This window comes from Alosa sapidissima, chromosome 4 (assembly GCF_018492685.1).
Source record: "Alosa sapidissima isolate fAloSap1 chromosome 4, fAloSap1.pri, whole genome shotgun sequence".
Classification (NCBI taxonomy): domain Eukaryota; kingdom Metazoa; phylum Chordata; class Actinopteri; order Clupeiformes; family Clupeidae; genus Alosa; species Alosa sapidissima.
Window position 1 is genome coordinate 22,809,456 of NC_055960.1, and position 144,179 is coordinate 22,953,634.

General features: G+C 40.9%; 7 protein-coding genes across 13 annotated transcripts in view; 4 read left to right on the forward strand and 3 right to left on the reverse strand.

The window, feature by feature from the left end:
* Nucleotides 1–25,345: 25,345 nt before the first annotated feature.
* LOC121707490 (urokinase plasminogen activator surface receptor-like) lies at nt 25,346–38,401 on the forward strand. Its single transcript, XM_042090105.1, has 3 exons — nt 25,346–25,505; nt 25,889–26,002; nt 38,073–38,401. Exons 1-3 carry the CDS (start codon nt 25,433–25,435, stop codon nt 38,270–38,272), a joined length of 387 nt encoding a protein of 128 aa, XP_041946039.1. The 5' UTR covers nt 25,346–25,432; the 3' UTR covers nt 38,273–38,401.
* A 4,474-nt stretch (nt 38,402–42,875) lies between these two features.
* si:dkey-264d12.5 (coiled-coil domain-containing protein 30) lies at nt 42,876–69,352 on the reverse strand. 5 transcript variants are annotated; one of them, XM_042090102.1, is made up of 26 exons: nt 68,747–69,352; nt 67,382–67,555; nt 66,973–67,093; nt 66,669–66,871; nt 65,737–65,893; nt 65,142–65,201; nt 64,749–64,864; nt 64,522–64,599; nt 64,339–64,391; nt 63,825–63,996; nt 63,344–63,427; nt 62,914–63,081; nt 62,443–62,598; nt 61,847–62,017; nt 61,421–61,576; nt 61,254–61,319; nt 57,177–57,304; nt 56,862–56,952; nt 56,323–56,456; nt 52,692–52,857; nt 46,337–46,446; nt 45,099–45,240; nt 44,023–44,159; nt 43,821–43,884; nt 43,508–43,569; nt 42,876–43,271 (listed from the first exon to the last, which is right to left on the reverse strand). In XM_042090102.1, the coding sequence occupies exons 1-26, from the start codon at nt 68,783–68,785 to the stop codon at nt 43,013–43,015; spliced, it is 3,267 nt and encodes a 1,088-aa protein (XP_041946036.1). In that variant the 5' UTR covers nt 68,786–69,352; the 3' UTR covers nt 42,876–43,012. The 5 variants fall into 5 exon arrangements, with proteins under 5 accessions (XP_041946036.1, XP_041946037.1, XP_041946035.1 ...); XM_042090103.1 differs by having other exon boundaries at nt 56,323–56,471; nt 61,421–61,510; nt 68,747–69,351; XM_042090101.1 differs by having other exon boundaries at nt 56,323–56,471; nt 57,177–57,298; nt 68,747–69,351.
* Nucleotides 69,353–69,953: 601 nt separating this feature from the next.
* LOC121707719 (epithelial membrane protein 3-like) lies at nt 69,954–74,831 on the forward strand. 2 transcript variants are annotated; one of them, XM_042090467.1, is made up of 6 exons: nt 69,968–70,104; nt 71,329–71,459; nt 72,340–72,418; nt 73,009–73,114; nt 73,437–73,577; nt 73,852–74,831. In XM_042090467.1, coding segments are annotated over exons 2-6 (504 nt in total). In that variant the 5' UTR covers nt 69,968–70,104; nt 71,329–71,457; the 3' UTR covers nt 74,028–74,831. The 2 variants fall into 2 exon arrangements, with proteins under 2 accessions (XP_041946402.1, XP_041946401.1); XM_042090468.1 differs by lacking the exon at nt 71,329–71,459 and having other exon boundaries at nt 69,954–70,104.
* An 811-nt stretch (nt 74,832–75,642) lies between these two features.
* Nucleotides 75,643–87,729, forward strand: fam83e (family with sequence similarity 83 member E). Its single transcript, XM_042090366.1, has 9 exons — nt 75,643–75,994; nt 76,169–76,973; nt 79,236–79,382; nt 83,840–83,964; nt 84,217–84,681; nt 85,270–85,326; nt 85,952–86,135; nt 86,410–86,601; nt 87,259–87,729. The coding sequence occupies exons 2-9, from the start codon at nt 76,485–76,487 to the stop codon at nt 87,439–87,441; spliced, it is 1,842 nt and encodes a 613-aa protein (XP_041946300.1). The 5' UTR covers nt 75,643–75,994; nt 76,169–76,484; the 3' UTR covers nt 87,442–87,729.
* Nucleotides 87,730–92,130: 4,401 nt separating this feature from the next.
* ccdc50b (coiled-coil domain containing 50b) lies at nt 92,131–105,619 on the reverse strand. Its single transcript, XM_042090447.1, has 12 exons — nt 105,413–105,619; nt 104,636–104,736; nt 99,896–99,958; nt 99,542–99,665; nt 99,336–99,426; nt 95,353–95,443; nt 94,682–94,797; nt 94,357–94,449; nt 93,733–93,858; nt 93,283–93,392; nt 92,667–92,764; nt 92,131–92,571 (listed from the first exon to the last, which is right to left on the reverse strand). The coding sequence occupies exons 2-12, from the start codon at nt 104,682–104,684 to the stop codon at nt 92,426–92,428; spliced, it is 1,107 nt and encodes a 368-aa protein (XP_041946381.1). The 5' UTR covers nt 104,685–104,736; nt 105,413–105,619; the 3' UTR covers nt 92,131–92,425.
* Nucleotides 105,620–114,318: 8,699 nt separating this feature from the next.
* On the forward strand, nt 114,319–116,176 carry uts2b (urotensin 2, beta). Its single transcript, XM_042090249.1, has 4 exons — nt 114,319–114,480; nt 114,656–114,784; nt 115,268–115,314; nt 115,602–116,176. The coding sequence occupies exons 1-4, from the start codon at nt 114,378–114,380 to the stop codon at nt 115,710–115,712; spliced, it is 390 nt and encodes a 129-aa protein (XP_041946183.1). The 5' UTR covers nt 114,319–114,377; the 3' UTR covers nt 115,713–116,176.
* A 2,844-nt stretch (nt 116,177–119,020) lies between these two features.
* ngfb (nerve growth factor b (beta polypeptide)) overlaps nt 119,021–144,179 on the reverse strand; it is a 25,376-nt gene continuing 217 nt past the window's right edge. Inside the window, exons 1-4 of one of the 2 annotated variants that reach the window (XM_042089655.1) lie at nt 142,658–142,801; nt 122,596–122,708; nt 120,992–121,109; nt 119,021–119,938 (exon numbers count right to left, since the gene is read on the reverse strand). In XM_042089655.1, coding sequence (XP_041945589.1) covers nt 119,298–119,927 — 630 coding nt within the window. In that variant the 5' untranslated portion in view covers nt 119,928–119,938; nt 120,992–121,109; nt 122,596–122,708; nt 142,658–142,801 and the 3' untranslated portion in view covers nt 119,021–119,297. Of the gene's footprint in view, nt 119,939–120,991; nt 121,110–122,595; nt 122,709–142,657; nt 142,802–144,179 lie in introns of those variants that run through there. The other variant, XM_042089656.1, reaches the window with a different exon arrangement.

Genomic DNA, 144,179 nt, shown 5'->3' on the forward strand with positions numbered 1-144,179 from the left:
TTTAGCTAGATGGATGACAGCAGGCTAAGTAAAATAGTGATGTTTCAAAGCTAAAGTTCATCAGAATCTTGGGATACGCCCGCTTGACAATGGGAGAGATAGAACTAACGACTGGCCTTTGGCCGTATAGCAACCATCCATTTAGAACTAGTAACGGCAGTTTGTCCTAGTTGAGAAATTAGTTGATATGTGTCGGAAGAAAGTAGTTCTACAAACAAGACAGTTTTAGCGATCATTCAGCCATCCTTTCATTTAATGTTTGCCATGTGATTTTACTTTAGTAACAACTGTATTGTCTTAATGATGTCCTCCCACAAGGGCAATGTTTCTTTGTCCTCTCATATGTATGACTCAGGCGCCTGTGTGTAGCCTATTATATTGAACAAGTTGCTGAACTGATAAAAACTAAAATAAAAATAAAAATAAAATCTGCATAGAAAAAAGTTTCATAAACAGTATCTCAGTGTCATCATAAAACTACCAGCAAAATCAGTAATTGATTAAGGAAAATTAAATGTACCATATATACCAACTATGCAATACTGTACAATGATAGGCCTACTTTGTCGTCACATCGATTGATACAGTATTTAAACCAAACATCAACAAAACTCCAGAGAGCAAACTCACCAACTGTCCAAACTCCCGCCCTACCCTTCCAGTGATTGGCTAATGTACAGTATGCCTTTAGTAAAAATAGCCTATGTGGCATTCCCTTAAATATAGTTTCTTAGCCCACTTCTCTTTCTTTTTGCATGACTTGTTACCTTTTCAATTAAAGTTAGTTTCAGGCTGTCACTTATATTTCTGTATGCTAATGAAGATGTACCAATAGCCCAGCTGACATCGGATAGAAGGAAATGTAGTGTTGTGGTGCATTCCAGCTCTATTTCTTTATGTTAAGTTATGTTTGACATAAAATGGGACAATATTTTTAAATAACAGCCATTTCCATCACATTTTACAACATATTGCAGAATATCCTAGTGTGGTCCAATTTTCTGCCCACAGTTAAATTGTATGGATATAATGTCTTGGGAGTGGTAATAAGCCCTGAAGGGGACATAAGTAGAAACAAATAAAGTTTAGTTTCAGGTGCTCACACAAAACCTTTTCATGTGGGCACATGAAACTTTTATTTTCATTCATGTCATGGTTTAAAACCTGTTGATGCACATTGGCCGAACAAGTGGTAGCTTAATGGAACTTCTCATGTGTATCTGGTAAGAGCTCTTTCAAAGATCTGGTTGATTTTCATGAAATTTGCTCAAGTTGTGTAGCAAGGTCCAAGAATAAACATACTTGAAGCAGATTTACAGGGGTAGATCCACAGCAGATCCACCAACATTTGAACTAGATTCAATTCACAGAGGTAGATCAACAACAGATTCAACAAACATTTGAAATACTATTCAATTCACAGGGGTAGATCCACTTTCATGTCAATTTCATTTTTTTTCTCACGTTGGCTTTGGCACCATCTGCAACACCTCAGCAAAAAAACACCAACACCTCAGCATTTTTTTTGTAAAAATTGAGGGTGAAAGGAGAAAAAGTAGGACATACATCAACAAAAAACTCTGTCACGTCAAAACAGAAAAATATCTGGTCAGGGGGAGTTGGGTGTTGGAGGGTGCTAGACCACAAGGTAAGAGCCACAAGGCATTCAATGTTGTGGCTTACAGCAGAGACTTTCTAATGTGGAGACATAGCACTCAAAAAATACTCCATAGAAATGCATGGGGCTAGTTTGTCACGCCAATATGGCCGTTGTCTACACATATCCCACCCCTTCCTCGGCAAAACCGTCGACATGTGAATACATTGAGCCAATCATGTGGTGTGATGTGAAGACTTCGTGCCAATCATGTGTTGTGATCTCGCCACTGGAGCAAGATTGGTGTCGTGAAGCCTTGCGCACGCACAGTTCGACCCAAAGACTGTGCCCGATGAGTGCCCATAAAACGTTGGTATATGGCGGCCGAGTGGAGGGACTTGCCTAAAAGGACTTTGCTTACAGGCCCTGGTTGCTGTTGCATGCAACACCTGGTTGCTGTTGCATGCAACACCAAAAGGAGGTCAGATGAAGGCGGAGGAACAGCGCAGTGGGTACTCAAAGTGCTTCACATAGACACAAACAAAGACAACATCAATAATAAGTCTTTGGGCAATGGAATAGGGTATGGTCAACCTAACACGCATTGAGGTTGGGTACAGTGAAGGGGCCATTTTAATCTACAGACACTCTATTATGGGTGAGAAACTTACTTTCAGCCTGGTTGCTTACTCTGTCTTCTGCATGGCTGCAAGGTGGGCCTCAATGCCAACGCTTAGTGGAGCTCTTCTTCAGAGTGGCACTAGATGTAACAGGAGTGCTTAGGGCTAAGCACACCGGTGCCGACATGAGTGTGGCACACTTCATTCTTGACATTTCATTTAGAAGTTCCATTGTTCTCAATAGAACTGAAGTTCAAGTTCAAGTTACTTTATTAATACCCATAGGTACATTTTGTTTACAGTAGTCCTCATACACACATATGGAAAAAAACAAAAAAAACACAGAGGCACAAATCACTTGTCATTCAACTTAGGACAATGGCTAATAAAACATTGTTACAGGGGGACGCTGTGGCACAACTGGCTGTAGCCTACTTACTTACCCTCTACTAACTACCACTCTCACTATCAATGTTTAAACCGCGGCTAATAGTTGGGAAACTAGATGTACCGCAAAGTGGTACAAAATATGACCACCGCCCAGTCCAGCACATTTTTTCCACAAAAAGACATCATGCTTGTCAAATTGTGTTCATTTCCTACTTTTGTGTTTGTAATTGAGTGTGTGCAGAGTGTGTGGTTGTTTTTGTGTATATGTGTGCTTCTCTGTGTGTTCATTGAGTGTGTGTGCCTGCATGTACACTGTAAGTTAGTTTTTCTTTTGTGTGTGTGTTTGTATGTGTTTGTGCATGTTGTGTGTGTGTGTTTATGTCTCTTTGTGTGTGTATGTTTTTATGTGTGTGTGTGTATATGTGTTAATGTGTTTGTGCATGTTGTGTGTGTGCATGTATGTGTGTGTGCATGTGTAGTGTGTGTGTTTACGTGTCTTTGTGTGTGCATGTGTGTGTGTCTTTATGTATGTGTACGTAAATAAAGCAAATCAGGGAACCACCTACTCTTTGCGATAAGTGCCATGGGATCTTTAACAACCATGGTGAGTCAGGACCTCAATTTAACATTCATGCAGAGGAAAACATCTCCTGCAGTACAGTGTCCCTGTCACTGCAATAGGGCATTGGGATTTATATTTGTTTGGTGGCTTTTGGCCACAGAGAAGAGTGCCACCTACTGGCCAGTCACCAACACCACTTCCAGCAGGAAAGTACTCTTCCAAGGAGGTCTCTTTTCCAAGTACTAACTAAGCCTGCTTAACTTCAGTAAATAAACATTATTTAATGTCATTACATTGTTTTGGTGATGGTCTAATTGAGTGCATGTCACTTTAAGGATGCAAGAGAGTAATTTGATGTATGAGGAATTCTTGATGAATAACATTTCATATGGTTGTTGACAATATATTGTAGGTGCAAAAAGGGATACTAAAAAAAGGTTCATTGTTGCAGTTTCCCTTTAAGACTCGCACTACAGTTAGGCTACTAAACTATTCGATTAAGAAAATACCGGTAGGCTAGACATAAAGTGCATTGATAAGATATTGTTATTGCTATGTTTATGCAGACTGGATGTAATTAAACGCCAATGGTAGGTCAAACAGCAGGCTACCAACAGGTTCCCAGAGATGCGCTGCGTTGTAAGATCGTTGGTTAACAGACTGTGCCGGGAAGGGACATGATCAACATTGCAGTAGTTCAAGAAGGATATGCTTTTATAGTTATGCATTCTTCCTCTTGACTTTTTGACTCGTTTTGAATCGCCTTTGACTGCTTCAGAGTGGCTGGCTATGGGCATGCACAAACATGTCCTTAAAACAACACCGTTCATTTTCAAAACTGTGCAACTCACCTAGTGGATAGCCATAGTGCATAGCCAGCCACTCTGAAGCAGTCAAAGGCGATTCAGAACGAGTCAGAAAGTCGAGACAGGACCCATTGTCAAAATTTCGGTGTCCACCACTCTAGTTCATCCAAAACAAACTTGAAAAGGTACTCAAAGTGCTAAATACCGGAATTATCCTTTAATAATAGTAATACTTAGAGCTGCTGAGAGAAAATGATGTAAATCCAGAGATGGAAATGATCTTAGTAACTACCAGTCTTTGCTATCATCTTTTTCATTCACTGTTACACTTGTATGTACAGTATGTATATATACTCTTTTGATCCCGTGAGGGAAATTTGGTCTCTGCATTTATCCCAATCCGCGAATTAGTGAAACACACTCAGCACACAATAATCCCGGCACAGTGAGCTGCCTGCAACAACAGCGGCGCTCGGGGAGCAGTGAGGGGTTAGGTGCCTTGCTCAAGGGCACTTCAGCCGTGCCTACTGGTCGGGGTTCGAACCGGCAACCCTCCAGTTACAGGTCCTAAGTGCTAACCAGTAGGCCACGGCTGCCCCAAAAAAGACATTCTATCAGAGCAAGATTGAGAGCGCAACTGACAGTAGAAAACTTTTTTCGACTTTCAAGTCTCTTCTCAATCCTCCACCACTGCCATCAGCTACTTCACTGTCAGCAGATGACTTTGCAACATTTTCACTGAAAGTTTGATGAGCCCATTAGGAGAGCTTTGCCCTGTGAATTGTTGGACTCTTTCTCTCCTTTTGATGAAGAGGTTTCTCTACTGCTTCAGCGAAGTCATCCAACAACATGCCCTTTGGATCCTGTCCCGTCTATTCTTCTGCAGTCTATCACACCTGCTGATCTGCCAGCAGTCATGCATGTGTTTAATACTTCACTCAGTTCTGGAATAGTTCCTTCTTCTTTTAAACAGACAAGGGTTGTGTCTTTGCTAAAAAAAGTACACTTCATACAATTGATGAAGAACTACAGACCTGTCTCCCTTCTTCCTTTCTTGTTGGCTTTGGAGGAAGTGTTCTTCAAGCAAGTCTATGACTTCCTGTATCAGAACAACCTGCTAGACCATAAGCAGTCTGGTTTCAAGAGTGGTCATTCTACTGAAATTGCTCTGTCTGTGACTGAAGCATTGAGAGTAGCTAATGTAACCTATGTTGTGTTTAACCTGCATGGTTCAGCCCTGCACACGCCCGGACTCAAACGCGTAAACAGCAGCACCTAAAATCAGGAGTCTGCTCAGTCATCAGTATTAATTTTACTAGACTTAACTGCAGCCTTTGATACTGTAAACTATGACATTCTCCTTTCTACACTGTCTGAACTGGGAATTTCTGGGAAAGATCTTGACTGGTTTGAATCCTACCTTAAAGGGCGTTCTTTCAGTGTGTCTTGTATCAAAGTATCATGACATCATCACAGGTGTGCCTTAAGGATCAGTATTAGGGCACTATTTACACCACTTCCTTGGGTGAGACCATTTGCTCCCATGGATTTGACTATCACTGCTACAGTATGCGGACGACTTTACCTGTCTTTACCACCTGAGGACTGCAAAAATACACTGGGACGGATAGCAAAATACACTGGGACGGAACTGGGCCACACCTACCACAACATCTGGCACAGATCTGCACAATGGACCTGATCCGACGTCCAAACGCACATCGGCCCAAAATTGGTCTGGATCCATTTGACTGATCTGGTGCCAATAAAGGCTGGCCCAGTTCCGTATGATACTCTGTGTTACTATGACGTGTTCCAGATCTGCTTATCATATGCAATACGGGTCCGCTTATTGTGTGTGGTACGGACCCGTTTATCAGATCAGCCGGCTTTATTGACATGTGACATGTGATTGGTAATTATCCTGAAAAATCTGTTTGCAATAGGCTACATATTTGCTAACAGGTTCGTTTAGGTTCACCCAGGCTACAAGTTTGTAATGTTTTCCCAAGAGCTCAAGTAATAAACAGCATAAAGGCTGAACACAATAGTTACACATAAGTGTCTTATTATTTTTTATTCATATCAACAACCTGGCTGTAGAAGTGCAATCCCAGACAAAGTTTAAGGTGTTGATTCCACTGTTCCCATCGATAACTGATCAGGCTGTCTTAATGCCTCAGTCAACTCCATGGTCAATCTGAAACAACACAAAATAAACATCAGCCATTTATTCCTTTTTGAAAATAGGCTAACTCACAATTACACTTGTCTTTTATCATCAGTGATCCTGTTAGCGTTATCACTGTTTTTCCAAAATAGTTATTGTGATGGCTGTTTTGCCCACGGTAAGCTAATAAGCTAGTATGGTATATTGCTGAAAAATAATAGCATAGTTAAAGGATAATTCCGGTATTTAGCACTTTGAGCCCCTTTTCTGGTTTGTTTTGGATGAACTAGAGTGGTGGACACCGAAATTTTGACGATTGGTCCTGTCTCGACTTTTCTGACTCGTTTTGAATCACCTTTAATGCTTCGGAGTGACTGCCTATGGGCATGTACAAACATGTCCTTAAAACAACCCTTAACGTTCGTTTTCAAAACTGTGCAACTCACCGAGTGGTTGGTGGTGTTCGTTGATTATTAAAAACAAATATATTAGCGCAATGTATGATTTCCAGCCGTGTTATTTGCTATTGTAGAACTATTTTTTCAGATACCTCACAACCGCGTATAAACTTCCGCTCAATATTTGAGCCTGAAGCATTATAGACAGTAAAAGAAGGTCTCGCGGAAAGACTACAACCAAATGTAAACAGCCCCCGTTTCCAGTCAGTGTTGCCAATTTAGCGACTTTTGACGCTAGATTTAGCGACTTTTGGCCATCTCTGCCGACTGAAAAGCTTATCTAGCGACTGAACAAATCTGGCGACTTTTTTTCCTCTTCGTGTTATCCCTCGGTTTGCCCAGGCTGACTGCAGCAGCACAAACCGTGAGAAAAGACTTGGAACGATGGCAAACTCTGTTTAATTGTTGAAACATCAGAAAATCTCCCCTCTCATGCCTGTTTTGTTGGTGAATTACAACGCAAATTCGTCCAAAGCGTTGCCCCATGATTATAAAAGTAATGACTGGCCTATGTAGCATAAGCCCATTTTATTACAAGGAAGTAGATGTTCTATAGATCTAACAGGGACACGCTTGCCAGCATCGTTCAACAAGAACATTGAACAAAGGAAAGTAGGCTACAACTTCATTCACAAGCAAAGCAGATAGTCAAAATCGAGCATAGGCCCTATGTTAGAAAATCCTATAGCATTCGTTTAGACTATAGCTTCAATGTTGTCAATGCAGGACTGTCGGCTGAGTAAAAAAAATCTGTCGGTCTGTCCGAGTGACATTTACGCCTATATTATGTAGCCTAAATATATCCAAAATATAACCATTGCCATAAGGTTAAATTGTCTAGGCTATGATGAAGTTACTGTATATGTCACAGTCAGGAGGGGTTTATTATTATTATTATTATTATTATTATTATTATTATTATGTATAAATGTCTGATGTTGGGGGAAAATGCTTATTTGTGCACAATGAACAATTCCCTGTGATGGACGTTTTCCTGCTTTCTCATGTGGAACTGTGATTGGTGGATGGACTAATTGGACTGGGGTGTGTGAGGGTTTGCGATTGGGAGAATGGGGAGGTAAATCCTTTTTATAGGGAAAGGGGAGGTTGTAGTGAGAACGGGGGGAACCTAGGGCTGGCCTGATGACGCGACCCTGAAGCAACAGCTGATGCGAGGTAGACTGCTGGATGACTGACCGCTGACGGGTTGATTAAGAGGACGCAAACTAGCGATCCATGAAGGAAAGTAACTTTTGCTTATCTGCTGTCTTGCTGTGTGAGTGGGCCATCGGTCATCTGTCTAAGTTTTAAGAACTGTCCTTTTCCCGAGGGGTGCCGACTTCCTGGAGCTGTGCAGCCTGACTGAAGAGAGGAGACAGCTGATATGCGCGATCGTACGTCTGCTAAAGGAAAGTAAAACAATCATTCTGTCTTAGTGTGGATGAGCCAGCTCAAGGTTTACGAAGTATTAAAACATTGTTCTCCCCCCGAGGGCGATTGCTGCGTGGAAGAGCGCGCCTGCCGACAAGGAAGTCTTCTGCGCATTTTGGACAGCAGTCTGAGCGTGCCCTAACGTCACTGGCTGCAGGGAGGCGGACTCCACGGAGACAGCGCTGCTACACCACCCAGTGCATTGTGGGATTTGTTGTTTTCTTGGTCGGCGAGGAGGGTGCCGCCGACCAATGTTATTTCTCTGATTGGGGGCCAGCAATGCGCGACAGCGGAGGGGGCGTGGACTATGTCATGGTGAGCCCTCCCTCCTTATAACTGCTTGGGCCTATTGCACAATTGTCTACCTGTGTGGCAATTAAGAACAAACTGGACTGAGGTGATTTATTGTGTGCTTATTCCTATGTGGCTTTATTGGTGTTAAACGTATTGCTATGCAATTCTGAATGGTACATTCTGGAGTGCTGTGAATAATATTGTGTTTCTACTAGTGCTAGCCTGTGTGTTGGTAATGATATTTCCCTTTGCTGTGATTGAGTGTGTGTGTGTGGGCTATTTTATCTTAAGAGTCCTGTGATGTTCTTGTTGCTCAGAGTTAGGCTTCTAGTGGCTTAACTGGTATTGCGGGCATTGTGTGGGTGATATCCTGGGCTTTAACAGAGGGTGGGCTCGGGCCTGACACTGTACCCTTAACATCTTCTGCCGGCTCTGCTTGTATGCTTGCTGCTGCTGCTCCCTTGTAATAAATAACTGTAAATTTGTTCAGTGTGGTGGTTGTGTCTCAGAGAGGTTCGAATCTGCATTGTTAAGAGTGGCACGACATATACTCAGACTTCAAGCAGTGCAAAGCAGATGGCACAGTTGGGAATAGGTTGCAATGACTGCTTTTCCGCCACCTGATGCTTATTCTGGTGTAGGCTATGACAAGATACAGAAAGTGAAGTGTATCAATTAATATAGGCTACAAGTATATTAAATCAAATAATTTAAATTAGGCTCTTAAAGTTGCCCATATGAGTAGGAGAAAAGAAAACAGGAGTAAAGGGGAATTAAAGGGCTCACGACGTGCTGGCGTCATTGATATGCAAATTAGTGTGTGACGTCATCAAGCAACATTTAGCGACTTTTAGAGCTGGCTTTAGCTACTTTCCATTTGAAATAGTAAAATCAACGTGCAATGAGTCTTAGATAGATAGATACTTTATTGATCCCCAAGGGGAAATTCAAGGGTCTCAGTAGCATACAGACATCACACACAACATGCACTTACAGCAGAATTGGTAAACATAAGTATAAGTATAAACATATAACTAAACTCCACTGTACAATAAAGACAGTAGAAGATAAGAAAGATAAGAAAACTAACAAAACTAAATACTAAATACACTATATAAATTAAGTTAAGATAGTCCAATGTGCTTGAGGGTGATCAAGCATAAGACGCTTGTAGTGACAGGGCCGGGACTGGTAAGGTGCTAAAGGGAGTGAGTGTCATGGTGAAGGTGCAAAAAGTAGTCCAACATTAGTCCAACAGTGCAAGAGTAAGGTCTAGAGACCAGCATAAACTAGATGTACCGCAGAGCGGTACAAAATATGACCGCCGCCCAGTCCAGCACATGTTTTCCACAAAAATAAGTCACGCTGAAAGGCATATATGATTCTAACTGTCTCACTGAATTGCATTATGCACACTCAATTCTCACTGGTATCTGCTAGACAACAAGTACCAAAACATGATTAGTTCATAGATTTCACATGTAATTTACATTTTATACAACCCCACCCCCATCTAACAAACAAATAAATACCATACTTGACAGTGACACACTGTACATTCTGCTATCACAAAAGGCAAAAAGAAAAAGCAATGTCAGAACTAATGACATGTATCCCTAGAATGGGCCTCTAGCAGATCTGGTTAGATGTTTAGCTTTCGTCACTTACTCCATTTAGTACTTTCAAGTTCATAATTCTGAGAAATTCTTGAATTGTGTGCATGTGTGCGTGTACATGTTTATGTTTATGTGTGTGTGGGTGGATTTGGAAAAACAAACGCACAAAAAATCCATGGTTTATTTTATTTTTATTTTATCCATTCTCCGTGTAGATGCAATCTAGGTGCTTGATTTTATATACCTTTGGAAAGGGACCTGATGAAACCCATGAATAACCTAACCTACACCCACTCACCATTTACTAGAAATTAAAGAGTGGTTAACATTCAGTTTCCAAATTCAATTGCTCGTAAACGCACCTAGTTTCTGTCTCACAGAGCACAATCTTTACACACCCCGCCCCATCATGCTATTCATGGGTTTCATCAGGTCCCTTTCCACAGGTGTGTGAAGTCAAGCACCTAGATTATGAATGCAGACTGTATGGTGCTTGATTAATACACCTGTGTAAAGGGACCTGATGAAACCCATGAATAAAGAGGTTCCACACAGTGAATCACCCTCTGCATTACTGCAATCAACATGAAACCCTGCATAACCCTTGGTGTTTTGTGTGCGCTCTTCTCTGAAGGTAATTATCTCAGTGGTGACTGAATTTTCCTTTTATTTTATGCAGAATGTTTCTGTAGCTTCTAGTTCTCTAGCACACTTATTATAATTGTAAAGTTAAGCATATGCCATTTGTATTCTCTGAAGTTCTGGCCAATGTCCTGTGTTTTCTTTACACTTCTTTATATCCCGTGTGTAACTTTGTCTTTGGTCAACTTTGGACTTAGCCAAGACTGCTCAAATAGCAAATAAGCCAAGCTAAATAAAATTGCTGTAGGTTACACTGATTTTAGAACAGCTAAGGGGTGTTGTTAGGATGATGCACAAGAGGAGGTCCCCAGATCCCACATTGAGAACACCTGCTCTAGCATCATCACCTAAAGTGTTAGTTTTACATCTCGAGAACAGAATTTTAATTCTCTTTTGCTCTGTATGTCTCCAGTGGCTGCACTCAGTTGTTATCAGTGTGTTGTTGATGATACCTCCCAGACCTGCACAAATACTGAAACCTGTAGTGCAGGATCATGTGCCAGCATGACTGAGTGTGAACGCAGGTAAGACAAAGCCTTTTAATGTTGTTATGAATTTCCTTAGACTACAACAGTTAGGTAGTGCCTCCGTGGCACTATTGCCGTTGTGGCCGGTGTCACTCCTTCTCCTGTTTTAGGGGCAGCCGTGGCCTACTGGTTAGTGCTTCAGACTTGTAACTGGACCAGTAGGCACGGCTGAAGTGCCCTTGAGCAAGGCCTAACCTCTCACTGCTCCCCGAGCGCTGCTGTTGTTGCAGGCAGCTCACTGCACCGGGATTAGTGTGTGCTTCACCTCACTGTGTGCCGAGTGTGTTTCACTAATTCACGGATTGGGATAAATGCAGAGACCAAATTTCCCTCACGGGATCAAAAGAGTATATATACTTACTATACTTATACATACTTAGGCATGGTCAAGATATTTCTTCATTTTTGATTAGAAGAGAGGCATTCTATGAGCTGTCACGCGTAGCAATGTCCCAGCACATTGCATTCATTCACAAAAAGCGTCAGCGAGAGTAATTCGCTTTATGCCAATGGCTATTGTGACGTCCTTCCGCTGAAATGTCAACGAACTAGTGAATTAAAGCAGCGGTCCCCAACCGCCGGGCCGCGGGACGTTCCTAACTGGGCCGTAGCCTACGACATGAGTTTAAAAAAAATGCATGCAAACTAAACTAAATTTAATTCGCAATAATGTCACGTTTTTACATGGCATAGGCCTATATGCAGTTGTTTGATTGCACGCATGTTTGCATTTTGCAAGGTCTATTTTCTTACGTCTGTCTGTCCCGCCTTCAACACTTTTACATATTGCCTTCAGCGCTGCACAGCCTCAGGTCAGCTCACTTCACTTGATCAGTTCTTGGTGAACGGTATGTCACACGAAGTTAGCTAAACTGCTAGAATGAGCAACAAAAAACAAGCATCTTTAGCAGGTCACTGGCCAGAGTGTTTGAGTTGAGAGAGCCGCCGCAGAGATTTCTTACAGAAAAAAAGCTGCACATTTTAGTGATGAGGACTGGGTGTCAAAACTCGCTTACCTGTGTGACATATTCGGATTGCTTAATGACCTCAACCGGTCACTCCAGGGGAGAATGACGACTGTCTTTAAACTGGCAGATAAAGTTGCTGCATTTAAAGCCAAGCTTGATTTGTGGGGACGACGAGTGGACCGGGGTGTATTTGATATGTTCCAAACAGTAGTGGGGGTTTTGGGAGAGACTGAGGCAGGGCCCTTTCTCTCGCAGCTGGTGCGCGATCACCTTTGAGCGTTACTTCCCATCCTCCAAAGATCCACGGCAAACCAATGAGTGGGTCCGCAACCCATTTGTCAATATCCCAAATAGTCCTAACTTGTCAGCGCAGGAGGAAGAGCAGTTGATCGAAATTGCAAATGACTGTGGTCTTAAGAGTGTCTATAAGGAAACCTCTCTGGCGGGTTTTTGGATCAATAACAAAGCAGAATATCCCGAGATAGCCGTAAAAGCGCTGAAGACGTTGCTACCATTTCCCACCACGAGGCCGGGTTTTCGGCAATGACTGCAAAGACCAAATTGCGCAATCGACTAGACATTTCAAACACACTGAGGGTGTCACTGTCTTCCATCATTCCATAAGCAGGGCTCCCACTGATTATATTCGTAATGCACGTTTAGTTCTCATATTTTGTTAAGCATGTTCACACGTAGGTTATAGATGTAGCTTTTCAAGTAATGCATACACAACACATATGGAACATGGACCCCCCCCCCCCCCCCAAGCAGGGCTCCCACTGATTATATTCGTAATGCACGTTTAGTTCCCATGTTTTGTTCCCATATTTTGTTAAGCATGTTCACACGTAGGCTATAGATATAGCTTCAAGTTGTTCAATATTCATAGTTCATATTGTTCAATTTTCACTTCTTCAAGTTCACGTTTTTCACATGTTTAAGAGATCGTTACCCTCACTGTTCATACATAACTGGAGCTAGTTGTTTTCAAGTAATGCATGCACAACACATATGGAACATGGAACCCCCCCTCCCCGCCGGTCCGTGGAAAAAAAATGTGTCCTTAAAACAACCCTTAACATTTGTTTTCAAAACTGCAACTCACCGAATGGTTAGTGTTGGTGTTCGTTGACTATTAAAAGAAATATATCAGCGCAATGTATGATTTCAATCCGTGTTATTTGCTATTGTGGAACTATTTTTTCAGATACCTCACAACTGTGTATAAATTTCCGCTCAATATTTGAGTCTGAAGCATAGACGGTAAAAGAAGATCTCGCAGGGGAAAGACTACAACTGTAAACAGACCCCCTTTCCGTTTCCGGTAGCGCAGTGATATCAAGGCGCAATGAGTCTTCCAACAGAAATTAATGGGATTTTACAAAATGGCAAATAAAACACGACAGAAACTGCATTTCATAGGGCTCCAACTTGCACTCCAGCGCAATTGACTTTGTATACTCACGCTTTTGTCTTTCCTATTTTGCAGTCCGCGCATATTGGAATTTTCCCTCCACAGGTACATGTCCGTAAATTAGGGAATTCGATTCGACCCTTGGGGGCGGTTCAGCGAAAAGACGGGGCGTGTTCCAGCGCAAACGTTCCCTGTTGATATTTTGCAGTTTCAGAAAACAATTCCGCCACAGGCCTGCAGGAATGAATGCGTTGCACACCAATCCGTGCACAGACGGAAACATTCAAAGCCTTGATAATATTTGTTAATTTCCCGGTTTTGTTTGTGCATTGGTCACCTAAAAATTTAGTAGCCTATATAGTACAACATCTACATGCAATATCTTTACAACAACGCCTAATTACGATCTATTAATTTGGACAACTTTATACAGCCCTATAAAGTCTAAAGTTACCTTTCGTTTTGTTCCGATTTACCATTATGTATGGCTTTAAACATTGCGTGCGCTTTAACATCAGCCTAAGCATTATTCCAGCTGCGCTAAGGTTTTGACAAGCACCACAATTTTGCCTACCTTGTTGTAGTCCATCTGAAATAACTCCAAGCTTTGCTATGTTTCCTCATTGTTTTCAAAAAACGTTTTATATCCATGATGGCCTTAAAGTGAATTAGCTTAAATCAGTTTATTATGTGCTGTTAGCCAGCAACCATAGATGGTAAAAGAAAGCAGCTAGAAAGCAGCAAGTATGGCTACAATTTCTGTAGTTGCTGCATCCATTCATTGTCATTCTCTCTCCTGCTCCAACAAATTTTGTGCGTGCATTAAGTTGATGATGACGTGTTTACAAACTACAGAAAATATTGTAAATAGTCTACTGTCATGCAGTTGATGGGATACTGTGCAGAGTTGGAAAGTTAGGTCAACTTGGAAACTGTTTCTCGTTGTTGAGTTGCCTGATGGTAAGGTACGGCCGTAGCTTACAACTGCAGGCGCCCTTGCTTGGCTGTGCTGCGCAACGCACACTTCGCTCCTCTCATCTATACAACGCAGTTCCCATTTCTGCAAACCATACATAATTACAAGGAAAAATATTACCACACGAGGGAAATCAGTGTGGTGTCCATTAAGATGTGAAAAAATAGGCAAAAATCTAACATACACAAACGAACCACTGATGTGTTGTTGACTCAAATTAGGAAATATTAGAGGACTTAAGGAGACGTGATGTTGAACTCCATGCTGATGCCATTTAACCCAAATGCCCCAGCAGCAGCACGAGACAGATGAGATTATCTGACAGAAGATATGCATTGTCTATAGAGAGGTAATGTTAGATTACATTGCAAAAATATCACCATGCATTCATAACCTTGTGATTCAGTGAGAGTGATCCCAAAACATCGTAAAGTATGTCTTTGTGTCAATTCTGTATTACATTTTGTCAAGAGGAAAAATCAATAGCTAACTGTTCCCAACTGAACAGTGCTTATAGCACTTTGAACGTTCCTGGCTGCGCCTGGCAAATCCGCCATCATAATAGCAATCAGCTATGGAACAAGCGTGCCTGTTGTTAAAGGGAATGTGAGATGACTCTCTTGTTGGTTTAAGCGGGATCCAGCGGTGTTCTCCCCTGGGAGAAATTGTGAAAAATAGTCCCTTAGATGATAGATTCTGGTGACTTTTTGTGGATATAAATGGACACCATTCAGACATGAGATGAACAAACCCAGTACAAGCCTATATTAGCATCTTGTGTAGAGCACCAGAGCTCTGGGACCCTGGGCCTGGTAGGCCTGTTCATTAATCCGTCCCTGCTTTTAACTAGTCACTGACTTGCCTGCATACTTATTGCTTGTATACTGAGACTACAGATAGTACAGCCATACCAAGAAAGGTCAGTGGGTAGTGGAAATAATACTTAAAAGTAATCTAGGAATTGATTAGTAGCCTAACCATTGACTAAAGGGCATGAACAAGGAGACATTCATTTTTCTGCAAAATATGCACCATTTATTTTAAACATGTTGTTCTTAAGTTTGTCGGACAGATTTCTTTTAAATTCTGGCGAGATGCCGTAGTCCGCATGCCTCGAGACCGACAGATGCATAAGGGCGAGTTTATCCTCCGCTAATTTCTGACACAAAGTGACGAGTGGATGAGCGATTGTAAACGATAGATCAGAGCCAATTTCGCTCCGATACCGCTCACACCACGAGTCTGAGGCATGCCCAAATCCACCCAGAATTCATGTCTTCCTAATATAACCAGACCGTTAAATATCAAAGATATTGGCCAGTAAGTTCGTTGATGGGGATGGAGTTCGCTAAATATTTTAGAAAGGAAACTGAGAAAAGTCATAGGCTACAAGTGTATTATTCCTACAAAACAACTACATACAATGCAGACCATGTGGTGACACTGTTTAAGTGAGTAAAGATTCATTTTGGAATATAAGACACATTTCGCGGAAACATGCGAGTGTGCTACGGAGAGCAAAGAAAAACGGGAGCAATTTGAATATGCTTCATATGAAGTAGATGGATGAAAGTAAAACGTGGAAGCCTATTCTTTAGGCAATTAATCCCACTGATCCCTTTAGTTATACGCTTTTGTGTATTTACTTATGTCAAGTCAAGTCAGTTTTATTTGTAGGCTATAGCGCATTTAACGTGCACAGAGTGCAACCCAAAGCGCTCCACATATAGGCTAAGACATTGTCATTGACACACAGACTAACAAAGACAATAGCGGACGGAGCGGCGTAGTCGTGACACCAAGACAGAACTACATGTAAGAAATAACAAACGCAAAAGATGCCGGACGGAGCGGCGTAGTCGCCAGTGTACCCGTGACACCAAGACAGACAACAAACAAATTAATAAATAAAATAAATACAAATTAAAAATAAAATTAGTCCAATTTCCAACCAGCTGAAAATGTCCAAGGGCAATGATGACTCGCGTGAAACTGCGCACAGCTGTGTCTCCACAACCGATATGCAACGCCAACAAAGTTCTTTACACTCACTGGCATCTGGAAATAACGTGAACGTTAGGCCTTGTTATAGTCTGGATATCACTGGAAGCATAACAGTCCGAAGTCATGGGCAATCTTGTAGATCAGCAACTCGGTGGACTTTTAACAGCGACCGTTTGTTGGTCCGTAATGCAGAGTTCTTCAATGTTAACGTTAGTCTGCTCAATCCATACTCAAGGCAGTTGGCATGGCAGCTCACTGGTCAGAAACGACTCGGCGGCCTTAGCAGATCTTTCTCAGTGTAGCTCCAGCTGCTGTCCCGAGAAATCCCCTCGACCAAACAGTGAAGTGCAGCACCGGCTCACAGATGGATGGGAAGGATGTAAGAGGCACAGGGCAAAAGCTAGCCGTAGCAAGCTCCCAATGGACAGACTTATGTGTGACGTTGCCAAGCTTGTTCATAGATGCACTATCAGTGTTGCATTTTAAAGAAGTCCTATGCAGGTCTGGTTATTCCTTCGCTGTTTCTGGGTTTTCGACGGATTTGGGCTCGCATTTTTCACGACATAGCTCCCCCTGCAGCTTCGGTAGCAAGTGACTGCTACGTTAAACCCCCACTAGCTAGCGAGCTAGCCATCAAGAAACCAAGCTAAACACATACAGGGCTCACAATAAAACGGTCGAGCAAACACATTGTTCAAGAGACTATCAAACCACATTACAAAGACTAAGTTCACCCAAGGGTAGGCTACTTACAATTTCAACAGCAACAAAGCCAAGTCGGCGTCCGTTTTGCAGTCTTCTTAGAAACTACAATCTGACTACATTTTTGAGGCGTGATTGGATACTTCCGCTGAGTCACATCCGGATTTACCCGGACTGGGTTCAGAAAGTAGCATATTCGTTTTTTCCTCGGAGGAATGAAAATGCAATATTATTCTGCTTTAATCGCCCCTATCTTCAGTTAAGATGTTCAGAACTGCACCAAATTTTATGTGTATGATTGACCTGGCATTCTCTGGGGGTATGCCAAGTTTCGTAGAATTTCATCCATGGGGGGGTCTAAAAAAAATTAGGTTATGTGTATATTTAGTGACTGTACACTCATTGGCCTGTAGATGGCGGTGCACACATACACATGCACACAAACACAGGCACCCACATACTATCGGTATTAGAACGGCCGATACATCATTACAAATTCAGTAGGATTAAAAGAAAGCCAAAATAAATATTCATCATCATGGCTGCATTTCGAGTATTGGCGATAAGTAGTCGTTTGTCCACTAGATGGCGCATCGTTGCAGTGAGACGTAATTTTGTTGGAAGTTAAAAGCAAGGGGGCAGGCGAATGTTCGGAGAGCGTAGACACTATGGCGGATCTGAGGCAATCAATGCTAAAGTGACGTAATAAGCATACAGCCAGAGCGGGTGAAAGCATCGCACAGGAGCAAAATAACCGTATTCTCTGGATAAGAACGAAAGCATCGGAGCACAACATTTCAGCGAAGTTTTGATGGATTGACAGTAGCCTAGGCTATGAATGTGCCGAGTGCTGTTTATATTAAATCACATTTATCTACGAACAACTAGGACATTTAGAACAGCAATGTAGACATGGTGGTAATGAAGTAAGTGGCTACATACCCAATCTCTCGGTGCAGCATCACAAGAGTTACATAAGTCAGACTACGTGCAAATGTACACATAACCTAATTTTTTTTAGACCCCCCCCCCATGGATGAAATTCTACGAAACTTGGCATACCCCCAGAGAATGCCAGGTCAATCATACAAATAAAATTCGGTGCAGTTCTGAACATCTTAACTGAAGATGGGGGCGATTAAAGCAGAATAATATTGCATTTTCATTTTTTACCGGGGGGGTGCAAATCACAAATGAGTGATTATGGGCCAGGTTGATGTGGGCCCTTGAGACCAGCATACCATAAAAGATTCTTCATCCTCAGTGCCACGGTTCAGGTAGTTATTTAGGAAAAACTGCTTTTTTTGCGGTTCGGGGGGCCCAGCACGGGGGGGGGGGGGAGTGGCCCCCGGGGACGAAACAAAATGTTTCCGTAAAAGTCTAGTGGGGCTACATGCCCACCAAATTTCATGTGCCCCGGTGGTTCGGTGTCCCGGGTATCGTTGACCAAAAATTCAGGAAGTAGATGACTGGGGGGGGGGGGTCATAATAAATAAATAAATAAATAAATAACATTATGCTGATACCTTTTGCTTTTCCCAAATACAATGTAGCCTACAGGTGTAAGTGACCTTTCATCAATCCAGTTGCAATGGATGAACTGTGATGAACTGCCCTACTTGTGATTGTTTAGAGATTTTAAAGGTTTTATAACAATGCTACATCTTCTTTGGCTATTCTACAATCTATTCACCTTTTCAGCACCAGTAGGCTACTTTCTGTGCAGCCGCACACACACACTCAGGCATGCCAAACAAGCATACACAAAAGTTTCAAGAGTGGGGGATGGAGTAAAATATGGAGACAAATTGAAGTGTGATTTATTTTCGCGGAACGGATGTACAGGACTGAGCGGCGGTCATATTTTGTACCGCTATGCGGTACATCTAGTTATTGCTATTCTCCTTATTATAGTCTGATCAACATCTTAATTTGTTCCCTGTTAAATTTTAAGTATTATATTGTTTTGTATTTGTATGTCACAATTGGGACAAAAGCGTAACCATAACCATAACAAGTAGCCTACAATGTGGAATGTTAATTGCCTGGCAACGCAACTTTGTCAGCTCTAGTTGGAACTGTTTTTTGTGGTGGAGACGGTCTGAAAAACAATCAAAATTAGAAAATGTAATTCCAGGGAATTACGAGTGCATGATATTCAAAAACGCCTGCTGAATAAAATATTGTTAAATATTGTTTAAAATATAATCCAAGTAAAAAGATGGAGGTCAGATAGAGGAAAAAAGTCGGCAGGAGTCATAGTTAATGTTAACTGACAGTTGGAATGACTGAACTTTTTTAAATAGTTGGGTAGTTTAAAAAGTTCAACCATTTAATAGTGAATTATTGTAATAAGGACTTTTATTTTGAAACAGTTGTGTGCAGAGGAAACAGTTAGAGGGCGTCATAGTTGATGACAACTGACAGTTTGAAAGGCTTAACAGTTAAATAGTTAGATAGTTAAAATGGTTAAATTATTGGGGGCCTAGCAGCGAAGCTGCAAAGGCACCCATTGAGTTACTAGCTTTTCCTATTAGTGTTCCTCTACCATTGGAGTCTATGGCAGCCCATAGAACGCCTGGCTAAAAAGTGCTGAAATTTGGCAGAAAGTTTCGGGACACTGCACTGACCACTCACGCTAATTTTACGGATCTCTAAACCCAGCCGTCTAGCGCCACCAACAGGTGAAAATTTGGCCGGAAATTGAACCGCTGGGTCTAAAGTTATGAAATTCGGCGCACTGATTCAGGACTGTCCCATGATCACTCACCAATTTACAGAACTCTATGCCCAACACTCTAGCGCCACCAATGGGTCGAAACTGGACTCGCATTCACGTATGTGACCATTGAGTGCGTGTCCGATTTTAACATATCAGGTACTGTTGGAATCCCTGGACCGACCTGAGTTCTATGACCCCTATTACGTCACTTTCCGCCATATTGGACCTCCGCCATATTGGATTTAGTCCAAACTCTAAAAAAAAAAAAGTTTCAGCGGTTACAAATTTCATCCGATTTTCACAGAACTTGGCGGAGATGATCTTCTGACCGTCTAGCACAAACGATACTTGTAAGATTTTTGAATTTCAAGTTTATTTGCCCGTGACGGCCAATCACACATGGCCGCCTAACAGGAAGTGGGTTAACATCTCGGCTACGCTTTAATGTATGAAGTCCAAACTTGGTACAGGGACTTGGTATCTTATTGTGAGGACGCACTACGAAATTGGCATCATGTGGCCTCTATAGGGGGCGCTGCAATACAGGAAATGAGATCTTATCTCAGCAACGCTTTGATGTATAATATCCAAACTTGATACAGGGACTTAGTAGCTGATTGTGAGGACATGCAAGGTAAGTGGTCTCATTTGGCCTCTAGGGGTGCTGTAATAAAGAAAGTGAGCTCACATCTCAGCAACTCTTTGGTGTATGAAGTCCAAACTTGGTAGAGGGACATGGTAGCTGATTGTGAGAGCGCACAAGGACATTGGTGTAATTTGGCCTCTAGGGCCAAATTACTGTAACAAAGTAAATGAGCTTATTTCTCAGCCATTCTTTATCCAATTGCAATCAAACTTGCTGTGAGTGCTTGCTCATGCCATTCCTGCTCTGCTAGGCCCCCGCATTGCTGCTTGCAGCTATATTTTAATAGGGAATTATTGTAGCGAGGACTTTTATTTTGAAACAGTTGTGGGCAGAGGAAACAGTTGGCGGGAGTCATACTTGATGACAACTGACAGTTGGAATAGTTGAACAGTTAAATAATTGGATAGTTTAAATTGTTAAATGATCCATTAGGGACTATTTGTAGTGAGGACTTTTATTCTGAAACAGTTGTGGGCAGAGGAAACAGTTTGCAGGAGTCATAGTTGATGAGAACTGACAGTTGGAATAGTTGAACAATTAAATATTTGGATAGTTTAAATTGTTAAATTATTTAATAGGGAATTATTGTAGTGAGGAATTTTATTTTGGAACAGTTGTAGGCAGAGGAAACAGCTGGCGGGAGACGTAGTTGAGGACAAATGACGGTTGGAATAGCTAAACAGTTAAATAGTTGACTAGTTTAAATTGTTAAATTATTTAATAGGGAATTATTGTAGTGGGGACTTTTATTTTGAAACAGTTGTGGACAGAGGAAACAGTTGAACAGGATCTGAAGTCTTAAGAGAGCCAGATTGTATGCTTAAAGCCTGAGACAGACAGTTGCTGGAGGTGGCCGGAACACTTGGCATAGGATTCTAAGTGCCCTATTGTGATATCATAATCGCCAATGTTAAGTCTATGGGGAAATGTTCAGTAGTTTTTATTTAATAGTTCATAAAGTATAAAAGTTACAAATATGAAAAATACATTCCACCCCTGTCCTAAGTAAAACCTACGTAACGCAGTTTGTATGAAGTTTCTACGTTAAATGGTTGAAGCCGCATTAAACGCGGAAAAAGAGTTAGAAGAAAAACTAGAAATGCAATTCCAAGGAATTACCAGTGCATGAAAATGCTAAAGTTGTGATGTAAAATATCATGTATAGTTAAAACAGATAATACAGAGATGGTTACTACGGTGATGCTAGGATAGACATGGTGGTTGCATAGCTTAATAAAAGTTGATAGTTTAAAAGTAGACTGTTTAAAAGCTGAATGTAGATAGTTTAAAAGTTGTTGATAGACAGTAGATAGTTTAAAAGTTGTTGATGGACAGCTAGTTTAATAGATAGTTTAATGATAGTTTAAAAGTTGTTGACAGACTGGAAGTTGAATGAATGTTGATATTCAAATAGTTTAATGGCTGTGTATAGGTAGATATTTGACGATAACTGAAAGTTGGAATGGCTCTAATGTTTGCTAGCAGTTATGCTAAGATTTTTAACTATGCTAACCATGCTACTTAGCTAATGTTTTATAGTAGTGCTAGCAATGCTAACATGCTAACCATGTTACTTAGCTAACTTAACTAACATTTTCTAGCAGTTTTGTTAAACATGCTAACTATGCTAGCAATGCTAACTATGTTAACCATGTGACTTAGTTAACCAAGCTTATCATTTTTAGTAGTTATGCTAACTAGCATGTTAACTATGTTAACCATGTTACTTAGCTAACTTAGCTAATCATTTTTAGCAGTTTTGTTAAAAATGTTAATTAGCATGCCAACATGCTAACTATGTTAACCATGTTACTTAGCTAACTTAGCTAATCATTCTTAGCAGTTATGCTAACTAGCATGCTAACATGTTAACTATGCTAACCATGTTACTTAGCTAACCTAGCTAATCATTTTTAGCAGTTTTGCTAACAATGTTAACATGCTAACTTTGCTAACCATGCTAACTAGCTACAGTGGGTAGGAGTCAAAGTTGATAAAGTGTTGACAGTTGATGACAAGTTAAAAGTTGTTGATAGACAGCTAGTGAATGTATATAGTTTAAAAGTTTAAAAGTTGAATGTAGATAGTTTAAAAGTTGTTGATAGACAGCTAGTTTAATAGATAGATAGTTTAAAAGTAGACCGTTTAAAAGTTGAATGTAAAAAGTTCAGTAGTTTAACCCTTTAGGCGCCAGGTTTAAAAAAAACATCATTCGATTTTTACATCAAAATTTCAAAAGGCCATGGCTTGAAAGTGGTCAGAGATAAAGTCCTACTGTAAATGTGAAAATCATTGAGTATGAACAAAAGTTTATGAAGGGGGTAAATTTACACATCTAATTTGCATATTATGACGTCACTGAATGACAACCACCTCGAATTATGCACATTTCAGTAAATACTGGATGTTGACATATATTTGAGCAGTTTTGCTTACTTTTTTGTCATTTCACCCACATAACACCTGAACAGGAAAGCAGTCACATGTAAACCAACAATAGTAAACTATTACTATTACCACGAACCTTATTCTACTATACAATAAAGTAGCCTGGTCAAATCAGTTCCTATCGCGGGTGACTTTGTAGTTCTTCAGAGCCCTATTTTTACTACCCCTGCTGTCTTTACTACGTCCATTACGGACACCATCATCACCTTTACCACTGGCACCTTCAGCTACGTTGGGCAGAGGGTCGACATAAGCGTGGTATGCTTGGTGAACACTGTCGGAAAGACGCAAATGACGCACCTCCATTCACAGACGCTCCGTGACTATCACTGCCAATAGACGATCGATCATATCCTCCAAAATGCAGATTTTATCCTTTAGAATCAGAATAGATGAAAAAAAGACCCGAGACTTCATCACACGTGATTTTTTTTCTTTCAACATTTAGTGTATTTGTGCAAAACTATGGCCCGCATCGCTTCCGCGTTATGGAGGAAATGCACACAAACCAACGCTGCACACCCATTACTCTCGGAGTAATTACTCGCGGACCCGTGATCGGATATATATGCCACGCATGTTAGATGAAAGAGGAGACACAGACACAGCTGGACTTACCCCACGTTTTTGTCTGTTTTTGTGGCAAAGCATGTTTATAATCCAACGCTATCATCATGTGTTTCTCTATGGCAAAACATGTTCATAATCTGGTTTTGAGATCCTAGCAAATTCCTGCATGGCATCCAATTCAAGGCTCACATTGCATCCCAATTTGTTCAACAAAGAAACACCTTTTTTGCCTTTACTTTGTTCATGGCAATGCAGTAAAAAGTTGAGAATCATCATGAGTGCATACACCATAGTCACACATGCTAACAGGCAAACTTGGGTCAAGTCAGGTCAGATCAGTTTGTGTCACAATATATGGAGCGCAGAATGGTCATTTTTCATCGCTAAATAAAAAATGGCATTTATTTCCGTAAATCACACACCACATATTTCTGTAAATTGCTCAGCCCCAGAGTATCCCTCCAACATGGCAATTATATTGCCCGTTTCAGGACAGTCAGCCCTACACACACATGAAATGCATGTAGAGCTATGAGCTTGCTGTGGTGAGATACAGGTCAAAATATAAGAATTTTTATAATATGATTTTTATATTTTAATTCTTTAAAAATCAAAATAAAATCAATGCTAGTACTAATACATGAAATGATAGCCTAGACTCTGCTGAAAAAAACAATATATAATATGTGTGTGTGGCACTTACAATGACCAGAATAAATCCTTATGAATAAAGGTAGTGAAAATGCCCTAAAAACAGCTTAGGGTTCTAAGGGTTAAAGCCTGAGGCTGCAGGTGGCCTGAACACCTGCCATAGGATTCTAATTGCTTAACGGCCGTATTATGATGTCACAATCGGCAATGTTAAGTCTATGGGGATTTTTTAAAAGTTTTTCTTTAATAGTTTAAAAAGTATAAAAGTTTCAAAGTTGAAAAGTCATACCAACCCGATCTGTTTGAAGACCTACGTTACAAAGTTTGAATGAAGTTTCTAAGTTAAACTGTTCAAGAGAAATTGCGTACGGAAAAAGTGGTAAGCGGAATAATAATAAGAAGTTGTTGTTGAAGTTGCCTAGGAAGAACGTACAGTGCACGTACAGTGCATTTTCATGCCAACCTAGCCAACCTTGACCATGCCTGGGCTGGTTAAGAGTATTTTGGGTATTGGATATTTCAATGTGGTAATATGGTGGCAGCATGGAGGGGAGTGTCTCCAGGACGCTGGTTTCACTGTTAAGCCTTCATGAGGTGTCGTGGGCCTAACTTAACGAAACATCGGTGAATGAGGGTGCCCACTTGATAACCCCAATGACATGCCGCATACTATATAGGCTACTGCTGTTGGATGGGCCATTTGTATTGTGCTTGTGACCATTTGTTGGCGGATTTGTGGGTAGTGTGCTTTTTAAAGTTAAACTTGAGCAGGGGCTTCTGAATGTGTTTTTACCTTGGATTTTGGCACAAGGGATTTTAACATCTAATCCTGTGTATTAATGTAAAGTAAGAAGAAATCGGATAACTCTCTAAAAACATACTCTGGTGTCTCTAAACTATATTAGTTGGTAATGGAATTGTTGTATAAAAGCAATATGACACTCATGGTTGTGGGGATGTGCAAGGGTATCGCCACTGCTGTAATTGCCTTCGGTAGGCTACTCGGCCTTTGGCCTCATACAGCCGTGGTGATATATCCTTGCACAACCCCACCCCAACTCGTGTCATAATATTGCTTAATTGTCTGATACACTGGCACTGCGGTCACAGTATTCCATTTCCACCTCACAGTATTCCTTTTTCTTGACAGGTGGTACAAAAGTTGAAGAAGTCAATTTGAGGAGCTGCTTACCAGCAGATCAGTGCATCTCTAGGTCAATGAACTTTGGAATTGCAAGGTCAAGCACTGAATGCTGTAAAACTGACCTCTGCAATTCTCAGAAGACTCCAGGTACATTCACTCAGTACAATATTTAATATCTCTTGGATCAGCAGACTCTTTTGTTCACAAGGGTTAATAGTGCTTATATATGTCAATAACTTCCTTGAAATATTTCCTTTTATACGTAATTAATCTATAAAGATTCACCTTTTGAACTAAATTAGGGGGGAAATATATATATATATATATATATATAAGATCCACCTGTATGCATGCATGCACCTGCATGCGCGCACACACACTCTATCTATCTATCTATCTATCTATCTATCTATCTATATATAACACATACATACATATATATCTTGTCTGATATAAATAAACTGAAGTGTATATTTAAATGAATGAAACTGAACTATATATCTAAATAATGTGTTATGGTGTTATCTTAGAGTTAAATACAAATATGACTCCCAACGGGAAGAAGTGTTTCACCTGTGAAGGAGATGACTGCACAAAACAGCTGTCCTGTGTTGGAAATGAGGACCGTTGTATTAAAGCAACAGGTACGTTTTTTTTGTTTTGTTTTTTTTTTCTTCCATCTCGGTTCTCTTTTTTAAACATTTTAACATGTACAGAGAAGAACAAAATTATTCATACCCCTGGCAAATATTGATTTAATGTTGATTTTCTCTTGACCAATATCGTAAATGTGCTAATTACCAACTATTTTGTTCGAAAATTGTAAAACAACGATGTTTTTTAATACTTCAAAATAACATTTGATAAATTAACCTTACATTTTTCAGTAGCCATAGGTGTGTAGATTTGAACAAAATTTAGTTTGGTTCTTACCGGGGCTTTTACTGCCTGAAATATCCGATTTTGTTTATCACACTCAAAAGTTTAGTGCTGGGCGATTTATTAGGCTATCCAATCGCTATACTGTTTTCATGAACATTAGGCTACAGGAATCCACTTCATTCATTGTTTTAAATATCGTTGCTTAGCCTACCCACGAGTTTGTCAGTTTCACTTGCACAGACGCGCATAGACTTTGAATGAGCACTCACAGCCTACCACTACCACCTAGGCCATGGGTTCCCAAAGTGGGGGTCGCGAAATGATTTCCATAAATCAAATAATTTTGGGAAAAATAAAAGAACTGTCACTTGACCGCACTTTAAAGACCGCTTTTAATTCCAAGACGCTTGCTGAGTTCTGGATTTCAGTCGAGAAGGAATATCCACAGCTATTCAAGGCCTCGATGGACATACTGACGCCGTTTGGCTCCACATACCTGTGCGAAAAGACTTTCTCTATGGCAAGCCGTTCAGGACATAACGTCTGTCAAAATAACGCCTCCACGTGTAGATTTTTTACTTCTTCAGGAGTAAAAAATAGACGTCTGAGCGTCAGACGTCATATTTTTACGTGTGCCACGTGCAAAAACTTTGCGTCTGACGTCAGAAGTAAAAAAATGACGACTGGGTGATTTGCTGCAATGCCAGTGCCAGAGTAGACACAGCATTGGCTGCTGGAAACAGGAAATGCAGCCGCTATAGTTGCAGCAGAAGAAACAAGATGCCAGAGCAATGTGCAGCATATTCCTGCTCAAATCGGTGGACCATCGCAAACAGGGCTCGGGGGATTACTTTTCACAAGTAAGATTTAGCATTATTGTACTATTGGTTGTATTTTGTGAATGCAATATTACCAGAGTTGAAAAGGAGCAAGGATCTTTGTTATTACTGTATGTAAATCGTAGCCAGCTAGCTAGGCTACTTACTAGGTGTTCAGGTGCTCACCTGGCTATGAACTGAGACTTGATAAGTCATATTCTATAACACTGACTTACATTACAACTGACACAAGAATGCTATTGTAGAAATGAATCAAATATTACTAGTATAACATTGGCCGGCGAATTTTACACAAGTGGCACAGACTAGCCTACTGTATTATCGGGCAGTTGCTACTTGTAGCTTAGCTAGTAATAAGTGTGTTGGTGGTAGCTTCACTATTTCCTGAATAAAGTAACTTTTCAATAGCTTAACTTCTTTATATGAAGTAGCTTGGCCAAACAAGCTACACTTTTCTTGTCATGTGAAATTAGCACAATTTAAAGTAGCTTCCTATGTAGTGAACTAGCCTACTGCTGTGTTTGTGTTACTAAGCTTGCTACATTTGACTGGGGGTGGTAGTTTTGTGTAGTGGAGTTTTATTCATGGCAGAGTAACTGATAGTTTAGCTAACTACAATTTCCAAGTAGCTTGCCCAACATTGTATTATTCACATGTAATTCACCCTAACAAAAATAAGATGCATCTCAAATCCCTTTTCATTCATTTATTTATTTTATATCCCCCCAGAACTGCCTTGCTCAAGGACTACCACGAATGAACTGAACGGTCTCCTCACACCCCTGGAACTGAGGAAGGTGCAGCTCTACATTGTAGTACTGCAGGGCATCTGCTACAATGTGACTGAATATTTGATTTATGAGCTCCACCTTCATCACCTTTTTGGTATGGCAACTGCTCTGCCCATGACCGGAAAGCACTGCAGAGGGTGGCGAAAACTGCCCAACGCATCACCGGTTTCTCACTCCCCTCCATCGAGGCCATCCAGGGCAAGCAATGCTTGCGTAAGGCGCGTAGCATCATCAAAGACTGTCCTCACCCCAACCACAGACTGTTTACCCCACTCTCCTCAGAGAGGCTTTACAGGTCTCTCCGCACCTGAACCAGCAGGTTCAGAGGAAGCTTCTTTCCTGCGGCTGTCACCCTACTAAACTCTAGCTCTGCATCCCGGTGACATCCAACGAACTTAAGCCCCTATCACCCCCCACCCCCGCCTGATGCCTCCTTGTCTGTGCTTGTTGAGGTGTCCACGACCATGGTGACTAAAGGCTGCCATGGTCGTAGAGTGTATATATACTATACGACCATGGCAGCCCTGACAGGGACAACAAGGAGGCGGACATCCCCCACCCCACCCCCTCACAACTGCATTACCCTATCCCATCCATAGTGTCTATTTATTTACAAACTTATCCATAGCCATATTCTACTGCCCTTTATCCTGCACATACACTTATTCTTAATACTATTATAATGTTACTGTTTCTGCACTACAATGGTACTGTTACCACACTGCACATATCTGTTTATATGGTTTATACTAAATATCCATATTTATTCAGTTTGTCTGTAATCTATTCACTGCATAATACACTGCATATATCTATATTTTTCTTACTACTACTATAATGGTACTGCCACTACATTGCACATATCTGTACATGTTGTTCATATTACATGGCCATTTTTATTCTGCTCTTCTAAGGTTACTGCTAATACACTGCACATACTTATATTTAATTTATACTACCGGTACTCTAAACCACCTTCAGAAAACAACTGTACACTACTGTCTACGCTGCACTATATCTTTTGTCTGTCTATGCACCAACTACTTTGTATATCACATTGCACTGCTTTTTTACACTTCTGGTTAGACACAAAGTGCATATTGTTGTCTCTGTACTTGGACTCTGCACAATGACAATAAAGTTGAATCTAATCTAATCTAATCTAATCTAATCACCTGCAATCGCCACTCCCATTTTCCCATTGTCTGGATGACTCAGTCCTCTTTTATGTTTACCAAGTTTCATTATGTTCTGCCACCTGCTGTCTGTAGCACTTTTGTTTTCAGTCTAAGTGTATCTAAGCAATTTTAGCAAGGTGGACTGGGAACATACAAAATTACATGCACCAGTTGTGCATGTACTGTCACCAGCATGACAGAACTCCCAGATTCTTTACTGATTGCATTGAACGGGGCTGATCTCAGCCGTTTTTAAAATGTTTCTTAATTCCTCTTTATTTGATTTCTTCATTGGGGCTGGAACCTTTCTGTGAACTGTGAATAACACATGCTGGCCTTTTTGTCTTGTATTAATGAACTGTTACACTTAATTATGCCAAAAACCAATGTCTGTTTTTTAACGATTAGAAACAAACCTACAAACTTGCTCTTTTCAATGTTTATGGAACTTTTCTAACAGATATTGAATCCAGTTACACCATTTCCTTTACTTATGCCAAACCATGGCTGTTTATCAAACTTTATTTTTGATGGCACTGAACTTAAATATGAAAACACTTGAAAAATGTTTATGGAATTTTTCTGTCAACTGTGAACTACATTTAACTCATTACAACTTCTATCAAACCAGTTTTTGTCTATGCTGTCAAACATTATGGATTATGTTCCCAGTTTTGATCTGGGATGTCATCACTCTATATGATGTACAGTATCAGAATATTCTATTACTATTAAGCCACTATGAATATTAAAATACACACAACCATGTTTCCTGTATCAGCTCTTCTACTCTGAGTCAATTTACTCAGGTTTGTCACTCAACCACGTAGCCTACTTGGAATAGCCTACCCCTCAGGTGTCTGAATGGCTGATCTCACACTCGATCAGTAGGGAAAATGTGGGCAGGGGAAGTGGTTGAGCACTGCTCTTCCATGCCCACATCCACAGCTGAAGTGCCCTCGAGCAAGGCACCTAACCCCCTCACTGCTCCCCGAGCGCTGCTGTAGCAGGTAGCTCACTGCTCGGGGTTAGTGTGTGCTTCACCATGTGTTCACTGTGTGCTGTGTGTGTCACTGTGTTCACTGTGTGCTGTGTGTGTTTCACTAATTCACAGATTTGGATAAATGCAGAGACCAAATTTCCCTCACGGGATCAAAAGAGTGTATATATACTTATACAGAAAGGTTCCATAAACATTTAAATGAGATCAGCCATTCAGGCACCTGAGGGGTAGGCTATTCCAAGTAGGCTACGTGGTTACGGGTGCAGAGAGACCTGTAACGCCTCCCTGAGGGGAGTGGGGTGAACAGTCTGTGGTTGGGGTGAGAACAGTCTTTGATGCTGCGCGCCTTACGCAAGCATCGCTTGCCCTGGATGGCCTCGATGGAGGGGAGTGAGGAACCGGTGATTCGTTGGGCAGTTTTCACACCCTCTGCAGTGCTTTCCGGTCATGGGCAGAGCAGTTGCCATACCAAAAAGGTGATGAAGGTGGAGCTCATAAATCAAATATTCAGTCCCATTGTAGCAGATGCCCTGCAGTACTGCAATGTAGAGCTGCACCTTCCTCAGTTCCAGGGGTGTGAGGAGACCGTTCAGCTCATTTGTGGTAGTCCTTGAGCAAGGCAGTTGTTCTGGGGAGATATAAAATAAATGAATGAATAAAAAGGGATTTCAGATGCATCTTATTTTTGTTGGTGAATTACATGTTAATAATAGTGTTGGGCAAGCTACTTTTGAATTGTAGTGAGCGAAACTATCAGTTACTCTGCCATGAAAAACACTACACAAAACTACCACCCCAGTCAAATGTAGCAAGCAACACAAACACCGCAATAGGCTAGTTCACTACATAGGAAGCTACTTTAAATTGTGCTAATTTCACATGACAAAAGTGTAGCTTGTTTGGCCAAGCTACTTCATATAAAGAAGTTAAGCTATTAAAAAGTTACTTTATTCAGGAAATAGTGAAGCTACCACCAACACACTTATTACTAGCTAAGCTACAAGTAGCAACTGCCCGATAATACAGTATAGGCTACAGTCTGTGCCACTTGTGTAAAATTCACCGGCCAATGTTATACTAGTAATATGATTCATTTCTACAATAGCATTCTTGTGTCAGTTGTAATGTAAGTCAGTGTTATGGAATATGACTTATCAAGTCTCAGTTCATAGCCGGGTGAACACCTGAACACCTAACAAGTAGCCTAGCTAGCTGGTTACAATTTACATACAGTAATAACAAAGATCCTTGCTCCTTTTAAACTCTCTGGTAATATTGCATTCACAAAATACAACCAATAGTACGATAATGTTAAATCTTACTTGTGAAAAGTAATCCCCCGAGCCCTGTTTGCAATGGTCCGCCGATTTGAGCAGGAATATGCTGCACATTGCTCTGGCATCTTGTTTCTTCTGCTGCAACTATAGCGGCTGCATTTCCTGTTTCCAGCAGCCAATGCTGTCTACTCTGGCACATAGGCTCTGACATTGCAGCAAATCACCCAGACGTCATTTTTTTACTTCTGACTTCAGACGCAAAGTTTTTGGCACACGTAAAAATATGACGTCTGACGCTCAGACGTCTATTTTTTACTCCTGAAGAAGTAAAAAATCTACACGTGGAGGCGTCATTTTGACAGACGTTATGTCCTGAACGACTTGCCATACTCAGAGCTGTATATAGAGAGAGTTCCGACAACTGGAATCATGGGCGCCATCTTTAAGACATAAGTCAGATCACTGCACAGCGTTCTATTACGTCTGCCAATGGACTGAATTGGGGTGTTGCAACAAATTGCTCATCATCATGAACTGTTTGTGAATGTTAAAAGGTTTCTCATATATTGCTAAAATATAAACGCTTTTACAAATGTCACGGTTAACGTTTCAAGACAGAAAAGTATGCCTACATCACCTAATCAGTGGAACCGCGTTTACCTTACCTTTTCCGATATCCGTCATCGTAGCCTACAGTACTTATTGAGACATTGGCTACAAATAAAAATGACAACATCTTGGTGGTTTTAATCTAATATTTCTCCTAAATATCAAATTAACCCTTCTCGTAGCTACTAGGTGTCATGATCAGACTGTATCTATTGTTAAATGTCTGACTGATGAGGCTATGATTCAAGACTTATTTGTCACTGAACAGTAGTCTATATGCCCAAGGGGAAAAAAGACCAGACACACATAGACTTTGTTTATCAATTCAAGAGTCGTTTTCTCTTTCATAAAAAAACAAATCAGACATTAGCAATATAAAAATAACTTAATTAAATAATATGCAAAAGTGCAAGTGAAAGCAATAATTAGGACCTTGAATATGAGGTAAAAGTATGTTGTATTAAACAATCTATTAATATCTTTGGTTACTTCTTACACTATAGCATATACATTATGAATGTTTGCATTCAAATCCTAGCAGAACACAATCATTTGTACAACGTTTAAACAACAGACTCTGGAAGATCCTCCAACAGGAAAAATCGTATTCAAATTAACAGTGAAATCAGGAAAGAGCCATTAAACACATTTCGAATATTATGGTAAAAGTTTTTTTTTTTTTTTTTTTCATTTTGTATTAGACAATCTTATAGCATACTGGTATAATACATTCTGAATACATTCTTGGTACTACTTCAGAGGTGACATGGAAGAGTGGCAGGCATACGGTAATGAAGTCTGAGTCAAGGTCCTCATGTGGGTGTGTGTACCTACATCATTTGAGTGTGATGGTGCATTCATGGCACTTCGGAATGACAAGCACCGCCCCCGTGGCTACTTTGTTTTTCCCACAGCAAGTGTTCATGTGCTTTGCTGTCGGAATGTGTGACAAACACGGATGCCACAACAAAGGTTAAAATGTACACTCACTAATCCCAAATAAACAACTGTATTTGCTTAAAATATAGTGTAAGACACTTTTGAAAGAAAGATAAGCAGCTTTCAAGTGACAAAAACGGCAAATACCCAAGTTCACATTAAAACTGTTGGACATGAAAGGCCACATGGACCACAAACGAACTACAGACGACAAAAGTGATGACGAGCCCTTAACTGGGCAACTCTGTTAGCAAAATCGTTAGCAAAATCCTGACTCACACACTATGTGACGTGAATGACACGGAATGATGATGTTTTCGCTGGGGAAAAAGGGTCCGAAGCCCATGAACGCTAGGAAAGTGAGTGGAGTTCCTCATGCGTGTGTGTTCTAAACCCTGTGTGTGAGTAGGCAGTGCAGGTCCTCATTCGTTTGGTGGGTCTGCTGGGCAGTGTCGGTGGGGTGAAGACTAACAGTGCTGGGATGGCATTCGACTTGAGCTTCCTAACACCATCAGCTCTGTAACTCTCGAACTGCGTCTCATCAAAGGGGATAGCTGTTATAAAGCACTAGGACTCTGGACAAGAGTAACATAAACCTCTCCAGCAAACGCGAACTGACCATGTCACAATCATCACAATCTTTCTGATATGCATGAACATGGACAATGCAGCAGGTGTTTTGAAAGAATGCAGGGTAAAACGCGGGAGTGCAGAAAGATAGCAGATCAAGTAGGCTAACCTTGCAATGATGTAGTAGTAATATTTGTCATTCTAAAACTTGCATCGATTTTCACAGAATGACATCTAACCAGTGCATACTATGCATAAAACACAGAAAAATACAGACGGCAGATGCAGGTTGTTTGTTCAGTGCTAGCACTAACGTTAGCATAAAAACGGAGCAAAGAGCTAGCGAGCATCGTAGCTTATCACTACCAGCACATTCTAACAAGCTATCTCAGAAAATTACCTCAATTGATTTTCTCAGAATGGCATTTAAACCACAAATGGTATTCAAAATGAAACGACCTTACTCAATTTATAATTGGCTAGTAGAAGCTAAAGGCAAGGATGGGGACTAAGAGAAGGCTAGCCAAGTTCAAATCAAATTCACAAAGCATGCCATGAACAACAAAACAAGGGGTACAACAATATTTTCCAAATGTGTCTTCTTTACAAAAGTCCATGATAGAAATGTTCTTACCTCACACAACAAGGAAATGCAAACATTTACCACGTCCGGGTTGTACAGAGCAACCATAGGCAGCACAACACGGTATTTTCTTTCTTTCTCTTTTAAAGTAATGATATCACAGATATATATTCCTCTCTTGTAAGTTGTCGCACTTGACTTGTTCATAACGATAATTAAGACTAATTGATTAATTTTGTGTCCAGAGCCTGGTTATGTCTTAAACATGGCGTCCATAAAACACGTGACTACCTTTGAACCAATCCCACGACAGAATTGTGCTGAACGTTCTAAACACAGTTGTCGGAACTCTCTCTATATAGAGCATCACCGTCCCGCCCACAGGAGTTTCCGGAAGTAAGAATTCAATGCAATTTCTCCATTGACAATTCGGGTATTAGCAATAAAAACTAACTGCACATGATAGACTCAAAACCAGCTACGGCTGTACTAAGCGATTGTGTATGCTCATATAGACGCCAAAAGTTCACAGGGCACTAACCTCGTTTTGAGATAAATGTATTTTATTCGCGATGTCTTGGATAAGTACTTCATTACCCACAATCCTGAACAATCCCACAGTGATGGCTCTGATTGGTGGAAAGGCTGTTAAGGTCATAGTTTGAAACTTTATCAGCGAAAATTATTGACAAAGATGGCGGAGTCTTTTACTGCCTATGGCGAAAATCTTAATGTGAATAAAAACTTTCTAGACGAACATTGGTACTTGTATCAACAAGGATTGTGGTTTATATATCACACAAACTTAGTCAGGGCCAATACACCATCAAATAGAACACTGCAAATGCTAGTTTGAACACTTAACTTTTCAGGTAGCCGATAGGCTAATCATTAGCCTTTCAGACATTAGAATGTCATTATAATGCTGCTAACATTAGCCTACATGCTGCAATACAGGTATGAAATATATTATGCTTTAGTGACCTTGTTGTTTCTATGAACATGAATTGTTGTTTATATGAAACATCAACTTAGTCGAGGCATAAAAAGCCCTGTATATCCCCATTAAGAACTTAAAACTTTTTAACTAGCTAGCTAGCTGATAGCAAAGCTGGATGCTACCACCGGGTAGACACTGCAGTAAAATGGTTAGCAAACCGTCCATGCCCCCGTGAATATTTCAGTTTCAAGGACGAAATCAAGAGTGTCCAAAGGGGTGAAAACCAGTTTAAATCGGGTCACATTATTGACTGTTGTGTGTCGAGGGTCAGCTTGTGGGTTTTGTATGGGCCAGCATGAGGGACAAGACCTATCAAACCTACGAAGTTGTGTGGTGAGTTTTGCAGGGAGGTTGGTAATGCTAGTTAACATTAGCTAGGCTACTGTAGCCTTCATACTGTACGAGCCATATCATCAATCATTAACCTAGAAATACTTCTTCGTACATTTAATGAACATTTTGTGTAATAATTCACAGCAAGTTAATAAACTGAATATGGTGGTCCAGACCATGCATCAGGATGGCAGTCAGATACGAAGCACTGCACAATGTTGCTAACGTTAACGTTAACCGCTTTCACACACACGATATAAAATACACGATGGTAAATATAACATTCAATACCAAAACACTATTATTTACACGATTACTCCTGAAATAACTGCTATTAACTACATAAATCATTGTTTGGAGGAAAGGGTTCGCGTGCTGTCGCCGGTTGGAAATGATTTTGCGCTGGTTTGTGCTGCTTATATATTTTTCAGTGAGGCGCGGTGGTTTATGGGATGAGTAGTTCCTTCGCTCGGAAATGAAAATATGTACACAGTCTTTCTCTTCGGTTTTTCACTCGAAATGATATGTTGTATGCTTATGAGTTACGCCGTAGCTGATTAGCCTAAGACATGCTCTAAAACTCTTTAGATACAGATTTTTCCAAAACGTCAATGGGAGAAATGAATGGGAAATTTACTTCCGGAAACTAAGCTCTCTCGGAGGAGGGGCGGGACTGTGATGCTCTATACGGCTCTGGCCATACTTCTCTGCACTGACATATATTAAAAACAAATACAGATCGCGTCTAAATGTGAAGGATGATCTGTGGCCGTCTCCACAATTAACCCAAGAATGGACTTGCTGTGTTATAGCGCATAGCGCGCATCCATCTCATTAGATGAGATTAACGCTGAAATAGTTGCCAAAATGTAAATTTGCGCAGCAACAATGTACATAGGCTATGTTTACAACAGTTTGTGGATATTACCCTGACTGAGATTCTTCTGTTAAAATGGAAATTAAAGTAATGTTTCAAAGTTAAGTTTGCACGACAGCAATAATGTGCACTCATGTTACATGGATATTATTTTTTGACTAAGGTATTATGCTTTTATCATATAGTACATTTCTATATGTAAAATCATAACAGGCTGCTCTGTTCTTTTGTGTTGTCGTTAAGCCCGTGTTTGGATAAGCCTAGTGCGTATGGCCGGTGCACACATTTTATTTTATTTTTTGAGTCACATCCAGGGATAGTGGGGGTCGCCAGTCTCTGGCACGGTTATTTTGGGGGTTGCGGGTTGAAAAGTTTGGGAACCCCTGACCTAGGCTAATGTTATGCCTCTATATTTGATGAATTAAGAACTAGGCCTATGTATTGATCAGGGAAACATTTAGGGCCTGTCCACACGGAGACGCTTTTTAGGTTAAACGCAGAGGTTTTGCTTCGTCTTGGCCGAGCGTCCAAACGAATCCTGTAAACGCACTGCCCGAAACCGCACTTTTTTGAAACCTAGTCCCAGAGTGGAAAAATCTGAAACCGTAGCCTGTTTGAATTCGTTTAGACAGCGAAACCGCACATCCTGCTTGTGTATCGATGATGTCATCGCCACACCTCAGCTGCCCTGGACTTGCACTTATAGTATTGCCTAACAATACTAGTTTTCATACATGACACTACCTACGATTACACTCCGTAAGATAAATATCACAACTGGTGCTGCGCAGCGCTGATAGCTTATGACTTGGTGGACTGAACACTGTTTTTCCCGGTGTTTTTTTTATGCATTCTAGCTACTGTCAGTGACGCGTGAGAACTTAAGTTATTAGGAAAGTGCGGTGTTTTAGTGTTACCATTTACTTTGAGAAGTTCACCAGGTCCCATTCTCTGAAAAACACCTAAAACTATTATATTTCTATAGCTATTCTCCACTTTGGGGATGGTGTTTTGGTGGTTAAAATTTTTACCCCATCACAAAATAGATCACTTTGTCATCATGGATGCTGATCATGGATCACTCTTCTCCAAACATGCACAACTCAGCTTAACCTTTATAAGGGCACATCTGGACAAAGAATTTAGATTTTGCTGGATGTTTTTCTGACCCAGGGACATGGCCTGAGATTGACATGAAAAAAGGAAGCATTAAACCCAAATGACGCCATGTCGATTTCAATTGTGGGGGTGAGAAAATGATTCTTTTGTGATGTTTTTCAACTAAGGGGACCTGCGACCTTCTCAAAGTAAACGGTAACACTAAAACAAGAGGCTACATTAAGATTCTGGAGGAAAAGATCAGGCAGTGTGCCGGAGACCTGCCCCAATAGATGGCATGAAATGGTAAACAGAGAACAATATCAACATTTTTAGAGTGGCCCAGCCATAGTCCAGACCGTCAAAAAAAAAGTGAGCACGAGGCCAGAGTGATGGCAAATAACCGTTCCTGCCTCAAAACCAGGATTGCTGCTAAAAAGGTGTGGTCTGGAATCATTGTGGAGTCATGAATTGGCTTGGTATGTATAATATGAACCATTTTGAGAGCTGTGATGGTAAATAAAGATGTTACCAGTGATTGTTTAAAAAGAAAGGGTATGCATAATTTTGGACACGCCATTTTTCATAAAAATGTTAGATAAAAACTTTTCATTTTTTGATACCATCAGAACCAGTCAGAACAAACATATTGGTCAAGGGGAAATTAACATTCAATCAATATTTGCAAAGGGTATGAATAATTTTGTTCTTAACTGTACCAATCATGCGTTGCAGCTACAGTGAGCGAGCAGACACTCACTGTGAAAGGATGTGCCTCCCGCAATGTCTGTGCAGGAGACCTGTCGGCTCAGCTAGGCTTTGTGGCTGTTGGGCTGAACTGCTGTAAGGGGAACCTGTGCAATAGTGCCAAGAGTGTGGGGCAGAGTGTCCTGCTCTTGCTGGGGTCTCTCATCTCTGTCCTGCTCTTCCACTGAATGGTGTGCTTCTCGGAGTCTCTCGGATCACAGCTCACCTGCCCCATCTCTGAAAATGGGAGGCCATTTATGAATGTGTGCTCGTTGCGCGCAGGCTTGGATGTTTTGGTTTAAAGGTAGCACAATATATATTTTTCTTTTTACATTACATATTAACCTTGGTTATTTTTTTTTTATTATAATGTGGAAAGTGTTTGAGTTTGTGATGGAATTTTTTTTTTAAAATTATAATGTGGAAAGTGTTTGAGTTTGTGATGGAAAATAAATGGGTGACATTTCAATTGTATGTTCACTAGTTTACATTCCTGAATTTCCATAAAGACATAAAAGCATAATACATAAAAGCATAATAGAAAAGCATGTTTGGCCATGGTCCTGAAGGGCTTTGCGGAATCATGCCGGAGTCGACTGCGCAGGCAGGATTCCGCCATACACCCCCTTATTCTTTAACTATGGAAGACGGGAGGCGTAAGGGGAGGTGGTGGGTTGCGAGCGGAGTAACACCGATGCTGCAACTTCGGCAGGTAGACTGCGAATAAGTAACCTGACTGATTGAAGAAGGAGGCGTGTCAAATTCCGTCACACTCCTCCCGAACTTCCGTTTGTAAAACGCCATTTTGTTTTTATAGGACTAGGCACAATAAAAAATTAACTTGATAAATACCATTAAAATATGAGATTGTGGCGATACCACTTGGCTGTATGTTTAGGATCATTGCCACTGTCTCATCATTGCATTTCGTTGTCTTTGTTCTTGTACTGTGCACAATGAAGTTGAATCTAATCTAATCTAATTGTGTGGTTTAATGGTTCAATGCCATCTATTGGGGCAGGTCTCTTGGCAGATTGCCTGATCTTACATGTTGGAGTAGCCCAGCCAGAGTGCAGATCTCAATCCATAAAAAAAGTGAGCACAAGGCCAAAGTGATGGCAAAGAATCGTTCCTGCCTTAAAACCCAGCTTCTAAAATCCTGCTTTAAATTCTGATCTATCTATTGGTAAATAAATGGCAACATCCCTTTATTGTAAGAATGGGACATTCTGCCATCCTAGGCAGGCAGTAGGCTAACACTGTACCCACAGTGTTAATTTTAACACATGCAAAGTGTCTTGCATCCACACTCATAACATTTCTAAAAGTGTTAAGTTAACACCCAATTTGAGTTGATTTAACACACTACATTGTCAAAAATCAACACTATACAATAATTAAAGGTGTTGTATTCACACTACACTGGTGTTGGTGTTCAAATAAAATGTTTTTAAAAATAGCACTGCTTTCTTTAACACCAACCAGTGTAGTGTGAAGACAACAAAACCTGTGGTTGAAAATGACAAAAATTGTGAAGAGTACAAGTAAAGAGACAACGACATGCAGTTTGTGTCTAACCAGAAGTGTAAAAAAGCAGAAAAGTGCAATGTGATATACAAAGTAGTTGGTGCATAGACAGACAAAAGTTATAGTGCAGTGTAGACAAAAGTGTGCAGTTGTTTTCAGAAGGTGGTTTAGAGTAGTATAAATTAAATATACTGTAAGTATGTGCAGTGTATTAGCAGTAACCTTATAATAGCAGAATAAATACGGCTATGTAATATGAACAACATGTACAGATATGTGCAAGTGGTAGTACCATTATAGTAGTAGTAGTAGTAGTAGTAAGAACAATATAGATATATGCAGTGTATTAACAGAATATATTACAGAAAAACTGAATAAATATGGATTTATTTAGTATGAACCATATAAACATATATGTACAGTATGCACAGCCAAGTGCAGTGTGGTAACAGTACCATTGTAGTGCAGACACAGTAACATTATAATAGTATTAAGAATAAGTGTATGTGCAGGATGAAGAGCAATAGAATACGGGTATGTATAAGTGTAATTACAGTATGTACATTTGTAAATAAATAGACAATATGGATGGGATAGGGTAGTGCAGTTGTGTGGGGGGGGGGGGGGGTGTCCGCCTCCTTGTTGTCCCCGTCAAGGCTGCCATGGTCGTGGACACCTCAACAGGCACAGGCAAGGAGGCATCAGGCAGGGACGGGGTGGGGGGTGATGGGGGGGGGGGGGGGGGGGCTTAGTTTGTTGGATGTCACCGGGATGCAGAGCTAGAGTTTAGTAGGGTGACAGCCACAGGAAAGAAGCTTCCTCTGAACCTGCTGGTTCGGGTGCGGAGACCTGTAACGCCTCCCTGAGGGGAGTGGGGTGAACAGTCTGTGGTTGGGGTGAGAACAGTCTTTGATACGCAAGCATCGCTTGCCCTGGATGGCCTCGATGGAGGGGAGTGAGGAACCGGTGATGCGTTAGGCAGTTTTCACCACCCTCTGCAGTGCTTTCCGGTCATGGGCAGAGCAGTTGCCATACCAAACTGTGATACAGTTGGGGAGGATGCTCTCGATGGGGCAGCGGTAGAAGTTCACCAGGATCTGAGGAGACAGATGGACCTTTTTTAGTCTCCTCAGAAAGAAGGCTGGTGAGCCTTTCTGATCAGGGTAGAGGTGTTGAGGGTCCAAGAGAGGTCCTCAGAGATGTGGACACCCAGAAACTTGAAGCTGGTGACACTCTCCACCTCAGTCCCGCTGATGAGAATGGTGTGTGTGTGCCAGCTTTAGACTTCCTGAAGTCCACAATGAGCTCTTTGGTCTTCTTGGTGTTGGGGCCAGGTTGTTATCAGTGCACCACGATGTTGGACCTCCTCCCGGTAGGCCGTCTCATCGTTGTTGCTGATGAGACCAATCACCTTAGTGTCATCTGCAAACTTGACAATGATGTTAGAGCCATGTACAGGTGTGCAGTCATAGGTGAAGAGGGAGTAGAGGAGAGTGACTTCTGGTGAGTTTTGTGGAAAGAGACCTAGGCAGTGTAATTTGTCATAAGGGCCATCTACATATATCTTGTTTCTGTTGTATTTTTCAGGACAGTCAGGGATTGTTACCTATATGAAAAAAATATTTGTGTATTTGCATTAGTATCACAGGAAGCATGCCAGTATAAATAACTATTCATATTTAGGTGGGATTATGTGGAATAAAGAATAAATGTACTGAGTGACATAAATGTTTTATTCATTAGACTATGAATTGCTTTATTCACTTGAGTATTGTAACTGAACCATTGGATGAAGAATGTGCCTAATGCTCCTCTGCATTTGTGACCTGAAATAACCTGTTCTTGCATATGTGTGGATGCCATGTAGCCAAAAGCACAGGTGATCTGTGCATGGCAAGACCAACTGTTGATTCTATGATAAGTGTAACGGATGCCAGCTAGCTTAGCTGTGCATGTGGAACGTTGGTAAACCTCACTCACTGACGAGTGCTGCTGGCATGCGAGCCAGTAGCCTGGGCTATTGTCTCAACTGTCAGCGTGCTAGCCTCCCGAGGTGCTGCTGTTTGCGGATTCGAGTCCGAGCATGTGCAGGGCTGAATCGGGCTGAATCGCGCTGGCTAAACATAACGCAGGTTACATAAGGACAGCAAGTTCATTATTTTGGGTTGCTATTACATTAGAATTGCAGACCAAAGACCGTGTAGAAATGTGCTGATTTCAAAAACGGATTACTTGGGAACAGCTTATTGTACAACGGACTGCTTTACATCCCAGTGTTCGGTAAGGTCTGCTGTTTACTTTGACATATGGTTTGTCGTAGGCCCAGTCAAGAGTTCGTGAGATATTCCTGAAAAGAACTTTTCAATATGCTAAATATTAGAGTACATATTTAGGCCTACATTGTGTTGAATGAATATCAGACGATTTATCGTTTATTGGTTTTGGAAATCCTCAAATATCGAAATCAGTATCGCCCTTTAAAATTCCATATCAGTCACACATCAACATATTAAGAAAAAACTGTTCACGTAACAAAACCTAAGGTAGGAAGAGTAGGCTAATTTTAAACTTGAAGTTTACGCTGGATGACCTTGCCAGAGCAGAGGAAAAACTCCACTAACCATCCATACAGAGAGTGTGTGTTGTATCCAGAAATCCATCTAATGTATTTTGCTTTAAAACTATTGACATGTCTGCCCTGCTATGTGCTGCTTGTTTTCTGGGGGTATAAATTAAAATGATTATCAATAAACTGATAGTTTAGGCTACAGCAAGTTATGTGGAGCCATTATATGAATGTGCCTTGCTGAATGAATCTAGGCCTACGCAGTTGGAAAAGAGGCTCGCTCTCTGGCCTTGTGGCAGCCGTTTTGGTAAGCTTAAGTGTCATCACAGAAGCTTAATACTCTAAGAATCCTATTGTGCCCCACTCTAAGATCTTCCTATTTGATAAATACCATTGTACCAGGTACCTTGATATCTACCTGGAGCTCTATAGGACTCTAACTTATGGTGGGTTTTCCAGTGACCTTCGTCTTTACAGACATCCCAGAGAAGGTCCCAGCCCTAAACCTGGCACCAGGGTGGGAGCTGAAATTCATGCCCATGAAACATTACTCATGGTGGCAGGACGTTTCAGTGATGCACATGAAATCCATCCACATCATTATGAAGAGCCGTGTAATAAGTAAGAATTAATTATGTAAAGTTTGGCAAATTCCTAAACTGATGGAACCAGACATAAAGTAGCACCAAACACCATGACTGAATGCAATGACACTTTATTGAAAACAGAATCTGCTTTTAAAAAAAAAAAAAAAAAAAATAGGTAGCAGTCTTTAGTCCCGATGATACCAAGGGTACAAATGGTAATACTTCCTATTGCAGATAGCAGCGGCGCATTACAGGAAGCGCTCAGTGAGGCAGGACCTTCTGTCTGCCTGTGGGACCTCCTCACTGCCTACTCTGCTCGACTCAGCCTGCATCTGCCTCCTGGGCGGACTGAAGGGAGGAGTGAGGTTCAAGTAGCCAATCTCATAGGTGTGTCTGTGCGTCAGGGACTGTGCTGGACTCACATCCTGGTACTCCGACTGAATGGTTGTTTGTTTGTTCTGGATCATGTCGAGCAGGTCACGCTTGGTGTCACCCCCGGGCAAAGCACTGTGGGCCAAATGGACAGGGGTGGCAAGATGCATAAGGATGAGGATTACATGCTATTACCATTCTATTGTGGGATCATTACTACTAGTGTAAAGTCAGCATAAAATTGTTGGACTATCTTAAAAATGTGTAAAAATATGTAAAGCACAGAAAAGCATTTAAAATAAAACACAGAAAAAAATAATAAGTGATTTGACTGAGTCGTTCATATAATTGTTTGTCCAAACAAATCTTGCCTTTGGTTGGTAGCAGATGGTGACTTCCCCAGAGCAGCGTGTGGAAAAGGATATCTGGTTATCTTTGAATAGAACAATGAGTCATATAGCATGAGCAAAACCAAACTAGGCTACTATTTGACCTGTGCTACGATTTAGACTACTTATTGTATGGCTAGACATTTTTTGGACTGGAAGTGATGTACGCAGTTCATCAGAGAACATTGATCAATGTTATGATTAGAGCGAGAGGGCAATGACCATACATATGAGAGGACAAGCTGTTTGATAATCCAAAGTCCTTACTGTAAATTATGAGGTGAAGAGTAATTACCTGACTATGGTTCCATAATTGCTCATTTTCCATCATCTTATTCATCTTCTCCAGATGCTCAATCCTAGTTAAAACAAACCAGAATAGGAGGTAGTGTTGTGATGAGACTTCACAGTAGAGTTAAGAAGAGCAGACATTAGACATGGCAGTTAAATCTAAATGGGTTCTTTATGCCTGCAGAATCAGATAGAGGTGACAGTACCTGAGTTTGTATTTCTTGAGGATGTTAAGGGTCTCATTTTGGTCTTCCTTCTCCTTGAGAAGTTCACACTTAAACTCATGGTTCTCCTTCAACAGCTTGCTGTTTACCTCGTCCATTTTCATTGTCGTCTCTTTCACCTGGGATGGACATAAGGATTAATAAGGAACAATAAAATACTAATACCACAAACAAACAAACTATCATTTTTCTGAGAGTCCTCCATGCACCTTATGGCGGCCTTACATTGTACGATTTTGGTCTGTTTTCACAGTCGGTGACTAAATTTCCAAAGTCGGACAGAAATCATGGGAGTTGTACTGGAATCGCGGCGCGCTCCTGTCAACTAGATCGTTAAGTGTAAGGTGCCAATCTTAGCAGTTTTACGTCAGTCGGAGTCAGTCCTTTTCTAGTTTTGCCGTTACGACAATATCAAACATGTTTGATATTATCGCAAGTCTTTCTAGTCGTGGCTCATGCAAATAGTGACGTGAACTACAGTATAAAAACCAATAGTGACCTCTCTCCAACACCAAACAGGAAGGGGCAAAGTAGGCGACAGCTATAGCCTATATGATTATTTGTTATTCTTAATATTTGTAATTTCTTATACATATTTAGTCGGCTCTTCCACGTGACAGAACAACTCTATATCAGTTAGGGATGTCACGCATGAAACAATGCTGCAGAAACACGAAAATACGACTTTGAATTTAGTAGGCTATCATTTCAGTTCCTGTTAATCTATTGCACGATGGGTAATAATTTAAAGGAATCTAGTTGCAGTCTTGTAAATAGTGACCCTGCAAGATCCCTAGTCATTGCAAAATCATAGTCTGTGACTACTAGTCTCTACTACTTGTCTTTAGATGTGAAAGGGTCTAAGACTGTAGTCTTACAAAAATATTTTCCAAATCTTTGCAAATCTTTCCAAAGTCTGTCAGTGTAAGGAGGGCTTTACTTGCATTTTTCCAAAAACGTTTCCAAAATCAAAACAAAAGCAGACACACACACACACACACTTCTGCAAATATAGTAGTAGATTAGGATAACTGACATACTTGTCCTTGTCCACTAACCTTGCCCACTTGTTTTGTAAGGAAATCACAATTCCTCTGAAGCTCTTGGATCTTATCATCACGCCAAAGCATCTCTTTTGTGTAAAATAATTTGGCGGCGCAAAATTTGTCCATGAAGTGTTCTTTTTTCTCATTGTACTTGCTATAAGAAAATGTTAGAAACAAGTTTCAATAATAGATTTTAATACTCATAGGATAGCTAACAAGCTGTAAATATTGTGGGCGTGCCGGAGCAGTGGTAACTACTTCCTTATCTTAAAGGAATACTTTTGTCAAATAGATCTCTGTTTCTCTGTAATGTTGATACAAAACCCACAAGCATGAGCTAGGTGTCCTGATGATGGCCGATTTGTCCTCACTTTTAGATACAACTTGTTCTCCTTTTCAGAGTTTGTTTGTGGTCGTCCTATTTTGCTCCTTTATGGCACACTACATGTAGCCTACTTCCCATTTTAAACACAAATTATTACTGCTCTTTTCAATATACTTCTACACAGAACTGCTTGCATGGTACAGAAAAAAAACAGGCATCCATTCTGTTCTCTAGCTGGGTTGTGGTTGCAGCACGGTTTAAGCCGTGTCTGAGACGTGGTTACGGTGGAGTCAGTGTTGGTGCTGTAACCTGTTAACATGGGCACCGAAATGAAAATCAACATGCAACAAACGTTTCCACAGACGTGACACAGGCAATGTGTTCATGCCGCTAGTCATGGGAGTACGGACATTTATCTTACATTTTGCAATTTTCCTTTCCAATCACACCAAGTATCACATTGTTTAATGCTGTCAACGGTAGAAAAAAACTTTAAAAAGCATTAAGTAAATACCTTGAAAGTTATCGTGGCATTGGTGTTTATGACAGATAAGAACAAAGACCTGTCACTATTATCCATATTAATTTAACCTTTCATTAGGATACAGTTAGTTAGGCCTATTTAAACGCAATGTCCCACCTTGATCTTTGAACTTTTCAATATGCTAAATATTAGAATACATATTTACATTCTGTTTAAGGAATATCAGACGATTTATCGTTTATTGGTTTTGGAAATCCTCAAATATCGAAATTGGTATCGGCCTTTAAAATTCCATATCAGTCGGGCTCTACACATCAACATATTAAAAACAACTGTTCACGTAACAAAACCTATGAGGTAGCCTATTGGTGTAGGATACCAATGCATTTTTATCCATCACACTAAACCTAACCCTAAAATCAGGAGCACAGTCTCACTCACTTCAGTACTTTAGCCTTTTCATCCAAGAGTTTTTTAAGTTCCTCCTTCAGGACCAACACCTCATTTTGACTAGCGAGCAACTGGTCGTGTTCCCCAAGGTAGCTCTGCAGCTGTGAGGAGGAGAGACAGAGACAGTCATCAGAGATTGTTATGGATGTTACATTACATACAGTGCTGGCCAAAAGTATTGGCACCCATGCTAAAGTTGACTGAAAAGAGGAATATAAAATCATCTTTTGGAAATTGAAGTGAAAAATGAGGAAATATCTAACCTTTAAGGACACCAATTTTCTTAGTGAATGAATAATGTATCATAAATAAATAAATGTTCTTCCTTAAAATACAGGGGTCATAAGTATTGGCACCCCTATGTTAAATTCCTATGTAGTATCAAGTTAAGTCATCATAAAACGCCATGGCCATAGTTATAATTATGACTGCCACTAGTCTAGCTAGCATAGGGTCTTAAGGTCATGCATCAAAGGGTCAAAATAGTGGCAGCCAAAGAGAATCGTTGATATCAGAACAAGTGACGGTGTAAAATAAAACAATCTTTGGCTGCATGTTATTAATGACATTGAAAAATATATTATTGGTCCTTAATCGCATCTACCAGCCCTAATTAACACACACCCATAAACACACACACATATAAAAACTCACACACACATTTAAACACGGGCACACACGTACACACACACTAACACACGCATGCACACACATATAACATGTTTGTAGTATCGGTGTTCAACGGAATTATTTTTAAAAACGGAGGGGAAAGTTTTCAGTTTTTCCTAACAGCCTACCCTGCTACGTATCTCTTAGATTTCGCTAACGAGTGTTGTAGGAGATAACAATGTTTAAAGGCATTTGTGGAGAAGAAGGATGGTTCGTGTGTTCTTCCAACATCTCACGGTAAGCTGTTTCATTGCTCTGATTGGTTAGGTCTATCCAATTGAGTGCAGAGGCATTCCCCCCCTGTATCGGTTGAAACACGCCCCATAATTACGTCCCAATGGAGCAGTATCAGACTCATATTCTGACTAGAATTTGTTTATGACAACGTCAGGCTATAGCAGGTCTGAAGCACGAGGCCAATCATGTGCTGGCCTAGACACACCATTGGCCTTGATGGAGGTCTGCAGGTCTCCGAGAGGCCCTCTAGTTGGTAGATGTTGTAGCTAAGAGCCCATTCACACGTGGAAAGTATAATGCATCATTGTGGCTGCATAAATGTGCCACTCACGCTTGTGCTCCTTGCTTTGTCAAAAAAGGAGGACACAGGCAAGCAGGGCGGACAGAGAACTTGAAACCGGACTGTCCATTCAAAGTCTGGACGTATGGTTACCCAAACTGGCACTTAAGTTGGGCACAGCACATAATAGCACCTATTTTGACCTATGGACCTCGTATTATGGGTCAAAAACCTACTTCCAGATGGAGTAAGACGTGTGTTTGTGTAGCTCTGCAGGAAACAACGGCTAAACTATTATTTTCAGAGGTATCCTCTTTAAATAGCAATTCAACCAAAGACATTTTTGTTCTGTGTAACTGTTAGACTTGCAGGATGTCCGTCAGACCTGGCAAAACAAGACAAACAACCATATCTGCATCGAAACCTTCTCCAATGAATCAGACCGCATGCGATATGAAGGCGACGGCAGAAGAAGGCTCTTCAACTATGCCTTTTGACTTTGAGGGATTTAAATGTGAACCACGCAAAGACCTAGTTGGTGCAATGAAAAAGGAGGTCAGATCTGTACTCGAAAGCGAACTGGGATTTTTTAAATCGGAAGTTCTGGCTCTAAAATCAGGTTTGGAGGAATTCAAAAACACCACAAGCTCAGATATAGTTTGGAATTCTTTTCCCAGCCAGGCTCCGCATTACATTCAAGGGGGTCGAGCTTTTTCACTGATCCTGAAGCTGCCCGTGCTTTCGTTTCCCAGAACATTGTTCACCGTCAAGAGGACTGACTGCTGTGGCTACAATTGACATTCTTGAGGACTGTAAAGGTGATAATTACAGTGCATGAAAATGCACTGTTCTGTTATCCGAAGTATTCTTCTTATTACAGTGCATGAAAATGCACTGTACTGTTCTTCCAAGGCAACAACATCAACAACAACTTATTATTATTATTCCGCTTACCACTTTTTCCGTACGCAATTTCTCTTGAACAGTTTAACTTAGAAACTTCGTTCAAACTTTGTAACGTAGGTCTTCAAACGGACCAAGCTGCTATGTCTTTTCAACTTTGAAACTTTTATACTTTTTAAACTATTAAAGAAAAACTTTTTAAAAATCCCCATAGACTTAACATTGCCGATTGTGACATCATAATACGGCCGTTAAGCAATTAGAATCCTATGGCAGGTGTTCAGGCCACCTGCAGCCTCATAACCTGACCCTAGCCAGATGAATGTCGTTCCGCTTAGCTCCGCCTAGCTTCACTCACATCCATCTGGGACCTCTTCCATTGAGAGTGATTTCTCCAACCAACTTTATGGTTTAGCCAATCAGGACGCAGGGCGGGAGTTTCATAGATGTGACATAGCGTAGAAGCGACTGTGAGTCTGTTATTAGCGTCACGGGTTGGCTTCGATGTGAGTGGTTGAAGTAGCACGTCAATAGATGATGGACAAGTGGCTTATTCAATCATATGCAAGCATTTTTTGATTAGGCCCAGCCTTCTGAAGCAACACTTCAATGGATCGGTTCCAGATGGATGAGTGGAGCTAGGCGGAGCGAAATTCATCTGGCTATTGCCAGGTTAGCAGCCTCAGGCTTTAAGCATTTAAGCAACTGTTTCCTCTGCCCAAAACTGTTTCAAAATAAAAGTCCTCACTACAATAATCCACTGTTAAACAATGTAACCCATTAAACTACTGAACTTTTTACATTCAACTTTTAAACGGTCTACTTTTAAACTATCATTAAACTATCTATCTATTAAACTAGCTGTCTACCAACAACTTTTAAACTATCTACATTCAACTTTTAAACTTTTAAACTATATACATTCACTAGCTGTCTATCAACAACTTTTAACTTGTCATCAACTACGTCAACACTTTTCATCAACTATGACTCCTACCCACTGTAGCTAGTTAGCATGGTTAATAAAGTTAGCATGTTAGCATTGCTAACATTGTTAGCATTTTTAACAAAAACTGCTAAAAATTATTAGCTAGGTTAGCTAAGTCACATGGTTAGCATGCTAGTTAGCATAACAACTAAAAATGATTAGCTAGATTAGCTAAATCACATGGTTAGCATAGTTTGCATGTTAGCATGCTAGTTAGCATAACTACTAAAAATGATTAGCTAGGTTAGCTAAGTCGCATAGTTAGCATAACTATTAAAAATGATAAGCTTGGTTAGCTATGTTAGCATTGCTAGCATAGTTAACATGTTTAACAAAACTGCTAGAAAATGTTAGCTAAGTAGCATCGTTAGCATGTTTAGCAAAACTGCTAGAAAACGTTAGCTAAGTAACATGGTTAGCAGGTTAGCATTGCTAGCACTGCTATAAAACATTAGCTAAGTAGCATGGTTAGCATAGTTAAAAATCTTAGCATAACTACTAGCAAACATTAGAGCCATTCCAACTTTCAGTTATCATCAAATATCTACCTATACACAGCCATTAAACTATTTGAATATCAACATTCATTAAACTTCCAGTCAACCAGTAGGTCTTTGCAAAGTGGAAAAGCAGCAGGCCCTGATTAAATTTTATGAAGCTTTTTCCAATAAACTGGCACCTATACTAAGTTTTCTATATGCAGACATTTTATCCACAAGGAGAATGCCGGATACAATGAATCAGGCTATAATAACAGTCTTACTAAAGAAGGGCAAAGACCCTCTGGAATGCAATGGGTACCGCCCAATAAGCCTTCTTTGCTATGACTACAAGGTCCTTACAAAAATTCTAGCACACAGACTGGAAACTGTCATCTCTGATCTCATTTCCCCCAATCAAACAGGTTTCATACCTGGTAAGCAATCCTTTTTTAATATGCGGCGTCTTCTCAGCATTCTTCACTCCAATCATTCCTCAGTTACACCATAAGTTCTACTCTCCCTAGATGCTGAGAAGGCGTTTGATCGCATTGAGTGGACATATCTCTTTAAAGTGCTTAGTAGATTCGGTTTTGGCCCGGCATTTTTCACGTGGATGAACATAATATACAATACCCCACAGGCAGCCGTGCACACAAATTTTATAAATTCAAATTTCTTATTTCTCCAGCGTGGGGTGAGGCAGGGTTGCTGTCTATCACCTTTTTTGTTTAATTTAGCAATTGAACCTCTGGCCATAGCTCTCAGGGCTGACAATAGAGTTCCTGGCATTGTTAGAGGGGGCGTCATCCACAAAGTTTCACTTTACGCTGATGATCTTCTTTTGTATCTTTCTGACCCCACAGCCTTCTTACCTTATATCACCCATTTCCTAAACGATGTTAAAAGGATATCTGGCTACAAGTTGATTTTTTCCAAAAGCGTTCTCTTTCCTATTAACAGTTTGGCACGGAATCTTAATTATAATGCTTGCCCATTTAGACTGGACAGAGAATCCTTTACCTACCTTGGTATTGTGGTCACACGCTCCTACAAGAATTTATATGAGGCCAACCTTAAAAGGCTCCTTGAAAACATGAAACTCAATCTGAAGCGGTGGTCTACCTTGCCCATCTCCTTAGCTGGCCGTGTCAACACCGTGAAAATGACAGTCCTTCCTCAATTTTTGTACGCTTTTCAAATGCTACCTGTTATTTCCTTTTTTAAGGACCTGAATTCACATATATCATCATTTATTTGGCACAAATCTGTCCCAAGAGCAAGAAGGGCTATTTTAGAGATGCCTAAAACAGTTGGCGGACTTGCACTTCCCAACTTCATGTTCTACTACTGGGCGGCCAATCTCCAAATTACCCTACTGGATTACATCATTTAGAACAGGACAAAGCCCTACTTGGGTTGCCATGGAAACTGAAACATGTCCCTCTTTTACACCATTACCTAGCCTTTGCATTTCCTTCTCCAAAAAATCAAACTACTTTCCTTCAAATCCTGTGACATAACATTCTCTCAGAATATGGCGCCAATTCAGGAAATGCTTTAATCTTGCTCATACAAGTGGCTTGATGCCCCTGATTCACAATGATATTTTCCCCGCTGCACAGTCCGACTCAGCTTTTCACTTATGGTATGATAGTGGCATAGTGTTTTTCAACTATTTATTTGTACGCAACAACTTCATTTCTTTTGAGACCTTGCGAAAGGATTTTACATTACCCCAGGTCCACTTCTTCAGATATCTACAGGCCCGCAGTTTTGCCAAAGAACACTACCCATTCCCACATCTACCTGATAATGATTTACTTGACAGAATACTTGGGCGTGATCCAACCCTTAAGGGCAGCATTTCTTTTATATATAACATCATTCTCAACTTCAGTATGCCTTCAACAGAAAAGACTAGATGCGCCTGGGAACAGGACCTTGGTGTTTAACTCTCTGCACAGACCTGGGAAGGTAGCCTAGATTCCATCCATACCTCATCTATGTGCCTTAGACACAATTTGATACAATTTAAGATCTTACACTGGCTTCATTTATCTAGGGATCGGTTGGCTGCCATCTATCCAAACACTGACCCACATTGTTTGAGATGTCATCAAGGCTTAGCTACTATTAGACATATGTTCTGGTCCTGCCCAGCACTGACAAATTTATGGACCCAGATATTTGAGGTTTTTACACACATGTGTGGCAGGCTCATCCCACCAACCCCTATTATTGCTGTCTTTGGTGTTACAGCTGGGGAGGTTCAGATCTCTACTTCCCAAACATGCGCCATTGCATTTGCTTCGCTTTTAGCTAGGAGACTTATCCTGAGGCATTGGAAGTTTGCTAATCCCCCATCTTTCCTTTGCTGGGTAAAATAAGTCCTTGCTTTTCTACCCCTAGAAAAACTGAGATATTCTAGGGGTAAATCCTCAAATAGATTTCATAACACCTGGAGTCCCGGACAATCTGTCCTTCTCCTGATCCTTATTTGCGCACATGTCAGCTGGACTGGTGGGGCGCTGGGTGCAGTGCAATTGCATTATTTATAAAAAGACATTCATTAACAAAATGAATAGGGTGGAATATTTTTTTTTTCCTCAAAGGTGGCAGACCTTTTTATTTATTATTATTTATTTTCTTTTTTCTCCCCTCTTTCTTTCTTTGATTGTGTTTGTATGTATGTATTATATGTACCCTTGGGTGGGTGGGATCAGGGTTGTTTGTATAATTGTACTGTGAAAACTTAAAAATTAAGTTACAAAAAAAAAAAAAACCTACTTCCAATTTGGTTGTTTGCTCATTCATCTGCGTGGCTGCCAGCTTGGCCTTGAGGTCCAGCACTTGGCACTGGAAGTCCTTTTCTGAGAGGGTCATGGAGGCCTGTTTGTCCTGAAGGGCCTTCATCTGCTGCTCCATCTTCTTCTCGCAGTACAGCCACAATTGCCTGCGCGTTAGGACAGGAAATTATGTCAAATTATTTGTTCATGTTAAAACAGCAGTGTTTTGTAGGTTACTTTGTTACTGTAATTTTTAGTTTATCTCTGGTTACTATCTATTAGCAACTATCGTCACTTGCTCATGGACCACTCTGTCATAATGAAAACAATACCTAAGATGTCAAAACATGAAAAAGGAGCAATTGAGCTTGGGCACAAATTTGAGCAAAAGTTGTTTACAGTTGCTGCATGTTTATCTGTCATTGTTATGCGTCATGCTATGTCATGTGACTGTGACCACGATTTCACAAAAGATTAGAATGGTGTCACCTCTGGGTAGCATCATTTCAGGCAAGTAATTAATAGTACAGTTAGTAAGTAATAGTACAGTCACTCTGGAGCAATTGCCTATATGCCACGCACTTCCTGGAAGGCTTTTCAACCAGTACAAACTTTTCCAATTAACCATCTCCTGTGTTGTTTTAATTTACCTATTTACACAGACCTGGTTGAGTGTTACACCTAGTGAATGAGCACATTTAAAGGCGAAAAGATTTATGCCGAAGTTTATGTCGACTCCAAAGAACTTTTCCTCTGTCGCATGCCCTATTTGTTTATCCAGCACCAGCTTTGCAAATAACAATGTCCACAGACAAGGTATAATATGTTGCATGATTTTATGAAAGTACGATGTATTGCGACATCGGATGCAAGTCAAATTTGTTTCTCGTGTCTCATTCCATCGAACTACAGAACCGCTACCCGATCTGGCAAACTTACATAGTGCGGTTATAGCCGATAGAGGGCCGCGAAGCGAATGCAGAAAGTGCCGTTCACCCTGTTACGAGTTGATGAACCACTGAAACAATTTTGGAAATATTATTTTAAGGTACAAAAAACTCTTTGGTATTGCTTTAATGAGTTGCACTGACATAAACACGATATTTGAAGACGCGGAGTGAACATGAAAGGAGCAGAATATAACAGAAGATGCCGTTGCTAACGCTCCACTGGAATTAAACATGCTGGCTGAAACAGACTTCTGTGGCATATAGTCCATTCTCAGATCAGAATTGAACTATTTGTTCAAACTCTATATCATCGTATCACTCGTGCACATCATGAAAGCGGTTTCTTCCCATCTTGAACAAACAGCAATGCTTTAGTACATCCATGCAACGATTCTGTACAAATGCTGTGCTTTTAATTTTCTAATGTCATGTTGGTCAAAATACACTATACTGGTTCCATGTTGAAAAGTCCTACCCCATAAAACAAATTCCATCTCTTGAGTCATTACTTGCTAATGTGTTGAACTAGCTGTCATAACTAGTTGTTATAGTCTGTCAAGCATTTACATATTTGACCTGAGTGACAGGATGGGCAGGATGTATAGAAAGTACAGTGGTGCACAAACATAGCAAAAATGAAGGCTGAAACTCCTTATTTTGAGACAAATGTTTTGCATTTTGTTGTGCAGTGTGTAATGATTGATTGAAAGTGAACAGTGATTTGACTACTGTACAATTTTGTGTTGTTTGAAGGCAAAATTTGCTTTTGCTGTGTGTGTTTTAAATGTTTTGAGAGTGTTATAGTCTTTTGCAGGCAAAATGTGTCATGTTGGCCAAGTTTAGACCTGTGTGTTAACTGTTTTGACAAAGCGCTGCAGAGTTGACGAAAGCGTTAAAGCTATCGAGAAAAACTAACACATTTGGTAGGTGTGGGAGACCACGATTTTCCAAAAGATTAGAATGGTGTCACCTTTGGATAGCATCATTTCATGCAAGTAATTAACAGTTTTTCTTAGTCACTTTGGCGCTTGAACTGTTTGTTCAAAGTCCATATTATCGTATCACTTGTGCACATCATGAAAGCAGTTTCTTCCCATCTTGAACAAACAGCAATGCTTTAGTACATCCATGCAACGATTCTGTCCAAATGTCTGCTGTGTTTTTAATGTTCAATTGCTAATGTCATGTTGTTCAAAATACGCTATAGTGGTTCCATGTTGAAAAGTCTTACCCCATAAAACTTCCATCTCTTGAGTCATAACGTGCAAATGTGTTGAACTAGCGGTCATAACTAGTTGTCACAGTCTGTCTAGACAGTCAAAAACGTATCCACTCTCTTGCCCCCACACCCACAATATTGTGTAACATTGTAGTTTTGAAATAGCTATGCCACAAAATAGTGATGCCTTGCACATTCTTCATTACATGTACTCTACAATTGGTTTGCTTTTTGCTATTCAGAACAATCTCAAAAGTTGATTTTTTTTTTTATCGATATGTTATGTGTATACATGTGGGACCAATATATATTATAAATTGATGTATAACTTAATGGTTGCCATTTTCACCATGCCATTACCATACCCACATTTAGGGCTCTATTTTAATGATCTATAACGGAAGTATCTTTGCGCAAAGTGCAAAGTGGCTTTGAGGGCGGATCTTGGGCGCTGTTGCTATTTTACCGGCGGGATAAATGACTGTTGCGCCAGACGCTAATCTAAAATGGGGTGGTCTGAAGTGTACATTACTTATGGGTGTGGTTTGGGTGTAACGTGCAAGAAACCAATCAGAGCGTCATCTCACATTCCCTTTAACAACAGGCACGCTTGTTCCATAGCTGATTGCTATTATGATGGCAGATTTGCCAGGCGCAGCCAGGAGCGTTCACAGCGCTATAAGCACTGTTCAGTTGGGAACAGTTAGCTATTGATTTTTCCTCTTGACAAAATGTAATACAGAATTGTCACAAAGACATACTTTCCGATGTTTTGGGATCACTCTCACTGAATCACAAGGTTATGAATGCATGGTGATATTTTTGCAATGTAATCTAACATTTTCTCTCTATAGACAATGCACATATATCTTCTGTCAGATAAGCTCTTCTCTCCTGTGCTGCTGCTGGGGCATTTGGGTTAAATAGCATCGGCATGCAGTTCAACATCACGTCTCCTTAAGTCCTCTAATATTTCCTAATTTATGTCATCAACACATCCATGATTCATGGAAATGTGTACGCTAGATTTATGCCTATTTTTTCACATCTTAATGGACACCACACTGATTTCCCTCGTATGGTAATATTTTTCCTTGTAATTATGTACAGTATGGTTTGCAGAAACGGAAACTGCGTTGTATAGATGAGAAGAGCGAAGTGTGCGTTGCGCAGCACAGGCAGCCAAGGGCTCCTGCAGGTGTAAGCTACGGCCGTACCTTACCATCAGGCAACTCAACAACGAGAAAGAGTTGACCTAACTTTCCAACGTGGGCGCAATCGAATTCCCTAATTTACAGACATGCACCTGTAGAGGGAAAATTCCAATATTCGCTGACTGCAAAATAGGAAAGACAAAAGCGTGAGTATACAAAGTAAATTGCGCTGGAGTGCAAGATAGAGCCCCAAAAGTTAAGTCGGCCAGTGAAAAAATCAGTTAAAAGTGTTGAAATGTGGGAGAATACCTCTGCTTCTCAGCCTCCTGTGCTTGGGCCCTGAGCGTTGCCAGATCCACATCCATGTCCTTGGCCTCATTTTTCAGTTGTTCGTTCTCAGCTCTCACCAGCTCAAGCTCAAGTGCCAGGTTCCTCACCTCTCCCTGGAGTTCCAGTAACTAACCATGCAGTTATCACACCATTCACAATCATACTGATCTACGTATGGCTCACTGTCACACTAACAAGGATTGCAGGCTATACTATCTACTAGACTAAAAGATTATTACTCTGTATAATATACATAACAAGAGTATACAGTCATGTATCAGACCAGATAAAAACACTTATGAAATTATGAAAGCTATAATTAAAACCACAATTTAATGGGATTAGACTGAACACACACACACACACACACACGCAAATGGAACACTAAATGCACACACACGCACACATACTTAAATTAAAATAATGAGTTTGGTATTTTGAGTATTACAATTGTTCTTCCACATGGCACAAAAGCAGGCACATAATGAATATAGAACAGTAGTCTACCACAAACACACCTGCTCAGCAGATTTGTTATGGGTGTCCTCTAGCTTGCGCAGGGTCTCCACCGCCTGCTGAAGCTCTCCCTCCCTCTGCAGCCACAGTCTCCTGTGTGCCACACACATACACACAAGTTTCCCACATATACATATTAAACATATTTGGAAACATATAACATGGGGACGACAAGGTAGAGTGTCTTAACTCCTAAACATGGTAAGGCATACTAGAGCACCTGTAAAAACACCTGCCTTTACAAATCCAACCATGGTTATATGCCCCAAGCTCTGTAGCCTACCAGAGTAATCAGGCTATCTGGGAGCCTGACCTACCTCTGCTCCATGAAATCATCCACCTCGCCCTGTAGATTGTGGAGGGCATCAGACCAGCCCTTGGCATCCTTCTGAAGTTTCTCAAAGTCAATGGTAGTCTGTTGTAGCTGCTTCTGCAGCTCCTGCAACTGGAGTAAATAAATGCAATTAATTATTAGTTATTGATTGAATGACTTGGGCTAGTCCAGTCAGCCTATCTATGACATAGGCCTATGCAGTGGAAAAGTTACACCACGATTTTAAGTAGGCTGTGAGACAGTGAAATGATCAGATAGGCCTACAGTACGTTATTTTCTGCCATGTGAAATTTTGACAAGGGTGCAATGTTTTGGAAGTTATTTATAGATGAGTGCATATTTCTAGTCCTCAAACTAGATAGAAGTTGCATTTAGATGATAATTAGCATAACGTCTTATTTTTGTGGACGCAAAAAAAGTAAGGGCAGGATGTTGAGGATTAAATCGTTTTTTCTAAATGCCACCAAAGCAGACACAAATAAGTGGCAATTAATAATAAAGGACGGTAAGCCTACCACAAACGGGGGTGCACCTAAAATCTGAACGGGTATGATAGTCCAATTTCCTGACAAACAGCAGTGCAACCATTTTCATAAAATGCGATGATGTGAACATAATATGCTGGCAAAATTCCAATAAAAACAAGCAGCTTAAAAAAAAAAGAAGAAATCAGGATCCTACATATCGCTCCCATCTGCATGGCCTGGATGCCAGTTTACCTGAATTAAACCAGTTTTAGGACTAAAAGGCGTTGTTTGTTGTTTTAATAATTGTGCTATTAGGCTAGACCTAGACTAATCAAAGCACCTTAGGCCTACATGTTCACATTTCGTTGTCATTCTCTGCAGTCAGACCATTTTCTGCATCACAGCTATTCATCACAAATGATGTTGTCTATCTGCGACTGAATAGACAGATAGATATGCCTGCTGTCTGTTTCATTTAGTGCTGCTGCTCTCACCATGCGCATTACGCACTGAACATTGGGCAGTGAGTGCTAGAGGGGCTACTGTACAAATTTCCCTCAAATAAATTGTAGGCCTACGAATAGAAGTAGGCTACTTTAATGCATACTGTTCACATCTACTCGAGAATATTTTCAATGAAAAATGTAGGCCTCATTTTGTTACATGAGGCTACTTCTCAGTAGCCTGGAGATTCCAGACCCAAATCTGAAAGATTATTAGCCTGGGTGCCATTCCTAACTTAGTCCCGCCCACAACATTTGAGGTCGGGAAGTTCGGTCTGGCATTGCTCCATTGTGGAGCAAGTATGCTCGCCCTAGATCAGGTGGACCAATCAAATCGGCCTTTACGATGATGGACAGGTGAGCAACAGCGCCTGGTCTATCACGTCATCTGAGCACGCTTAGATTAGGCTTATGTTTGAAACAAAAACGCTGTGGCTAGAAGGATACATGGCTTTTAAGATCCCATATGGAAAATGCATATTATTTAATGAGATTGTTATCACTGAAAACGATTATTTCTGAAAACTTTGGCCAAAGTTGAGATGTGGGAAAACTCGTGGTTTCACTTTAATCAAGGGAAAACAGCGCTGTTGCATTGCGACATGTTCCCTCGTTCGTTTGAAATCTCTGATTGACCACCTGTTCGAGGGATTTGCGACAGCCTTTCCCAGCTGTTTAACATGTTTGTAGCATATCAGTGTTCAACAGAATTATTTTTAAAAACGGAGGGGATATAGGCCATCAGTTTTTTTCTAATAGCCTACCCTACTACGTATCTCTTAGATTTCGCTAATGAGTGTTGTAGGCTAGGAGTTATTGACGGCACTAACTTTTACAAAAGACCAGAAAACAATGGCATTTGTGGAGAAGAAGGATGGTTCATAGGTTTTTTTTCCTACACCTCAGGTAAGCTATTTTGTTGCTCTGATTGGTTAGGGCTATCCAATTGAGTGCAGAGGCATTCCCCCCTGTATCGGTTGAAACACGCCCCATAATTATGTACCAATGGAGCAGTATCAGACTCATATTCTGACTAGAATTGAGTATGACTACGTCAGGCTAAAAGGCCACCAACCAGACTCTGAAAAGGAGGACGTTGTTTATAAAGTGAGGACAAATGGCCAAATTGAGGACAACCCCCAACGTCTGCTTATAGGCCTATTCCAGTTGTGTAACTGTAGCTAGCTGGTACATATCTGTGCAGTATGGATGTTGTGTAAACTTCCTTCCCAACGCCTTAAGAGTTGTGCTAGTAAGAGAGCCAGCAGCCTGGGCTTTTAGCTTGATTGTTAGCATGCTCGACTCCCAAGCTGTTTGCAAGTTTGAGTCCAGGCGAGTTCAGGGCTGAGCTGTGCAAATCAACACAAGGCATTGGTGCCATGACCCAGATCAGGAGTGAGGTTTACACATAAACATGCAATTTGTGTTTAAAAGGGAAAGTGGGGGCTACATGTTTACAATAAAGTAGCAGAAATAGCGTTACACAAATCTTTGGGCCATTCGCTCAACCCAGCACAACCTTGCAGTGAGTGCAGCGCATGCCGCTTCCTATCTGTAAGCCCCTTATGTGCGACCGGCCGCAGAGAATGTGTTTTTTTTTATAATCGATCGCTACTTATAAACCTCATTTGCTGTGGAGCACTTGTGGAACCAACAAAGCTATTATTGTGACTGTGCTATTATTGTGACTAAACACCTTAGCTACTGTTAGTAGCTAACATTATATTACTGTTGGACGTAATGTTAAGCTGGGAAGACAATACTGGATATTAATATGAAGGATCAATATTTGCCTTTTTATTTTCCTTAATTTTAAAATAATTACCTGACTATATAAACGCAGATACTGATAGATTGGAAAATAGCTAATATCGGCAGATCAGCACACCCGATTCATTGGTAGGGCTCTAGTCGTGAGCCCGCTGAAACAACACAACAAATCGGACAGACCTGATTCAAACGATCCAACTGATTCTGGGCTAAAATCAGGTCAACATCACAGTGTCTGTTTGGCATAAGTCAGCACCAATTAGCATCCATGCATCATTCTGCGCTTTTATGACGTAATCACATAGATGTCTCACAGAGATTATTTTGCAGTATTTTTTAAAATATAAAAATACAATAAAGTATTTTAATGCAAAATACAGTCATTTTCCTCAACCCAATAAAATACAAATTACAAAATTACAAAGTATTTTGTATTTGAAATCTGTATACAATGTCAGACATGCTATTCTCCGTACATATTCAAGTCAGTGTAGCATCAAAATGATCTTCATTGAGTGTCTTTTTTATTCAGTGTATTTAATTTTGAGTTTTTTATTTGAAGTAATCCAAAAGTAATTCAAAAGTATTCAGATTATGTTACATTGCTTTTGTAATCCAATGGATTATTACTGATTTCAAAAATTAGTGTGTAGTCTGTACTCAGTAATGGATTACATTTCAAAGACATCTGACCCATAGCGATGATACAAGTACTCCACAACTAACAATGCTTTTAAGTAGCGATGATGGCCTACATGTGCTCCGCAACAAACTAGGTCAATAAGTAGCCAAAAAACAAATAAACAAACAATGTGTTCTCTCTGTAGTGGCACATAGGTTACACTTTTACTGCATTCCAAACGCATTGGTGAACCAGGCCACTGGTACGGGTTGCGGTCGCGCAGACGAACATTTAAGAACACCTCGGTGGCATAGTTCTGATTAGTGTCTGCTTTCAAGAGTGGGCATGCTAAATAGTAAGTAGTACTATAATAACATGACACATTGCACATCCATGACCTACAAAATAGTGATCAATTATCGTGAAATGTCTCACAAACATTAGTATAGCCTATATAAAAATGACCTACATAAAAATGAAACATAGAAGACATATGAGAATAGTATGTATGTTATCTTACTGTAATTTCCCTTTTCAATAACACTAAGTATTACACTTACGCTGATAACATTGTGCAAAAAGATAATGTTGATGTTATAATTGAAGTAAACTGAATTGTTGGACATCGAACACCTAGAGGAGAGAAATTGGGACATAAATTCAACTTGCTGAATGTTAGGCCTGACTTTGGCCCTCACCTCTTTCTCCTTGGCAAAGACACGATCCTTCTCCAACTTCAACTCCATGTGCAGCTCATCAAGCTCCTTTACACAAAAATAAAGTATTAGCGGATGAAGAGTTAACTTATGCACTCCCTATTACATACAGCAAACACTTCTAGTCATGAAACAAAGGCCCTGTTTACCTGCTGGCCCTGGTGGTGCATGTTCTGCTTTGTATCTAGGTGGTGCTGAAGCTCTCTGCTCTTCTCCTGAATCTTCTGAAGCTCTGCAGACTGAGACTCACGATTATTTTCCAGCTTGTACACTCTGGCTAAAGCCTCCTGCAGTTCAGCAAACACCTTCGAGCACACGACAAACATATCTTTTTCATGTATAATAATTAGTTAAATTAAGCAAATATGCTTAAGTACAAAGTAATGAGAGTAACAACATAATATACTAGGGGTGTAGCATTAAATTCTAAGCCTTGTGCACATCAATCAGTGAAGGTATTTGCATTAATTTGGGCATAGGCTACTTGCTGCTAATTGCAGCTCACTGTTGAGGAGACTTATTGCATACTTGACTCTCACTCTGGTGCTGTGCAGGTGCTTCACTCCTTCTCTTACCTGCTGGTTCTTGTGGTCCAGCTCAGCATTGAGTTTCTCCAGCTCAGTGATCTTCTCTTTCTCTGAGAGCACTTCTGTCTCTGCAGTGTGCAAGAGGCCACTGATGTTCTCCAGAGTCCCTCTCATCTCTGCACACTCCTCAGCTTTCTGCTGGAGCAGACTCTCCTGGTCCTCATGACACAAACAGTATAAGTGATAGAGTTGACTAACTATAGTATTTATCAATCAGGAAATTGACATGATTTACACTTCAAGGACAGGTTAATCTTGATCTCCCCAGACCTGACCTCTCCTAAAGCTGGAGACTGGCAGTAGCAAGGACTACTGATCCTATACTGTCATACACTACAACAATTCACACAAACTTAGGTTCGCTATGTGCACCACGACAAGCCTGCAATAGCACATAAAGTATACTGTTAGTGACACTCAAGCACTAGTCTCAATCCGCACTGCACAAAGCTTCAACTGCCTACTTCATCCATTATGTGGCGATCATATTACAGACTGCTATTCAATATGTCTAATTTAGAAGGTTTTGAAAAATACTGTGCATTTAAAATGTAGGCAATTGGTTGAAGACAGGCCCTGTTTACCTGCTGGCTCTGGTGGTGCATGTTCTGCTCTGTATCCAGGTGGAGCTGAAGCTCCCTGCTCTTCTCCAGAAGCTTCTGAAGCTCGGCAGACTTAGACTCACAGTTCCTTTCCAGCTCGGACACTCTGGCCAAGGCCTCCTGCAGCTCAGCAAGCACCTTCGAGCACACATACATTATACATACATTGTCTCATGGCATGCATATTTTTCATGTATATACTGTATACAATAATTAAAGTCAATGAATCAAACTGATTAAAATGTGCATACACAATGTAATTTCAGAGGAGAATAAAAACACATTCTTTGTGTCAGGGGTTTAGACCTAAATTCTAGGCCAATCTATGAGAGGATGAATAATATATGCATTCATTTGGGCACGTATCACTTAATTGCTGCTGATTATTGAGGGGACCTGTGGCATACCTGACTCACAGCTGGTGCTGTGCAGGTGCTTCACTCCTTCTCTTACCTGCTGGTTCTTGTGGTCCAGCTCAGCATTGAGTTTCTCCAGCTCAGTGATCTTCTCTTTCCCTGATAGCACGTCCGCCTCTGCAGTGTTCAATAAGGCCATGTTGTGGTGGAGGATCTCCAACATCTCTGCGCACTGCTCATCTTTTTGCTGGAGCACACTCTCCGCCTTATGACACAAGCAAACAGTATTGCTGATAGTTCACTGAGTATTGTGTACTTCAAGGACATTCTTGATCTCTCCGACTATGAGGACTACTCCTCAGTAGTTCACTGAATGACCTCTTACTATACAGCAATACTATGTTCACAGTCCCTATGCCTATTTAAATTCCCTTCTTATTACCATTTATCTTCTAGATTAGTACACTTTTGCTGCCATTTTGAGTAATCTTAATTTTGACCCATTAATAAAGTTTAGTCTAGTTTACCTTGGTTAGGACCTTGTAGTCATCAATAAGGGGGTTCTGATTTTCAACCTGTGCGTGTTTCACCATTGACTCCAGAAACTCCAGCTAGGACACCATATGGAGGAAATATGTATGGAGTTGGATTCTGTAGTGAACTTTAATTTACTTCATCATTACAATTGACATGTTCATGACAAGTCATTAAATCAGGTACATTTGCAGTGAGGTGAACATAGGCTGTTATACATACAGTATACAACATACTCTTTAACTAGGAAGAAAATACATTGAAAAGACAGAGTCAAATAAAAGCATATCAATTTATAGACAGCTGAGCTCTATGCATAGACAAGAATAACTTCCCCTTCCACTAGAAGACCACACACATTGTTCTTGTCTACATTTGCACAATACCAGAGCCATATATGGCTCTGCACAAAACTGTCTTTCATCGACCTCTAGTGGCAAATAATTGTAAGTGCAAGTATTGCCCCAGACTCACCTCCTTCTTGAGGTCCTCCACAGTACTCCTATGGTTTTGCTCCTGCTCTCCCAGAAGCTGCTGTGCCTGGTCTCTCTGGAGCTGCAGCTGACTGAGCTCCTTCTGCAGCTGCTGGGTGCATGTCTGCAGCCTGCGCAGCTCAACATCCTTCTCCTTCAGGTCCTTAAGGCACCTGTGCGGGTCAGTAAATGACACTTTTGTGACACATGCGTCCATTTGTCAAGGATGTTGTCATTCACTATGGGTAACATATTTGGCTAAATTATTATGAGAAATTTAAGTTAATTCTTTTCACAGTTTTTTTTTATATTTTATAACTTAAAATCTATTATTCACATTTTAAAGCTATTCTGGAATATTCCTTTTAAGTAAAGTCAGTTTTCCCAACAGCCTTCAAAAGAGCATTCCACCTTTTCACATACAGTATTTAGTCATTCTGTAACACTATTTAAATAGCTGCAGTTCATAAAAATGCAGGGTGTGCTGAGATGCAATTGGTTGTTTGGCACAGTACCTCTCATGCACACTCTCCATATCATCATCTACGGCCTGTACGCTAATCTCCACCTGAAACGACACAGATCCTACGATTAAAGACTCTCAAGCACAGGGATGCTTGCTGGTAGCAAGTCACATTAGACTATCTACTAAATGACTTCTGGATTAGCACCACTGCTTTTATACGCATTCATGTTACCTTTTCTACTTTAGGCAGTGATATCAGAGGATGCTCCTCATCCTCAGCTTCAGCTCCTTCCATCATTTTTTTATCAAGCTAAAATAAAACCCAAACAGCACATTGAAATATTTAGCTGTGTGCCACCATAAACCCCTATGTCTTTTATGAATGGTGAGTGATAAATATATGCTAGCATGAAGGAATAGACACTCATAGATCCTAAACGTTCTGCATTGCGTGCCTACCAAGGCAAGGAGAAGCATGCGCTCATTGTCCACGGAGCGCACTTGTTCTCTCAGAATCCTCATCTCGTTGTCCAGGCGCTCATTTAGCTCTCTGGCTTTCTGGAGCTCGGAAACATCTGCGGCAGATTTTGAACATTCTAAGTTCCGCAACAATTGAAGGTTCTAAAATTCTATGTTGAATTCAATGAACCCAGATATTCTTTAGAATATTAATTTCTCAACATTCCCGTCACACCGGTGTGACGGTACTCCTTTAAGGGTTAAATGATTAATTACTGTTAATTACTGTTAATTACTGAGATGCTGTATGTGATGTGACCCTTCCTTTGTGGTGGGAGGTCATTGTTGGTTAACTGAATGTAATGTTGAAGACAAATATTATCCCAGGCTTACCATAGAGTCTCAGCCTTTCCACTTCCTGCTTGAGAAATTCAACTTCTTGTAGCTTTGTCTCTGTGGAAAAGGCATCCGTCACATCGTAAATACCCCCTTATGCATAAAAGCTTTCCATATCAGCCTAATTCTGTCAAGTAAGCTACACATAAACTGAACATGTCAAATCATAACATTCTATAACTGACATCACACAGCTGAATTCTCTTTAGAGAATTCTCTCTCTCTTAGAGGTGCGTTCAAATTTGGCGTGAACATGTGGCGAACATGTTTTCTCTGAACAGTTAAATTTGGTGTGAACATTCCATTGTAACGGTAACACTGTGGAGATCTACCTCCTCAAACTGTTTGGGAGTGTTCTGTTTCTGTTTGCAAACGTTTGCAAATTTGAACACACCTCAGGTCTGGTTCTCTTTCATGGTACTTCATCAGTGTCTGTGATCAGTAATCAGTGTTATTTTTCCAAACGCAGTAGATAAAGGGTTAGTGAGACCGGGGTGTGTTAATTAGCCACAAAACTATATTTTAGTGCTGCTATTTCCTTTAGGAAAGGACATCTCATTTTAGAACAAGATAATCTTGGCTTTCCCCTCACCATAGGCTTTCTGGGTCATGTGCGCAGACTCCAGCTCATCCGTCAGCCGACGGATCTCCTTGTGAGCCATGGACAGGCGGCGGGAGGCCTCATCCAGGTCTCTCTCCAGGTTCAGCCGCTCAGCACCACAATCCTCCGAGGGCTCAACACCAGAGGACTGCCTCACAAGAGGGGGCAGATAATGATTTGGACTGTTTTTTTTGGGGGGGGGGGGTAGATCTTGAGGTGATGACCAAAAATGGCCAAAAGACAAACCATGCGTTGTTAATGGATTTATTTATTTCACTGGAAGACACTGCAATTTATCATCCAGGGGCAGCTTTACAGAGAAAGAGTACTGTATACTACAGTATAAGCAAAAGGCAATATAGAAGGCTAGTCTGAAGTCACATTTTAGATGAGTAGTAAGTAAAGACTAAGTCTGAGTGATGTTAGTTCATTACAATACAAGGTGACAGGAGAGAGCAATGGAGATGTTATTAAAATGAGACGAGGTCCATGCTGAAAAAGAGCCAGTTAGTTCAGCTGTGTTAGGATCACAGACATTTCACTGGAAGGCTCAACATCCTGCCTCCTCTCCCCTTTAAGCCCCCATGCATAATGACTACAGTGATGTTGCTGAGATGAACATACAACTGCTAGTTTCTGTTTGCTCTGAGCAGCCTTACGGAGTCCTAAGAGCTTCTTCCAGGAGCTTTGGCCCCGAGACGGCACCGCCTTGTGGAAGGACAGCTATACAACAACGATGTGTGGATGTTACATTAGACATATATTTACATTTACATTTGAAGTACTGTACATTTAGTCCTTTAGCTGATTCTTAGGCGACCGTGTAATGGGAGAGCACATAGTTAACAAAAATGCTGATTACCGGACTTAATCCGACACAACTTGGATCATTTCAGTAACAACACACAAATCACTGTGGGTACCTTATCCATGCCATCTTTGAAGACAGCTGCAGGATCAGCGGCCATGAGTGATGGGGATTTCTCCACATCCAGAGCCTGCAATCTCTCCAGGAGAGAGGCCCTCTCGACCAGCAGGTAAGCCACCTGCTCGCTGGGGCTGGACAAGGTGATCTCGCACAGGCCCCCCTGGTCAAGCAGCTCGGCCACCTCCATCTTCTCAGCCTCTGTAAGAAACAAATATGATTTATGCTAGCACTCAGATATTGTTATACAGTGCACATTGCAAGGGTCCTGGCAGTGGGTCTCAGCGAGGCTGCAGCCTGACCTTTATCAAGGTGCAGTTGCTTCAACTGAGCATGCAGTTGCTGGTTTTCTTCCTCAAGCTTGACATTAAATGAGTTTTGCTTGGCGATCAGAACCCGGACTTGGTCTAGCTTCTTTTGCACCTGTAATTACAACACACACACACACAGACACATGCAGCCACACATGCACACACAAACAAACACACACACACACACACACACACACAAGTGAGCCCTAATCAAAAGGACATCATCATCTTTCTGTGACGGTTACACCTAGATGTTCACATTCTCATGTAACATGTACAGTATACACACGCCTGTCATCATACACAATACCTTAAATTAACTGTATCTGATTTCCTACAATAACAGGGTCATAGATAGGGTCATATTTTGCTCTCCATAACAGAGTGCTTATATATTTACCTCCATATTTTCCCTGTCGTGGGCCTCCTGCAGCGCCTTCACCTCCAGCCTGGCGGCATTCATGCTGCCCTCGGTACGCAGGCAGAGCCTCCACAGGTGGAGCAGCCGCTCCACAGGCTCAGCGTTGGGGCGCAAGCCGTCCTGGAGCAGCCGCATCTCCAAATCGGCCAGCTCCTTAGGAGAGAGGTTAGGGAGGGGGAGTTCAGATGAGTGTGAGTGTGTGTGTGAAATGCATGTGTTTCGTACCTACATACATACACACACACACACATATAAAATGCCTACTATAAAATGTTGGCCCTGCAGTATATTTTATAGGCTATATTCAACCTGGTCTCATTAGCCAAACGAGGTTGGCTATATTACACACACAATGCAAACACTGACACATGAAGACAAAGATGTAATATACCATATTACCTAGCGATTATGTTTTATTGTGATGTCCCTAGTAGCCAGAATTTAATTTAAATCTCTCACTTTGGCCTATAGGACACTGACTGGATCTGCTCCCTGCTATCTTAATTCAATAATCAAGATATATATCCCTAACCGCCCACTGCGGTCTTATTATGAGCGTCTGTTGTGTCGACCAGCCATAAACGCTAGGTCAATTATTCAAGACCCTCCTGTGATAGGGGATAGGTGATGGGGTCTTTCAAGAGGGGTCTAAAGGCATATTTGTTCAACATGCACTTAGTTTATTTAAGGGTTTCGTGTTATTGTTTGTATATTATAGTATTTGTTTATTTTCACTAGGCAATTGATTAAATTGACACTGTTGTTTATTAATGCTATTCTCCTTAATGTTAGTCTTACCAACTGTCTAAATTGGTTACGCTTAAATGTAACTATTGTATTGTTGTTATTAGCTATGTCGCTTTGGACAAAAGCGTCTGCCAAATCCCATAACTTTTTTTAACTAGTTTTTCCTAACACCTGGCATAGGCATACCCACACATTTTTTCAAACAGCTTCTCATGAGGGTGACAAATGGAACTGAGACATGTTTGCTATGTGCAGCTGTTTGCAACTGTTCCCCTGGTTTGCTGGCGTTGTAGTCTATGTGTTGATTTGATCGAGTTGCACAAACTCGAGCAAAATATAAAAGGATAGAGATCTAATCAAGACCTCGTTCATGTGCATTATTTGGGAGAATGAAGGCTACGAAAGTAACGGTAATAAAACTAATGATGTCAAAGCCAACATGAATCGGGGTTACGCGAGAAACGATGAGAAAAATAGAGATGTAGGCTACACACTAACCTACCATTAACAACGAGAAGAAATTAAATAAGATTTTTGGATAAAGTTTACGATAACTGGTGAACTAGGCGGTCAACTTTTACATCCTTTCCAACTTACCTCGAACGTTGTCGCCGCCTCCATACTCCACTCCATCATGAGCGGATCCAAAATCAACAAATTCTTATTTCAGAGCATACGTTTAAACGTTGACTTTCCGTCCCCGGTCGTAAAGAAAACTAGTTGAAATATGCCAGTATTCCATTTTTGTTCAAGTACATTAGAACTTCAGTCATTCAGAACGTTGTTGGCTAACAATGTAGCCACTACGTAATAACATGCGCCAAATTACGGCACAATACAAGATTACGCATTCTCAAATCTGTTGTCCTAGACGATATAATTCAGAAGTTGTCATCAAAATAATATGTGTCCAATACATTGTTTTTCGATGACATCATGTTGTAAGATGCAGCGACATGTGGTGGAGACTGCTCTCTCACACAGAATAAAAACAGACCAGAGTAGCATGGCTACTACAGACTACATTTAAGCCAACTTGCATCCGGATTCCCAGGAAACCTTAAAATAAATCTACTGTGCAAACACAGTTCACTATAAGCAACACTTTTGAAAGTAGCCTAGGCCTAACTTGTGACAGAGTTGTCGCCTTTTCGTTTCAATACACTTAAGTCTGTACATTGATACTGTAGGCTTCCAAGCATCTTGATAGAGGCTGCTGCAATGGAAGGAGAAGTACAGCAGCTCATTGACATTTTGGGGGTGGTCTTATTACCATAAACTGCAAAAAGCTGTAATGGTCTCCAGAGGAGAGCAATTTCACTCCGTTTCTGCTGCCTCCAGAACAATGTAGGCCTATCTTACTGTATAACAATACCGTTAGATGGCCGACCCCAGAGGTTGCAGATGTGCCATTTACATAGAAATCCCCTTCAGAGTTTAAACAAGCACAGAATTGATGAACTCTGTAACTTTATGTTAATACTCTATAGGTCATTACTGATTAAAATAAGCAGAAAAAGAGAGTTTATGACAGATGTGCTACAGCAAAGTTCTGTAATTCAATGTAAGTCCACACATTTCCAACAGTGTGTTTACAAACTCTCTTTGGTCCATTGGCAACTACATCTTCTCATATACTGGCAGACAGGAGTGGGGCCCTCGTTGGGTTTGGAGGTTACAGTTTCAGATTTTTTAGGGGAGGGCAGAGGGGCTCCTGGCGGAAATGGGCGTTGAGAAACTCCCATTACAACCAAGCCTGCATTCCTTTTGCCGTCTTTTCCCAAACCTCAGAGTAACGGAACAAGGAGGAGGAAGAGAGAAGGGGGAGGGGAGTGCTGCCAGGAAAAGAGGACCAGCAGGGAGAAGGAGAGAGGGAAATAGAGAGAGAGAGAAGTGAATGTGTTTGCCTCTTAGCTGTCATTTGTTGTGCCTGAGAAGTGAAGTTGTCTGGGAAGGTAAGCTGTCTCAGCTCTCTCTGCTCTGTTATTTATATAAAGTATTAGAGTGCTTCATTATAGTGCTGTCAGCTCTATCTCAAAACTTGGATCCTGTGATAGACATAGTCTGATCAATGTCAGGATGTTTACATACAGATATACAGATAGACTCATGAATGTTTAGCATGTATGGTCATAGTTTATGGCAGATGGAGGCAAATATAGCCATAGCCTGCAATGTCAATGGTACTTTTTTTAGCAGGTTTTAAATTTACAATTAAACAACATTTGACTTGTTTTCAGAAGTCATTAAATAGTGAAAAATGCACTAAAATGTTGAGTGATGGTGGAATGGGTCATGTTTTGTAAAATTGTCTTCATTCTCTACTTGCTTGAGTTAATTACTCATTTCTTTATAACATGATGTAGTTAAGAGCCTCTTTTCGTCAAATGCTTGCTTTTACTCAATTACTAGTAATTGTCTACACTACTGTAGGTAGCCTACCTACACAACTTGAGGCTACACTAACCCTTTAGAAAGCTATTTAATTGGAAACAGACTGAGAAAACGTGGGTACACATGCGAGCGTTCATTCTAAATGGTCATTACTAAAAAGACACGCCCTGCTCTGGTTGGGCTGAAGTGTTTGGAAATAGCACAGCACTGATTTTATATTCAGACGTGTTTACCTTTAACGGTAGCTAAGGAAGAGGGTTTGTGGAATCTTTTTGGGTTGGGTTCTCTCGTGTGCTTCCCAATTTAGGACCTCTAAATCTAGTGTTGTGACTTTTGGCCCTCGTTCACATCTCTGTGTGAAAAAGGCGCGATCAAAACATGTAGACCAGACCATGAATGACTTCTCTGTTGCGCATACACACCACTAATGAATGACATCAGTTCCTAAGCTGGTCTGTATGTTTTCTTCCAAAACTTTTTTTTATTTTTTATTGAGGTCTATCATAACAGAACAGGTCTATGTAGCAGGGTAGGATACTAAATGTATTCCAAGAAAAATAGTGAAACACTAATGACATGAAATATTTAGTCCAGATGATCAGTGGCCACTGAACATTTATGAAATAATGAATTAATGAAATATAATTTCAAATGGGGGTGTAAGTGAGGTGCTCTCACTTTGTGAGAATAACTTTATTTACCTTCAGCTGGCTTTCCACACAAATATTTAAAGTGTATGGCATACTGGATCCTATTTGTTTGACTTAACACAGCTTTGTTCACAGTGTCTTCAGTCCTTCTCACTGAACTGCACTGATGCTCACTCGAACAAAAATGCAGAACCAAGTCTTGAAGTCTTGAACTGCCATAAACAGACCAGGAGCTTGTTTACACAATCCTGTAAAAGACAACTGATGTGAGTCATTCTCCAGAGGCCTCCGCAGGCCTGTAGCCTGAGCTAATTCCCCTGGTTGATATGGGTCATGGAGAGACACAGATAACCTCCTAACTGCACATGTAGAGGAACTTGATGAAAGCCACGACATGTTTTCTCTCCCTCCCGAGACAGAAAGAGAGAGAGACAGAGAGAGAGATAGCGATAGGGTTGCCACCTGTGTCTGACAAAAATCCTGGACATTTTGACCATCCAATCGACCTTTTTGTTTGTAAGCAACGGCGCCTTTCGCACATCTAACCCAAGATAAAAACCGTCATTATAAGCGACAATTGTATAGCTAAAATTAGTAAGAATGACAATTTCTAGTTATTTGTTTAGTTAATTGCTTTATTTAATAGCAGACCTTTATTATTTTGTTATATTTTCAACAGTTTTTAGTTGTGGACACCTGGGGGCAGTATTGAGAAAAAAGGGGGAATACATAATTAGGTTCTGCTTTTTTGCTTATGTGGAATAAACTTTTTCTTTCTCTTTCTCTCCTTGTTCCACACAATCTCCGTCTCCACCTTACCATTTCTAATGAACCTCCACGTTGCGTGCCCCCACCACCACCACCCATGTTATGCTACATCATTTTTGTAGAGCCAATAAGGCTGTGCATACGTTTATGGACGTAGGCACGCTTCAGTTAAACTGAAATACACATTTTGCACATCATGTACAAAAATCCGGGACATTCAGTGTCCAGGATTTTTATTTTTATTTTCCTGGACAGACCATGAAAATCCTGGACAATCAGGAAAATCCTGGACAGGTGGCAACCCTAGATAGCGAGAGAGTTTTTTGTCTAGCCAGAGCTGCTGGTGGTCTAGATTTCATTCATTCACTGTTTTGTCAGGATGGCTCTCCTGTTGCTGTTTGTGATTGTGCTACACCTGGTCACCTTGGCCATGCTGTTCATCGCCATCATGGAGAAGGTAAGGCTCAATGCATCAGAGCCTCAGAAGCACTGGCCATAAATGAAGACATAGCCTACTGTATATACTGTTATCATTAGGGGCCAGTTGTGGCCTACTGGTTAGGGCTTCGGGCTTGCAACCGGAGGGTTGCCAGTTCGATCCCTGACCAGTAGGAACGGCTGAAGTGCCCTTGAGTAGGGCACCTAACCACTTCACTGCTCCCTGAGCGGCTCCGGGTTAGTGTGTGCTTCACCTCGCTGTGTGCTCTGTGTGTTCACTAATTCACGGATAGGATAAATGCAGACACCAAATTCCTTGTATACACAAGTATACTTGGCAGAGAAACCTGATTTACATTTAAATTTTTTTACATTTACATGCACTTTAAGAGCAGCTGTCTGTTTTGTTTGTCCCTAAATGCCTAGCTGAAGTGCTTTAAATTTCTTCCAGGTATTTGTAAAAGTCCCATTTACTTGTTGTGGAAACTTATTTGGCACTTATAGATACATGGTCAAGTGAAAATATTCCTAATCCTAAATGGTGCCAGGACACCTCCACAGCATTCGTCAGTAGGAATAAACAGGTTGTGTCTCTTGTTTCTGTTTCAGTCTTGGTGGGCGTGGGGAGAGATAGAGACATCAGACCTGTGGCACAACTGCATGTTTGACAATGCCACCCAAACATGGCTCTGCTCCTCGCGCACTGAGGAGACTGGTGAGGATAGGGATGATTTACACTCATTCTGCTCATGACTGAGCTCGGTTCTATTTCGTCACCTTTCTAAAATAATGGCATAAGTCATTTTTTTTTGCAATTGTGGTCTGCGGATATAAAAAAACCCCACAATAACCAATGTTTGTGTCACATACCTACCCTAGATCATATCTAACATCAACAAAAAGAACGCACTAATGAACATTGCTAAATGTGTTTTACTGAATGCTGGTACCACTTGATAAAAACCCCTTGTTGAATAAATGTCTTAGGTTTGCGTAGCTTTCCAACATGTCTTGTCCCTGTCCACCTCTTCCTCCAGACTGGCTTCAAGCGGTCCAGGCTCTGATGATCCTCGGTGTGGTCTTCTCGTCCATCTCGTTCCTGGTGTTCCTGGGTCAGCTCTTCACTATGTCCAAAGGAGGCCTTTTCTACCTGACGGGCCTCTGCCAGATTGTAGCAGGTAGGCTAATGACAGAATTTGCCATTTGCCATCTCTGTACATGCAAATCTTATCATCTGCCATTTTGTTTTTATTCTGTATGAGTACTAGGCCTTCATATTCACCCTACTGTACACATTTTCAGAAAACATTTCTTTAGTTGTAGTGTTACTATAACTTTGTTTGTAAGTCATACAACACCCTGTCTTCATAAAATCTCTTTCCCGTATGCATCATAGTTGTATATATAGTGTGTAACTGAACCGTTCCCTTCCCCCGGGTCTTCATTTTCAAGGTATGTCGGTGTTCGCTGCAGCTCTTATCTACACGTTTCAGCATCAGGACATCCTCCAGGACACCCGCGAACTCACACTAGGCAAATTCGGCTTCTGTTTCATTATGGCCTGGGCGTGTGTGCCCCTGCTGATGTTGAGTGGGGTGCTGTATGTCCATCTGAGGAAACGGGCTTGACCCCCTAACTGGTATTTGATTTGTTGGGATGGGGTCATTTTAGGGTCAGTGAGCTCCGGTATGAAGTAAAGGTGCACTAAGCAGTGTTTTATTTTAATAAAAAAAGAAAATTCTTTTAGACTCACAAAAATAATGTAATTATGTTAGTCTGCTCAGACCTTTTGATGGATTGGTGAACATTTTTGTATATTCAAAATGTGAAATGTAAACAAAATATGTGCAACTAAATCATGGACAACCAAAGGTGAAGATTTATGTAGTTGCTGCTGCCATTTGATCTGAACCATAAATCCTAAAATTGGAATTCTGGTTTCTGGTTAATTCAGTGCAGTATTGACATTTTTAGCACCTTTCTCTACTATGGACCCCCATGTAGATCTCTTGTTTGCAGATTGCACAGGAATATCTTGGGGCCAAAGGTTCATGGTGGTCCTACTAAATTATTGCTATGGTAGACCAAGAAGTATCAGAAACCTACCTAAGTGCACATTTTGCTGTCTAGAAAAGAATTCACAGAATTGTTTTTCTTCCTTGTGATTAGTGTAGAAGTAAAGCAAGTATCTCTTAGATATTGGCAAACAATTTTTGAGGACCATAAAGAAACTGTACAAATTATGGAAAACATATTTTGTGATAATACAAGATGAAAAGATGTCAAAAGACCTTCTAGTTGAGACCAAAGTTTGTGTATCACTCTGCTCCTTCTGTATGCAAGGAGGAGAGGGCAACATTTGTATTGCGACTACTAATGAATGACAGCACTTATATCTTATATATTTTCTAATAAACACAAAGTAAATAAAATGTCTAGACTGCAATTTTGTGACCCCCTGATTACTGATTAACCTACAAATTGCTAAGATGGCTTGATAAAAGTCATTGGTGCCTGCAGACATGAATATACTCATGAAAGCTGTGTTTATATAGTTAATCCCATGGAAGAGCCTACTGATCTTCATTTATGCCAGGCTGAACAAAACTGTATTTACACTACAGGTGTGGCTGCCCATCTCCATATCACACACACACACCTACATGCACACACACCTACACACACACACATGCACGCATTGGCACATGCACTCACACTCAAACGCGCATTACAAAGGTCAGACACTATCCACACAAGTATGCAAGTATGTAAAATTCATTCTTAGAATGGCATGTGTATATAAATACCTGAGGGGGCAGGCACGCCAAAACACACACACACACACACAGAATCACAGGCACACACACATACACACATTCTCTCTCTGTCTCTCAAACAAATACATCCCCCACAAAAACAAACATCGCAAACACACACATTCAGACATCTGATTTGACACCCACAATGTAATTAGTGTCTTACATTTTCACTCTAAAAACCAGCTAATTAATTATTGTACGTTGCCCATTTTAGTCAAGCTCCTCTGTGCTATCTCTGCTGCGTAAGGGGATTAGATTCATCCCTTGAGGAAAGCTCAGAGGTTTCAGAGGGCAGAGCTGGCATCTGAGCCTCCACGTTTCATTGGCTGAGGCCAAGGGATGCCAGGAGGATGTCTTCAGTACAGACCAGTTCATCTGGTAGGACCGGCGGCAGAGAACCCTCCCTGTAAAATGATCGTGGAATGAAAGAGTGCCACTTGACATCAACACACAGGATACAAATACGTGCAGGGAGCTGATCCTGAGAGTCGGCTGACATTTGTCTCTGTGGAAGTCAGATATGTCCATTATGGGGGTAACCTGGAAACAGCTGTATAGTTTGGGCTTTTCAGAAGTTTAACAATGGCACAGTTATCGCATGAAAAAGGAGAAAAAAAGGTCTTTCACTGACTGATTGTGAGTGATAGTGTTTTCCAAGTTACGGCAAGGCTGTATGTCAGTCTAAGGAAAGGCACACATTGAAGGTGGGAGGAGAGAGGAAGGAGGAGAAAGCAACCCACCAGAAGAAAGCTGTGATATGTTCAGCACTGAAATGGGTAAGAAATTCTCTCCAACTGCTTCTCTGTCTGCACATCATTGCTTAATATGAGATTTTAACCAAACATTGTATCTGCACTCTCATTATGTGTTAACAAGTTATGTGTAACTTGTTTGAGGAGGGCAGGGAACATTCTTTAAGCGTTGTCTTTTTTGTTGAAATGTTTTCACAGGTGGGAGGGCGTCTGTAGACCACTCATGGAAGCGTCACTATTGGAATTACCAGGGTTATTTCTGATAAGGTCTCTCCGGGAAAATAAGCTTGTTTTTTTACCAGCCTAGGTTTCCCCTTCCTTTAGTTGTGACATTCTTTAACAGAAATAATCATATTGGTGGCTGCTGTGTCCCACCAGTTATGTAAAATTGGATGTAAGTCCCACCAGTTATGTAAAATTACCACCAATCAGCTCACTGTCTGCACAATCAGCAGCCTTTTGACATTTAGTCAAACAGTCTTCCAACTGCAGACACAGGAGTTCACCGGTCACCATGGCAAACTCGCGAGAGCTGAACCTGGGTGAGGACGTGGTGTTCGAGCCGGTGACCGAGGCCTGCCCGCACTTCCTGCACAGTGAGGGGGAGCGCAGTGCCGTGGAGTGCCTACTGAGTAACGGCCCCGGAGCCTTCTACATGCAGCTCAACGCCGAACGCCTCGGCCCCTTCCTCTCGCCCGAGGAGGTCAACCAGCTCAGCGGCTGGGCCCAAGACTACCACAGCAGCCAGGTGGTGGTGGAGGAGGAGGTGGAGGCGGCCGCCTACTGCAACCAGGGGGACGGAGAGGGCCAGAGCATGAAGAACTACTCGGCATGCTACTTCCCCACGCACTCGGACACCCCGGCCCCTCCTCTGGAGCTGGGCTGGCCGGAGAAGGGATGCTGGGACTGCATGGGCCAAGCCAGTGTGTACACCAGCCCACCAGTGGAGGATGCACCACCTGTGCGAGAGGTGGTGCGGAAACTACTGCAAGGGGCCAAAAAGGTAAGACAATGTGAGACACACCAATGTTGTGATGGAGTATGATTAGTAATGGGCAAAATTTAGTGAGCTAAGCTATACAAACCAGGGCCGTCGTCACCATAGACATTGAGGGGGACGTGTCCCCCCCAATATTCAAATATCACCAAAATGTCCCCCCCAATATACGGACATAGAAAAATAAAGACAGAAAAACCTAGTGATGGTTCCAGAGTAGCCTACACCCCTGAGTGGTTTGTCCTGGTGGTTTTCCGTTTTTCGTTAGTGACGTGCGCTATCAAAAGCTATTTATACCATTTACTGCACCCTACTGCGGTGAGGTAGGGCTGTCAACAATATCGCAGCTACCGATACAATTTTCACAAAACTTGTTGGAAAGGTGTAGCACAGGCTAAGGAAATCCCATATATTTTTGGGGCCGATCAGACTCAAAGGGAACTTTGAAACATTTTCCATATTGTAGCCTATTCTCGGAATAATAGTGAAAGTGAAACATTTTATTTTAAATGATGAATTTGTGCAAGCCTGAGCCATTCATTTCTTTCACATGTCTTTCAACATAAATAATGCATTCATATGCTAGTAGTAATGCCAGAAATTGCCATTTATAGGCCTCTTAGAAATGGTTGTTGCATCTTGCATATTATTTAGATGCGCATCCATGCAGGCAAAACGTAGGAATTACATGTGGTGACGGCACACAAGTTGGAAAAAACTTTTACAATGCACTGGCGGTGATAGCCTACAGTTAATGTGAATCGCCAAAGAAAGGAATTTGCACCTCTATTCATCAATTAAAGGCTGTAGTAGGCCTAGTGTTTCTACATGTTGGCACAAAACATCATTTCTGTCAGAAGCCAGTCTATAATGCAGGGGGTAACATGAGGTGAGTCAGACAGAAGAGGGGCCTGTCTTAGTAGCCTATTCCTAAATCCTGTCCCTTTCAAACTGCGTAAAAATTGTGTGATTAGCCGCCAGCATAATAAAATCTAAATTAAAAGACAAAATCTTATTAGGCTATAGGTCCAAACCTATGAGTCTAAGCCTTAGTTTAAAAAAAGTGTAAGTAATAAGTCAAAGAACTAGCCTGGTGAACCAGACCCACATCAAGGGACGTGTCTAGATTCTAGGCTATCAAAGAACCATATTCTGTGTAATATAGAGTTTAACAAAGATACTCTAGTTTGTAATTCCTTTTAAAGTATACATTTTGAAGACAAATGGAGTCATAATACAGGTCCAGGGATGGATTACTGAATGGGCTTACTGGGCCTTCTCCACCCTTCTCTTTTCACAAAACTCACCAGAAGTCATCATTTAAAGGGTCATTTTTAAAAAAATAAAAAAATCTTCCGTGGGAGAATGCCTCAGGACCTGTCTATCTGGAGGAGGAGGGGGGGGGGGGGGGCATCTATGCCCAGGGGTTCATAATCCATCCATCCATGCCATGCCTATGTCTGTCAAAAGTTTGGAATACCTTAATAATTGACTGTTGTGATTTTTAATAATATTTTTTGCATGGTAGGAAATGTATTGAAATTCTGTTTGAGGGTCTCTCAGACACCACCACAGATTTGGTCCCCCCCCCCCCCCCCCCAATGTTGAAATCATGACTACGGCCTTGCTACAAACTACTCTATAAGCTACTTGTAAAGGAGAAATCTGGTCATGAGTACTGTCGGTATGGAAAAAAACCCTGAAAACAATCGGTTTTACCTGCTCAAGTGGCTGCAGCCAACAGTTAGAGCTTTCGGGCAGCTACAGTGCCACACTCTGGGGGCATGTTCATGAGCTTTCCCATCACTGGGTATGGTGATTATGATGTGCATACTGAACTAACTCATTTACAGTCAATACAGCTCATTGTGTTATTTGACAATGTTTTATCAGCTGTTTGTCAATGTTTTGTCATGTGATGAGTTGTCTAACGTTTCTATCACAAGCAGGTTAGATATGTTTGCCTAAGATACCAATCACCAATACTTGCAATTACTTTGCACTCTGCATGCAATATTTCGACAGTGTCTGTTTAACTCTCTGGTGTTTGGAGACCTTTATAGTATAGTATAGAGTCTTTATTGTCCTATAAGGATATTCTTTTTCACACACATCATTACATTCCATGCAGGATATACACAGCCTCACACATATCACATATAACATATAACATATGCTATCACATATACATTTGTAATATCATGCTGTGCAGAATATACACCTAGATGGACCACTGCCACTTTTAATGGGTCTTGTTTGTGGTACCAGCTCATCGCCATAGTGACAGACAGACTCTCAGACAGCGCTGTGATTGGCGACCTTCATTCAGTTGCTTCGCTTGGCATCCCTGTCTACATCATCCTCAACCAGAGGTCTGTCCAGGAGAACTTCACCCCTCACAGGCTACGACATCCCGTGAGTCAGATATTGCTCTCCTCCTGAACATGACACTATGATACACTGAAACACTGCCATCAATCCACACTAGAGAATAATTCGGTATTTATGCTAGACTTAATATATTACTTATATCTCACACTTGGGTTACTGGGCCTCTCCTTGTTGAGTCAGTTTATTTATTTATTTTTTGTTATGGTAATTCTAGATTAAAAACCCTAACACCCAGACAAACAAAAGGATGATAGGATGAAAGTCAGTGCCGTGATCCGCAGAAATTGTCTGCATTGCCTTGATACAGTGTTTGTCATGACAATAAGGGCTGAGACTAGTGATTAGAGAATACAACAGTAATACAAAGGCATCAGACATAGCATATACTGTGCACTGACAGCACATACTTAATTGAAACGTAATAGTAAGTGTGGGTTAATGGTGTCTCATATGACTGAAATGTGACACAATGCTTTGGGGCAATCACATTTACATTCACAATGATTCACTTGTCCCTTCAAGCAATCCCTGTCTGCCTCTTAAAATCTCTTTACATAACTTATTGTCATTTACCTGTCTTTTACATCAAAGCACTTAGACACCATATAATTTTTTACCACTGACCAAAGTATTTCCTTCATCCAAGTCTCTGATGGCAGCTGAATCTAGACCACTTCCATTCTAGAGCCAGTTCCATTTAATTTGCTAAGTCTATTGTGGCAATTCAACTAACGTGTTGGTATAACCCAGCGTTTTGGGTTAGAATCATGCCCAATCTGCTGGGTTTAATAATTTACCCAGACCACTGGGTTAGGATAACTCAATGTGGTCTTGGTCCAATAGCTAACCAGTGGCTGGGTTATATTTGGGTTATTTTTAACCCAACAATTTTTAGAGTGCAGGTTCCCACAACACAGTAAAACTTTAAATGAAAATTGTGGAATGACTGGGTGATATTTTCTACAAGGCCTGAACCTTTTTTACAATCTGCGTTATTGAGGAATGTAATGAACGTGATAGCTGTGCACCATGCTTGGCTAAACAGGTTCCTCTGCATTCAGAGGATATGAGATGACGAAAAGGTTGCGCTGAGATTAGCAGAGATAAGCAGTCATAGTACTCAGAGGGCAGATGTGAACTCTGTACTGGGAGTTAGAATTAATTATGTGTGTTTATCCAGGTGTAGTTATCATAGTTAATGCTGTGATTAAATTAGTTAATTTGAGGTTGGCGTCTGCTCCTTATGTTGAGGTTTGTGACAGCAACGTTGTTTCACCTGGTGCGAAGAATTAAATCGGTTTAGCCTATATTTAATGCTCCCAGTTCGAAAAGCGTCACTGGTGATATAGCTAGTGATTTAATTATTAAATAGAGGATGGCAACACAAGTACTGTATACTGTATATTATGACTTATTTACCCTAACCCTAATTCCTGTACTTGTACAGGTCATGCTGTGTGTGATAATCATGCTTTGTAATTGACATCATTTTTCACAGCAAGATGCCTTAAATCTGTGGATGGTCATTGTCTCAATCTGTCTGTTAGAATCATGCCCAATCTGCTGGGTTTAATAATGTACCCAGACCATTGGGTTAGGATAACTCAATGTGGTCTTGGTCCAATAGCTAACCAGTGGCTGGGTTATATTTTCCACATTTCCTTTCTTTCCACAAAACCAGAAGTTATCATTTAAGGGGTTATTTCAAGGTGTTTTCAAGATTACATTTTTAAAGACATTTTCGTACCCCTTTTTTATGTGGGGTTGGGACCCCATGTCGTGAGATAGGTGCCCTTTTTGTTTTTTTTGCACCTGCCCTTCAAGAAGTCTGAGCCCGCCACTTCCTAACCCTAATTCTGGTACTTTTCTATAAGGCTCCACATGTCAGCAGTTTTAGAAGTTGTATAGTTTACTACAGAACAGAAACCCCAAGCAAAACTGTGAGAGCAAATGCACATTTAGAATAGAGAAGTGTTACGGGAAATTAGCAACATGGCATCGAGAATGTGCAGAAAGAATAGAATCGAACCGACAGCATGGCAACAGTCCCAGTTTCCTTTGTCCCTTTGTGTTTCTGAGAATTCTTCAGACTTCTGAATAAGCAATTACCCCCAACCCCTTCTCCAATCTACACACGACTTGGGTTGAAATCAAAGTAACACGCGCCTCATCTGAAGTAAGTGCCACAGTGATTCTTTAGAATAAGGAAGAAATTCTTTCCTTACTTGAGATAACACAGAACTGGAATTATTGGCTGAAATCTAATACCTTCTGCATCTCTGCTGCGCGTCGGGGTCTGGTTCGCCCTGTCGGGACTTATTTTCCCAATAATGACCGGCGTTCTATACATTATCCCTTACTTATTATGTGTGATATGTCTTAATTGGGCCCCTCAATTGTATATCATGGGTTATGTGTGATATTCACCACTGATCTGAATAGGGCCCCTCAGTCAAATTACAGGTGTGCCTGTGAGTGATAATCATTCTTTGTAATTGGCCTTCCATGGCACACCTACCCCCCTCTCCCACCTCCCCTAACATTCTAAATCAATTGTATGCACCATATTGCTATGAAGCATAATAATGTTATACACCATTTGAAAGCTTGGGAATCCATACATGACACTCTTGTTTATGTGCAATATGTATAGTGTTTTACATTGTCAGATTAATCTTACTATGTCTCAATTAAATTTAATCAAAAATGCCCTTCTCCCCCTCCTCCACCTTTGGTGCTTCCCTACCATCTAGCTGCAGTGTGTATCCTTAGCAATACGTGGATGCAGAATATTGGGTATTGAAATATTCACAGGAATCCATAGAAATTGAATATTCATGTTGTTTTATTCAATAGTAGTTGTGCAAATGTATAGTCCATCTTATACACACCCATTATATAAACAAAGGCTAGATACAGAGATAATCTAGAAGATAAATTAAAGGCTAAAGATAGATGGGTATGGCAGGGACTACAGAGGATAACTGGGTACAAGACTAAACAAGCAGCACAAAATGTAGACCCCCAGCTACCAGATAGGCTTAATGAATTTTACTGCAGATTTGACTGCCCCCGACCCGACGAAGCCCCTGCACCTAGAACTGACCCTGTATGCCCACCATTTGTGGTCAAAGAACATGAAGTCAAGGCCCTGCTCTGCAAACAGAATGTGAGGAATGCAGCAGGGCCTGACGGTGTGTCTGGTTTCACTCTTAAGAACTGTGCCCATCAACTTGCCTCTGTCTTCACAGACATTTTGAACTGGTCACTTTGTGAATGCAAAGTCCCTGCATGTTTTAAATCTGCTGTAATCATCCCTGTACATAAAAAATCAAATATCAGCTGTTTGAATGACTACAGGCCTGTTGCTCTGACCTCTATTGCAATGAAGGTTTTTGAACGGCTCGTCTGTAGACAGTTAGCCAGTGTTGGGATGGACAGCTATCAGTTTGCTTACCGTGCTAACAGGTCTGTAGAGGATGCTGTTTCCCTGTGCCTCCACAGCATCCTGCAGCACCTGGAGGCCCCAGCTACATATGCAAGAGTTTTATTCATAGATTACAGTTCTGCTTTTAACACTATTATACCCACTACATTATTTGGTAAACTCCAGTTGTTGGGAATCAATCAATCCCTCTGTCATTGGATTTTAAATTTTTTATCAGACAGGCCTGTGGTGGTGAAAATAGACAACCTGTTCTCCAAACCCAGTATTCTCAACACTGGGGTCCCACAGGGATGTGTCCTCTCTCCTCTGCTCTATTCTCTATACACCAATGACTGTGTGTCCCATTCTGAGAATGTGAAAATCTTCAAGTATGCCGATGATACAACTGTGGTGGGTCTTATCAGTAAGAACTGTGAGTCAGATTACAGATCTGAAGTGGCAGCCTTAGAGGTATGGTGTAAGGGGAACAACCTGTTTTCAAAAAAGACAAAAGAACTGATTATAGATTTTAGGAAAAATACAGTAGCTCACTCCCTGTCTATGTCTTGTCTATGTGATTGTCTTTCATGTTCTGTATGCTCCTGTGTTTGTCCTGTGTATTGTCTTGTATTTTTTTAACTGGAATGGCACCAAGACAAATTCAAATCAGCCATGAACTTGAACCAACAAAGACAATAGACCTCTGAAGTTTGCCTACAAAAAAGCAACCTTTCTTTGCCCATTTAAGGAGCAGTTTCCTTTGTCCCTTAAGGCACCTAAAAAACATGCCATTGTGTTTCTGAGAATTCTTCAGACTTCTGAATAAGCAATTACCCCCTACCCCCCCCCCCCCCTCCAACCTACACACGACTTGATTGAAAATTGAAATCAGAGTGACAGAATTCACCTCAACTAAATGCCACAGTGATTCTTTAGAAGAAAGAAGAAAACCCCTTATTTCCTTAATTGAGATAGCACAGAACAAGAATCATTGGCTGGAATTTCATTCTATCTGCATCAAAGCATAACTGTGCCTATGTCATCTCCATCTTAGAACATGAGGGTGCGTGTCTTGGGAGGCAAGACCTTCTGCTCTAGAGAAGGGAAGATGGTTGTTGGGGAACTGAAAGAGAATTTTATCCTGGTTGACCTGGAGAAGATAATGGTGGGGAGTTACAGGTAAGTTGGCACAGTTTAACTTAGAATAAAATGAGGGTCTTCATAGGTTGTAGAGGATACATACCCTTCTTTTCTTTGAGTGTGATATTACCCAGTCTGATACCATTAGCCTAGCTTAGCATAATTCACTGGAAGTGGGTTAGACCAGTTAGCCTATAGCTCACTTTTAGCTATAGGCTCGCTATATGTAACTGGTCTAAGGCACTATAGCTGTGCCCACACACTCATCCTGTATCCACTACCTCTCTTCAGCCTCACGTGGTCAGACGCCCACCTACACCGACAGCTGGTGATGGTCATGAGCGGCCCCGTGGTGGAATCCTTTGACCGGGAGTTTCGTATCCTCTTTGCCAACTCGCTCCCAGTCCCTGACACCTGGAAGGGAGGGTGGCCTGTAGTGGGGCTCATGGACGAGGGTCTGGTCGCCATGAACCGTCCCGAAAGGCTGGACCTGAAGTCTAACAAGCATTTTCTGGTGGAGAACAACCTTAGCCCTCCGCCGTCCTACACTGTCAATCCCATCGACTGGGAGGCCTTGGGGGTGATTCAGAGGTGCCCTGACTCCATGGGCCTGCTCTCCAGCCCCCCACCTGGCTTCATAGAGGGGCCAGTGCAGTACAGTGGGCCTATATTTGAGGAGCCATTGGTTATTGAGGAGAAGCCAATCCCACAGCAGTATGTCCTACATTCTAAACTAGCCCAGCTCCAGGAAAACGTGTAGGAATAATAATGTTATGTGAATTATAATTCAAACCTGTCAGTGTATCTTTTGTGGTCAGAGGTTACTCTAAATCCACAACAAGGCAAATGTGTTAATGCAACCATGTCTATAGAGCAGATATTGATACCTTAATAATTATGACTGCCGCTAAAATGTAGCCCCACTAGTAGCCCCACTAGAATTTTACAGAAAAAATATGTTTTGTCCCAAGTTGCACCCCCCCCCCCCCCCCACACACACACACAAACACACATCCACACGCAAACACACACACAGGCACGCACACACACACACACACACACACACACACACACACACACTTCAAAGCACACTCCCACTGGCTGTGACTGACAAATCGACAAGCGTGATTCATTTTCGTGGAGAGGATGTACAGGACTGAGCGGCGGTCATATTTTGTACCGCTATGTGGTACATCTAGTTGATTATGTTATGCTCTGTTGTGTCTGTGCTCCGTGTCTAGGCTGGCAACCAGACACATTGGAGAGTGAATTAAGTTATCTAGGCTACCCCTTATCATTATTATCTAAATTCTACTAAATAATTATTTTTCTCACTCTTTTTAGGACAGGCATCAATTTAGCTTCAGAAAAGGATAGGCTGGATAATCACATAAATTTCAGGTGAGTACACAAAGAACCAAAAAGACATTGTTGATTAGATCAATTTGACATGTTACGTAATGCTTTCACCCTCATAACAAGGAGATTGTTTGTGAATAAGATACCTTTGGTGAAAAGACACCAAATGAAGAGCTTTTCTGCATTTCTAATTAGTATTTTGACAGAACTTGTTGAACCACTGTATAGTGATGACTAGTGATGCCTTGTGTGTGTGCATGCATGTCAATGTGTGTTTTACAATACATTTCACAGTAATGGTATGGTGAGTGAGGAATTTGCTTAACAAAAATGTTGGCACCCAGGAAGCAAACTCCATCAACACTACCTGGAAGAGGCCACAAACAAAAAAGCAGTCAAGCAAGCTCTTTGCAGTACAGACGAAACATGTTCAGAAACACTTCCTCAAAAACAAATATTTTAAACGCTTTATGTGTACATGTATCTGATTTGTGTAGATAAAGATAACCTTAGTACCGCACCAAACTCAAATTTTCAACTTTAGACATGGGAGATGGGCATGTTAGTAAGAAGCTAAATTCAATGGGTACTCGTATCTGTCGCTAGCTCATCTCACTCAGGTCTTCAAGTTAACAGAAATAACTGGTGAACCTTATTTCTTACACAGGCCTCTGAGGAGATTGTCCTGCATAGACAAGCTCAATGAACAGAAGAACATGAGAAGTCCTAGGGGCGAGCCAACACCACTGTCTCCCAGCAGTAGAAAGGAGTTAGCAGTCAGAAGGGGTTCCAACCCTGATGAGGCCAAAATTGAGCAAAACCAAGCCAAGCCTAAACCAACAAAAGCAAAGGTGACACACATTCTGGTGTTTTTTTTTTGTGTGAATTGTGTAAAATTTTGTGAATTTTAAGAACACTAATGTCTGTTATCAAACACAAGTTCCCACTGTCAAGGTTCAAAACAGGCAACTGATATTTGCTATGTTAACCCCAAGCCTAACCCATGGATCCATCTAAATGGGAGCTAATTTCTCTTATAGGCCAAGCTACTGTATTTTAGCTTTCACTTCCACTGGCACAGCTTGGTTTAAACATTTTTTTTTTCGGTATTATTATTCTCTTCAGAGGCCTCTAATCCTGCGAGTACCACAGGTAGAAAACTTCAGCTCGCTCAGTGACATCATGAAGAGACTCCAAGGCCGGCAGAATATCAGCACGCCAAAACGAGGGCCAAAGTCCACCGTGTCTGACATCAGCCGCTCTATGATGGACCTGAGCACTGGTTACGCTGACACAAACCACCGTCCACAGGCAAGTGTGAGTGTGGCACAGGGCAGCTAGTTGAACACTTGTAATTGTGAAGGCACAGCTTCATAGGCATCCATAACACACATGCTGCAAGGAGAGTGGCATGTCAGTTATAGATTGATTCTGGTTGGATAGATTTTTAGCCAGATCTACAGGTGATTCCAGTGGATTCATGGGTAATCAGGGCCAGATAACATGTGACACAAACCTGTGAGATCAATGAGTGCTAGCTTTCCTGCCTTCCATATCTGGGGCTGCAGTATAGAATTCAGGGTTGAATACTGTTTGCTGATGTGATCTGGATGGGAGTGAGGTTTGGAAGGTATAGCCAGCAGCATTTTCACGGCTGTGCAGTGAGTAAACCTCACTGCCAGGCACCTTAGTTGCTATATACTAGCAACAGATGCTAGCACTCATGGTTTTAGCCTCATTGCTCCTCCTTGTTACAGTCATATAGCATGAAGACACATTTGCTCATTTGTCACATGTTTGATTCCTGCTAGAGACAGTTCTAATGATAGCCTAGTGGTGGTGGTGGTAGCTAGTTTCCTGTCAGTATATCACAATGATAATGCTAACCAAGGTTGTATATTATAGTTATTCAGTTCCAGTAATTTCTTAGCTACGTGTAAATTTCAGTGCTAGTGACTCACTTTTTTTGTCCAGTGTTATGACGGATTGCCCCAGACCCCTGCTCAGGCCCTGATGAATGAGCGAACCGATGACAAGAACAACATCCAAAGACCTCCAAAGTCCTTCCTGTCTCCTATGCGGCCTCGCAGCTCCACCTTTGGCTTCCAGAAGGAGTGGAGGTCGCCCACAAGGCAGCGGAGTGATGAGGAGAAGTAATTCCATGCAGAACTGCTGCGTATGACTGCCTATTTAAGTCCTAGTTCCATAGACTGCTGTGACCCAGGCAGCATCTCGAGCATGGTGCTAAGGACAGTACTCTCAGTCAGTTCTGAGGGAGCTTGGATGGGACTACTGTTCCATTGGTGCAAAGGACAACCAAGAACTGGCTATTGTGGAAATTAAAGCCCTTTGGCCTCTTTTTTCCAATTGTAAGACCATGAACACATTAACTCAATTGTGCTCCATGATTAGGGTGTGTGGGGTCTGTGTGTGTGTGTGTGTGTGTGTGTGTGTGGGTGTGTGTGTGTGTGTGTGTGTGTGTGTGTGTGTGTGTGTGTGTGTGTGTGTGTGTGTGTGTGTGTGATGTTTGCCCTGTTAAAAATGGTGAAGCTTAAGCAGGCCCGGGGTGGGTAATCGGGAGAATCGGGAGAATTCCCGGTGGGCCACTTCAGTTTTGGGCCGGTCGAGGAAAAAAATATTGACATTTGTCACGTCTATCTTCTCTTAAAGTAGGCTATACAGTATACAGGTTCCGTATTCTATTCCGCATTCTAGGCCATGACTACAGGGACAAGTAGAGAGGATAAATGAAAGTTATTTAATGTAAGAAAGAGCAATTATACTACATGATAAACCTATATTTGTTTGCTCAGAAGAGGGTGTAGTAAAGGAGTAGGCTAAATCACCAAATAACAATATAGCCTACCCATGCAAAAAACATGTAGCCTAAACATTAGTTCAATATGCCTCTTTGTGGAAGCGTGGGATAGGCTACATTTCAAAGGCTTTCTTTCTTTCTGTTTTTGTTAACTTGTAGAATAGTGAAATATTTTTTGTTAACTTCACAGTTGAAGTGAACTATTATATAACCTTTACGCATTTGTTGAACCATGGTACTAAAACTACAGGATAGTAAGAGCTGAAATGTTGCTTCATTTATCCAATTTCCACCACTGTGGAAAACGTGGGCCGGTCTTGGGCTGAAAAGTGGCCCCACTCTGGCCCTGAGCTTAAGCAACCAACTTTTTGTCTGCGGAAGTAGGCCAAAAAACCTTCCTTATCCTTTTTTTGGCTTTACCCCTGTGTTACATGTTCTTACCTTGCATAAAACCATTTTGATATTGATGAATAGCAACAATGCTCGGAAGAACAACACCTTAAACCAGTAAGGTCATCCAAAATAAAGGAGTGGCTTCAATGATCATAGCAGCTGGATGATGTGATGCAATTTCAGGCTGGGAGTTTGAGGAATATGTTATTAACATGCTACTATACTGAAGGTGAGCTTGATGATAGGAATTTCATTTTTAAATAGCAGTCAGAGTACGTTTTAGATCTGCACTGATATAGATGTGGTACTGAGAAAAAAAACCCTCACTCTTCTAAGGATTAAATGCAGTTAAAAATAACTCTTTCGGAGGGGCTCTCTTTTCACCTCTACTCTACTGCTGTGAATCCCTGAATTAGTAGTGTAAGGTGTAAGGACTGAGCAGGCAGAAAGTGTACGGCATTGAAGCAGGAGAATATGTCTGATTTTTTTGATACGCAAAAATGAGCCTGTTATACCAAGTGGTAATTTTTAGCGTAGTTTAGACAGAACTCTTTGTTTTATTCATCAGCAATCGTAAAAAGTTAATTGTAAACACTATACTACATACACACTGTATTAAAATGTAAAAGCTTTTATAGAACTTCTCTGGACAAATTTGTGCTATTATTGTTGGTCTGAGTGAACCTGAGGCCGTGAGAATTTTTTTTTAAGCACAGTAGGCTTATACATGTTTAGTGTTTGAGATGGTAATATAGAGTTATGTTTTTGACTTCTAAATAAAATGTTTGCTTTTAACTTTTATTTATTTGCTACAATTAATATAACTAATGTATTCAATCAAAATGTTAAATTAAGTAATTTAAAGGGGAGAGCTACAGTAAAATCGACCAATCTCTAATTTTTTGTACTTGTGACTCAGCTCTGTGTATGTGTGTGTGTGTCTCTGTGGATACAGCAGAGTGCTTGCAGCTATGTACACCCTGTCAGTGTGTCTACCTAACGAGTAGGTGTTGTTGAAAAGACAAGACACTGCTGAAACAGTGTCTTGAAACATCTTGTTACGTCAGTCACAGCCAGTGGGAGTGTGCTTTGAAGTGTGTATGTGTGTGTGTGTGTGTGTGTGTGTGTGTGTGTGCAGTGTTCAAGCAGGGCTACTCCTGCTAGTCTAGCTGTCACGATGAGGTCACATCATGAATGGTGCTGTAAGAAATATTCCTTCACATAGGTCTGGCTTCTTTCTTTGTACTCTCTTCCTCTCCAGGAATTGAAGATGATTATACATTTCCTATAGGTGTTTTTTAGCCATCTCCTCAAAGAGCTTTAGAGGAAGTCACATTTGTGGCTCTGTAAGGCATGTCCCCTGCTTGGTCCATAAAAATAACCTGATCTGTTGAAAGATTGCATTCTGTGTTTGTGTAAGGTGTGGGGCGGGCTGCTGACAATTGACAATCAGTGATGATGGACTCAACCTGTTGAAAATCTTAGTTTAAATGAAGACCTTTCAGTTAAAGGTGTAGTCCTTGATGATATACTGTTGAGCCCTATCAATCAAACACCCCTCCCATCAGTGCTTCTCCAGCAACATTGGATAGCCAGTACCCCTTGTAGTTGACTGGCAAGAACAGTGTATTGCTTGGTCCTAGCCACCTTGTGTTTTCTCACTTAGTCGTGCTTGAACATGCACAGCTGAAGTATGTTGTTTTTTAGTTTACACACTGGACAGACAGTTAAAGGGATTTGAGGAGAATCTTGTTCAATCTTTTAAGTTTGTGAGTTAAAGGATTACTACTTTCATTGTACACTAGAAACACATAGGACTGACTGAGCAGGACTACTTTCAGCCTCTTTAGTTGTAACTACAGGTGCATCAAAAAATTAGAATATCATGGGAAAAGTCCATTGCCCTGCACAGGTTGAGAGATTAAAGGCTCAGGAAACAATTGCCAGTGTTTTGACTTAATTAGCTGATTAGAGCTCATCTCGAGTTGACATTTCTGTATCATAAATTCTTTATTGTAATATTTTGAGATTCTGATTTTTGATTTCCATGAGCTGTAAACCGTAATCATCAAGATTAGAATAATCAAGATTAAAACAAAATAATGCTTGACATATTTCACTGTGTGTAATGAATCTAGATTAATGAATCTAGAAATAAATTAACCCAAAAATGAACTTTTCCATGATATTTAATTTTTTTGAGATGCGCCATGTACAGTATATGCCTGCTGCAGGGTGTTGTAGTTTCAGTAGAGGAACAGTAGGTGGAGCAGTCAAAAGAGTACGACCAGCTGTGCATGTGTTAGTAGGCATAAATGTATTGTTCATAAATGTGTGTGTCTGTGTATGAGAGCAAGAGAGGGTTAGTAAGTAAACAAATGAGTGGGAAAGTGTGGACATGTGTTGAGTTAGTGAGTGAGTGAATGTGTGTGTAAGTGTGTGTGTGTGTGTGAGAGAGAGAGAAAGAGATAGCAAATATGTGTCTAGTCATTTACCGAATGGAGTTCAAAGGAATTCAGTTGTTGTAAGAACAATACCGCAGTCCGCATTTCAGATCACAAAAGGGAACATGGCATGTTATACAAAAACACAATCAAGCTTATAGAAATGAAATTCACTGACACTGCAGACAAAGGTTTCCATGAGACTATTTATTTAAAATGCACTGAGCAGTATGAGAATAAACAGACATATGCAGTTAGGCAAAAAAATATCTTTTCAATAGGAAGTGCTGAAAAAAAATCTCATTCTCATCATCTCTCTTCTTTCTCTCAAATTAGAAAATACAAATGTGCCTCTTCCTGACATCACTCATTTCAGAACATGATTTCAGAATACTCATGATTCCTGAACATTTACACAGCAAACAGACGTACCAAACATGCTCTCTCAGAATAGTGGATTATCTATCACAATGAGGTATTGATCACCCATCCTGCTTATGAAAATATTTAAGTGCCTATTACAATTAACTAAAATATAACACAAAAGACATATTATTTTATGTCATATAGTAATGAGGGTTAGTTACTGTATTGATTGTATCAGTGAAATAAGCAACAATATTATAGATAGGTAATGAATATCAACTAACCTGGCTTACTATGTTTCTGTGTACAATTTCAACAAAGAGCAAAACAAACCAAAAATGCAGTAAATGGATGTACTTTTCAACTGAAACAAACATTTTTTAAAAACATATATTCAGTACAAAGTGTATTCTTGGCCTACTAACAGTATACTTTAATACAAAGTACAGCATAGTTCAACACTCCAGTGATTATGGTATAGAATAATTAAACATGTATGGAGAAGTCTTTTGCACTATAGCCAAAAGTTCATATGAGCTAAAGTACAGGCCAAAAGTTTGGACACACCTTCTCATTCAATGCGCTTCCTTTATTTTCTTGACTATTTACATTGTAGATTCATCAAAACTATTAATGAACACATGTGGAATTATGTACTTAACAAAAAAGTGTGAAATAACTGAAAACATGTCTTATATTCTAGTTTCTTCGAAGTTGCTATTTTAAAAAAAAAATGTAATACCATATTCAGCAAGCCATAACTTGACAAATATTCATCTGTGGGCCAAATAGCTTTGCATTCATTCATAGTTTTGATGCCTTCAGTGATAATCTACAATGTAAATATATTCAATAGTCATGAAAATAAAGAAAACACATTGAAATGAGAAGGTGTGTCCAAACTTTTGGCCTGCACTGTATCTGAAAACATTCTTTTGAAAGGCAGCAAGAATGTTCATGCTAATATTATCTACACAAGCTGTATGGAATTTATTCAGTATGTCCCTTTGAAAGGAGAGCAACTTAGACATGCTCTCCAGAAATGAAATGTTCAGAATAATCTCTGATGTCTTGTTTACAACAAATCTTGAGTGTATCACACACACACACACCCCACCAATCACTGCTGCTTGCAGTTCTCCCTCTTCTCTTTGGTTTTAGGTCGTCCTGATTTGTCATTTTGCCGTTTGGTGGGGGGGATGAAGGCGGGCTCTGGCAGGTAGTCATAAAACACGGAATGAGGGGTTCTATTGGCCAGACAAATACCTGAGGAGGGCATGGGAAGAAAAGTTAAAGAACTGTCTGCTGTGTTTTTAGACTCAGTAATGTAGGACCTGTTTGATTGCAATTCTGACACTGACCTGAGGAGGTGCTGTTGCCCATCAGTAAACTGTCTCTCTTCCTGGCTTTAAATGTTGGGTCCAGTTCCTCGGCAATGTTGTGAATCGGCTGTGCTTGTCTATATGGATGAAAAACAATACAAAAGAATGAGTGACAACAGAGTCACACCACTGATATTCATGACAAAGCCATCTCAGGATGGATGAATTCAATGCATGACATTCAAGGCATTTAGCCTCTGGGGAAACAGATGTATCCAAGTCTTTACAATTATGGTTTAGTAATGAGCACTTTTGTTTAGGTCAGTGCATTCTGTTGAGGCTCTACAACAACAATAACATCAACTCTGTTGTTGTCATGAAGTCTGTGCATTTTACAGGACTTCTGGTAAATGTTGTGTTTAACGGTATCCTTTCATGCGAAAATGTATTCTACTGAATATAAATCCAAAGAGATGTCTCCAACATGTACCAGAGTTTCATTACATACAGTATTAACAGCAATCTATCAATAATCTTTGTTGACAATACATCCTTGACAATTTCATATGTCTAGGATCATTTGAAGAAGACTCTTTTCTTCAAATACACTCTAAATCTGAAATGTGTGTGTGTGTATGTGTGTGTGCGTGCTCACAGCATAGTATAACTGGGAAGGGATGGCCGGCGTTCAAGGGACCTCTCTTCTCCTGGGGAGTGCAACCCCTCAGAGTTCAGGCGCTCCCGTGGTAGCTGCAGAGCCCCCACCTGGAGAAAACACGACCATCATGCATCACATATAATGTAACACTATACAATACTATACGACTTCATTGCATACTGTGGAGGACGTTTGTAATTATTTTTTATATTATATTTTATATATTTTTGTATCACGCTATGATATGAATTATTAGTTGCTCTCTCTTTTCTATCATAAAAAACAGAAGAAATAAAGAGAGCAACGCTGTTGTGAAAATTGTTCCCTCACCACCATGTACTTGTACCAGATGTTAAGATATCACACACATAGTGTACCAGAAGGACACAGAAGCAGTGGAAGTGGACAGGGTTACTAAATTATCTTTATGTGTGCTAACATACGTGCCTTTCTGCCAGGAGTCTCTGCTCGGACATCGCTCTGCTCCAGACTCATGGACTGTCGCTCGGGATGGTCACCGTGCGTCCGCCTGTGGGTCTTCCGCTCATGCCGTTGCATGTAGTGGGCAATCTCCTGACACAGTGAGGAGACCCAGTCAGGGACATGGTTACAGAGAGGCTCAGCACAAAATCAGCAGTATGTTTTCCCCTGAGGAAATGTAAAATTCAATGCTTTTCTAATATGTTCTAAGGGTTAAAATCTCACGTACCCCCTGGAGTGTCTTCATGTACCCCCAGGGGTACGCGTACCCCCATTTGAGAACCACTGTTTTAGGCTATATTTGATCCATTTACTTCCAGTCAAACAGACAAATGTGAAGTGGTTAACAGCGTAATGAAGATTTTCATTAATTTTCTCCACACATGGTTTCTTGGCATAGGAGTGAACCCGAGAGATGATGCAGCCCCATAGCCAGTCCAGGAGCAGCGGTTGAGCCAAATCTCAAAGGGTGAAACAATCTGCTCCCCTAACACTGAGCCTTTGAGATAAAGCAGCAGTGACAACCCCCGGCCCCACACACACACACACACACACACACACCCCTCAACCGCACCACTACCACATCCTCACCTCGTCTTGGGCCACTTGTGCCGCCCTGAAGTCCACATCTGGCCCCTCCTGGGGCTGGCGCTGGGGTTGGGGCTGGGGAGACTCTACTGACAGCTGTCCCACAGAGAGGAAAGGAGGAGGAAACAAACAGAACTCAGACCTGCACCGTACGCCAGCGACCCGGGTTCGATTCCTTCCCGGATCCCACCCAGACTCTCTCTCCCACTTACTTCCTGTCACTTTCCACTATCCTGTCACATTAAAGGCATAAAAAAAAAAAAACGGCCCAACCGCTTGATACAGAACATGCGGACTTACACCTATGTCTGAAAGCAGCTACACTCACCTTCCTCTGTGGCTGTATGTCCACTTCATCCTCCTCGCCTTCCTCCTGCAATCTGCGGGCGAGCTCAGCATCCCGCTGCACCTGCTGCAGAACCTCGAGCTGCAGAGAGATCAGACCTGAGAGAGAGAGAGAGTGTGTGTGAGAGAGAGAGAGACAGAGAGAGAGCAAGATGATGAGAGAGAGAGAGAGAGAGAGAGAGAGATAGAGGGAGTGTTTAATAATGTCTTTTAAATCTATCATGGGTCAGTTACATACAAGCTGTGGCTTAGTTCTTTCAGGCAACACACTAAAACAGTCGAAGACTAACATAGCTAATGCCAAGCTACTCTCAACCTTCAGAGATTTCTTTGATTGACCCTTCCTATTCTCAATGTAGTTCTTTTACCATAAAATAACGGTTCCAAACCCACTTTGATGCCACACTGACTTACAGTAAGGAGGATGGAATCTCTGATATTGCTGATGTGCACCCAGAATGCCTATTGAACTATGTAACATTGCCGCAGATAGGAGTGTGACCCTTTTCATCAGTTTTGACTTTGCTAGCCCTTTAGCGCTAAATGTGGACCCTGTGGACTCCCTATGGAGAATGTGTCATCCACGCCAAACTCACTGAAATATGGCATGTGGAAACAGCAGACAAGGCATCTCGTCTCAGAGAGAGGCCGTACCTTCACTGAGTGGAGTATCCTCACACCCGGCCTCAGCTCTCCGTCTTCTGATCTGGAGTTCCTCCTCTTCCTGCAACCTCTTGGCCATTTCCTGTGAAGGTAAACACTCTTTGATGTCCTATCAACTGGGCATTGAGCATGTTTATTACAGGTCAAAACACAAGACATTTTTTTATCAGTACTTTAGTCCATGCTAAACACTGAGATAAGGTACTGGGCAAATAGGCTAAATCAGGAGTATGGCACCTTTATGCCACAGAGGGGCAGCAGAGAAGCTCTGAACTCTCTCTCACACGCATGCACACACGCACACACGCACACACGCACGCACACAAACACACACACACACACACACACACACACACACACACACACACACACACACACACACACAAACACCTTATTAAAACCAAACATGTAATGTCTGGCCACTTGCTAATAGTATGCACTCATGGAAATCATCTTATATAATTATCCTTACCAAACACCCACAATAAAACTATTAGCTCAGTGACTCAATGGCTCAATGAACAGCTTAATCCAGTCAGTGAGCTCAGCGCTGGGATTCCATGATGGATTTTGGCCGTGATCGTGACTGGCATGTCACACACACAGGAAGCTGCTTGAACATAAACTGGAGGAGAATAGAGACCTGCACACACTCTGGAGACACAGAGCAGCCTCCTGTGTAAATAAAGAGAGCAGGGTAGCCCAGAGGTAGATTGGTGTTAGAATCTGGACAAGGGAGATACATCTAAGGGCCACCAAAAGTATACAACATTCTCCCCAAATTAGATCAATGAGTTGAGCTTTATTTTTACAATAAGTGAAAAAAGTCTCTACAAATACTTTTAGAGGGTGAAATCCAGGCTTCATCTGATAAGTGGCTATGATAGCACTGCTATTCCTGTGTGCTAAATCCAGATAGACATAGAAGTTATTTCCTCATAATTATCACAGCGGTGGGATATTTCACGTTATCTGACCAAGAGCTTTGCCATGAGGTGTAAGTGTGCAGCCCGCTCCCTGAAGGACATTCTCACCCGGCAGTTCTTCAAATTGAAGAAAGAGGGGCAGGCAGTTTGTGTTTTTCACACATCCATACATCTTTATGGAGGGCTGGGAGTCACGTGGCTGTAAAGGGGCTTTGCTTAGAGAAAAGAGCAGGTTTGTCATCTGAATTATGGGGGTGGGGTGGTGGTGGTTGTGAGAGGCCTTCTGAATTTGTTCACTATGGGATTTGTTCCCACACCATATATGCGTAAAAAACCTGCACAAACATGTGCATTAATGAACATAAACAGAACTAAACACAACAAACACACTCACAGGAAAACACTCAACACTCAGCACATGCAGACACACACTCACACTAGAAAGAACTCTCTCTCTATCACACACACACACACACACACACACACACACACACACACACACACACACACACACACATACACAGAACAAGGCAGTCTTTGTGTGCATGCACAATGTCTGGGTGCTGAGGCAGAGTGACTACTTGTTAAAATAGTTGACATAGTGACAGAGGTCGCTGGGAGCAACCCACAGATAAAGGCCTCATTCTAGAGCAAGGCACTCGTCCTTCAAAGTCAGCGCCTGATAGGCCAGCCAAGAAGCTCCGCCGTGCAGACAGGCGAGTAGGGGTAAATTTAGCACAGTCATTGTTCAAGGGACAGTTTTCAACTTGACACAGATAAAGCATCCAGGGAGGCAAGACAGCACTCCCTCAGGAGCTGATGTACTAAGGCATTAGCCCCTGTTTAATGCTTTATTTGCGCCTTAACCCCTCAATGAACCCAGATATTCTTTAGAACGTTCAATTTCCAACATTCCCATCACACCGGTATGACGGTACCAGAGAGGGTTAACGCGGAGCAATCAAGGATCTTTGACAGTACACCTAAGACATGGCAGCAGGTGTACAAACAGGCTGTGCATGTATGAAAATGCATTTTGCCGGGGCTGGTGGGCAGGCTGTGCTTTTCTTCCGCATACAGTATGCATTATGGGAAGGTCACAGGAAAAGTGGGAGTATCGTGCAAAAACATGGGAGAGAAGTGTTAAGAGTAACTGATTTGGTATTCCGCCATATCTATGAAAACAGTGCATGCATGTTTTGTTTGTTACTTTTGTTTACTTTTTAACGTGTTAGACAACTTCACTGTCTTGCCGTTTATCTTATTATCTTGTTGACATGTATTGTATTATTTCTTGATCGCTAAACATTTGATTCCTTTTAATGTGATGCTAGTCAACTGTGGCTGTGATTGAATAATACCATTCATTTGTGGGCATCACAAGTTACGGTAGAGGGTGGGGATGAGCACTGTTTACTAAGTGAGTACTTGGTAAATTCAACGTAATGTGACAACACCACATGCTCTTTCTGTTGACTGATGAAGGTGCTAATTACGCTCTTCCTACATTTGCCCCTCCGTACTGACCTCATATTTTCTTCCTTGGCCACAGAAAAAGGGCAGAAAAACAACACATGGCATCATTCTCAGTGTGGCTGGAGCGAGCGCTAACGGCTAGCAGACGTTCTCAATAGGAGAGGCCCTGTAGAGGCCTCTCCATGGCAGCCTCCTCAAGCGAAGCAGCAGCTGAAGTTCATTGTCAGGCTCTCAGGACCAGGTGGCTGCGAATCAGCACCAGATGGCTTACAGTCAACTGTATTGCTAGCTGGATAAAAAGATGAACACCACATCCACTGACGGGGACAGAAACGAGAACAGCAGAACAGCACATGGCACTCTGTGTTTGTTTTTGAGAGAAAAGTTTTTCATGAAAACAAAATCTTACCCTTAACACATTTAAGTTGCTGTTAGAGTGCCAGTCCTCTATGGGGTGTTCAACTGGTTTTGACCTAAGGACCACCATTTTGATTAAGACAGCAAGTGACACTACATTGATTAATGGTCAGGGATTACCTTCCTTTAATGCCTTCATGGCCCACTGCTTGAAACACACTGCTCTTATAAGTGTCCCATGGAAGAATTTAACAAAATGTAACCACTGGACTAAGAGCAAGGCGGACTCAGAACACACACAAGCAAGGTTGAGGACACACACTCGCTACAGAATCCCCAGGCGCCATGGAAACAGTCCACTCATCACCCGGGAAACGTTCCAGGCATCGTCATGGACACGGCCTGCAAGCCAACTGTCTTAGCTCTTTGGCTGCCGATTACAATGATGTAATGATGTCATCTTTGAGAAGTGGATAGTGAAGCAAAAGATTCCCCTGATTGGCATTTGATTGACAGCGAAGCAAAAGAAAAGAAAGCAAGGAGTGGACTCTGACGATGAAGAGCTATGCATATGAGGAAATGGGCATGCTATCTTGGAGTTGAAAACCAATCAAAAGATTCCACTTGAACTCAAGGGCTCTTTCTTCTCCTTCTTCGCCTCCTCCATTGCTACTTTTTCCTCTTCCTCTTTCTGTCTGAGTACCTCAGCACAAGGGCCACTCTGTTAGGGGTGCTCCAGCAGTGCCAATCAGGGGAATGGACACAGTGGGGGACACCACTACACACAGGTTCTTTATGTCAGTGTGTCAGAGACCACACACACTTATACAGACACAGACACATGCACAAACACACACACACGCACAAACACACACACACACACACACATACACACACACACACACACACACACACACACACACACATACACACACACACACACACACACACACACACACACACACACACACACACACACACACACCCACACACAAACACACACACACACACACAAACACACTTTTCCCTCCATCTTCCTTTCCTTTACACAATGGCACATTTTATACAACAGTTAGACTTACAAAAGCACACAGACACAGAACTAGCATACACACACACATTCTTACATACAGACACAGGCAAACACAGTATGTATAGTACTCTTACACAAAGACACACAAACACATACTCTCTCTCAATTTTACTGCAACCCACCTCGTCCTCCTCCTCTCTCCTGCGGGCTTCTTCAGCTTGTCTCTGCATCTCCTCCTGAATCCTCTGGGCATACTCAAAGTCCTGCTCCTCACTGCAACAAAAACAATCAAGTCAGTCTTCCCCCATGGGCATGTGTGTCTAACTACCTTAAAATGGCTCTAATTTAGTGATAAAGGTCAAAAGGTGAGAGATGAGGTGTCCCTCACAGTCTCCGACGGTCGTGACCCAGGTGGCCCCGGTCCTCCTCTTCGTCCTGCAGCCTCCTGGCGATGCGCACGTCGTGCTGGACCAGCTGGTTCTTCTGAATGTTGGAGTTGTAGAAGTGCTCGACTGAACAGGGAACAGCAGAATATCAATCAAAAAACTGTGGAAGGGAACGACGAAACCTACAATAACACACTTTGCTGGCAAAGATGCTACCTTCTTTCAAGTTTCAAGGGAAACGGTCCAGTCAGTCAGTTTCCGTCCAGAAGCATGTCCACAACAAAACCACAAACCCTTTAAAATAGTGTGAATGTGTAAAGATATACAGTGACACTGATGAATTGGAGTGTACTTACTCTCTTGTTCCTGCAAGTTATGAGCCAGTGCCCCGTCTTCCAGCACAGCGAAACACTGGCACACTAGAATATACACACAAGAAAGAGATTTGACAGGTGCATCTTGGCAAAATATTTTTTTAAATGAATAATGACTATAGCTTCTAAAACAAATAGGCTTAATAATGATATGAGTAAAAGTTAATCTCTCTGTCTTCTCTTCATCTCTCTCTCTCTCTCTCTCACACACACACACACTCACACACACATACACACACCACACAATAACTGGGTCAGAGGAAGGGCACCCAGAACCCACCCCCCCACACACACACACACCCCTCCCTCCACCCTCCTGCATTTTTGGGCTCCTGCTCTTGTCTCTGCCAGCCCTGTGCCCTGTGGACATCATGTCACACTAGCACCGGACCCAAACAGGAAGCCGTGTCTTACTCCCAAACAAAGTGGGTCAGACAGGGAGGACCAGAACCCTGCCAAGGAGGAACACTGGGGGGGGTCGATACTAATCAGACAGGACTGGAGAGAAAGGGGATCTTTGGGAGTCTGTGTGTTTCTGTATAAATGGTGTGTGTGTGTGTGTGTGTGTGTGTGTGTGTGTGTGTGTGTGTGTGTGTGTGTGTGTGTGTGTGTGTGTGTGTGTGTGTGTGAGAGAGAGAGAATGTAAGCCTGAGAGTGAGAGAGAGAGAGAGAGAGAGAGAGAGAGAGAGAAAGGGAGAATTTTAAGTAAGGGAGGAATCCCCGGTACTTTCCCAGTTCAGATTCTGGATCTTTAGATAATTACATTCATACTACATAAGAGCAATGTGCAAAGCACAGCCTTTACAATATTTAAAACGTGTAAAATGGGGGACTAAATATGTGTGTGTCTAAGTCAACATGGTCCTGGCCTAATTGGCCATGGCCAATTTTCCTGCCGATAAGCTAAATAAAAAACTTCAACCTTTCCACCAATTGTCTGTAATGTAACTAATTCTGGCCCAGGAAGGCCTGAGTAAACTGAAACTAAAGTGTATGAGAGAGAAAGACACTGAAATCCAGACAAAAATGGACAGCCTGTCAAATAGGTCAGGTCTGCATGGGCCTACCCAGGAGCTTAGCAGAGTTTGATCCATCATTAAATAATAAAAATTCATAATTTACTGCATTCTCTATTTTGGTTATCATTGTCATTGATGCAATGAGCCTACTGTATTTGTAAACACAATCCAGATCAGTCATCCATTTGAGAAAGAAGTTGGGGCTCAAGGTCTGTAATCTACATGCACTGCTGGCCCAAGGAGTGGAAGTGTTCTTAAGCAAACACAGACCCTCATAGCCTCGACACTCTGTAAACTTACGCCAACATGTGTGAGACAGATGTGCTAACTCACACATATGCCGTGTATAGTTTACTGCATTGGAAAGGAATAATCTCCATGTGTATGTGTTTTTAGTTATTAGTAGATGTTTTTGTCTAAAGTGACATATATTAAAACATCAGTAAAGACATGCATGTTTTCTCTCTACTGAGAGAGTGGAAGGAGTGGAGGGTAATGTTGTTCCAGCTCTGTCATTCAGAACGATGAAACAAAACATCAATTCATCAGAATCAATTCAACATCAGAATCAATTCAGTCTATGTAAAATCTTCTTGGTATGTCTAGCAGCAATGTTTTACAGTTTGTCCCTCCTAATGTGGAGTATGTGTGTGTGTGTGTGTGTGTGTGTGTGTGTGTGTGTGTGTGTGTGTGTGTGTGTGTGTGTGTGTGTGTGACACATGTGTAACAGCCCATGCCATAAATGCCCATTCAAAGACTCAAGGCCTTGGCAGGAGTGCCACATAAAGCAACACGTGTCCTCATTTGCAACAAGTCTGATACAAAAAGTGGAACTCGGTCACCCACTTCCTCCCCTCAAGGTGAAAACACCTCTACTCATCTCCTGACCTCCTCTCATAACCTTTTGGGACAATGTAATCTTCATAATCTTCATGTATCACTGCAGTTTGATACTGTATCACCAAGTTTTTTCAACTTTTTTGTCAAAGTTGGAGTGGTGTGTTTGGTAGCAAAGCTGCACCTCCACCCATCTCCTCCCTACCATCAAACACACTTTAGGGTAAGTGTGTGTGTGTGTGTGTGTGTGTGTGTGTGTGTGTGTGTGTGTGTTTGCCTGTGTTTCAGTGAGTGGAAACATTTACGAGGCAACACAGTGGACAGAAAGCTGCTTTGTAAACGGCTGGCACGGTCGCAGCTGTGAGCTAAAATTTAGAGTGAGGTGGTCGAAGTAATAATAACTTTTCCAGGACGAGTGTTTCTGCAAACACAACGTGTTGAGTGCCAGTGAGGGCATTGAGTTAAAAGGAAAAAAGACCTGATGGAAAGAGACTCGCAAAACAGCTTGGTTGTCACTGGTTTCAATTAGTCTCAGTAGTTTTCGGTTGATAAGAATCTTCTGTACAAAGATGAGAGATTGCTCATCACTAATGGGTCACATTTCTATGGAGAGAGAGAGAAAGAGAGAGAGAGAGAGAGAGAGCGCGAGAGAGCCCTCTCAGCTCTCTGCTTTATCCCCATACAAGAGGAAATTATGGGTGGGGATGGGAGGGGTTGTTGTTTTGGTGAGTGTGTGTGTGTGTGTGTGTGTGTGTATGTGTGTGTGTGTGTGTGTGTGTGTGTGTGTGTGTGTGTGTGTGTGTGTGTGTGAGTGTGTGTCTGTGTGTCTATGTGTGAGCGGACTCCAGCTCAGCATAGCCCTGGGGCACACAGATGGCGTTGTTCACTGTTCAGCAACAGATCTACAAAAGACAGTGTAAATGCTGGGAGAGGCAGAGGGGTTGCGAGGTACAGGCAGTAAAAAAGGGAAAGTTGGAGGCAGTAAGAGGTGGGGGTGGGGGGTGGCCTGAAAATAAGTGAGGCAGTGTGTGGAACAAGCAAAGATTTCACCTTATCCTCTACTTTTTTTCTTCTCTATTCTTTCTCTTTCTCTCTCTCTATTCTTTCTCTCTTTCTCTCCCCCTTTGCCTGCTTTTCCCTTTCATTCTCTCTTTACCTCTCTCCCACTCTCCCTCCCTCTCCCTCTTTTTGCCTCTTCCACACTCTCTTTCTCCATCTCTTCACCTCTCTCTCTCTCTCTCTAGCTCTCTTTCTCCTACTTCACATTCTCTCCCTCTCTCATTCTTCCTCTTCTATCTCCATCTTTCTTTCCTACTCTCATTCTCTTTCCTCCCACTCTCTCTCTTCCTACCTCTCTCCTTCCCTCCCTCTCTCTCTCCTTCCCTCCCTCTCTCTGTCTCTCTCTTCTCGTTAGTGCCTTTTGTCTAAATTTGGCCGGCTCTCTCATACAGTAGGAGCTGATATAAATATCTTGCCTGGCCGGGCTGAGGAAGGGGCTGGGGAGGGTGTCAGTGGCACATGAGGAACGAGGTCAGTGCAGCCACTGGGTTATGTTTCACAGCACATCCCACAGGGACAAGGCACTCGGTCCAAGTCTGCTTTCCAAGAGTGATTTCAATTGACTATTGGTGTGCCAGGTTATGCAATAAAGGCCAAGTTGAAATGAAGGAAGTCTAAATATCATAAACATGTGTGAGCAGTATTACTTTTTAGGGCTGGTTTCTCAAACATGGATTAAGTTTAATTACGTGAACGTGAAACCAGCCCTATGGAGTTAACTCAATTGATTCAAAGTTATGTATCTGGGATGTCCTGTACAGAGTACATTATACAAACAATGATATCTATACTGATAGCAATCCAAGGATGTGGATCATTGCTGAGTGACCTCAACATTTTAATGTGATGAATCCAGAGTTTAAAAGGAATAAATATTAAACTCCAAACTATGATAAGAATGATTTCTTTTAAGTGCACTCAGAACTCTTCACACACTCCCTATTCCTGCAGCCCACCCCAACTGGCCTCAAGGGAGCAGTGCTATCTCTGTCACTTCCCAAAATGAACCGGGGTAAGGCCACTTTCTGAAGAATCTATTAGGGAACACGTGCACCAACATCTACAAGCAATCAGAGAAAGAGAGAGAGAACAAGAGAGAGAAATAAAGAAAGAAAAAGAGAGAGGCATGTGAGCCCACTGTTGCATTCCTCCTGTCTTATCAGCTTAAGTCACATCCTGCAAGCCTGTCCTTGTCCACGACGAAATTGCAGCCAACTCACGATGACACTTTGCAGATAGCACTTGTGTTTGGGCGCAGTGGAATAAAAAACATCTTTTCATGTCTGGTGTTTTGGTCTGGTAGAGAGATTACATTGATACACGTTGCAATCTCTGTCAAAGCAATGAATCTATACCCTTGTCCCCAAGCACTGAGAATGTTTCACTCTTGAAGCAGTTCCAGCTCCAGTATGTCACAAAAAGGTGGCAAAGACGTTTTCTTTCAGGTGTTAAAGAGACAAGCGCGTGCTAGTTCATCAGCCGGAAAGTACAGAAAGCTACATTTACCAACAACTGTATACATCTACACTGATCATATATGCCCACTTGTCCATTTGCAGAATAACACAAGAATCATTCATGGATATGTTACATTTGTATATTCTGCAGATTTTAGTAGAAGAGAAGAGAGAAGCAATATAAAAAAAGAATGACAAAGAATCTTCTAAATGCAAGCATAATCTGTTAAATGCAAGCATAATCCTAAACACAAGCATAATCCTAAATGTAAGTATAATCTATCTAACACAAAGTCAATGTTGGCAGAACTGACAGGTGTTATGCATGTAATTCATCTCATGTGCCCTACCGTCAAGGACGCGAGGAAGGTGAGACTTATCGATCTCCAGCTCAGTCATGGCTCCTCTTGCAAGTGTATTGTTACAGGTTCATCTTGTCCTCTCTAACTCCCTGAGACCAATAAGATATGATGTTCTTTATATAAATGGCAAGAGAAAAATAATAATTTGTCTTCATATTTTAGGTAGCCTATACCAGGACATGCATAATGTCAGATGTTTATAGACATTTAATAAATTGACTATTCAGCAAACCATAAAAAAAAATATCAACAGCAACAACAAAAATAGGCACTGTTCCAATTCAATGGATGAATAACAGATGGACTCATCCAATATGGACTGAATACAGTTATAGGTTTTATTCTGTTCTTTTCCAACTTCATCTATAGTGTGCCACAAAAAAAACAAAAAAAAAAACATCATACAATTGTCTATAATCTCGGCAATGAAATAAGGCTGAGAAGTTCTTGAACATTCTGGTGTCCTTCAAAGAGGTTTACGAATTTGAAGCAAACATAAGCGTAGCCTATGTAATGCTAAAACGACACCTTCCATCTATACAGCCTATCAAAAAGTCGACACAGCTCTCTTTTAAGATACTTCGTCACTTCGCATAAAAAATCGGCTAGTCTACTAATATACAAACTACTACTATACAAAAGTGGACAATATACCAAAATAGTTTAGCCTATGTCCAAATTGTTTCAACTTAACAAAAACTGAAAATAAGGATTTGGGTTTAACAACACAAAAACAGTGGCAGGTATTTTGGAACCCATGCCTACCTTAATAAATATCATGCGATGCCAAACCTCTACAGTTTTCTCCCTTGTCATTTATCAGTTATTTTCTTTGTTTCCTCTGTTCATCACATCTCTCAGCTGGCCAGTTTGCGTTTCATCCGACTCCTCTGCAGCAGCAGTAGCCGTGATTTCCACTGTCTGTGTGCAAATGCCAAGAGTTCATGAATGACTGAAAACTAGCCAGCTGGTGCAGGGACGGGGGCCCTCTAAGGACAAACTTTATGTCGCACTGAACAAGGTAGACTGTTTCATGGCATGTATTTCGTGAGCGTGTGATGTGATAGGCATATCTATTTATATAATTAAGTGTTGACAAGAGAAGGATAGGCTAGTCTACATGGGCCAAAATCAAGACTTGAGTTTATGCATGCTTATAAAGACGTTATTAGCCTAGGCTACAATTCAATGTTAGCAAATTAACATTAGGCCGAATCATTAAAAGACTGAATTATTTTGATGTCGTTTATTCATGTAAAGTTATCTTTTCTCAACAAATGGCCACACGCTAAAACAGGATGCTAAGAAAGCAAAATATCAGTCATCTTTATAATTGCCTGAGAGACTTTGAGGTGAGCGCAGAGTTCAGTGGATGCTGAAGTCAGAACAAGAGGAGTCGAGAGGGAATACAGCGAACTCTGCTGGTCTTGCTGTATCACTTCATTGCTCCAAGCTGATCTCGCAGACCTTTATCTTAGGCGAAAAGTGGTTGCCTAGGCCTATACATCAACAAATCGACATTTTAGACTTGACGCTAAACTAAACCCTTTTGTGTCAACTCAGATCATACAATAGGCTACAATATCATAAATCAGTTAGGCCTACTTTCTTAAGAAGTAAAGTGTCACAAAAGTCCTTTCACTTGTTGAAAGTTGCTGTTTTTCTTTTTTTTAAGGGCCACTTAACCAAAAACAGGTTAATATAATATGAGGCATGTGGTTTTATCTTGAATGGTAAAAGTAGCCTACTAAGCAAAATATAGCCTTGGTGAAAAATGTTAAAGTTTTTCCTCTGTAAAATGAGAACGGGTGACATTCTAGGCTTAAAAATCACCATATGGGATTGTGGTGGAATTGTGCAAGTGCTGAGGTGATCATATGTCAAATATCTTATATCTTATTCCTGTTTTGTGGAAATGTTGGTGTTACAACTCACCCCATGTTACAACCATACCCGGTCTCCCGGGTAGATTGCATGTGCTATCTAATTGCAGCACAGCATCCTGCATTGCTACTAGCAAATAGCCACAATAAATCTTTACACCCCATTTTGAGTTTTTGCACACCGCCTACTAACAATGGCCCTGTTTCCACATACTTTGGTTTATATTCAAGTGCTTGACCTCTTTTGAAAGCAGAGGCCTAGTAGATTGACGGTGTGATGAACTGTCAGAGGCAAAGGGTAGAATGATAGTTTTTTTAGGCGGTTTTGTACATCTCTGGAAATGATCACATTCTGCCCTCTTGGTCATTTATTTTGTCTTGGAAACACAACTGAGGCCCACTACCAGGTCTTGTGAATCTGTATCTCAAAGTAGATCAATAGAGAATGAAATATGAGTACTTAGACCATTATTTTGCCAAGATATGCTCATGTTAGCCTGGAAAATCCAGACCCTGATAGGGTAGTGTTTTGTAAAATGCCCTATGGAAACTCCCATAGGACTTTTGGCTACCCAAAATGCATACTGACAATAAAATGATTACTGTGTGGCAACCTCTTGGTGTAGAAGCATAATCCTGGTCTTAAATGAAAGGTAACACTTTGATTTGGTTTGGTTTCTTGTAGACTATTTGGAATGTATATCAGGGGTTCTGATATAGAATGACTACACAAAATATGGAATGATTACACAAAAGTCTCTATTTTTGCATTTTCTTTGTTGGTTCAATGGGTGTGTATACGATAGACTATACATCTGCACAATTAATATTGGATAAAACAACATGAATGTTCAATTTCTAGGGATTCCTGTGAATATTTCAATACCCAATATGGTGCATCTACTTATTGCTAAGGGATATACACTGCAGCTAGAAAGTAGGGAGGCACCAAAGGATAATTTTTCGCAGTGTAAACAGATAGGAAAGTAAAACAAACATATGTGTAAGTGCAGTTAATAGAAAATAATATTTTATTATATGAAATGTGGAAACTTGTGAAGTCACAAATACACCCTGCCTCTTTATCACCCTGTGGCTAAAGACAAGTCAAACTGAAACCCAGCCCATGCTCATGTCCCTATATGGACCTTTGCGAGTTGCAGCGTTTTAGTGTTTATCCTCACATGGGTGCTAGTTCTCAAAAAGAGCTCCATTTATCACAAATCTATTACACCACTGACACACCTGCTTGTCACATCCGTAAATAAGACTTTTTTGTATTACATTGAGGGTAATTTAAGTGTACAACCACGGGCGTAGCCTACATGCAGTGAATTATGGGAGCATTAATCTGTCCATTTAAGTGATGGCTGCAGGAATAAACCTTCACACTATTCACTGTGAAAAGGTGACTGAATTCATACACAATAGTTATAATAGGCTACTTACTCACAGGCAAGTTTTACCTCTAACTAGGCCTACTGCTAGCTCTACTACAAAGCTAGTAATAGGCTGTTATTACTAATATCAGTAATGCTTGTGAAAATAGAACGTAACATATTTTGTTATAACTAAAAACCCTTAGCTAGGGGAATTTGTACATGTAGACTAAACAATAAGAGCAAAAATGTGGATACTCATTACAGTTTATTCTGATTGCTTACAGTTTTTTTCAAATGCTTACACACTAAATCTTTGCTTGTCACACAATTTTCTAAACATGTCTTCCAAACATCATAACCCCACACCAAATCTGCAAAACCATACACTAATTCTCAGTGTTTGACTCAGTTTTCAATTGACTAAAACACATTTTGCAAAACACCACACACAATTTTCTACTTAACACACAAAAATCGAACAGGAAGCAACTTGATTTCATTTTTCAAACACAACCCATCAAAATGCCACACTAAATCACCAGTGCTTCACTCTCTCTCTTCACATGTGTAAACACTCATTACTTTACGGAACACCGTCCAGTCATTGCCTTAGTATAGGCCTATAAATAGACACTCTATATGTAGGTATGGACCCTTTCAATCTGGCCCTAGAGGATTTCAGAACCAATGCAGATACTTTGAAAGGAATGTTCTACAAAAAGTCGACTTGTCTTTTTTACTATATTTTTGTTCTCCCCAAGTTACCATTAGCTCAATACATTTGTCTATAGACCTATGAGTACATACACCCCCCCCCCCCCCCCACACACACACACACACACATAGACAAACACACACAGACACACAGACACACACACACACACACACACACACACACACACACACACACACACACACACACACTTTTCTTTGGAAAAAGCAAAGTAATTTGATAGTAGTCAGTCATTTCCATAGGCAAAATCAGCTTTTTCAGAACTCCATGTACATCTGGTGGTCATTGTATTTTGCTTTGCTTTGTTCTTGTTGGCTGTAAAATACTGTATTCGCAACAGCAAATTATTTGGGAAAAATCACTATTTTTTGGTTTCAATATTGCTTGCATTTTTATTGTGTATTTCAACTTCTCTCTGTAGATACTGTAACTTTCACTCTTGTATGGAAATACATAAATCCTATGAAAGACAGAAGAGCGTTAGGTTTTGAGCAACAGTGTGTACATGATGTATCCAAAATGCCATATTATGACAAAAGTGTTTGTAATGTGAGGCGAATGTTTGATTTAAAGATGTGTTTATGACATTTTGAATGTTGTGTGTCATTTTGCTGGAGATTTGAGGCATTTTGCATTTTGTGTGAGCAATTGTTGGTTTTGTGTGTGGAGTTTTGAAAAATAGACACAGAGTTTTGAAAACGTGTGTAAACAGTTGTAAAAAACTGTAAGCACATTTTTTGTAACTATGGCTTTTTTTTGCAAAACTCTACACACAAATGGCAAAACCTCTCACCCAATCAGCAAAACATTGTAGTTCTCTTGCAAAAGCTAACACACCTTCGTAAAAATGGTGTTTTCATATCAAACAGTAAACACAAGCCATCACAATAATAAGCACACAATGTGCCAACTACACACTAATGGTATAAATAAAAAACACACCTGGCTTTTGCTTTCTCTGTGCACAAGGCTATGTCAGTTTGAGGTAATACTTTTGTCATAGTTCTGTAAACATACAGGGATCCAAACATCAAGTATTAGTGTTTATTTAGACACATCAAAACAACACAAGTGTTTTTTTCCAAGTCAAAACACAAAATAGTCATTTCACAGAGAAAAAAAAAAAAATCAGTCTACATCGTCTCTGGGTCCGGCCACAAAATTTCATCTAAATCACATGCAATGTTCTCTAGTCCAAGGCACTGGAAAATATGCCGTATCCAGGCCTGACATGACAATATCCCCACATGTAGACTGATTTTTTTGCCTGTAAAAGGGCTATTTCTTTCTCTTCTTACCCTTCCTCTTCCCCTTCCCCATCCTCCTCTTACTCCTCCTTATCCTCTTCCTCCTCTTCTTCCTCCTACTTCTTCACCTCCATGTCCTATTCTTCAGCCTCCTCTAATTCTTACCTTTCTCACTCTTCCTGCTCCCTCTATTGTACCCATTGTACATTACCTGTGGCTTATGCTGCTTTCCAGTAGTCTTGTAAATCATTGTACACTCACCCGTACAACAATGAGTGGCTATAGGAACGCCTTTCTCTTGAGCCACGAGGGGCATTAGCAGGAGGCTAGTCATTGTTATTGTTTTGTGCTACATGTAGCCTCTAGCTAAACGGCTGGAAAACAAATTGTTACATTGTATTGCAGGCACAGCAAAACCGTGCAATGCATGAATTGGCGACCGGATTGAAGCAGCAATGTAATCTAGTGTGTAAGAGCATTACATCAACATTACAGTTTTTTTCAACTGCTTACACACTAAATCTTTGCTTGTCACACAATTTTCTAAACATGTCCTCCAAACATCATAACCCGACACCAAATCTGCAAAACCATACACTAATTCTCAGTGTTTGACTCAGTTTTCAATTGACTAAAACACATTTTGCAAAACACAACACACAATTTTCTACCTAACACACAAAATTCTAACAGGAAGTAACTTGATTTCGTTCTTCAAACACAACCCATCAAAATGGCACACTAAATCACCAGTGCTTCACTCTTTCTCTTCACATGTGCAAACACTCTTTACTTTACTGAACACCATCCAATCATTGCCTTAGTATAGGTCTATGAATAGATATACTCTCTATATAGGTATAGACCCTTTCAATCTGCTCCTAGAGGATTTCCGGTTGAAATATTCAGAACCAACGCAGATACTTTGAAAATAGAGAAAATACAGTAATCGGACTTTAGCTTACAGTAATGTTCTACAAAAAGTTGACTTTATTAAAATTTGTCTTTTTACTCTATTTTTGTTTGTCACCATGTTACAGTACCATTAGCTCAATACATTTTTTTGTGCCTCCAGAAAATGGAACGCTTACTGTAGAATTGTTTGTTTCTGCAGTTGAAAGGGTCTATAGGCCTATGAATACATACTGTACACGACCCCCCCCCCCCCCCCCCCACACACACACACACACACACACACTTGTCTTTAGAAAAAAACAAAATCAGTGTTTTCAAAACTCCATCCACATCTGGTGGTCAGTGTATTCTTCTTTGCTTTTTTTTCTTGTTTGCTGTAAAATATTGTATTCACAACAGCAAATGTTTCAATATTGCTTGCATTTTTACTGTGTATTTCAACTTCTCTTTGTTGATACCGTAACTTTCACTCTTGTATGGAAATACATATAGAAAGCCTAAGACAGAAGAGCTTTAGGTTTTGAGCAACAGTGTGTACATGATGTATCCAAAATGTCATATTATGACAAAAGTGTTTGTAATGTGAAGCGAATGTTTGCTTTAAACATGTGTTTTTGACATTTTGAATGTTGTGTGTCATTTTGCTGGAGATTTGGGGCATTTTGCATTTTGTGTGAGCAGTTGTGGGTTTTGTGTGTGGAGTTTTGAAAAATAGACACAGAGTTTTGAAAACGTGTGTAAACAATTGTAAAAAATTGTAACATGACCAACACAGTACATATGCAAAAAAAAATACATGTCATCTCATCTCAACTATGGGCGCAGCCATGTTTTTTGTAAGGTCGTACGTCCACCTCGGGTACCCTCAAGTACTCTGAGGTAAAGTGGGCGTGCCTGCCCAAAATGCTGCAAGAAAGCTGGGTAATTTACACTTTCCAACTCGGGCGGCGGATTTACAAGACATCTCGAAAGCAGCATTAGTGCTTAGGCTGATTGCAAAGTGAACTAATTATCTAAAACAGTTTTCACATGAGAAAGTGTGCCAGAGAGTTGGCAAAATAGTGAAAATAATAGCCATACATGTGTATAGATTTGCTAGGAGTGTGTTGATCATTTGGAAATTGAGTGTAAAGCATGAGTTGTGTTTACAGTTCTGAAAAAAGAGTGCTGTGAATTGTGCCTACAGTTGTGCAAAATGTGTGTTACAAAATTGCAAACTGAGTGCAAAGCAGTGTTTGTTCTTTTAGTTTTGCGAACTCAGTGAGTGGTTTTGCTACAAGTATTAATAGTTTTAGAAATTCTGCTATAAGAATTACAGTTGTGTTTAAGCATTCAGAAAAATCTATATTACAGTTTTTTACAATTGTTTACACACGTTTTCAAAACTCTGTGTCTATTTTTCAAAACTCCACACACAAAACCCACAACTGCTCACACAAAATGCAAAATGCCCCAAATCTCCAGCAAAATGACACACAACATTCAAAATGTCAAAAACACATGTTTAAAGCAAACATTCGCTTCACATTACAAACACTTTTGTCATAATATGACATTTTGGATACATCATGTACACACTGTTGCTCAAAACCTAAAGCTCTTCTGTCTTAGGCTTTCTATATGTATTTCCATACAAGAGTGAAAGTTACGGTATCAACAAAGAGAAGTTGATATAAATAATTTGCTGTTGTGAATACAGTATTTTACAGCAAACAACACTGATTTTGTTTTTTTCTAAAGACAAGTGTGTGTGTGTGTGTGTGGGGGGGGGGGGGGGGGGGTCGTGTACAGTATGTATTCATAGGCCTATAGACCCTTTCAACTGCAGAAACAAACAATTCTACAGTAAGCGTTCCATTTTCTGGAGGCACAAAAAAATGTATTGAGCTAATGGTACTGTAACATGGTGACAAACAAAAATAGAGTAAAAAGACAAATTTTAATAAAGTCAACTTTTTGTAGAACATTACTGTAAGCTAAAGTCCGATTACTGTATTTTCTCTATTTTCAAAGTATCTGCGTTGGTTCTGAATATTTCAACCGGAAATCCTCTAGGAGCAGATTGAAAGGGTCTATACCTATATAGAGTGTATATCTATTCATAGACCTATACTAAGGCAATGATTGGATGGTGTTCAGTAAAGTAAAGAGTGTTTGCACATGTGAAGAGAAAGAGTGAAGCACTGGTGATTTAGTGTGCCATTTTGATGGGTTGTGTTTGAAGAACGAAATCAAGTTACTTCCTGTTAGAATTTTGTGTGTTAGGTAGAAAATTGTGTGTTGTGTTTTGCAAAATGTGTTTTAGTCAATTGAAAACTGAGTCAAACACTGAGAATTAGTGTATGGTTTTGCAGATTTGGTGTCGGGTTATGATGTTTGGAGGACATTTTTAGAAAATTGTGTGACAAGCAAAGATTTAGTGTGTAAGCAGTTGAAAAAAACTGTAGTGTCATCTCCAATAGTTAATTTAAGAGGCACTGTCCCCCAGGATCGCATTGTTTGATATCATCATGTGGTTATGCGGCGTAACTACACTAATTAAACATGGCGGTTATGTGTACTTTAGAGAAAGAGAACATTAGCCCACTGTCACACAACATATTTTCATTGCATCCTGAACTGAAAAGAGCTGGTTAGAATTAAGGTAGGCCTACCTAGGAAAGTAAGTTCTTCAAGTAGCATTCTGGCAGAGATACCGGTAGTTATGAAATTACCTCGAAACTGTCTGTCACTGTAACTCACTCAAAAGCATAGACTGGAAATCGAACCTCAGGGAGATCTGACGCAATAGACAGGGACACGTGGCTCCTGAATGAATGAATGAATGAATAAATATTTTCAATCACAACATTTCCCTATGCACACACACACCCTGTCTCTGATTCTCCTAAAATAGCAAGTGTGACAGCTTGTGTGTTGTGTGTTTGTGTGTGTGTGTGTGTGTGTGCATGTGTGTGTGTGTGTGTGTGTGTGTGTGTGTGTGTGTGTGTGTGTGTGTGTGTGCATGCACGTGTGTTTGAGTGTGTGTGTGTGTGTGTGTGTGTGTAGAGAGGGATGATGCTATTGCATTCCCCCCCTCGTCTGGTGTTGTCCATTAATCTGAGACACCTCTTAAACAAATGAATTAAATTTGCCTTGCCCATCTCCTCCCCTAGCCACTAATACAGAGTGCATTCGCTGCACCTGCGCTCACTGGATTTACACACGAAGCTCAATTACTCCACCGGACGGTAAAAAGCGGCCCAGGCCTATCCCTGACGCACAGAGCTACGCACGCGTCCTGCTTTTATTGATCAATTTACTCAAAACCCTTGTTTACTGCTGCCGGGATTTACAGTGAGGAGAATATGTTAAAGTTTGGTGGAGTTGGCAGAGGGTGGTGGATGAGACTAAACGGAGGGGGTTGGGGGGGGGGGGGGTGGAGAGGTGCTTTGACACCACAGATGACAGGCCGATAAAAAGGCGACCGTGTTCTTGTCAGGACACACACACACTTACACGCTCACACACAGCGTCTAGACCTTGAGCTAAGAGACTGTGGAGAGGAAGGAAGACACAAAGAAGGAAGCCATGCTGTGGAGAGCACTCGTCTACTGCCTCTTGATCCTGGCCACCGCGGGGTCTCTGTGGGCACATCCCACACACCTGGTAGAGATGTCCTACTCCGGACCAGGTCAGGGTTTTTCACACACACACACACACACACACACACACACACAAACACACAAACACACAAACAATTTGCTTGTATTTTCTGTAATGACTGAGATTTTTATTTCAAAATTTTTGTTACAGGATCCTCAAATTCTTGCTTGACACAATTGTCATTTTTGTATATCTCATTGCAGAGTCAGCAGCAGAAGAGGATCGGTTAGTTGGCAGAGACAAACTGGACCTTACTGACGGTGCATATCTTTCCCTAGACGCTCCTGGCTATGGTTATTCCTCACTGTTCACTGGGGAGATCAACAGAGAAGGTAAACACCTTACATACTCTTTCCTACAGGAGCTTTTATGGCACTTTTCGTTTTATGAAGATAGGACAAAATAAACATTTTTGCTTGAAAATCTAAATAATTGATGTTTTAGGTGGCATTACGTTTTTGGTTACAGTTAATCTATGTTTGATGTTTTATGTTTTATTAAGATGTTTTTTTAACACTGAATGGAGAAAAGACACTGCTACTGTACCTTCATAATGCGGCACCATGTCACTATTTCATTAATGTTTGGTAATGTCATTGTGAAAGAATGTTCCAACTCCGGTTTCCAACTCCATTGCTGGGCTACGCATTGCAAGTAAACTCTAGACATATTGTGAGGTGATAACAGATGGTCCTTGAGTAGATTTTGGCTCTGGCCCAGATAAGCACCAGATGTGGGCTGGATCCGTTCTTAGGTGAGCACTGACAGTTATTGTGCGGCTAAGTAACACTTGTAAACGGCTATCTCCCTCACAGACTCCCTTCAGACAGCAGGGTTCGCCCCAGGCCAGGCTGTTAAAGAGGTGAGCTCCCTCCATAGCACCCTCTCCTTGTTTTTTTTTCTCTCTTTCTCTCTCTCTCTCTCGCTCTGTCTTCCTCTCTATTTCTATCTTTCCCTTTCTCTCAGATATTTGGTACAAATGGGGGTTCAGTTTTGTTTGGTCATTTATGGCTTGTGTATTATTAGTATGTTTTGATTTAATGATGTATGAAATGACTTCTCTCTCTCTGTCTCTCTCTCTCACTCTCTCTCTTTCTCTGTCTGTTTGTTCATCTCTACTCACTCTCTTTCCAACTCCCTCTACCTCAGGTCTTGCTGGAGAGGCCTGTGTTGAATCCACTGAGTCGTTTCCTGGGCAGCAGAAGACAGTATAGGAAACGGGGCAGCAACACAGAGTGTTTCTGGAAGTACTGCGTCTGACCGGGCAGCCGTGGAGGGAAGGAAAGCCACACAACTCCCAAACATAGATTTGACAAATACAAACAGACAGCCAGATAGATAGATAGATAGATATATAGATATATAGATAGATAGATAGAATCGAGATTAGTCAGATAGCATCGAGATTAGTCAGACTTAGATAGGTGGATAGGCAGATAAATAAAGCTGTGCATTTTTATGCCAACTCACTTACACCAGAGACGTCATATATACACATCTTTTACATACTGTGTGGTGCAGATCTTTGTCCCCACAGTTATCTGCAATGCTGAGATGTCTGCTATCTTCCAACACTCATTTAATTCCTGTTCTCAGCTGTCATTGTAATAGCACATAACACTGTGAATCTAGAGCAATCTGGTAAAATACTCAATCAGTGGATTATCGAAATCAATAGAAACTGATTGCAATGCCTTTATTTTATATAAACTATTATTTACAATCTCAGGTGTAAATATATGTTGAATATTAACAGATGGTCAGTAAACCTATGATTTAAACCAGAATGTGATATGTAAATAAAGTTAAATGTTTGAAAATGCACTCTGTTTTAGTGTTGTATGTGAGATTTGTCAGACTGTTGTCAAATGGCACATATCTGCAGGCAATATTTGTAAAGTGTTATATTTTCATATTCTTAACACATTCTACTTTCGCTACCTTATGTTTCCCCGTAGGATATCTCTAAAAAGTTCTTCTGAATTTATCTCTGGTAGTGGCATCTCTGGTCCAGTGGGTGATACTCCTTACAGACCACTAGATGGTGCAATGACAATATAATACAGTAAAACAGAGAAAGTGAACAATTACTTTGATCAAGCAGCATTGGTTCAGTAATCAGATTGTGTGTATGTGTGTGTGTGTGTGTGTGTGTGTGTGTGTATGTCTCTCTCTCTCTCTCTCTCTCTCTCTCTCTCTCTCTCTCTCTCTGTGAGTGTGCGTGTGTGTGCTGTACATGCATACAGTATGTGTGTGATTATGTGTGTGTGTGTGTGTGTTTGTGTGTGTGTGTGTGTGTGTGTGTGTGTGTGTGTGTGTGTGTGTGTGTGTGTGTGTGTGTGTGTGCATGTGTGTGCTCATTTCTAATGTATTGGAATCAGTTTCCAGCTCTATTGAAATACACAATTATGAGAACAATCTAAATTAGTTCCATTCAAATTTTCTTCAAATGTTTTGAAACACATCAAAGCATGGTGCCACTGTGTGTTTTTAGATAGCTACTGTACTGTACGTCTAAGTCTGCATTCTCCGTTTCTCTCACTATATTTTGTTAACTCAGTCAAAGCCTCTGAAGGAGAAAAGAGACAGTAAGTACACAGAGGGTCTCTGTTTTCACTCGAGGGAACTTTGATCAAAAATAACCACATAAAAAAATAACTTTAACATTAAGCCCACACAACAGAAAGGCTCCAATTACATATCCAGACCACTAATAGAGGGAAATATAGCCAGGATGCTATGACCTGTCACCCAGAATTACCAATCCCTCTCTTTCAAAATATTGTATGCTTTTGGAGTATTCTTTGAATATATCTTTATTTATTTAGTGGGTGGCATGTTGAAACATTTTGAATGATCAGGAACCGAAACCTTAGAGGCTTGTGGCGCTTTGGTCGTTTGAAGATGAAAGCCTCATCCCCCAAGGATTCTAGTGGTGTAATCAGCCTCGTAAAAGGATTCTATTGGAGTAATCACCCCAGTAAAAGGATTCTAGTGGTGTAGGCTCCCAACGCAAGCAGAAAACCAAAACAAAGCAAAATAATCCCAACCTGTGAGTGATGGGTTTGGATCCACTTGTCCAGATGGAAAAACACTGAGTCACAAGCATGCCACTTTAGACAGGGAAGCTATTGAAATGAATCATCATCAAGTTGGTGGGTCAGTGGCATTTAAACTGCGATAGCCACCTCCTCATGACCGCATCGACTAATCCCAGAGGGGTCTCAGGCAATTTGATGTCGAGAGAGAGGGTTGAAGTAGATGGAAGTGCTTTGGCTTGACTTGTGACTTGTGTATGTCAGTGTCATGTGAATGAATTATTGAGTGAGTGAGCATGTGTGTGTGTGTGTGTGTGTGTGTGTGTGTGTGTGTGTGTATGTGTGCATATGTGTCGTGTGTGAGTGTATGTCTGCAAGAGTGAGAGCCTGTGCAAGTGTGTATTTATCTACCATGCTGGCCAGGCTAGGCCAGGCTCTCCCTCCTCAAAGCCCTCCAATCACCAAAAGCAAACATCGGCTGATGAGGTGCGCAGTGATTAATGTGTATTTAACACTGCACCCCCCCAATAAAGGACACATCTTGACCTTTGACCCAGCCAAATCAGACCTGAGAATTCCAGCTCCTCAGATGTGAACCCAGTGGCGTGTAATGTGGCTCACCTCTGACCCTCAACCCTGCCCTTTTTGAGCTTGTTTACCTGTGCCCAGGCATCTGCTGAGAACTCACAGGGGGTCAAGAGCCATCCATCTGCCCTATGAAGGACTCCTGTTAGCTTATTGAGTAATGAGTCAGGTCCCTTCAGGGGTGTGTTGTTTGTTTATTAGCTGATTTGTCGGTTGTCTTAAGGAGTTCTGTTGGCTTATCAAGAATGCTTGAGATTCTTCGGTGTGGTCCTGACTGTTTCAGTCAGGTTGGGAATGTGTGTATATGCGTGTGCGCGCACAACTGTGTGTGGACCTCCACTGAGATAGACAAATGCAGGGGTTTAAGAAAGGTTGATTGTACGTATCAAATTGTGCATTTACTGACAGCGCACACTTGTATTTTTCCTTACTGTGAATAGAGTATGTTCCCCATTATAGTTTAGTGGAAACCATTAGCATTTTCCTAAGCAGAAAGGACATCATTGAAGAGCAATCTAGGGTTAGACATTTGGCCAACGTCGAACCACAAGTACTGCCATGTGTTACAAAGTGATTGTGGGAAAATCTTTCACTCTACAGCAGAAGTTAATTTAAAGCTTCCTCTGGTAACTAAATCCTTATTGCTAAAACACTGGGCCCCACACTGATATGATAAAGGCTATCAGATGGAAAACATCTTGTTTTGTAGCTGTACTGCAGACATTGATTTCCTTTAAAACATCAGTGTGATGAGTTTGTTGTCTGAGCTTGTTAGCTTGGTGTTTGCAGTCTATGCTAGATCCATACATTAAAGTTGCTATACTGTTGTTACCGTTATGAGCATAGAACACAGTGATGCGGAAAGGAAGAGATGGTGTGATACTATGCCAGATTACCATACAGTTCAGTGTTTAATAAATAACAACACAAATAATCATTCAACAATCAAACAACAACAACACAAAATACAACAGTATATAGACCTATCATTGACATAATTTAACAGTGTCCAATCATGTAGGATTCACTGTAGCTGGAGTGAGATGTGGGATTTCAACACAAACGCAGTTCGCCGTGAGGAGTCCACAGTTTCAGAGTGAGGGGTGTGTGACCAGTTCTCTCTCTATGTATGTGTGTATGTGTGTGTGTGTGTGTGTGTATGTGTGTGTGTATGTGTGTGTGTGTGTGTGTGTGTGTGTGTGTGTATGTGTGTGTGTGTGTGTTATTGTCGCCACGACTTGCGACTGAGCACACACACGCACGCCACATTAATGCGGATGTGCCGCCAGGCTACCAGGTTTTCGAAAGAAGTCAGTGCCCGCACAAACGTGTGTGAGTTGGTGCAGTAGGAGTTCCAGTGGCGTCCGTCGATGCCCAGGCAGCCCGACCCGGTAGCGCGGCCACTGCTGCAGGTGGTCTCAAAGAAGTACTGCTTCTTGTTGGCATTGTTGATCTTGACGTTGGGCAGCACGGTCACCTCGTTGCCCTTAATGTCTGTGGCCTTGGTCTTGTCGCCCACCCACACGCTGACGCTGTCGCAGACCGAGTAGACGCCGCGGTGCTGGGGGACTTCTGCCGCGCGGCGCCTTGTCCTCCCCCCTTGGCCCCCGCCTCGGAGCGCGGGGGGCTCGGCGTCGGGCGGCTGGTCACTGAAGAGCACACGAGGCGAGCGGTGGCGGTGCTTGCTGAAGAGCTTGGGGTCCACCGTGGGGACGGTGGCGGCAGGGGTGCTGCCAGGGGCCGGGTGCTGGAGGGGGCTCTGAGGGATTGGATGGACCCCTGTGGTCAACACAGCCTGGACACTGACAAGGAGGAGGAGGAGGAGGAGGAGGACCAGCATGGACGACCTCATGGACTCTCGTCCTGATGAAGACAAACAATAATGTCACCAGAGTAGGGTTGGTGCTAACTAACAGGACCAGAATACTGAGACATCTGGATAAAGCTGGGATACTGAAGCCTGAATCCAATCCAAAGAAACAGAGGTCATGAGTTTTACTCTAAAAACAGATGAACTGTCTCAATACTAACTTGATATTTGAATAAATGCCACACTCAGTATGGTTATCACCAAACAAACAATCTGATTTCAGTCTAATTACTCTCTTTACTCTGATTAAATTGTAATTTGTAAACCGTTGAAATCCAATTTTATGAAATCAAATTGTATTCAATTTCAATCTGATTACATCTCTCATGTAACCAATACTTAACAGTATTCAGTGCTTCAAACTTTAAGTCAAGTATAAGTCAAGAATCCCACATATCAATGTTCATTAGTGTGAGGAAGAATATGGTCAAGAACTAGTACAACTGGTCCACATTTTTTTAAAGAATATCTCAGCCATCTTTACCAGAAATCATTAGCAATCTAAGCAAACGCTTGCTATAAACTGTCACTCACTTCATCCTGTTTTGATGTCTTTGTCATTGTATATCATTTATATAGCTCATAGTAATTTAATATTTTGACTGGCATAAGGCAGGAAACATTGCTTATAATCTTATGTCATATATGTAATGCTGTAGACTTGAAAGCAGTGTCTAAAAGGAAAAATATTTCCCTTAATGTGATCAAAATCACGTGCAATACAGTTTGAATAAAAGTAACATTTATTCCAATGCCAACTGGTATCATTATTAAGACAGCTTATCAGTTACAGACTCAGACACAAGCTATCTCTACAGATAGATTACTACCCTGTAATTGCAGGCACATAGTAATTCAGGAGCACCATGCCAAAGTATCGAGAGGATGAAAAGCCTAAGCCATGCCTTACAATACACTTGTGCTGACTGACACTACTTTCTTTGTTCGTTAGCCAAAGGTTTGTTTATGAACTAAATAGCGCCCGCTAATTGACTCGTAATAAACACATGTTATAAATCCGTGCCAGGTGGTGTCCAGGCGGCTACCTGTTGAATGTCTCCTTGTGAAGAGTGGGCCTCGTCTGGGGCGTCTAGAGTGAGTGTTGCGAGAACGCTCGAGTCCAGACACCTGCCATGAGGCCCGTCTTTGGCCCCCTGCTCACCCCTGTGAAACGACAGACAAAGAGTCTGTTAACCAGTCTGTAAAACAGCCTTCACTGAGCTGTAAACACAGAGAGACAGAGAGAGAGAGAGAGTTCAGAGAAAGACAGAAAAGAGACAGAGAAAGACAGATATGAAAATAACGTTGTCCATTTATCTTCTTGGGAATTGTTTTGTCACTGAATGTGGCCAGAGTATTATTCTGCACACAGACACACATAGGCATGTGCAAGTGCATGCATACTCACACAGACGCACACACACACACACACATATATGCACATACTCTCTCTCTCTTTCTCTCTCTCTCTCTCTCTCTCACACACACACACACACACACACGCGTGCACACACACGTACGCACACAGAAAGACACACAGACATGAACTGAAAAAAAATGGCAGATACTCAGACAGAATGGTCTATAAAGTCATTCACACAGCTATAAAATCATCTAACCGACAACAGTGTGGAGTGCAATTACAACAACTACCCTCTGAAAGACATGAGAGACATCAGCACAGCATGCAACATTTATGTATATGGCTTCTTTGAATGTTGCGTGGACAAAAAAATGTCCTTTCGCATTTGATGATGCTGGGTCAATGGTTACAAAGGAACCCGGATGGTTGTTACGACATGGGCATAATATGCATTCATGCTGGCGCCTGTGCCCAAATGACACTTAACCCTTGAAAAATGTAACTGCCCTCTAACCGCAAATAACTAACCCCATATGCTGTCTGACCACAACGGCTCTCAAGACCTCCGTCTGTATGACCGTCTGATTGTCTCGGAATGCCTTGGAGAAATACTTTCCGTGGAAGTTGTTTATGCCTTGTGTTAGCAATCTCCGTTTTACTAGCACACCAGGAGTCTGCAGCAGTAGCAAGGCACTGTCTGCAGCTTCAGGCAAACAAACTTTCATTACAGTGTTGTCACCTTCTGACAGATGTTCCCTAAGGGAAACAGGTGACTGGAGTCAGTTCATGCTGATGTACTGAACCACTGATTCAGGGAAATGTTGCATGACTCATGTCTGAATTACTTTGCGTTTCATAATTAATTGATTAATGTGAGTTAATGTCCAAAAATGTGTTTCATATTGATATTCATTATTTATTTGAAATCAGTTAAAAACATAATGTCTGTGTTTTGACTCTGTTTTGGCTTAAAAGCAATGCACCTCTAGGTATTATGGATTTTGGGCTTCCACTTGTCTCAAACATCACACCACAACTTACTCAGTCACCTGCCCAGACAGAGTTTTGGTAATGTTTTTCCTCATCAAAGTATGAGTTTCACTAAATACCTTTCTTAAGTTTGACTGACAAACTTGACCCGAGGCAGGACTCACCGAGGAGAATACCTCATAATTACGTCTTCAGCAGGTCTGAACATTCATCTGGATTGGTCTATACATGAGAGATTCTTGTTTGCAGCACTTGGCGCACGTTTCGCATGAATGGTTTCTCTGTCCCAAACCTTACCAAAGCAGAGGAGCCAATGAGGATCTGAAGATGTGGCTCTGCCTTCCTCTGATGGGCTGCCAAAGCTCCAGGTCTTTCAGGTCATGAGCACTGCCTTTCTTTGAGTGCCAACCCTGTCAAAGAAAACAACACAAAGAAACAATATAACAATGCTTGTAAAAAGGTTTGTGGATCCGAGCTGTGCCTGTAGAATGTTTTTCTATTGTGACACTCAATTAGCTGGTAGATACTTTTCCTAGTGTCACTTATCACAATAAGTGGTAACTATAACAGTACTCTTGGCTCTTCAGTACTCTCTTTAAGCAACAGACATCTCCCTATTTTAAAAAGTCACCATACAGGGCTAAAACCATTTCCATAACATGAAAGTTTTATGAGAAAAAGTTTTTTTTTTTCCAGAGCTACACAATTTCTAGGAAGCAACATCAATAGATATGCTATGTTAACACATTAAATAACCCTTGTTTTGAAGCCTGAGGCTATTTGACATTATGGGCTCTATCTTGCACACCAGCGCAACTGACTTTGTATACTCGCGCTTTTGTCTTTCCTATTTTGCAGTCAGCGCATATTGGAATTTTCCCTCCACAGGTACATGTGCGCCCACGGGGACGTTTCAGCGAAAAGAGGGGGCATGATCCGGCGCAAACGGTCCCTGTTGATATTTTGCAGTTTTAGAAAACAATTCCGCCACAGACCAGGAACCTCCTGGTCTAAAGTCAGTGGCGCAAATTCTGATGCTATTTTAAGGGCGCATGCATGGCCACAGGCCTGCAGAAATTAATGCTATGCACACCGATCTAGACACCCTGTGCACAGATGGAAACATTCAAAGCCTTAATAATATTTGTCCGTTTCCCTGTTTTGTTTGTGCATTGGTCAACTAAAAATTTAGTAATATTTAGTAATTTAGTAAAATTTAGCCTATATAGTAGGCCTACATCTACATGCAATATCTTTACAATAACAACGCCTAATTACGACCTATTAATTTGGACTACTATAATTTGGACTATTTTGAACTATACAGCCCTATAAAGGCTAAAGTTACCTTTTGTAACCAGTTTTGTTCCAATTTACCGTTGTGTATGGCTTTAAACATTGTGTGCGCTTTAACATCAGTCTATAAGCATTATTCCAGTTGCGCTAAGGTTTTGACAAGCACCACAATTTTGCCTACCTTGTTGTAGTCCATCTGAAATAACTCCAAACTTTGCTATGTTCCCTCCATCCTTTCGTTGTTTTCAAAAAACGTTTTATATCCATGATGGCCTTGAAGTCTTGAGTTTGTGAATTCGCTTAAATAAGCTTATTATGTGCTGTTAACCAGCAATCATAGACAGTAAAAGAAAGCAGCAAGTAGCCTTGGCTACAATTTCTGTAGTTGCTCCGTCCATTCATTGTTATTCTCTCTCCTGCTCAAACAAAAGTTGTGCGTGCATTAAGTTGATGATAACGTGTTTACAAACTCTACTTTACATAAAATAAATATTGTAAATAGCCTACTGTCATGCAGTTAATGGGATACTGTGCAGAGTTGGAAAGTTAGGTCAACTTGGAAACTGTTTCTTGTTGTTGAGTTGCCTGTTGGTAAGGTACAGCCGTAGCTTACACCTGCAGGAGCGTTTGCTTGGGCACCTTTGTTGCGCAATGCACTTTGCTCCTCTCATCTATACGACGCAGTTCCCATTTCTCCAAACCATACAAAATTACAAGGACAAATATTGCTACACGAGGGAAATCAGTGTGGTGTCCGATGTGAAAAAACAGGTATAAATCTAGCGAACACATTTCCACGAATCACGGATGTGTTGACATAAATTAGGAAATATTAGAGGACTTAATGAGACGTGATGTTGAACTGCATGCCGATGCCATTTAACCCAAATGCCCCAGCAGCAGCAGCATGGGAGAGGAGAGCTTATCTGACAGATCTGCATTGTCTATAGTGAGGTAATGTTAGATTACATTGCAAAAATATCACCATGCATTCATAACCTCGTGACTCAGTGAGAGTGATCCCAAAACATCGGAAAGTGACAGTATTACATTTTGTCAAGAGGAAAAATCAATAGCAAACTGTTCCTAACCGACTATAGCGCTGTGAACCATTCCTGGCTGCGCCTGGCAAATCCGCCATCATAATAGCAATCCTATGGAACAAGCGTGTCTGTTGTAAAAGGAAATGTGAGATGACGCTCTGATTGGTTTATTGCATGTTACGCCCAAACCACACCCATGAGTAATGTAGCTACTACAGACCACCCCATTTTAGATTTGTGTGGGGCGCAACAGTCCTTAAATAAAATAGAGTCCTAAAATAGAAACAGTGCCCAAGATCCGCCCACAAAGCGATTTGCGCAAAGTCAATTGCGCTAAAGTGCAAGATAGAGCCCTAATTCCCATTCTCTTGTTCCAGAATAGTCAAGCAAATAACACAGATGTCCTATAAAAAACATATTTGTGTCAGGGTGCAGTAACCATGTTGTGCGTCAAATGAACGTGTTTTGAGCATCAAGGAAACACGACTTGTCAGCCATGAATCAAATAGCAAGTCATTACGCCTAATTGAAACAATTTAACAAATCCGGTTGCCGGATGAACCTAGCTGGGATCTACAGTGTGTGTGTGTGTGTGTAAGGGGGTACTCTCTTGCTGTTGTCTTTCATATGACAGTGCATGCACAATGGTTCAGGACTCTCTGGGTAATGGGATATGCTCATTTAGACAGTGGCCATAGCCAACAGTGGCCTTCTGTCAGGGGCCAGTGCGGGCCTTTTGAATGGGGACAGAGCCTGGCGGAGGTCTCAGGCCAGTCAGGCGAGGCCGCCTGCTGCACACATGAAGCGTGGCTTTGTGTTGGCCGCAGACTGGAAGCTTTTCAGCAAGAGAACAGTGAGAAAGTAAGAGGAGGGGGCAACATTTGGAACCTCATTTACAGCTGAATTGTAGGTCTAGCTGTTGTTATACCTTTTTTTAAGTTTTGTAATTATTGGGTAGCCTATGCATAAGAAGCAACTGTGTGTGTGTGTGTGTGTGTGTGTGTGTGTGTGTGTTTGATGGGGTATAATGATTTAAATTAGTTACACATGTGTAATGTCAAAACAGCACACAATAAAGTGTTTTGAGTTTAAGCACGCCTGTGGTAATGCATAGGCCTATATACTGTGTTTTTTTTCCCAGAGGAAATAGCTGTGAGTGTTTATGATGCCTACCGCTCACCGATTTAGACATGGCATTAGTACTCTGAGACTGGCAGTCTGTCCTTTCCCACTACAGAGTTAGCATTACCTGACAGCATTCCAGAAAAGGCTAGTGTACTTAGTGGCAAGACGAGCATGTGCGCCTAGAAAAACACATCATTAGCACGGCTGCTGCCACAAAAAGCCACAGGATATCCGGCTGATCGAATTAATTCAGAGTTCTCACGTAGTGTGACTGCTGTTTACCACTGAGTAAACGGCAATCAAGTCTGCAATGCATGCAATTTACTGTATGTGGGGTTGCTAACTAACTAACTTGCAAAACATATTTGTGTACACCCATAAGGTCGATTTCCAGAAGTTTCTGTGTGAGTCATGAACATTAGATAAACCACCTCTGCCTTGTACACAAATTTGGTGGATACGTGATTTGCTTCAGCATATCTCCTTTTTGATCGATGACATTTGACTCGGGAAATAATCTACTCTAATAAGACATTTTCAAGGACATGCTTTTGGAGCCAAACATTTACATAATATATTATGGGTGCCACGGGCATAATAATATTACATTTACAGCCTTTACTGTACATCTTGACCTCAAGCTATTTTGATAAGGAGATGTAACACACACACACACACACACACACACACACACACACACACACACACACACACACTCACTCACACACACACACACACACACACACACACATGCACACACACACATACACACACACAGACACAGAGACTATATATACAGAAAGTGATTGCTGATACTAATTTAACTATTTGTTTGACATGTTCATTTTATATGGCGCAGCATGAGAAGCAGTCAGAAGTTACATGAAATATAGTCACGCACGCCAGACTCTAGTTGGTGTTAATCTCATCCGCTTTTTCTTAAAGGAGGAGTGATAAGAGAGCATGCTGAAGGAAGAATATCTTCATTACTAATAGAGACATGGCTACATTATGAGAAAAAAAAATATCTGAGGAAATCTGACAAGTGAATAACAGTGTTTTCCCTTCAGAGTATTCACAAGGGCATATACAAGTTCCACATCATGGTATGTGGTCATTTAAAAAGACACTAGCAGAACACAAGATTTATTTATTTAGAAACAGCTGGAGAGGGATGACAAGGCCCTCATGTTGTGGGTTCAGATCCTGTCTATCCTGATAGCCTGTGTTCAAAAACACATGCATAAAATGCTTGCTATTTAACTTACGCAATAATACTGTGGGGATATACTTAATGTTGCCTCTGACGAGAACAAATGTATAATAAATTAATTTTGAAGAAAAACATTCATTCTGTGCGGATGATTGAGAAAATAGTACCAAAAAATAACACAAACATATCCAGGAACGTAAATCATTTTCATATTACAAATGTTATGCGTTTTATTACACAAGTACACAGTAAATCCCAATGCATGGAGGGATTGTTCTGCTGATTTACAAACTTTTGCTAGTAGAATTGACAAGACTTTCACTAAATCATATTCGAACCTCATAACAAACAACAGCATTAGATTATTTTATTATGGTAAACTTATTATGGTAAAATTGTGAAATATACCCTAACAGAGGGATCATGGGCCTACAGTGGAGGGATATTAATATTATATATATATATATATATATATAAGTATACTTTTTTGATCCCGTGAGGGAAATTTGGTCTCTGCATTTAACCCAATCGGTGAATCAGTGAAACACAAACAGCACACAGTGAGCACACAGTGAGGTGAAGCACACATTAATCCAGGAGCAGTGAGCTGCCTACTTCAACGGCGGCGCTCGGGGAGCAGTGAGGGGTTAGGTGCCTGGCTCAAAGGCACTTCAGCCGCAACCCTCCGGTTATAAGTCCAGAGTGCTAACCAGTGGGCCACGGCTGCCCTATTAGACACCTTTACAGTATACTGGAAAGTTTTCCTTTTTAAATGTGTGTTTAAGTGTCCTCCACTCATTTCATGGATATTAACCAAAGAAAGCACTGACATGACTGAGAATATAATTTCAAAACTTATTTAACATAAAGCAATGGCTCACTGGCCTGGGGGAAGTGAAAGAGCATGTCAGGCAAGAAGATTGTCCAGTGTCAGGTCAGCTCGTCTCTCTGACACTCACTTATCTGGGCCAGTAAATATGGGGCCAGCACAACTCTCATGTAGGGCTACTGGCCCATGCCAAATGATATAAAAACAGGTATGAGCAATATATGCTCTCATCCAGACACTCAATTATCAATGCCAATCAGACAATTAGGGGGGAACTGTCAGACCTGTCACATTGGGTACGCCATGGAACGAAAAACATGATTAAGAAGATCCCAGTCCCAGACTGTTGCGCAGCTGAAAATCCCAAGAATGGGATTGATTCTCAAAACTCCAGCAACTGGTTGTAAATAGTACTTAAGCTAACTGTGTTGCACACCCATGTTGTATGCTGAATTACAAATAATAGATCTATGTCCTCCTCTATGTACATAGAGAAATCCCAGCACTTGTGATTCTCATCAGTTGTGTGACTGGATCAAGAAAAGTTTAACAGACCATTTTGGTATCTCGTATGATAACAATGAGTGTTATTGTTATAAGATTTGTCACCGGACTCTCGCTTCACTGGATAATTTAACCTGGTAAGTGTTTTGACAATAACACCTCCCCAATAAGCCTGATCTGCCATATCAAATAATTTTATGGATTCAATTAAAGTAAATTATATCAGAATTCCATTTCAGAGGCAATGAAACTACAACTGAAAACACATGTGAAATTAAAACACACGCTCCATAACAAAATAAGCATGATGCAAGGAGTTACTTTTCATCATCACCTTTTGTTAAAATGATAAGAGATGTCTTGGGCTTGCCATGCCCCAGGCATGCCTGTTAAACCATGTTTGACAGATGGATATCTACAGGTAAACACAGCCTATGTGATAAAGCACACACACACACACACTGGGGAGACCTCAGCAAGAGTAGAGACATAATGAGGGTGTGTGAATGATTGATCATGTTTGTCTTATCAGCAACTGTCACACATATTTTAAGGATCTGAATTATTGTCATAGTCCATCTAATGGGAAATAGACCATATGTATAAACAGGATTTTTTTTAAAACTGATGGTAACGTTAGGATCTATCAACATGAGTGTTCTCACTACCACCTGTAGTGTAGACAGATATAAGCATGCAGCATGGACGTTCCTGTCATTTTGTCAAGCATGGGGGTTGGTACAGTGTTATAAGATGTGTAGAATTGACATACAATTTGGTGTGTCAATGGATGTGTCTTTCTTACAAGGCTGTAGAGTTCATGGTTTGACATCAGACCATAAAACATTAAATGCTATAACACAATGGCTCAAAGCACAGTTCCGTCTCTGATGGCTGATAAAAATGAATGGACAAGGACGACAGCAAGCTTGAGGAAAAATACTCCACACTAATAAGCAGATGTCCTGGTTATATGGTCCACATGGGAACAAATGATCTTTTCAACACTTCAAGACAAGTTGGTCTGGAATGATCCTCAGTGGCATTTGGAAACAGAACACATTAGAATTCATACCGAGTAGGTATACTGACAGCCAAAAAACAAAGACATTAAAGTTAAAGAGCATAAAAGACTTACAGAATGAAATATTTATTCCCTTCTTTTATCCATGTAAATCTGTTAGCCACTAAAGCAACTCTGTCACTTTACATACGGACACCTATTTGATTCTCACACAGGGTTTAAGGTCTATATACTTCATTTCAAATCGATTATCTTTCAGTGGGAGTTGGAAATTAAATTCCTAACTCTCACTAAGGAATCAATCTTGAATCTTGATTTCCATGTTCACAGTTGGATGCTTGATGGTGTTTTAAGCCCCCACTGTCGACTTCAAGGCAGCGCTGCGACTGTCGACTTTAAGGCACCTAACCCTAACCTTTACCCTAACCCTAACCCATGCCTAACCCGACTGCCTTCGATGCAGTGCTGCCTGGAAGACACCATGAAACCAGTTGGACATGACATGATTTGCATTTTATACAGTGACATTCTTCCTTCGTAAAGTCTGCCCATGTTCCTGCCCAAACTTGCAAGAGCTCACAATATACATCTTACTGCAATGCTGTTTGAGCTCATCGCTGCATCCAGCAGTATGCCTGTTTCTTCTCATGTAGAGGTCAATAGCTGATAATTATCTAGGATTTCCTTTCCGATGTGTGTTTTTGTTCTCTTGTAAAATGACATGATAGGCCAATTGCTTGATTGCTTCCTGTCCTGTGTCTGTGCAGGCATTGTAGAGTTCTTGGCCAAATCCTGCCCATTAGCGTCGAGAGGTAAATCAAACACAGTCTCACACCCATATATGTTCCAGGACCCTGTGACTGTGTTGTGGAAGTGGGAACAATTCCAGAGCATCTGCTGATTCCAGAGATTGGGAGTCACTCTCCTTAACAGGGTTGACGCCTTAGCAAAATGCAATGAGGCAAGCGGCTAAAATTGCTGAGGCGCCGCGTGACTCTAAGGCCACACCAGGTTTAAAAGCACTGAAAATATTCTACATTTTTTCCTACAAGTGTTTAATATACAACTCTCAAACATAAACATGTATTTATACCGCATGCTGCCATTTCTGGCAGGTGTGGCTGCTTTTTTACAAGGCCAATTGAGAAGCTTAGGAGATCTATAAAATGAAGGGAATGTTCTGCAAAACTAGCTAGACTGAATGCCTTGTTTCATTGGAATAAACACTCCAGCTATTAGCCCCAAATCATTATTTTACGATGACAAGAGGTCAACGAGCTCAAGTTCAACAGAGGACAGTAGTGTAAACTGCTTTTAAACTAGAGCTAAATAGTTTCAGTATTCACTGCTGGATGCCATTGCTGGAATAACAGCAAATACACTAGCTAAGGCAGCATGGACGTGTATTTCTTTGGAATTGAGTAAACAACTGCATTGAAAACCTTCATTTACGAGATTTCTGCACTTCTGAAACGATTTGGTAAGAGTTTAATGCACCGATTTAAGTTTAATTTCAGTGCTAGTTACCCCTGCCAGAAGTTGTAAGTCAATGAACCTTTTCCAGACCCACTCTCACAGGGTTGCCAACTCTCACGCATCTGGCGTGACACTCACGCTTTCAGCACCAATCTCACGCTCTCACGCACACTCAAGAAATGTCACGCCAAATCCATTCTTTTTTTTTTTGCAATCCGTTCATTTTTTGTTGATGACTAGACTAGACCACAGCATTGTTTCTAAATGACAGGATAGGAGTTTAAGGCATACATATGTCTAGACCAACAGCAGGTAGGTCTAATATCCGCCTACAACGTTCTCAGCGCAGTTTTCTCTGATTGTTGATTCGCTGACTAGGCTATTTTAATCCGGTCCGCGGCACCTTCACGGAACACGCTGCTTTAGACATGAGGCAGACCGACATAAAGTGTGGCCGCCCATTCTTCTCTAGGAACTACTCGCGAAGTAGCTTCACAGACATCACATGAAATAACTTTTTCTCATCTTTTATAAGGTGCTATAGCCGCTATTTGCTGCGATAAACGGTTCGCGAGAAAAATAAATTAACTTTAAAGAAATAATCATATTAGGCTACTATAGCTCTGCGCTCATTTCAATTCCTATAGGAGGAATATCTCACAAACTTTTCGTTCCACACATGACAAACTGTAAACCAGATTAAACAGCATACCTTACCGAACACAAAGGTGTAATGCAATCCCCTGTACAATAAGCCGTTGCAGAGTAATCCGGTTTTGAAATGGTAGCAAATTTCTATATGGTTGGGCTTTAAGTGTCTACATTTTGGGCTTTAAGTGTCTTAAAACTGAGCTGTGCTTAAATACCTACATATGTGTAAATATTAAAATCAGAGGATATATAGCTCATGGCTAAGAGTTTGTCGATGTAGCCATAATGATTTGTTTTCACAAAATGCTAAGCATGCATGTATTTAAGTGTCTTAAAAAGTGTGCTTATATTTCATAACAGGCCAAATAGAAAATAAATGTTAAATGTTAAATATACTGTAGCCTAGACATAATATTAAAATCAGATGATGTAGGATAGAGTTAGATAAAGTTGGATGGCTCCAGAACTCACACCAGTGGATTGGGTCTTAAAGGAGCCACACCACTTTTATGACACTATAGCTGTTCTGTTGACCTTTAGATTTGTTGCTACTGGGCATGAAGGGCAGGCCAATTATGAGTTCTGTCCAACATTGATGGTAGGTTTAGAAGAAAAGTCACCACATTTTAATCATATTGCAATACCAATAACCGTGATCATTTTGGTCATGATTTTTCATCAAATGTTCATACTGTATCTCTAGTAGCTGGTAGACTTTGGAATCCACCAGCCACAATGGTAGGTGGAAAAAAATATTTTGGGCTATTTCCATCCCTGATACATACTGTACGTACACTCATACACACATTCATAAGTCTCAATCTGTCCATTTCTTTCCACAAAACTCGGCAGAAGTCATCATTTACGGGGTTATTTTTAAATTTTTTCTACTGAGCTACTACCTTTTTCAGGTGGGCAGGGGGGCCCTTTTCATGTCTGTGCCCAGGGGCCCAGTGGCCCAGTGGCTCATAATCCTTCCATGCCTCAGGGTTAAAACACTGGTCTTGTTTTCAAGTGCAATCAATAATTGTACATTTTGAAGAAACTTAAATCATGGATTATACTGTACATAGCAAAAAAGTCTGGGGACAGACATTTTTAAAATTAGGTTTAGGGAAAAATTTAACGCACACGCACTATGACTTCACAAAATCTCACTCCAGCCAAACACCCAAAGTTGGCAACCCTGCTCTCAATTACAATTGAGAAGGTCTGTGTGCCAACAGGCTATTGTGGAAGTTCAAAGGAGCAACATCTACACATGGCTTCACTTCAAACACACAAGCATAGCTACCTTGATGTGACACCTAGAACACCAAACTAGGTGCTATTTATAATACAATACTCCTGTATATTTCATTTAATGGTTCCATTCAGGTATTCCATGCAGCATGGACGACAACCATAATAAGGAACAATCAGTGCATCCACAAAAAGGCTCCCATAACTCTTTGGTTGACTCAGAGCCTGCACTTTGGTGTTACCATACAGAGATGATGGATCATATGAAAGTGAGCCTGGACAGCAAATGACCAAATTATATAGTTAAGGGCCTTTCTCATTTGGCACTGAACACTAGCAGTGGCCTGATTTCTGATTTATTTATGAAAATGTGTGTGCTAATGTCCCCTACTCGAGTTACAGAGGTAGGTAAGGACAAATATACATAGCTTAGGTGCAATCAACAAACTTCCTCCTGCTGCTACTAGCAAACAATTAAGGCAAAAGGGTTGGTCTCATAGGCCCTGTGAAAGTGAGAGTCGGAGTCGGTCGTGTGTCTTTTTCACCACATCGTCCTAAGCAGATGTCCAGATTTACATTATGTCTTGCGGCACTGTATACAACTGTCTTCGGTTCCTCTAAATATTGAAATTAGAGCCAAAGTTTAGATGGCTTGCATAAATCTGTTCATGTGGAACATCTGAGATGATTGCTCTTCCGCAAGTAAAATAAACGGGTTCTTTAGAGGGAGGAGATATATTGTGAGTGTGTGTTCTATGTGTTGCGCTAATTCAATGGTGCTAATGTCTTTCTTGTGCTACATGTTCTCACACACACACTGAGAAAGGCCCCTTCTTTTGCTGGGGAGATGTGTTTACACAAGCAAAACACAGAGCACTTAAATGCCTGTGAATATCTAAGGCTTGGCGCTTCCCAAGACCAGTAAAAGACAACACTTTAACAAGAAACACAAACTGCACCCTGCCTTGATGCAACATCTGTTCCATCCATCAAGACTGCCCGACACTCAAATAGAACCTGCTAAGTCTATTACACTCATCAATTTCTTTTTTAGTTTCGACTAGGGTGAAGTGTGATGTTTACTTTAGCTCTTGTTTACAAGGCAGAGGGGTCACAGCACAAGTGGAGCTCAGTGGACTGCCCATTCATAGACCTCAGTGTAGTGAAACCAACTTAGCCTGTTTTGTGTCGGATAATCACATTGGTTTACAGTTTTATCACTGTTTAATAATGTTAGATGTGTTAGACAGCAGTGTAAACTCCAAATGTTTATAAGTTGCATTGGTAAGCATGAAGGTACAACCATAAACACTGTTCACAGCAGTTGGTAGGCCTAAATGTTTTCACTCAACTTCCTTGAATGCAGTGATGTCATTACACTATAAGAGTATGATTAATGATTACAAACAGAAGTATGCTACGAAACCCTTCTACAACTGTGTGGGTTGCAACTTGATCTGTGTCCTAATATTGAACAATCAAGCTGTTAATGTTCAGTGAATAATAAAGCATTATAATGAAACTTAAAATAATTAAACAATCAGGATTTATGTATTAAGACACACATTATTATTTATTCTTTATACTTTATACTGTACTTCTTTTGCATCTAGTGGTGTGTCTTTAATGAATGTTGCTATGATTGTGTACAACCTGAATTCCAGAAAAGTTGGGACGCTTTAAAAAAATGTGAACAAATCATGTCAAACCTATATTTAATTGAGAATAGTTCAAAGACAACATATCAACTGTCGAAGAAGAGAAATTGTATTGTCTTTTGGAAAAAATATGTAGGCATTTTTACCCACTGAGTTTAGCAACATGTTTCAGAAAAGTTGGCACAGGGGCATTTTTTACCCACAGAGTTTAGCAACATGTCTCAAAAAAGTTGGCACAGGGGCATTTTTACCCGCTGAGTTGCTTCACCTCTTTATTTAACAACATTCTAAAAATGTTTAGGAACCGAGGAGACCCCTTGCTAAAGTTTTGAGAATCATATTTAACCAGTATCCCGTAACCAGTACTATGGTGATTAATTATGGGCATAATTAATTTTGGCACTGTTTTCCTAAAATTTTGAAACAATTTTTCCACTTCACCTCAGTCCATTTTAAATGAGCTCAGGCTCAAATAAGATGGTATCATTTCTGTATCATGTCTTGATAACATTTCTTCTTTGCATGGTAGAGTTTACGCTAGCATGTGGTGTGATCTGGGTGGCGTTGCGGTGATGGAAACAGGAGACAGTGGTGATGTTTCTCAAAAGTAGCCAGGTTTTTATTTCCACCTTAGCAGCTGCATGCATGAACCAGTATGGAGAAAATCGGAAAAAGAAAAGAAAAACCAAACAATAATCTCAAATCAATCAATGAGCTTCCAAAATATATCAAATTAACTTTGACAACCCTTTTCAATCATAGGGCAAACTGCTGCAAATCACAAAACGAGTGTTAGGCCTATTAGCAGGGGCTATCACTTGCTCACCTCAGACCATTCTACCTCCTTCTGCTCTCAACCATAGTCCCACCAGAGAATTTAACTCTGCGGACTACCTACACCAATGCACCATCAATCAATCAATCAATCAATTAATTAGCAAAACCCATCTTCTCCATATAAATATCCAATAATACATTCCATACCATAAAACCCACAGTTTCATAACAAGGCAATCCTATTATCTAACTTCATAACCTAAACATAGCATACATAACCAGAACGTCCCAAACACCCCTCTTGCCCTGCACACTTGACCTCTGCTTGTGCAGTAAGTCACACTCCACAAACATATAATGTTCCTTGCGACTTTCCGTCGGGTCTTTTCTCCGTCCCCAGACCAGGAAGCGCTATTGTCCGACACAATGAAAAGTTTGCTGAATGTCCGTGTTCCCTCAACCTTCAGTTGGCCACCCTGAAAGTAAGGCTTATATTGTCCTGTATGCGTTTGTGGTTTGCAGTTGCTGCAACCATGCTGGATGCCGTTCGTGTTCGTGTGTGAAAACAAAGTGTGTTTGTAAATCACGTTGTCCGTTCTTTGTATTTAGCTCCCGTATGAAATAAACTGTAGCCGTAACGGGCAACCGCACCGTTACATGTGGGAATGGAGCATTAAACTGTGGTCATAGACAGTAGTTATCAGACGTTTTCCTGAGTCCATACAATGATTTTCTTTACAGAAAAAGGACTGCCATCTGAGGTCCAAAAGACCACGGCCATCCAAACATTTTTTTCAGCTCTGTCCCTTGTGAAGATGCTCTGCATTATCTAAATATTTTAATGATATTATGTACTGTAGATGATGAAATCCTCAAATCCTTTGCAACTCTTTCGCAATCCTTCTCTTCTTCAATTTTTCTATTTATTTGCACCCCTGGTACAATTAGCCTTGACCCCACGGCTGGGTTATTCGCACCCCGAATGGCACCTGACAACAAATGTGTTGTGCATGCACAAAAAACATGGTAGACTTTTGTTTTTTGTCAGCAGAAAGTGAAGAATTCACAAAGGTTTTGGCACTAATATCTTTTCTGATGAATTTTCTGGTGGAAAAGTTGTGTTTTATTTATTGAATACATACAAATTTCATAACAGCATAACAGCAATCTTATGTTTATGACGGTCAGGTCTACGAACTCTAAATCTCCTTGCAAACTCTCAGAAGCTTATGCAAGCAGATAAATATGTTTTTAGCACAATGGTGGCATACGGGAGTCCGGGGTTTGATACCCATGTATTTGTTTTGGCTAGAGTGGTTGAGAAAAGTAGATACCCTAAATATAAGTGTGCATGTGTACCAATGTTCTGCAGAGAAGGCACACAATTTGAAAAATATACAATGAAGGAAAGCAAAAATATCAAATCAGGGTGTAAATAACACACATTAACATATACACTATGGTACGAATAGCATCCACTTCTAATTATACACAGGTGCAAATAACATACATTATTTGTAGCAGGATGAAAATAGTCTTTGCCCATCAGTACTTACACCAGGGTGTAAATAGCACACATTGCTACAGTATATACACCAGGGTACGAATAGCACGCACTAATAATTATACACTGGTACAAATAGCATACATTTATATTTGTACCGGGGTGAAAACAGCCTTTGCCATTTATAGCATTTGTAAATCATTCTTTTTTCTAATCACATTTTACAAAGTGTCCCAACTTTATTGAAATTCAGGTTGTTTACTGAATTAAAGTCTGTTTTATATCAGAGACTTTCTCTGTCCGTCACTATACTGTATAGCAGTAACAGAATGTGAAAACAGACTTGACTATCACACAGGCCCAGGGGCTTTTACATAGATGTTACCCAGGAGAGTCTTAATTAATTCTTTATTTTGATATATCCTCATCAGTTGCAGAACTGGAACAGGCTTGTCTTATTGGCTGGAGGTATATCAACAAATCATTACACACCATTGTCCACAGAACGTGGACATGAAATTTCCCAGTATCGGTGACAAAAAACACAAAACAGAAATCACTCTCCTAAAGCAACAACACATGAGTTCTGCATGAAGTATGACCTGAACAACGCACGTCTGAGGCCAAGACAAGGATGGAATTTGGCAACTGCTATAATGAAACTATTCAAAGCTATCTGGAATCTCAGTCAAGTCCTTACCCTTACCTAACTACCCTTACTCTTCTCCAAAAACCTAAACCTGGCGTTATCAATTATATTATTCAGTGCAGTGTAACAGATGATTATGAAAACAGCATTTATAAATACTTGGAACTTGCATGTTGCACTCTAACCCAATCCTGGAAAATGCAAGTGGAAATAATCAAAGTATTGTTATAAATCCTTACTCACTACTATGTCACACTGTTTAAAAGTTTTGTGGTAACTTTAAGTATGAAATGACTGCAAAACAACAGTATACCGAAAGGGTAACTGTATTTATGTCATTAATAAGAAACAAGTACATATCACATCGGGCCAGGAATATCACGTCATCCATCAAAGAAACTTGTTTTGTGAAGTTCCAAGGAAAGTGTTGCTCTGGAGAGCAACAGAGCTCTCCTCCCCAATAGCTTCTCCAAGTGGTCAGTAAGGCAACATTATATCTCACATTACAACAGGTAAGGTAAAGGAAAAGGATTTTAAAGTTATAGCAGAGACTTTCTAATGAGGAGACACAGCACTCCATAGAAATGCATGGGGTTAGTTTGTTAGTCGACATGTGAATACATTGTGCCAATCATATGTTTTGATCTTTGAGTTAGGTTGCTGTTATGAAGCCTTCCACACGCATAGTTCTGCCCGAAATAGATGCCCGATAAGTGCTTAAAGTGCGTTGCAATACGGCCAACGAGTGGAGGGACTTGCCTAAAAGGACTTTGGTTATAGTCAGTGGCTGTTTCTCAAAGTCGAAGATTCTTGCTTGCTACAACCCCAAATCAGAAAAAGTTGGAACGTTGTGTAGAATGTGAATACAAACAGAATGTAATAATCTACAAATCTTGTAAACTCGTTTAGTTGCGAAACTTGTGTAATGATAAAGAAAACAGAAGGAGGAATGTTTCATAACTAATTAGGGTAGCTGGCAACATGATTGGGTATGAAAAAGAGCATCATCAGGAAGGCAGGGTGTCTTGAAGTAAAGATGTAGGGGTATTCATCACTCTATAAGTTGCATTTCTGGACAAATTATGTAATTTTAATACTTCTTAACATTAAATTGTGAAGCATTTGGGGAGTTCATCATCTACAGTACATAATATCATTAAAATCCAGAGAAATATGTGCGAACAAGGGATAGAGCTGAAAAACAATATTGGATGGCCATGGTCTTTTGGACCTCAGATGGCACTGCATTAAAACTAGACCTGTTTATGTAAAGAATAATTGAATGCGCTTAGGAAAACCTCTGATAACCATTGTGTATGAGCACGGTTGGATACTCAATTCAGAAATGCTAGTGTAAACTTTACCATGCAACAGCAAAAATTGTATTTAGACACGATACAGAAATACCACTGTCTTATATGGACCTGAGCTTGTTTAAAATGGACTGAGGTAACGTGGTTAGACCAATCAGAATTTACAATTTGCTTTGGAAATCATGGACTCATCTAGGCTAAAGATGAGAGGGCCTATCTAAGTATCCAACCTATCCAACTTGTTTTAGTGCTCAGTTGTAAACCCAATATCTATGACGATGTGGAGGTGCATTAGTTTATACAGCATGGGTATCTTGCACTTCTGGCAAGGCACAGGGAATTCTGAATGATACAGGATTTGAGCAACATATACTGTCATCCAGGCAATGTATTTTCCAGGGAAAACCTTGAATATTTCAGGAAAACAATGCCAAGATGGATTCTGTACATATTTAAACAGTATTTCTCCATAGAGGAAGAGTCCAGGTTTTAAAATGGCCTACATACGTATATATATATATATATATATATATATATATATATATATATATATATATATATATACTTATTATACATATATTTATTTTACATAAATGCTGTCTTTGTCCTTTTTGCTGCTAAATATGGGTTTACAAGACTTGTATATTATCACATTCTGTTTTTATTTGCATTTTACACAACGTCCCAAATTTTTTCTTGGGTTGTAGAATTGAGCCCTGCCGAGTCAAGTCCTTCGAAGACGAGGCAAGGCTTCTTTTTAGCATTTGGAGAACACCCAATGGGACAGACTGAGTGTGCAGTAAGCTGCAGGTGCGCGTTATTGAAAAACATGCCTCCTGCCCGCTTCTTTTTGAAAAACAATGAATGCACCACTGTCATTCTATCACGTCAATAAATGAAATTATACGTGTTTGATTTGTTTGCTAAAATAAACCACAGAACAACAATCCTATTCAGCCATTGTGGAGGTGGGGGGGGGGGGGGGGGGGGGGCACTACGACAGAAACCGAAAACTCTCAGACCAGCAGCATATACTTCATGCCATATATACCATACTTCTTTTGCATAGTGGCAATAAGACAATGTTTACATTTAAATACATAGTGAACTGCCTTGTTTAGTACAGATTTTAAATCCTCCATAAATGTGCGCACAGGATTGTGGGTGTTCTGAGCACGCTGAGGATACACATATGCATCCTCGATAATTCGGCAAAGTGAAGGACTTCAGTCTTGTCAAATTTGGTAGAGTTTGATGGATGCTTGACATTGGACCAGTACTTTGGCGGGATCCTTGACTTTGAGAATCAGTTTCAGTCCAATTCTGTCAGTTGCTCGTTTTTATCCTCTGGCTGTCTATTCAGCATGCGCTCTCCAAGAACTCTTTGTTGTGTTTGTATAAAGTTCCACCATCTGGCTAAATGTGACATTAGAAAGCTGTCAGACGAGGCAACATCCACATCCATAAGACTGAAGAAAACACTGTGATGTCATTCAGTAATTACCACCACTTGTGGTCATCCTTCAGATCATTTATGAAATATTTATGCTTTGCTTGCAACATAATAACCATCAAATGGTGTATAGAGTGTCTTAGAAAAGTCAGATTTTCCCGCTTGACTGAAAATACTAAAATACAATAAGAGGGTGAATTACAAGAACGTAAGGAATGTTGGTCTGCATTCCAGTTATCACATGCCCTCTTTAGGCAATTTTATAGCTATTTTTTAGTCATGGCACATGATGTACATTGCATGAAATGTGTCTGATGTAGAAAAAAATGTTGACACATCAAGTTTTGGTCTTGCTAAGAATTGAGGCATGATAAGGTAAAAATATGAAAAAATCTATTTTTAGTTGGCTGAAATTGAATCAACATGTTGTGATATAATCAAGAAAATATATTGATATAACTAGAAAAATACGAGGCAACCCTTTTTTCTCTTTGAAATCTTTCTCTGGACAGTGTTTGGAGTAGGAAGACACAGATATCTTCAAAAGAAACACATGTGACAAATTTGGCCAAATTTGTACAACCACAAATCTTTTTGTCCCCTTATCTTCAAAGACTCCCATTCCAGTATTTCTTGAAACCATTAGCGAACCACAGATTTAGCTGCTCATTTCTATTTAGTCTGGATGAGGGGACAACAAACACTCTGCTCTGTCTCTGTGGCTGGTATTTATTTTTGTATGGCTGCTGTCTGGCCACAGTTTTCTTTTGGTGGACCTAAGGTCCTCCTTCTGTGACGATAATCCTGGGGATCAGTGAGAGGAAGGCCTGGGGGGCTTTGGCCACCCCATAAGAGGGCCCAGGTATGGCGAACCAGATTAGTGCTCTCTGGGGACATCCTAGAGAGGGTAGTGTGAACTAACCAAAATACTCAGGCAATAATGGATGACTGACAGCTCAAGGCTCTATTGACTCCTGCGGTTGGCCCTGTTTGTGTTGTGTGCATGTGAAACAAGGAGACAAGTGCCTGAATCTCCCTTGGGCGTGTTAAGCTGTTCCTCAGAGTGGAGACTGAGAGTTTAAAGTGACAAAGTGAACTAGTGTGCACATTTCCTTTGGATGGTTGAAATGAATCAACAGCAGAGTGGAATGGCAACGGCAGGTAAACTGGTGACTGGTGAACGCTGTTTGATATGCGTCAGTACTTAATTACTGTCCCGATAATAATGTTTTTCTTTAAATGTTGACTGTTTCCATGTGGAAGATTCCTTGTTTGATGTCTGTGTATCACAGATGTGTCTGTGTCTAGCCTTGTAAGACATGGTTGGAAAAGTACCATTCCTTCCAGATTTGATCTCTTTTTAATTAAGTTCTCTGCAATTGTTTGCACTGATCTCATCTTAGAGATATGTACACCTTTGAATGTTGATTGAAATGTTGGCTAAATGAGGAGTCACTACTCTCTGAAGAATGCCATGATGATTTGAAAAAATGACACAGGTTTGCTTACTCTCTGATTCCACTCTAATCAGGCTTTCCCTAGGGATAGAAGGCACTAATGTGTCAACCTGACAACGAAGTTTAGCTATAATAAGCTCTGTACGTTTGTACGCAGTTACACACACACGCACGCACGCACGCACACACACACACACACATACACATACACATACACATACACAGAGCCAGCAACATGAGGCGCGAGCATATAGCTGTGTTAGAATGAGGGGCTAGGACTGAGGGCTAGTGAAATCTGATGAGGCCGAGCTGCAGTATTGGGGGGTTATTGAGTGTGTGTAGGGGGTGGGTGGGAGCATAGGTGAATGAGTATAGTTGTGTGTGTGTGGGGGGGTTATGTCTGTCTCCTTGGGGAGCAAATGAGATGCCTGGGTTATCACCAGAGGTTTGTGGTCCCACCGACCTCTTTTGCGACCCTCATTATGTCCCATGGCAGAGAATTACTTCAGCCATTCACTTGCTTAGGAAAAAAGATGAGTCTCATCAATGGGTTAAGAAGACGTAACCAAGACCGGTACATAAAACTAACTTTGTAAGGATTTCATTAACCATTTTATGGAGCATCTTACCCAGTACTCTACTGTCTCTAAGGAGCCAAAGAGAACTGCTATAACTGCTAGGTCTCTGACCTTATTGAAAATCAACCAGAACATTGTAGCTTCCACTCACTACCCCCTCTCTATTACTCTAATAACAAAAGGAAATTCTGCCTCCTTTGTAAATGAACAACAAATGCTAATGATGAACTAAGAGGCCATGATTCAAACTGGTGCATACAGTAGAACTAACTTTTTAATGTTTTCATTTGAAAGATAGCATAGCGCATATCTTTTTTCACAGCCCAAGATACCTACTTGAGTCCCTGACCTAAGGTAAATATCCTGAACGGATGTTTTTCTTTGAGGGAGAACATGATTGTCATTTATTGTCATTTAATGAGGGGTATGTAAGCTGCCCCTGTGTTGATTGGCTGACAGTTTATGGAATCAATAGGCTTCCTCTTGAAAGAGTAACAGAACTTTCCTGAGGCTAAACAAAACCAGACATTCAATCACTTTGAAGTGAAAAGAAATAAACTCTCTCACCTCAGTTCTGATTATATTTTTGCCTCCAGTTATCAGCTTTGGATCCAAGAGTGAAATATACTCCAATAAATCCTCAAGGTTCACACAACAAAGCCCAGAAAAAGTCCAGGTAGAGAGTGGGCAGAGTTTTCCCCCCAACATCCACTTCAGCCTGACTCCTGCACTTGTTGAGAAATTGATTGTTCTGAAAGTTTAGGCAGAGGAGTCCCCCTCCTCTGAGCCACCACCTCTCAAGCGCAGGAGGAGCCGCAGGTCCTAGTGCCTGCCAAATCAACCCTCTGCAATGCACAGGCCACCCTGTGCATCCCTGTTAATGGTTTGCTTGTACTTCAAAGAATCAGTTCAAATCCAGGCCACATCATTGTAACCAATGAATGTGAAATATTTTGCACCACATCTTCACATTATAATTGCTGACACAAACTAATAAAGTTAAGGTAGCATCTATATTGTGTAGGTAAATGTATGTGACATATAATCACCCATTGGATGCCTAGGATGGCTAGGGGCTCTGGTCAGTGGTTGTTGTGTTGTGGATGTGTACCGACCAAAGCCAGAGTCATAAAGAGTGCAGATGTTAGCCTCTTAAAATAGTGTCCGGAGCCAGAATGGCAGAGACGTTGAGACAACAGCAATTATTGGCATTCCTCGCATGACTTCTCGCAGTCACAAATCCCTCTGCACTGGAGCAGAGGGTCCATACCAACCCTATGAGGTAAACCACCCACTTGTGTCCATTGTGAAATACTGCAGCAAAGCATGTACAGTATGTATAGGAATAATAAAAGAGTTTCAAATACAAAGGAAAATAGTTATCCTTATCCTTATATTATCCTTAATGTGGTACTGGCCGTACAGTAAATTAGCCTGAAATTGCCACTATCTTATTTTATTAGATGGTTCTCTGATTACGAAAATAAATAATGATGGGAAAATACCACTGCAAATATTCTCAGACAATTTAGAAGAAAAATAAAAACAAATTGATATTTAAATAATGCAGAGAACTGAGGAGGCAGGAAAACCTCTCATTCTCGGAAGCTATTGGGAAAACATCTGGCAAGTTGTGCCACCTTCAAATAATCCAGCTCAAATCCCTTAAGTACAGTCAAATATGTGGAATCACACCCTGCAATTTCAATCTGTCTTTGAAATCTGTTCTTTGCGGATCATGTGTCCTCTTCAACAGCACATTAATTCATAGTTTAGGGCTATGGACAGATTATGCCTGGCTGACAGTGCTTAAATTGGCAACAGTGCAGTAACACACAAAAGATAACCAGTGGGAGGGGAAAAAGAGACAAAATAACTATAAAGATAAATCTACAGAAGGTATATAAGCGGATTGTTGGTTCTTATTTCCATGCAGTGCATGTTTATTCAGTGTCTGTTTTCCATAAGGTTAGATTCTGTGAGATATGTACTGTATATCTAAGTGCGTTGTGTGTGTCAATGTAACCCCAGTACAGAAAGTTCTAAATGAACTTGCCCTTCTAACTCTTTAGGATTATGCTCTTTCAGT

Bases quoted from the DNA above. Each gene is read 5' to 3' on its own strand.
- LOC121707490 (XM_042090105.1), top strand. From the start codon at position 25,433: ATGAACTTTGGAATTGCAAGGTCAAGCACTGAATGCTGTAAAACTGAC. The intron at 25,506-25,888 runs GTACATTCACTC...GTGTTATCTTAG, and splicing joins CAATTCTCAGAAGACTCCAG to AGTTAAATACAAATATGACT. The intron at 26,003-38,072 runs GTACGTTTTTTT...CATGCGTTGCAG, and splicing joins CCGTTGTATTAAAGCAACAG to CTACAGTGAGCGAGCAGACA.
- LOC121707719 (XM_042090467.1), top strand. The intron at 72,419-73,008 runs GTAAGGCTCAAT...TTTCTGTTTCAG, and splicing joins TCATCGCCATCATGGAGAAG to TCTTGGTGGGCGTGGGGAGA. The intron at 73,578-73,851 runs GTAGGCTAATGA...TTCATTTTCAAG, and splicing joins CCTCTGCCAGATTGTAGCAG to GTATGTCGGTGTTCGCTGCA.
- si:dkey-264d12.5 (XM_042090100.1), bottom strand. From the start codon at position 68,785: ATGATGGAGTGGAGTATGGAGGCGGCGACAACGTTCGAG. The intron at 64,392-64,521 runs GTAACATGAATG...GTGTCGTTTCAG, and splicing joins CACTGCCTAAAGTAGAAAAG to GTGGAGATTAGCGTACAGGC. The intron at 57,305-61,253 runs GTGAGGGCCAAA...TATTTACTCCAG, and splicing joins TCTTTGCCAAGGAGAAAGAG to TTGCAGGAGCTGCAGAAGCA.
- uts2b (XM_042090249.1), top strand. From the start codon at position 114,378: ATGCTGTGGAGAGCACTCGTCTACTGCCTCTTGATCCTGGCCACCGCG. The intron at 114,481-114,655 runs GTCAGGGTTTTT...ATCTCATTGCAG, and splicing joins GATGTCCTACTCCGGACCAG to AGTCAGCAGCAGAAGAGGAT. The intron at 115,315-115,601 runs GTGAGCTCCCTC...CCTCTACCTCAG, and splicing joins CAGGCCAGGCTGTTAAAGAG to GTCTTGCTGGAGAGGCCTGT.
- ccdc50b (XM_042090447.1), bottom strand. From the start codon at position 104,684: ATGACTGAGCTGGAGATCGATAAGTCTCACCTTCCTCGCGTCCTTGAC. The intron at 99,666-99,895 runs GTAAGTACACTC...TTCCCTGTTCAG, and splicing joins TAACTTGCAGGAACAAGAGA to TCGAGCACTTCTACAACTCC. The intron at 92,765-93,282 runs GTGAGCACGCAC...TCATCCATATAG, and splicing joins CTTCCCAGTTATACTATGCT to ACAAGCACAGCCGATTCACA.
- fam83e (XM_042090366.1), top strand. From the start codon at position 76,485: ATGGCAAACTCGCGAGAGCTGAACCTGGGTGAGGACGTGGTGTTCGAG. The intron at 79,383-83,839 runs GTGAGTCAGATA...TCTCCATCTTAG, and splicing joins CTCACAGGCTACGACATCCC to AACATGAGGGTGCGTGTCTT. The intron at 85,327-85,951 runs GTGAGTACACAA...TTTCTTACACAG, and splicing joins GATAATCACATAAATTTCAG to GCCTCTGAGGAGATTGTCCT.